Here is a 144,179-nt window from a genome sequence, read left to right as displayed (position 1 = left end):
CAGCTTCTTCAGGGACCAAACCACAGCAAAGGCCTCCCTCTCAATGGCACTCCAACGCTGCTCCCTGGGGAGTAACCTCCTGCTAATGAAAGCAACAGGCTGGTCAAGGCCATCATCATTTGTTTGGGACAAAACTGCCCCTATCCCATGTTCAGAGGCATCAGTCTGCACAATGAACTGCTTAGAATAATCTGGAGCTTTTAGAACTGGTGCTGAGCACATTGCTTGTTTCAGGGTGTCAAAGGCCTGTTGGCATTCCACAGTCCAGTTCACTTTCTTGGGCATTTTCTTGGAGGTGAGTTCAGTGAGGGCTGTCACAATGGATCCATATCCCTTCACAAACCTCCTGTAATACCCAGTCAAGCCAAGGAATGCCCTGACTTGAGTCTGGGTTTTTGGAGCTACCCAGTCCAGAATAGTCTGGATCTTGGGTTGGAGTGGCTGAACTTGGCCTCCACCTACAAGGTGTCCCAAGTAAACCACAGTTCCCTGCCCTATCTGGCACTTGGATGCCTTGATAGAGAGGCCTGCAGATTGCAGGGCCTTCAAAACCTTCCCCAGGTGGACCAGGTGATCCTGCCAGGTGGAGCTAAAGACAGCAATATCATCAAGATAAGCTGTGCTAAAGGACTCCAAGCCAGCAAGGACTTGATTCACCAACCTTTGGAAGGTGGCAGGGGCATTCTTTAAACCAAAGGGCATAACAGTAAACTGATAATGCCCATCCGGTGTGGAGAATGCTGTCTTTTCTTTTGCTCCAGGTGCCATTTTTATTTGCCAGTACCCTGCTGTCAAGTCAAAGGTACTTAGAAATTTGGCAGCACCTAATTTATCAATGAGCTCATCAGCTCTTGGAATTGGATGGGCATCTGTCTTGGTGACAGAATTGAGCCCTCTGTAGTCCACACAAAACCTCATCTCTTTCTTTCCATCTTTGGTGTGAGGTTTGGGGACTAAGACCACTGGGCTAGCCCAGGGGCTGTCAGAGCGCTCAATTACTCCCAATTCTAGCATCTTGTGGACTTCCACCTTGATGCTTTCCTTAACATGGTCAGACTGTCTAAAGATTTTGTTCTTGACAGGCATGCTGTCTCCTGTGTCCACATCATGGGTACACAGGTGTGTCTGACCAGGGGTTAAGGAGAAGAGTTCAGGAAACTGTTGTAGGACTCTCCTACAATCAGCTTGCTGTTGGCCAGAGAGGGTGTCTGAGTAGATCACTCCATCTACTGTACCATCTTTTGGGTCTGATGACAGAAGATCAGGGAGAGGTTCACTCTCTGCCTCCTGATCCTCATCTGTTACCATCAACAGATTGACATCAGCCCTGTCGTGGAAGAGTTTAAGGCGGTTTACATGGATCACCCTCTTGGGGCTCCTGCTTGTGCCCAGGTCCACCAAGTAGGTGACCTGACTCTTCCTCTCTAGAACTGGGTAAGGGCCACTCCATTTGTCCTGGAGTGCCCTGGGAGCCACAGGCTCCAGAACCCAGACTTTCTGCCCTGGTTGGAACTCAACCAGTGCAGCCTTTTGGTCATACCAAAACTTCTGGAGCTGTTGGCTGGCCTCAAGGTTTTTGGTTGCCTTTTCCATGTACTCTGCCATTCTAGAGCGAAGGCCAAGTACATAGTCCACTATGTCCTGTTTAGGCTCATGGAGAGGTCTCTCCCAGCCTTCTTTAACAAGGGCAAGTGGTCCCCTTACAGGATGACCAAACAGAAGTTCAAAGGGTGAGAATCCTACTCCCTTCTGTGGCACCTCTCTGTAAGCGAAAAGCAGACATGGCAAGAGGACATCCCATCTCCTTTTGAGCTTTTCTGGGAGCCCCATGATCATGCCTTTTAATGTCTTGTTGAATCTCTCAACCAAGCCATTAGTTTGTGGATGGTATGGTGTAGTGAATTTATAAGTCACTCCACACTCATTCCACATGTGCTTTAGGTATGCTGACATGAAGTTGGTACCTCTGTCAGACACCACCTCCTTAGGGAAACCCACTCTGGTAAAGATACCAATGAGGGCCTTGGCTACTGCAGGGGCAGTAGTCGACCTAAGGGGAATAGCTTCAGGATACCTGGTAGCATGATCCACTACTACCAGGATATACATATTTCCTGAGGCTGTGGGAGGTTCCAGTGGACCAACTATGTCCACACCCACTCTTTCAAAGGGAACCCCCACCACTGGAAGTGGAATGAGGGGGGCCTTTGGATGCCCACCTGTCTTACCACTGGCTTGACAGGTGGGGCAGGAGAGGCAAAACTCCTTAACCATGTTGGACATATTGGGCCAGTAGAAGTGGTTGACTAACCTCTCCCACGTCTTGGTTTGTCCCAAATGTCCAGCAAGGGGAATGTCATGGGCCAATGTTAGGATGAACTTCCTGAACAGCTGAGGCACTACCACTCTCCTAGTGGCACCAGGTTTGGGGTCTCTGGCCTCAGTGTACAGGAGTCCATCTTCCCAATAGACCCTATGCGTTCCATTTTTCTTGCCTTTGGACTCTTCAGCAGCTTGCTGCCTAAGGCCTTCAAGAGAGGGACAGGTTTCTTGTCCCTTACACAGCTCCTCCCTTGAGGGTCCCCCTGGGCCTAAGAGCTCAACCTGATAAGGTTCAAGCTCCAAAGGCTCAGTTCCCTCAGAGGGCAGAACTTCTTCCTGAGAAGAGAGGTTCCCTTTCTTTTGCTGGGTTGCAGTTGGTTTCCCAACTGACTTTCCTGTTCTCTTGGTAGGCTGGGCCATTCTTCCAGACTCCAGCTCTACTTGTTCACCCTGTGCCTTGCACTGTGCTCTTGTTTTCACACACACCAGTTCAGGGATACCCAGCATTGCTGCATGGGTTTTTAGTTCTACCTCAGCCCATGCTGAGGACTCCAGGTCATTTCCAAGCAGACAGTCCACTGGGATATTTGAGGAGACCACCACCTGTTTCAGGCCATTGACCCCTCCCCATTCTAAAGTAACCATTGCCATGGGATGTACTTTTCTCTGATTGTCAGCGTTGGTGACTGTGTAAGTTTTTCCAGTCAGGTATTGGCCAGGGGAAACCAGTTTCTCTGTCACCATGGTGACACTGGCACCTGTATCCCTCAGGCCCTCTATTCTAGTCCCATTAATTAAGAGTTGCTGTCTGTATTTTTGCATGTTAGGCGGCCAGACAGCTAGTGTGGCTAAATCCACCCCACCCTCAGAAACTAGAGTAGCTTCAGTGTGGACCCTGATTTGCTCTGGGCACACTGTTGATCCCACTTGGAGACTAGCCATACCAGTGTTACCTGGATGGGAGTTTGGAGTGGAACCTTTCTTGGGACAGGCCTTGTCTCCAGTTTGGTGTCCATGCTGTTTACAGCTATGACACCAGGCCTTTTTGGGATCAAAGTTTTTACCCTTGTACCCATTGTTTTGTGAAGAGGCTCTGGGCCCACCCTCCTGTGCAGGTTTTTGGGGGCCTGTAGAAGACTCTTTACTATTTTTAGTTTTGGTTGTCTCATCACCCTTCTGCTGGGGAGTCTTTGTGACCCCTTTCTTTTGGTCACCCCCTGTTGAAGTCTTGGACACCCTTGTCTTGACCCAATGGTCCGCCTTCTTTCCCAATTCTTGGGGAGAAATTGGTCCTAGGTCTACCAGATGCTGATGCAGTTTATCATTGAAACAATTACTTAACAGGTGTTCTTTCACAAATAAATTGTACAGCCCATCATAATTACTTACACCACTGCCTTGAATCCAACCATCTAGTGTTTTCACTGAGTAGTCAACAAAGTCAACCCAGGTCTGGCTCGAGGATTTTTGAGCCCCCCTGAACCTAATCCTGTACTCCTCAGTGGAGAATCCAAAGCCCTCAATCAGGGTACCCTTCATGAGGTCATAAGATTCTGCATCTTGTCCAGAGAGTGTGAGGAGTCTATCCCTACACTTTCCTGTGAACATTTCCCAAAGGAGAGCACCCCAGTGAGATCTGTTCACTTTTCTGGTTACACAAGCCCTCTCAAAAGCTGTGAACCATTTGGTGATGTCATCACCATCTTCATATTTAGTTACAATCCCTTTGGGGATTTTCAACATGTCAGGAGAATCTCTGACCCTATTTATGTTGCTGCCACCATTGATGGGTCCTAGGCCCATCTCTTGTCTTTCCCTCTCTATGGCTAGGATCTGTCTTTCCAAAGCCAATCTTTTGGCCATCCTGGCTAACTGGATGTCCTCTTCACTGGGGCTATCCTCAGTGATTTCAGAGTTGTTGGTCCCTCCTGTGAGGGAACCAGCATCTCTGACTATTATTTGTGGAGTCAGGGCTTGAGAAGCCCTGCTCTCCCTAAGTAGGACTGGAGGGGGGGAATTTCCCTCCAAGTCACTATCTTCATCCTCTGAGTTGCCATCCTCAGAGGGGTTGGCCTTTTCAAACTCTGCCAAAAGCTCCTGGAGCTGTACTTTGGTAGGTTTGGGGCCCATTGCTATTTTCTTTAGTTTACAGAGTGACCTTAGCTCTCTCATCTGTAGATGGAGGTAAGGTGTGGTGTCGAGTTCCACCACATTCACATCTGTGCTAGACATTATGCTTCTAAAAGTTGGAATACTTTTTAAGAAACTAAAACTGGTTCTAGAATCTAATTCAAACTTTTAACAAACTTTTAAACTCTAAAAGAAATGCTAAACAGGATCTAACACAAGGCCCTAGCAGGTCTTTTAAGAATTTAGAAAACTTTTCAAATTGCAAAAATCAATTTCTAATGACAATTTTGGAATTTGTCGTGTGATCAGGTATTGGCTGAGTAGTCCAGCAAATGCAAAGTCTTGTATCCCACCGCTGATCCACCAATGTAGGAAGTTGGCTCTGTATGTGCTATTTCAAAGTAAGGAATAGCATGCACAGAGTCCAAGGGTTCCCCTTAGAGGTAAAATAGTGGTAAAAATAGATAATACTAATGCTCTATTTTGTGGTAGTGTGGTCGAGCAGTAGGCTTATCCAAGGAGTAGTGTTAAGCATTTGTTGTACATACACATAGACAATAAATGAGGTACACACACTCAGAGACAAATCCAGCCAATAGGTTTTTATATAGAAAAATATCTTTTCTTAGTTTATTTTAAGAACCACAGGTTCAAATTCTACATGTAATAGCTCATTCGAAAGGTATTGCAGGTAAGTACTTTAGGAACTTCAAATCATAAAAATTGCATGTATACTTTTCAAGTTATTCACAAATAGCTGTTTTAAAAGTGGACACAGTGCAATTTTCACAGTTCCTAGGGGAGGTAAGTATTTGTTAGTTTTACCAGGTAAGTAAGACACTTACAGGGTTCAGTTCTTGGTCCAAGGTAGCCCACCGTTGGGGGTTCAGAGCAACCCCAAAGTCACCACACCAGCAGCTCAGGGCCGGTCAGGTGCAGAGTTCAAAGTGGTGCCCAAAACACATAGGTTAGAATGGAGAGAAGGGGGTGCCCCGGTTCCGGTCTGCTTGCAGGTAAGTACCCGCGTCTTCGGAGGGCAGACCAGGGGGGGTTTTGTAGGGCACCAGGGGGGACACAAGTCCACACAGAAATTTCACCCTCAGCAGCGCGGGGGCGGCCGGGTGCAGTGTAGAAACAAGCGTCGGGTTTTCAATGTTAGTCTATGAGAGATCTCGGGATCTCTTCAGCGCTGCAGGCAGGCAAGGGGGGGCTTCCTCGGGGAAACCTCCACTTGAGCAAGGGAGAGGGACTCCTGGGGGTCACTTCTCCAGTGAAAGTCCGGTCCTTAAGGTCCTGGGGGCTGCGGGTGCAGGGTCTCTCCCAGGCGTCGGGACTTTAGGTTCAAAGAGTCGCGGTCAGGGGAAGCCTCGGGATTCCCTCTGCAGGCGGCGCTGTGGGGGTTCAGGGGGGACAGGTTTTTGTACTCACAGTCTTAGAGTAGTCCTGGGGTCCCTCCTGAGGTGTTGGATCGCCACCAGCCGAGTCGGGGTCGCCGGGTGCAGGGTTGCAAGTCTCACGCTTCTTGCGGGGAGCTTGCAGGGTTCTTTAAAGCTGCTGGAAACAAAGTTGCAGCTTTTCTTGGAGCAGGTCCGCTGTCCTCGGGAGTTTCTTGTCTTTTCGAAGCAGGGGCAGTCCTCAGAGGATGTCGAGGTCACTGGTCCCTTTGGAAGGCGTCGCTGGAGCAGGATCTTTGGAAGGCAGGAGACAGGCCGGTGAGTTTCTGGAGCCAAAGCAGTTGTCGTCTTCTGGTCTTCCGCTGCAGGGGTTTTCAGCTAGGCAGTCCTTCTTCTTGTAGTTTCAGGAATCTAATTTTCTAGGGTTCAGGGTAGCCCTTAAATACTAAATTTAAGGGCGTGTTTAGGTCTGGGGGGTTAGTAGCCAATGGCTACTAGCCCTGAGGGTGGGTACACCCTCTTTGTGCCTCCTCCCAAGGGGAGGGGGTCACAATCCTAACCCTATTGGGGGAATCCTCCATCTGCAAGATGGAGGATTTCTAAAAGTTAGAGTCACCTCAGCTCAGGACACCTTAGGGGCTGTCCTGACTGGCCAGTGACTCCTCCTTGTTATTCTCATTATTTTCTCCGGCCTTGCCGCCAAAAGTGGGGCCTGGCCGGAGGGGGCGGGCAACTCCACTAGCTGGAGTGTCCTGCTGGGTTGGCACAAAGGAGGTGAGCCTTTGAGGCTCACCGCCAGGTGTGACAATTCCTGCCTGGGAGAGGTGTTAGCATCTCCACCCAGTGCAGGCTTTGTTACTGGCCTCAGAGTGACAAAGGCACTCTCCCCATGGGGCCAGCAACATGTCTCGGTTGGTGGCAGGCTGCTAAAACTAGTCAGCCTACACAGATAGTCGGTTAAGTTTCAGGGGGCACCTCTAAGGTGCCCTCTGTGGTGTATTTTACAATAAAATGTACACTGGCATCAGTGTGCATTTATTGTGCTGAGAAGTTTGATACCAAACTTCCCAGTTTTCAGTGTAGCCATTATGGTGCGGTGGAGTTCGTGTTTGACAGACTCCCAGACCATATACTCTTATGGCTACCCTGCACTTACAATGTCTAAGGTTTTGTTTAGACACTGTAGGGGTACCATGCTCATGCACTGGTACCCTCACCTATGGTATAGTGCACCCTGCCTTAGGGCTGTAAGGCCTGCTAGAGGGGTGTCTTACCTATACTGCATAGGCAGTGAGAGGCTGGCATGGCACCCTGAGGGGAGTGCCATGTCGACTTACTCGTTTTGTCCTCACTAGCACACACAAGCTGGCAAGCAGTGTGTCTGTGCTGAGTGAGAGGTCTCCAGGGTGGCATAAGACATGCTGCAGCCCTTAGAGACCTTCCTTGGCATCAGGGCCCTTGGTACTAGAAGTACCAGTTACAAGGGACTTCTCTGGATGCCAGGGTCTGCCAATTGTGGATACAAAAGTACAGGTTAGGGAAAGAACACTGGTGCTGGGGCCTGGTTAGCAGGCCTCAGCACACTTTCAATTGTAAACATAGCATCAGCAAAGGCAAAAAGTCAGGGGGCAACCATGCCAAGGAGGCATTTCCTTACAATGTTGCTTTGCTCTTTCATTGCATTGGGTTATTATTATTATTCTCATGCACGTAAAAAATGTTGGTACTGTCATCGGCACGTCGGCGAGGACTTCTTATTGCCTGTATGACGTCAGACGGCGTCGCGTGGGCTAGAGTGACGTCCTCGTCGACGTGCAGAGACTAGTAAGAAGATTTCCGTCAAATGCTGGCGCCATGGGAGTATTCATCAGGTGAGGAATCCACAGGTAGCTAATGTATCCACCAGAAAAGTCGTTACCGAAGGTAAGTAACTCGTTCATTTGGGGGCGACCCAGGAAATCAGATTCCTGCAACTTACACAAAGAAGAAGGATTGCTGACCTGAAAGCCCTGCAGAGACGATGGAGACGACACCTGACTTGCCCCCAACCCTACCGGCCTGTCTCCAGATTCAAAGAACCTGCACAGTGACGCATCCGACAAGGACCAGCGACCTCTGAAGCCTCAGAGGACTGCCCTGAACTGAAGGACCAAGAAACTCCAGAGAACAGCGGCACTGTTCACCAACAGCAACACTTTTGCAACAACTTTTAAAGAACTCACTCTTCCCACCGGAAGCGTGAGACTTCACCCTCTGCACCAGACACCCCTGGCTCGAGCTCCAGAGAACCAACACTGCAGAGAGGACTACCAGGCGACTGCAACCTCGTGATCTACCTGAGATGACCCCCCTGCACCCTCACAGCGACGACTGCAGAGAGGATCCAGAGGCTGCCTGGAACAAAGAACCCGACGCCTGGATCAAACACTGCACCTGCAGCCCCCAGGCCCGAAAGGAACCAACCTCCAGTGCAGGAGTGACCACCAGGCAGCCCTCAGCCTAACCCAGTCGGTGGCTGGCCTGAGAAGCTCCCCTCTGCCTTGCCTACATCGCCTAAATGCCCCTCGGGTCCATCCATTGCTTTGAATAGCATACCAGACGCCAACTTTGCACACTGCACCTGGCCGCCGCTGAGGGTGTGTTTTGTGTGCCGATTTCTGTCTCTCCCCCCCCCCCCTCCTCCAGTGCTCTACAAAACCCCCCTGGTCTGCCCTCCGAAGACGCAGGCACTTACTTGTTGGCAGAGTGGATCCAGAGCACCCCTATTCTCCATAGGCGCCTATGTGTTTTGGGCCCTCCTTTGACCTCTGCACCTGACTGTCCCTGTGTTGCTGGTGCGGTGACTTTGGGGTTGCCATGAACCCCCAAAGGTGGGCTGCCTATGCACAGGAAACTGAACTTGTAACTTTACTTACCTCAGAAACATAACCATACTTACCTCCCTCAGGAACTGTTGATTTTTGCACTGTGTTCACTTTTAAAATTGCTTATTGCCTTTTTACCCTATACTGTGTGTACTACTGCTTTAATTCAAAGTTCCTTACTTACCTGTACGGAGTACCTTGCATTTTATGTATTTACTTCAAATCTTGTGGTTCTAAAATAAATTAAGAATATATATTTTTCTATATAAAAACTATTGGCCTGGAGTTAAGTCTTTGAGTGTGTGTACCTCATTTATTGCCTGTGTGTGTACAACAAATGCTTAACAATACCCTCTGATAAGCCTACTGCTCGACCACACTACCACAAAATAGAGCATTAGAATTATCTAAATTTGCCACTATCAACCTCTAAGGGGAACCCTTGGACTATGTGCACACTATCTCTCACTTTGAGATAGTATATACAGAGCCACCTTCCTACAAGAGGTATTTCTCTTCATTTGACAGTTTAGAGTCTGCTACAGAATTAAATAAATGCTGGAATTCCTATCAGCAGAGGTTCTAGAGCAAATTTAGATAGGCAGGCAAAAGCTGTGAGCTATTTCTGATGCATTGGTGTAAGGAAATGCCTTCTTGGCATGGGAGAATTCCCCCCTTCCAGTCCTAATTAGGGAGATCAGGGACCCTCAATCCCTGACTCCAAACATAATAGTCAGAGATGCTGCTTTCCTCACAGGAGGGGCCAGCACCTCTGGAACCACTGAGGACAGCCTCAGTGAAGATGACCTCCTGTTAGCCAGGATGGCCAAAAGATTGGCTTTGGAAAGACAGATCCTAGCCATAGAAAGGGAAAGACAAGAGATGGGCCTAGGACCCATCAATGGTGGCAGCAACATAACTAGGGTCAGAGATTCTCCTGACATGTTGAAAATCCCTAAAGGGATTGTAACTAAATATGAAGATGGTGATGACATCACCAAATGGTTCACAGCTTTTGAGAGGGCTTGTGTAACCAGAAAAGTGAACAAATCTCACTGGGGTGCTCTCCTTTGGGAAATGTTCACTGGAAAGTGTAGGGATAGACTCCTCACACTCTCTGGAAAAGATGCAGAATCTTATGACCTCATGAAGGGTACCCTGATTGAGGGCTTTGGATTCTCCACTGAGGAGTATAGGATTAGATTCAGGGGGGCTCAAAAATCCTCGAGCCAGACCTGGGTTGATTTTGTAGACTACTCAGTAAAAACACTGGTTGGTTGGATTCAAGGCAGTGGTGTAAGTAATTATGATGGGCTGTACAATTTATTTGTGAAAGAACACCTATTAAGTAATTGTTTCAATGATAAACTGCATCAGCATCTGGTAGACCTAGGACCAATTTCTCCCCAAGAATTGGGAAAGAAGGCAGACCATTGGGTCAAGACTAGGGTGACCAAGACTTCCACAGGGGGTGACCAAAAGAAAGGGGTCACAAAGCCTCCCCGGGGGAAGAGTGTTGAGACATCCAAAAACAAAAATAGTAAAGAGTCTTCTACAGGCCCCCAAAAACCTGCACAGGAGGGTGGGCCCGAGCCTCTTCACAAAACAATTTTGGGTACAAGGGTAAAAACTTTGATCCCAAAAAGGCCTGGTGTCGTAGCTGTAATCAGCCTGGACACCAAACTGGAGACAAGGCCTGTCCCAAGAAAAGTACCACTTCTAACTCCACTCCAGCTAACACTGGAATGGCCAGTCTCCAAGTGGGATCAACAGTGTGCCCAGAGCAAATCAGGTGTCACACTGAAGCTACATTAGTCTCTGAGGGTGGGGTGGATTTAGCCACACTGGCTGCCTGGCCTCCTAACATGCAAAAATACAGGCAGCAGCTCTTAATTAATGGGACAAGTGTAGAAGGCCTGATGGATACAGGTGCCAGTGTCACCATGGTGACAGAGAAACTGGTTTCCCCTGGTCAGTACCTGGCTGGACAAACCTATCCAGTCACCAACGCTGACAATCAGACTAAAGTACACCCCATGGCTATGGTAACTTTAGAGTGGGGAGGGGTCAATGGCCTGAAACAGGTGGTGGTCTCCTCAAATATCCCAGTAGACTGTTTGCTTGGAAATGACCTGGAGTCCTCAGCATGGGCTGAGGTAGAACTGAAAACCCATGCAGCCATGCTGGGTATCCCTGAACTGGTGTGTGTCAAGACAAGGGCACAGTGCAAGGCTCAGGGTGAAAAAGTAGAGCTGGAGTCTGGAAAAAGGGCCCAGCCTACCAAGAGAAAAGGAAACTCAGCTGGGAAACCAGCTGCAACACAACAACAAAAAGAGAACCTCTCTTCTCAGGAAGAAGTTCTGCCCTCTGAGGGAACTGAGCCTATGGAGTTGGAACCTTATCAGGTTGAGCTCCTAGGCCCAGGGGGACCATCAAGGGAGCAGTTGTGTAAGGGGCAAGAAACCTGTCCCTCTCTTGAAGACCTTAGGCAGCAAGCTGCTGAAGAGTCCAATGGCAAGAAAACTGGAACACATAGGGTCTATTGGGAAGATGGGCTCCTGTACACTGAGGCAAGAGATCCCAAACCTGGTGCCACTAGGAGAGTGGTAGTGCCTCAGGAGTTCAGAGAGTTCATACTGACCTTAGCCCATGATATTCCCCTTGCTGGGCATTTGGGACAAACCAAGACGTGGGAGAGACTAGTAAACCACTTCTACTGGCCCAACATGTCCCAGAAAGTTAAGGAGTTTTGTGTCTCCTGTACCACCTGTCAAGCCAGTGGCAAGATAGGTGGACATCCAAAGGCCCCCCTCATTCCACTTCCAGTGGTGGGGGTCCCCTTTGAAAGAGTGTGTGTGGACATAGTGGGTCCACTTGAACCTCCCACAGCCTCAGGAAATATGTACATCCTAGTAGTAGTGGATCATGTTACTAGGTATCCTGAAGCTATTCCCCTTAGGTCGACTACTGCCCCTGCAGTAGCCAAGGCCCTCATTGGTATCTTTACCAGAGTGGGCTTCCCTAAGGAGGTGGTGTCTGACAGAGGTACCAACTTCATGTCAGCATATCTGAAACACATGTGGAATGAGTGTGGAGTGACTTATAAATTCACTACACCCTATCATCCACAAACTAATGGCCTTGTTGAGAGATTCAACAAGACATTAAAGGGCATGATCATGGGGCTCCCAGAAAAACGCAAAAGGAGATGGGATGTCCTCTTGCCATGTCTGCTCTTCGCTTACAGGGAAGTGCCTCAGAAGGGAGTAGGATTCTCACCCTTTGAACTTCTGTTTGGCCACCCTGTAAGGGGACCACTAGCTCTTGTGAAAGAAGGCTGGGAGAGACCTCTTCATGAGCCTAAGCAAGACATAGTGGACTATGTACTTGGCCTTCGCTCAAGGATGGCAGAGTACATGGAAAAGGCAAGTAAAAACCTTGAGGCCAGCCAACAGCTCCAGAAGTTTTGGTATGACCAAAAGGCTGCACTGGTTGAATTTCAACCAGGACAGAAAGTTTGGGTTTTGGAGCCTGTGGCTCCCAGGGCACTTCAGGACAAGTGGAGTGGCCCTTACCCAGTGCTAGAGAGGAAGAGTCAGGGCACCTACCTGGTGGACCTGGGCACTAGCAGGAGCCCCAAGAGGGTGATCTATGTGAACCGCCTTAAGCTCTTCCATGACAGGGCTGATGTGAATCTGTTAATGGTAACAGATGAGGATCAGGAAGCTGAGAGTGAGCCTCTCCCTGATCTTCTATCATCAAACCCTAAAGATGGTTCAGTAGATGGAGTGATCTATTCAGACACCCTCTCTGGCCAACAGCAATCTGACTGCAGGAAGGTCCTGCAACAGTTTGCTGAGCTCTTTTCCCTAACCCCTGGTCAGACACACCTGTGTACCCATGATGTGGACACAGGAGACAGCATGCCTGTCAAAAACAAAATATTCAGACAGTCTGATCAAGTTAAGGAAAGCATCAAGGTGGAAGTCCACAAGATGCTGGAATTGGGAGTAATTGAGTACTCTGACAGCCCCTGGGCCAGCCCAGTGGTCTTAGTCCCCAAACCTCACAACAAAGATGGAAAGAGAGAGATGAGGTTTTGTGTGGACTACAGAGGACTTAATTCTGTCACCAAGACAGATGCCCATCCCATTCCTAGAGCTGATGAACTGATTGATAAATTAGGGGCTGCCAAATTCTTAAGTACCTTTGACTTAACAGCAGGGTACTGGCAAATCAAAATGGCACCTGGAGCAAAAGAAAAGACAGTATTCTCCACACCTGATGGGCATTATCAGTTCACTGTTATGCCCTTTGGTTTAAAGAATGCCCCTGCCACCTTCCAAAGGTTGGTGAATCAAGTCCTTGCTGGCTTGGAGCCCTTTAGTGCAGCTTATCTTGACAATATTGCTGTCTTTAGCTCCAACTGGCAGGATCACCTGGTCCACCTGAAGAAGGTTTTGAAGGCTCTGCAATCTGCAGGTCTCTCTATCAAGGCATCCAAATGCCAGATAGGGCAGGGAACTGTGGTTTACTTGGGACACCTTGTAGGTGGAGGCCAAGTTCAGCCACTTCAGCCTAAGATTCTGGACTGGGCAGCTCCAAAAACCCAGACTCCAGTCAGGGCATTCCTTGGCTTGACTGGGTACTATAGGAGGTTTTGTGAAGGGATATGGATCCATTGTGACAGCCCTCACAGAACTCACCTCCAAGAAAATGCCCAAGAAGGTAAACTGGACTGTAGAATGCCAACAGGCCTTTGACACCCTGAAACAAGCAATGTGCACAGCACCAGTTCTAAAAGCTCCAGATTACTCCAAGCAGTTCATTGTGCAGACAGATGCCTCTGAACATGGGATAGAGGCAGTTTTGTCCCAAACAAATGATGATGGCCTTGACCAGCCTGTTGCTTTCATTAGCAGGAGGTTACTCCCCAGGGAGCAGCGTTGGAGTGCCATTGAGAGGGAGGCCTTTGCTCTGGTTTGGTCCCTGAAGAAGCTGAGACCATACCTCTTTGGTACTCACTTTTTAGTTCAAACTGACCACAGACCTCTCAGATGGCTGATGCAAATGAAAGGTGAAAATCCAAAACTGTTGAGGTGGTCCATCTCCCTACAGGGAATGGACTTTATAGTGGAACACAGACCTGGGCGTGCCCATGCCAATGCAGATGGCTTTTCCAGGTTCTTCCACTTAGAAAATGAAGACTCTCTTGGGAAAGGTTAGTCTCATCCTCTTTCGTTTGGGGGGGGGGGGGGGGGGGGGGGGTTGTGTAAGGAAATGCCTCCTTGGCATGGTTACCCCCTGACTTTTTGCCTTTCCTGATGCTATGTTTTTAATTGAAAGTGTGCTGAGGCCTGCTAACCAGGCCCCAGCACCAGTGTTCTTTCCCTAACCTGTACTTTTGATTCCACAATTGGCACACCCTGGCATCCAGGTAAGTCCCTTGTAACTGGTACCCCTGGTACCAAGGGCCCTGATGCCAGGGAAGGTCTCTAAGGGCTGCAGCATATCTTATGCCACCCTGGGGACCCCTCACTCAGCACAGACACACTGCTTGCCAGCTTGTGTGTGCTGGTGAGGACAAAACGAGTAAGTCGACATGGCACTCCCCTCAGGGTGCCATGCCAACCTCACACTGCCTATGCAGTATAGATAAGTCACCCCTCTAGTAGGCCTTACAGCCCTAAGGCAGGGTGCACTATACCATAGGTGAGGGCACCAGTGCATGAACACTGTGCCCCTACAGTGTCTAAGCAAAACCTTAGACATTGTAAGTGCAGGGTAGCCATAAGAGTATATGGTCTGGGAGTCTGTCAAACACGAACTCCACAGCACCATAGTGGCTACACTGAAAACTGGGAAGTTTGGTATCAAACTTCTCAGCACAATAAATGCACACTGATGCCAGTGTACATTTTATTGTAAAATACACCCCAGAGGGCACCTTACAGGTGCCCCCTGAAACCTAAACCAACTACCCGTGTAGGCTGACTGGTTCTAGCAGCCTGCCACACTCGAGACATGTTGCTGGCCACATGGGGAGAGTGTCTTTGTCACTCTGTGGCCAGTAACAAAGCCTGCACTGGGTGGAGATGCTATCACCTCCCCCAGGCAGGAGCTGTAACACCTGGCGGTGAGCCTCAAAGGCTTACCCCCCTTTGTTCCAGCACCGCAGGGCACTCCAGCTAGTGGAGTTGCCCGCCCCCTCCGGCCACGGCCCCACTTTTGGCGGCAAGGCCGGAGGAGATAATGAGAATAACAAGGAGGAGTCACTGGCCAGTCAGGACAGCCCCTAAGGTGTCCTGAGCTGAAGTGACTAACTTTTAGAAATCCTCCATCTTGCAGATGGAGGATTCCCCCAATAGGGATAGGAATGTGACCCCCTCCCCTTGGGAGGAGGCACAAAGAGGGTGTACCCACCCTCAGGGCTAGTAGCCATTGGCTACTAACCCCCCAGACCTAAACACGCCCTTAAATTTAGTATTTAAGGGCTTCCCTGAACCTAAGAATTTAGATTCCTGCAACTTACAGAAGAAGAGGACTGCTGAGCTGAAAAACCCCTGCAGAAGAAGAAAGAAGACACCAACTGCTTTGGCCCCAGTCCTACCGGCCTGTCTCCTGCCTTCTAAAGAACCCTGCTCCAGCGACGCTTTCCCCAGGACCAGCGACCTCTGAATCCTCAGAGGACTGCCCTGCTTCAAGAGAAACAAGAAACTCCCGAGGACAGCGGCCCTGTTCCAAAAAGACTGCAACTTTGTGTAGGAAGTTGGCTCTGTATGTGCTATTTCAAAGTAAGGAATAGCATGCACAGAGTCCAAGGGTTCCCCTTAGAGGTAAAATAGTGGTAAAAAGAGATAATACTAATGCTCTATTTTGTGGTAGTGTGGTCGAGCAGTAGGCTTATCCAAGGAGTAGTGTTAAGCATTTGTTGTACATAATCATAGACAATAAATGAGGTACACACACTCAGAGACAAATCCAGCCAATAGGTTTTGTATAGTAAAATATCTTTTCTTAGTTTATTTTAAGAACCACAGGTTCAAATTTAACATGTAATATATTGTTTGAAAGGTATTGCAGGTAAGTACATTAGGAACTTTGAATCATTTCAATTGCATGTATACTTTTCAAGTTATTTACAAATAGCTACTTTAAAAGTGGACACAGTGCAATTTTCACAGTTCCTGGGGGAGGTAAGTTTTTGTTAGTTTTACCAGGTAAGTAAGACACTTACAGGGTTCAGTTCTTGGTCCAAGGTAGCCCACCGTTGGGGGTTCAGAGCAACCCCAAAGTTACCACACCAGCAGCTCAGGGCCGGTCAGGTGCAGAGTTCAAAGTGGTGCCCAAAACGCATAGGCTATAATTGAGAGAAGGGGGTGCCCCGGTTCCGGTCTACTTGCAGGTAAGTACCCGCGTCTTCGGAGGGCAGACCAGGGGGGTTTTGTAGGGCACCGGGGGGGACACAAGCCCACACAGAAATTTCACCCTCAGCGGCGCGGGGGCGGCCGGGTGCAGTGTTAGAACAAGCGTCGGGTTCGCAATGGAAGTCAATGAGAGATCAAGGGATCTCTTTAGCGCTGCAGGCAGGCAAGGGGGGGCTTCCTCGGGGAAACCTCCACTTGGGCAAGGGAGAGGGACTCCTGGGGGTCACTTCTGCAGTGAAAGTCCGGTCCTTCAGGTCCTGGGGGCTGCGGGTGCAGGGTCTTTTCCAGGCGTCGGGACTTAGGTTTCAGAGAGTCGCGGTCAGGGGAAGCCTCGGGATTCCCTCTGCAGGCGGCGCTGTGGGGGCTCATGGGGGACAGGTTTTGGTACTCACAGTCGTAGAGTAGTCCGGGGGTCCTCCCTGAGGTGTTGGTTCTCCACCAGCCGAGTCGGGGTCGCCGGGTGCAGTGTTGCAAGTCTCACGCTTCTTGCGGGGAGTTGCAGGGTTCTTTAAAGCTGCTTCTTGAAACAAAGTTGCAGTCTTTTTGGAGCAGGTCCGCTGTCCTCGGGAGTTTCTTGTCGTCGTCGAAGCAGGGCAGTCCTCAGAGGATGCAGAGGTCGCTGGTCCCTTTGGAAGGCGTCGCTGGAGCAGAGTTCTTTGGAAGGCAGGAGACAGGCCGGTGAGTTTCTGGAGCCAAGGCAGTTGTTGTCTTCTGGTCTTCCTCTGCAGGGGTTTTCAGCTAGGCAGTCCTTCTTCTTGTTGTTGCAGGAATCTCATTTTTCTAGGGTTCAGGGTAGCCCTTAAATACTAAATTTAAGGGCGTGTTTAGGTCTGGGGGGTTAGTAGCCAATGGCTACTAGCCCTGAGGGTGGGTACACCCTCTTTGTGCCTCCTCCCAAGGGGAGGGGGTCACAATCCTAACCCTATTGGGGGAATCCTCCATCTGCAAGATGGAGGATTTCTAAAAGTCAGAGTCACCTCAGCTCAGGACACCTTAGGGGCTGTCCTGACTGGCCAGTGACTCCTCCTTGTTGCTTTCTTTGTTCCCTCCAGCCTTGCCGCCAAAAGTGGGGGCCGTGGCCGGAGGGGGCGGGCAACTCCACTAAGCTGGAGTGCCCTGCTGGGCTGTGACAAAGGGGTGAGCCTTTGAGGCTCACCGCCAGGTGTTACAGCTCCTGCCTGGGGGAGGTGTTAGCATCTCCACCCAGTGCAGGCTTTGTTACTGGCCTCAGAGTGACAAAGGCACTCACCCCATGGGGCCAGCAACATGTCTCTAGGGTGGCAGGCTGCTGGAACTAGTCAGCCTACACAGACAGTCGGTGAAGTTTCAGGGGGCACCTCTAAGGTGCCCTCTGGGGTGCATTTTGCAATAAAATGTACACTGGCATCAGTGTGCATTTATTGTGCTGAGAAGTTTGATACCAAACTTCCCAGTTTTCAGTGTAGCCATTATGGTGCTGTGGAGTTCGTGTTTGACAAACTCCCAGACCATATACTCTTATGGCTACCCTGCACTTACAATGTCTAAGGTTTTGTTTAGACACTGTAGGGGTACCATGCTCATGCACTGGTACCCTCACCTATGGTATAGTGCACCCTGCCTTAGGGCTGTAAGGCCTGCTAGAGGGGTGACTGACCTATACTTGCATAGGCAGTGAGAGGCTGGCATGGCACCCTGAGGGGAGTGCCAGGTCGACTTACTTGTTTTGTTCTCACTAGCACACACAAGCTGGCTAGCAGTGTGTCTGTGCTGAGTGAGAGGTCTCCAGGGTGGCATAAGACATGCTGCAGCCCTTAGAGACCTTCCTTGGCATCAGGGCCCTTGGTACTAGAAGTACCAGTTACAAGGGACTTATCTGGATGCCAGGGTCTGCCAATTGTGGATACAAAAGTACAGGTTAGGGAAAGAACACTGGTGCTGGGGCCTGGTTAGCAGGCCTCAGCACACTTTCAATTGTAAACATAGAGTCAGCAAAGGCAAAAAGTCAGGGGGCAACCATGCCAAGGAGGCATTTCCTTACACAACCCCCCACCCCCCCCAAACGAAAGAGGATGAGACTAACCTTTCCCAAGAGAGTCTTCATTTTCTAAGTGGAAGAACCTGGAAAGGCCATCTGCATTGGCATGGGCAGTCCCAGGTCTGTGTTCCACTATAAAGTCCATTCCCTGTAGGGAGATGGACCACCTCAACAGTTTAGGATTTTCACCTTTCATTTGCATCAGCCATTTGAGAGGTCTGTGGTCAGTTTGAACTAGGAAGTGAGTCCCAAAGAGGTATGGTCTCAGCTTCTTCAGGGACCAAACCACAGCAAAGGCCTCCCTCTCAATGGCACTCCAACGCTGCTCCCTGGGGAGTAACCTCCTGCTAATGAAAGCAACAGGCTGGTCAAGGCCATCATCATTTGTTTGGGACAAAACTGCCCCTATCCCATGTTCAGAGGCATCTGTCTGCACAATGAACTGCTTAGAATAATCTGGAGCTTTTAGAACTGGTGCTGAGCACATTGCTTGTTTCAGGGTGTCAAAGGCCTGTTGCCATTCTACAGTCCAGTTCATTTTCTTGGGCATTTTCTTGGAGGTGAGTTCAGTGAGGGCTGTCACAATGGATCCATATCCCTTCACAAACCTCCTGTAATACCCAGTCAAGCCAAGGAATGCCCTGACTTGAGTCTGGGTTTTTGGAGCTACCCAGTCCAGAATAGTCTGGATCTTGGGTTGGAGTGGCTGAACTTGGCCTCCACATACAAGGTGGCCCAAGTAAACCACAGTTCCCTGCCCTATCTGGCATTTGGATGCCTTGATAGAGAGGCCTGCAGATTGCAGAGCCTTCAAAACCTTCTTCAGGTGGACCAGGTGATCCTGCCAGGTGGAGCTAAAGACAGAAATATCATCAAGATAAGCTGTGCTAAAGGACTCCAAACCAGCAAGGACTTGATTCACCAACCTTTGGAAGGTGGCAGGGGCATTCTTTAAACCAAAGGGCATAACAGTAAACTGATAATGCCCATCAGGTGTGGAGAATGCTGTTTTCTCTTTTGCTCCAGGTGCCATTTTTATTTGCCAGTACCCTGCTGTCAAGTCAAAGGTACTTAAGAATTTGGCAGCACCTAATTTGTCTATGAGCTCATCAGCTCTAGGAATTGGATGAGCATCTGTCTTGGTGACAGAGTTGAGCCCTCTGTAGTCCACACAAAACCTCATCTCTTTCTTTCCATCTTTGGTGTGAGGTTTGAGGACTAAGACCACTGGGCTAGCCCAGGGGCTGTCAGAGAGCTCAATTACTCCCAATTCCAGCATCTTGTGGACTTCCACCTTGATGCTTTCCTTAACATGGTCAGACTGTCTAAAAATTTTGTTTTTGACAGGCATGCTGTCTCCTGTGTCCACATCATGGGTACACAGGTGTGTCTGACCAGGGGTTAGGGAGAAGAGTTCAGGAAACTGTTGTAGGACTCTCCTACAATCAGCTTGCTGTTGGCCAGAGAGGGTGTCTGAGTAGATCACTCCATCTACTGAGCCATCTTTTGGGTCTGATGACAGAAGATCAGGGAGAGGTTCACTCTCTGCCTCCTGATCCTCATCTGTTACCATCAACAGATTTACATCAGCCCTGTCATGGAAGAGCTTAAGGCGGTTCACATGGATCACCCTCTTGGGGCTCCTGCTTGTGCCCAGGTCCACCAGGTAGGTGACCTGACTCTTCCTTTCTAGCACTGGGTAAGGGCCACTCCATTTGTCCTGGAGTGCCCTGGGAGCCACAGGCTCCAGAACCCAGACTTTCTGCCCTGGTTGGAACTCAACCATTGCAGCCTTTTGGTCATACCAAAACTTCTGGAGCTGTTGGCTGGCCTCAAGGTTTTTGGTTGCCTTTTCCATGTACTCTGCCATTCTAGAGCGAAGGCCAAGTACATAGTCCACTATGTTTTGTTTAGGCTCATGAAGAGGTCTCTCCCAGCCTTCTTTAACAAGAGCAAGTGGTCCCCTTACAGGGTGGCCAAACAGAAGTTCAAAGGGTGAGAATCCTACTCCCTTCTGTGGCACCTCTCTGTAAGCAAAAAGCAGACATGGCAAGAGGACATCCCATCTCCTTTTTAGTTTTTCTGGGAGCCCCATGATCATGCCTTTTAATGTCTTGTTGAATCTCTCAACTAAGCCATTAGTTTGTGGATGGTATGGTGTAGTGAATTTGTAAGTCACTCCACACTCATTCCACATGTGTTTTAGGTATGCTGACATGAAGTTGGTACCTCTGTCAGACACCACCTCCTTAGGGAAACCCACTCTGGTAAAGATACCAATGAGGGCCTTGGCTACTGCAGGGGCAGTAGTCGACCTAAGGGGAATAGCTTCAGGATACCTAGTAGCATGATCCACTACTACTAGGATGTACATATTTCCTGAGGCTGTGGGAGGTTCCAGTGGACCAACTATGTCCACACCCACTCTTTCAAAGGGGACCCCCACCACTGGAAGTGGAATGAGGGGGGCCTTTGGGTGCCCACCTGTCTTACCACTGGATTGACAGGTGGGGCAGGAGAGGCAAAACTCCTTAACCTTCTGGGACATATTGGGCCAGTAGAAGTGGTTGACTAACCTCTCCCACGTCTTGGTTTGTCCCAAATGCCCAGCAAGGGGAATATCATGGGCTAAGGTCAGAATAAACTCTCTGAACGACTGAGGCACTACCACTCTCCTAGTGGCACCAGGTTTGGGGTCTCTGGCCTCAGTGTACAGGAGTCCATCTTCCCAATAGACCCTATGTGTTCCATTTTTCTTGCCCTTGGACTCTTCAGCAGCTTGCTGCCTAAGGCCTTCAAGAGAGGGACAGGTTTCTTGTCCCTTACACAGCTCCTCCCTTGAGGGTCCCCCTGGGCCTAAGAGCTCAACCTGATAAGGTTCAAGTTCCAAAAGCTCAGTTCCCTCAGAGGGCAGAACTTCTTCCTGAGAAGAGAGGTTCTCTTTTTCTGACTGTGTTGCAGTTGGTTTCCCAACTGACTTTCCTTTTCTCTTGGTAGGCTGGGCCTTTCTTCCAGACTCCAGCTCTACTTTTTCACCCTGTGCCTTGCATTGTGCTCTTGTTTTTACACACACCAGTTCAGGGATACCCAGCATGGCTGCATGGGTTTTTAGTTCTACCTCAGCCCATGCTGAGGACTCCAGGTCATTTCCAAGCAGACAGTCTACTGGGATGTTTGAGGAGACCACCACCTGTTTCAGGCCATTGACCCCTCCCCATTCTAAAGTTACCATTGCCATGGGATGTGCTTTAGTCTGATTGTCAGCGTTGGTGACTGTATACGTTTTTCCAGTCAGGTATTGGCCAGGGGAAACCAGTTTCTCTGTCACCATGGTGACACTGGCACCTGTATCCCTCAGGCCCTCTACACTTGTCCCATTAATAAAGAGCTGCTGCCTGTATTTTTGCATGTTAGGCGGCCAGGCAGCTAGTGTGGCTAAATCCACCCCACCCTCAGAGACTAGAGTTGCTTCAGTGTGGACCCTGATTTGCTCTGGGCACACTGTTGATCCCACTTGGAGACTAGCCATTCCAGTGTTACCTGGATTGGAGTTTGGAGTGGAACTTTTCTTGGGACAGGCCTTGTCTCCAGTTTGGTGTGCAGACTGACTACAGTTTCGACACCAGGCCTTTTTGGGATCAAAGTTTTTACCCTTGTACCCAGGATTGTTTTGTGAAGAGGCTCTGGGCCCACCCTCCTGTGCAGGTTTTTGGGGGCCTGTAGAAGACTCTTTACTATTTTTATTTTTGGCTGTCTCACCACCTTTCCCCTGGGGAGGTTTTGTGACCCCTTTCTTTTGGTCACCCCCTGTGGAAGTTTTGGACACCCTAGTCTTGACCCAATGGTCCGCCTTCTTTCCCAATTCTTGGGGAGAAATTGGTCCTAGGTCTACCAGATGCTGATGCAGTTTATCATTGAAACAATTACTTAACAGGTGTTCTTTCACAAATAAATTGTACAGCCCATCATAATTACTTACACCACTGCCTTGAATCCAACCATCTAGTGTTTTTACTGAGTAGTCTACAAAGTCAACCCAGGTCTGGCTCGAGGATTTTTGAGCCCCCCTGAATCTAATCCTATACTCCTCAGTGGAGAATCCAAAGCCCTCAATCAGGGTACCCTTCATGAGGTCATAAGATTCTGCATCTTTTCCAGAGAGTGTGAGGAGTCTATCCCTACACTTTCCTGTGAACATTTCCCAAAGGAGAGCACCCCAGTGAGATTTGTTCACTTTTCTGGTTACACAAGCCCTCTCAAAAGCTGTGAACCATTTGGTGATGTCATCACCATCTTCATATTTAGTTACAATCCCTTTAGGGATTTTCAACATGTCAGGAGAATCTCTGACCCTATTTATGTTGCTGCCACCATTGATGGGTCCTAGGCCCATCTCTTGTCTTTCCCTCTCTATGGCTAGGATCTGTCTTTCCAAAGCCAATCTTTTGGCCATCCTGGCTAACTGGATGTCCTCTTCACTGGAGTTATCCTCAGTGATTTCAGAGTTGTTGGTCCCTCCTGTGAGGGAACCAGCATCTCTGACTATTATTTGTGGAGTCAGGGCTTGAGTAGCCCTGCTCTCCCTAAGTAGGACTGGAGGGGGGGAATTTCCCTCCAAGTCACTATCTTCATCCTCTGAATTGCCACCCTCAGAGGGGTTGGCCTTTTCAAACTCTGCCAAAAGCTCCTGGAGCTGTACTTTGGTAGGTTTGGGGCCCATTGCTATTTTCTTTAGTTTACAGAGTGACCTTAGCTCTCTCATCTGTAGATGGAGGTAAGGTGTGGTGTCGAGTTCCACCACAGTCACATCTGTGCTAGACATTTTGCTTCTAAAAGTTGGAATACTTTTTAAGAATCTACAACTAGTTCTAGGTTCTAATTCAAACTTTTACAAACTTTTAAACTCTAGAAGAAATGCTAAACAGGATCTAACACAAGGCCCTAGCAGGTCTTTTAAGAATTTAGAAAACTTTTCAAATTGCAAAAATCAATTTCTAATGACAATTTTGGAATTTGTCGTGTGATCAGGTATTGGCTGAGTAGTCCAGCAAATGCAAAGTCTTGTACCCCACCGCTGATCCACCAATGTAGGAAGTTGGCTCTGTATGTGCTATTTCAAAGTAAGGAATAGCATGCACAGAGTCCAAGGGTTCCCCTTAGAGGTAAAATAGTGGTAAAAAGAGATAATACTAATGCTCTATTTTGTGGTAGTGTGATCGAGCAGTAGGCTTATCCAAGGAGTTGTGTTAAGCATTTGTTGTACATACACACAGACAATAAATGAGGTACACACACTCAGAGACAAATCCAGCCAATAGGTTTTGTATAGAAAAATATCTTTTCTTAGTTTATTTTAAGAACCACAAGTTCAAATTTAACATGTAATATCTTGTTTGAAAGGTATTGCAGGTAAGTACATTAGGAACTTTGAATCATTTCAATTGCATGTATACTTTTCAAGTTATTCACAAATAGCTACTTTAAAAGTGGACACAGTGCAATTTTCACAGTTCCTGGGGGAGGTAAGTTTTTGTTAGTTTTACCAGGTAAGTAAGACACTTACAGGGTTCAGTTCTTGGTCCAAGGTAGCCCACCGTTGGGGGTTCAGAGCAACCCCAAAGTTACCACACCAGCAGCTCAGGGCCGGTCAGGTGCAGAGTTCAAAGTGGTGCCCAAAACGCATAGGCTATAATGGAGAGAAGGGGGTGCCCCGGTTCCGGTCTACTTGCAGGTAAGTACCCGCGTCTTCGGAGGGCAGACCAGGGGGGTTTTGTAGGGCACCGGGGGGGACACAAGCCCACACAGAAATTTCACCCTCAGCGGCGCGGGGGCGGCCGGGTGCAGTGTTAGAACAAGCGTCGGGTTCGCAATGGAAGTCAATGAGAGATCAAGGGATCTCTTTAGCGCTGCAGGCAGGCAAGGGGGGGCTTCCTCGGGGAAACCTCCACTTGGGCAAGGGAGAGGGACTCCTGGGGGTCACTTCTGCAGTGAAAGTCCGGTCCTTCAGGTCCTGGGGGCTGCGGGTGCAGGGTCTTTTCCAGGCGTCAGGACATAGGTTTCAGAGAGTCGCGGTCAGGGGAAGCCTCGGGATTCCCTCTGCAGGCGGCGCTGTGGGGGCTCAGGGGGGACAGGTTTTGGTACTCACAGTCGTAGAGTAGTCCGGGGGTCCTCCCTGAGGTGTTGGTTCTCCACCAGCCGAGTCGGGGTCGCCGGGTGCAGTGTTGCAAGTCTCACGCTTCTTGCGGGGAGTTGCAGGGTTCTTTAAAGCTGCTTCTTGAAACAAAGTTGCAGTCTTTTTGGAGCAGGTCCGCTGTCCTCAGGAGTTTCTTGTCGTCGTCGAAGCAGGGCAGTCCTCAGAGGATGCAGAGGTCGCTGGTCCCTTTGGAAGGCGTCGCTGGAGCAGAGTTCTTTGGAAGGCAGGAGACAGGCCGGTGAGTTTCTGGAGCCAAGGCAGTTGTTGTCTTCTGGTCTTCCTCTGCAGGGGTTTTCAGCTAGGCAGTCCTTCTTGTTGATACAGGAATCTAATTTTTCTAGGGTTCAGGGTAGCCCTTAAATACTAAATTTAAGGGCGTGTTTAGGTCTGGGGGGTTAGTAGCCAATGGCTACTAGCCCTGAGGGTGGGTACACCCTCTTTGTGCCTCCTCCCAAGGGGAGGGGGTCACAATCCTAACCCTATTGGGGGAATCCTCCATCTGCAAGATGGAGGATTTCTAAAAGTTAGAGTCACCTCAGCTCAGGACACCTTAGGGGCTGTCCTGACTGGCCAGTGACTCCTCCTTGTTGCTTTCTTTGTTCCCTCCAGCCTTGCCGCCAAAAGTGGGGGCCGTGGCCGGAGGGGGCGGGCAACTCCACTAAGCTGGAGTGCCCTGCTGGGCTGTGACAAAGGGGTGAGCCTTTGAGGCTCACCGCCAGGTGTTACAGCTCCTGCCTGGGGGAGGTGTTAGCATCTCCACCCAGTGCAGGCTTTGTTACTGGCCTCAGAGTGACAAAGGCACTCTCCCCATGGGGCCAGCAACATGTCTCTAGGGTGGCAGGCTGCTGGAACTAGTCAGCCTACACAGACAGTCGGTTAAGTTTCAGGGGGCACCTCTAAGGTGCCCTCTGGGGTGTATTTTGCAATAAAATGTACACTGGCATCAGTGTGCATTTATTGTGCTGAGAAGTTTGATACCAAACTTCCCAGTTTTCAGTGTAGCCATTATGGTGCTGTGGAGTTCGTGTTTGACAAACTCCCAGACCATATACTCTTATGGCTACCCTGCACTTACAATGTCTAAGGTTTTGTTTAGACACTGTAGGGGTACCATGCTCATGCACTGGTACCCTCACCTATGGTATAGTGCACCCTGCCTTAGGGCTGTAAGGCCTGCTAGAGGGGTGACTGACCTATACTTGCATAGGCAGTGAGAGGCTGGCATGGCACCCTGAGGGGAGTGCCATGTCGACTTACTCGTTTTGTTCTCACTAGCACACACAAGCTGGCTAGCAGTGTGTCTGTGCTGAGTGAGAGGTCTCCAGGGTGGCATAAGACATGCTGCAGCCCTTAGAGACCTTCCTTGGCATCAGGGCCCTTGGTACTAGAAGTACCAGTTACAAGGGACTTATCTGGATGCCAGGGTCTGCCAATTGTGGATACAAAAGTACAGGTTAGGGAAAGAACACTGGTGCTGGGGCCTGGTTAGCAGGCCTCAGCACACTTTCAATTGTAAACATAGCATCAGCAAAGGCAAAAAGTCAGGGGGCAACCATGCCAAGGAGGCATTTCCTTACACTTTGTTTCAGAGGAGCAGATTTAAAGACCCCTGCAATCCCCGCAAGAAGCTTGAGACTTGCAACACTGCACCCGGCGACACCGACTCGACTGGTGGAGAAACAACACCTCAGGGAGGACCCTCCGGCGACTCCGAGACTGTGAGTAACCAAAGTTGTCCCCCCTGAGCCCCCACAGCGACGCCTGCAGAGGGAATCCCGAGGCTCCCCCTGACCGCGACTGCCTGACTCTAAAATCCCGACGGCTGGAAAAGACCCTGCACCCGCAGTCCCCAGCACCTGAAGGATCGGAACTTCAGTGCAGGAGTGACCCCCAGGAGGCCCTCTCCCTTGCCCAGGTGGTGGCTACCCCGAGGAGCCCCCCCCTTGCCTGCCTGCACCGCTGAAGAGACCCCTTGGTCTCCCATTGAATCCTATTGCGAACCCGACGCTTGTTTGCACACTGCACCCGGCCGCCCCTGCGCTGCTGAGGGTGTACTTTCTGTGTGGACTTGTGTCCCCCCCGGTGCCCTACAATACCCCCCTGGTCTGCCCCCCGAAGACGCGGGTACTTACCTGCTGGCAGACTGGAACCGGGGCACCCCCTTCTCCATTGAAGCCTATGTGTTTTATGTACCACTTTGAACTTTGAACTCTGCACCTGACCGGCCCTGAGCTGCTGGTGTGGTGACTTTGGGGTTGCTCTGAACCCCCAACGGTGGGATACCTTGGACCCCAGTTTGAATCCCGTAGGTGGTTTACTTACCGGCAAGAACTAACATTACTTTACCTCCCCCAGGAACTGTGAAAATTGCACTGTGTACACTTTTAAAACAGCTAAATGTGTTTTATGTAAAAAGTATATATGCTATTGTGATTATTCAAAGTTCCTAAAGTACTTACCTGCAATAACTTTCAAATGAGATATTACATGTAGAATTTGAACCTGTGGTTCTTAAAATAAACTAAGAAAATATATTTTTCTATAACAAAACCTATTGGCCTGGAATTGTCTCTGAGTGTGTGTTCCTCATTTATTGCCTGTGTGTATGTACAACAAATGCTTAACACTACTCCTTTGATAAGCCTACTGCTCGACCACACTACCACAAAATAGAGCATTAGTATTATCTCTTTTTGCCACTATCTTACCTCTAAGGGGAACCCTTGGACTCTGTGCATACTATTCCTTACTTTGAAATGGTGCATACAGAGCCAACTTCCTACAATTGGTTTTCAGGACACTGTCTGAAAGCATTCAGTCTTTTGTTTTAAAAATTCTAAAACTCTGTGAAAAAGACTAATTCTGTCAGGAAACAGCCAGCTGCTGATGAGAAGTGAAAAGGCTGCTGTGAGAGAAGCATATGAGAACTCTCAACTCTGAGGTATTTCTTTTCACTTAACTGTTTAGATTCCATTACGTGATCATGTAGGCGCAGGAATTTGTCTACAGAGTGTGTGGCGTAAATACAGTTCGGCAACTGAGTGTTGTACGCCATTCCAACAGCTGACAGAGTTTGTGAAAATTACTCATTCGGTCAGGATACACAGAGGTACTAAAGAGATAAGTGAAGTTCCTTTCTTTGAATGTCGAAAGGCTGCTGAAGGAGAAGCATATAAACTTTCACTTCTTAGGTATTTCTCTCCATTTGACAATTCAGACTCTACTACGAAATTAAGTAAACTCCAGAATTCCTATCACCAGAGGGGGTAAAATGAATTTGGCTAGGCAGGCGAAAAACTGTACAACATTTCTGATGCATTGTTTTTCAGCGACAGCTGCTTGAAAACATATAGCCATAATCTTAAAATCCCAGATGTCTGTCACCATCTAAACATGTAGCTACATTTATAGTGTTAATATCTACCTACTTTGCGGGTTGATTAATACCATATTTGATTACTAAGCTGTACTTATTTATTGTCTCTTCCAACGTTGAAGTATAACAGTATGGCCAGTGGCAAAACTAATAGAAAGTCTTTGTTTACACAAGTAGTAGGGAACACTGTACCACAAGGCACTTTTACTATTGTCCCTCAAGACACTGCTTCTATTGACCTTATTTTAAAAGAGATCTCTGCCATCGACCAAAGATTAGGATCTATGGATGTCAAAATTTCAGATCTCGCAATAGAAATGAAGACAATACAGATGGATCTAAACTCTTTTCATACCAAAGTGGAAATTCTAGATAAAAGAACCACCTTTTTGGAAGAAATATTAGGTAATGCAGAGTACTGGGGCCCAGATATCCGGCACCTAAAACAAAAAATTATAGATTTGGAAGACATTTGTTTTTATGGAATTCCAGAAAAAATTGAAGTGAATAATGATGTGAAGAACTTGCTACTAATGTTAATACCGCGTCCTCTGAACATATCTTTTGAGCATCCCCTTGAGTTGCAGAAAGCTCGCGGAATTCGGTCAAGAACTTCAACTTCAACTCTTGAATCTAGACCTAGACCGATTATAGCATGCCTCTTATGTCACAAACAGGTCTGCCAAACATTAACAGCTACTCGTAAACATAGTCTGTATGACTTGGAATGTCGTAATGTATTTATTGCTGCAGACTTCTCCACTGAATCCAATGCCACACGAAAAGCGTTCCTGCAACTTAGGCCAAGACTTTGCAAACAGGATATCAAATATGGTCTTTTAGAACTTGCCACAATGTGGATCACAATGGATGGGTAATCAAGGGATTACACAGAGCCTGAGGATTTGGTACGCGTCCTGGACAGTTTGGATGACCAACATATGGACTCAACACCACCACCCCTGAACAAAACATCTATGATAGTCCACATCAATAACAGAATGAGCCACAAAGCCATTGTACCGGTAGATTACACGTCCGTACCTTTAAGAATCAGTTTGACAGAGATAAAGCAGTCCACTGTGTAGAGGTACTCATGCAGGAAAATTCCAGAGACAAATCGAGATCACCTCTAAAGTCATCCACTTCTTTTAATAAAGTAACTGATGCTCAACCTTCCACTATCACTTCTTCCAGCTAGATGAGTATATTAATACATGCTATGTATTAATATGTTATTACTGTTTTACTGCAGTTATTCATTCTGATGGATATGATTAATTTACTTTTCTCATATATTGTTGTTCAATAACCATGTACATTTCATACTGTATTTATATATGCAGATTTTCTCTTGGATAGACTGTATAACTCCATGAAGTGGTTTTTCCTATAATCTATTTACCATGAGAGGTTTTCTTTCCTCCCCTGCAGAGTCTGGTTCTTGAATTGAGGTGTAGACCCACCGACGAAAGATACATATTCTTTGATCTATAGTGTTCTTTTATATTCTAGCATTTAGAACAGTGTACTTACACCATTTAGAGTTTAGTGTTAACAATATTTTATGGTTATAGTTCCACATATTGGTTTCAGGTTTACTATACTCCAGATAGTTTTTTTTTTCCATCCAGTAATTTTCCATTATCACATTACCATATCATTTATCTACCTCCCTTTCCAGCATTTGGACCCAGTTTCACACACTACAAATATACTCTAACATTTCGAGTCAGCATCATGAAAACAAGTCCTATGCAAGTTGTCCCTATCAATGTCAATGGCTTTACTAATTACATTAAAAGGAAGAAAATTCTTTCCTATCTAGCCTCCAAACATACTGATATTGCTCTCATCCAGGAGACACAACTATCTGATATAGAATCAGAAAAATTAAAATGAGACTGGGTAGGCCAAATTCTTTACAGCTGCAAATCCTCTTCTCACATATCAGGAGATCCTACATCCCACACTACTACCAGGAAAAGTGTTGTAGCCATTCTAATACGGAAAACACTACGATGCCAAATATTACAGCATTGGTCAGATGAGGATTGTAGGTTTGTTTTAGCCAAGCTTAAAGTTGGTAATGATATATTAGGAGTGGCTCCATTTATGCCCCTGTTGGGACTAAAGCCCCATTTTTACTTCATCTAAATAGAATTCTAACAGAAATGGGACTTTCCAGAATAGTTCTGAGAGGCGATTGGAATCTTGCCCCAGATGTGATCTTAGACAGAAAGGGTCCCATGGACAACTCATGGTAGAGATAGAGCCATTGTAGGAAGTTGGCTCTGTATGCACTATTTCAAAGTAAGGAATAGTATGCACAGAGTCCAAGGGTTCCCCTTAGAGGTAAGATAGTGGCAAAAAGAGATAATACTAATGCTCTATTTTGTGGTAGTGTGGTCGAGCAGTAGGCTTATCAAAGGAGTAGTGTTAAGCATTTGTTGTACATACACACAGGCAATAAATGAGGAACACACACTCAGAGACAAATCCAGCCAATAGGTTTTTGTATAGAAAAATATCTTTTCTTAGTTTATTTTAAGTGCCACAGGTTCAAATTCTACATGTAATATCTCATTTGAAAGGTATTGCAGGTAAGTACTTTAGGAACTTTGAATAATTACAGTAGCATATATACTTTTTACATAAAACACATTTAGCTGTTTTAAAAGTGGACACTTAGTGCAATTTTCACAGTTCCTGGGGGAGGTAAAGTATTGTTAGGTTTTGCAGGTAAGTAAACCACCTACGGGGTTAAGATTGGGGTCCAAGGTAGCCCACCGTTGGGGGTTCAGAGCAACCCCAAAGTCACCACACCAGCAGCTCAGGGCCGGTCAGGTGCAGAGTTCAAAGAGGTGCCCAAAACGCATAGGCTTCAATGGAGAGAAGGGGGTGCCCCGGTTCCAGTCTGCCAGCAGGTAAGTACCCGCGTCTTCGGAGGGCAGACCAGGGGGGTTTTGTAGGGCACCGGGGGGGGGGGGGGGGAGGGGGGCACAAGCTCTCACAAAAAGTACACCCTCAGCGGCACTGGGGCGGCCGGGTGCAGTGTGCAAACACGCGTCGGGTTTTCAATAGGTTTCAATGGGAGACCAAGGGGTCTCTTCAGCGTTTAAGGCAGGCAAGGGGGGGGGCTCCTCGGGGTAGCCACCACCTGGGCAAGGGAGAGGGCCTCCTGAGGGTCACTCCTGCACTGGAGTTCCGATCCTTCAGGTGCTGGGGGCTGCGGGTGCAGGGTCTTTTCCAGCCGTCGGGATTTCAGAGTCAGGCAGTCGCGGTCAGGGGGAGCCTGGGGATTCCCTCTGCAGGCGTCGCTGTGGGGGCTCAGGGGGGACAACTTTGGTTACTCACAGTCTCGGAGTCGCCGGAGGGTCCTCCCTGAGGTGTTAGTTCTCCACCAGTCGGGGTCGCCGGGTGCAGTGTTGCAAGTCTCACGCTTCTTGCGGGGATTGCAGGGGTCTTTAAATCTGCTCCTCTGAAACAAAGTTGCAGTCTTTTTGGAACAGGGCCGCTGTCCTCGGGAGTTTCTTGTTTCTCTTGAAGCAGGGCAGTCCTCTGAGGATTCAGAGGTCGCTGGTCCTGGGGAAAGCGTCTCTGGAGCAGGGTTCTTTAGGAGGCAGGAGACAGGCCGGTAGGACTGGGGCCAAAGCAGTTGGTGTCTTCTTCTTCTGCAGGGTCTTTCAGCTCAGCAGTCCTCTTCTTCTTGTAGTTGCAGGAATCTAAATTCTTAGGTTCAGGGGAGCCCTTAAATACTAAATTTAAGGGCGTGTTTAGGTCTGGGGGGTTAGTAGCCAATGGCTACTAGCCCTGAGGGTGGGTACACCCTCTTTGTGCCTCCTCCCAAGGGGAGGGGATCACATTCCTATCCCTATTGGGGGAATCCTCCATCTGCAAGATGGAGGATTTCTAAAAGTTAGAGTCACTTCAGCTCAGGACACCTTAGGGGCTGTCCTGACTGGCCAGTGACTCCTCCTTGTTATTCTCATTATCTCCTCCGGCCTTGCCGCCAAAAGTGGGCCCGTGGCCGGAGGGGGCGGGCAACTCCACTAGCTGGAGTGCCCTGCGGTGCTGGAACAAAGGGGGTAAGCCTTTGAGGCTCACCGCCAGGTGTTACAGCTCCTGCCTGGGGGAGGTGATAGCATCTCCACCCAGTGCAGGCTTTGTTACTGGCCTCAGAGTGACAAAGGCACTCTCCCCATGGGGCCAGCAACATGTCTCGAGTGTGGCAGGCTGCTAGAACCAGTCAGCCTACACAGGTAGTTGGTTAAAGTTTCAGGGGGCACCTCTAAGGTGCCCTCTGGGGTGTATTTTACAATAAAATGTACACTGGCATCAGTGTGCATTTATTGTGCTGAGAAGTTTGATACCAAACTTCCCAGTTTTCAGTGTAGCCATTATGGTGCTGTGGAGTTCGTGTTTGACAGACTCCCAGACCATATACTCTTATGGCTACCCTGCACTTACAATGTCTAAGGTTTTGCTTAGACACTGTAGGGGCACAGTGCTCATGCACTGGTGCCCTCACCTATGGTATAGTGCACCCTGCCTTAGGGCTGTAAGGCCTGCTAGAGGGGTGACTTATCTATACTGCATAGGCAGTGTGAGGTTGGCATGGCACCCTGAGGGCAGTGCCATGTCGACTTACTCGTTTTGTTCTCACCAGCACACACAAGCTGGCAAGCAGTGTGTCTGTGCTGAGTGAGGGGTCCCCAGGGTGGCATAAGCTATGCTGCAGCCCTTAGAGACCTTCCCTGGCATCAGGGCCCTTGGTACCAGTTACAAGGGACTTACCTGGATGCCAGGGTGTGCCAATTGTGTAAAACAAAAGTACAGGTTAGGGAAAGAACACTGGTGCTGGGGCCTGGTTAGCAGGCCTCAGCACACTTTCGAATCAAAACATAGCATCAGCAAAGGCAAAAAGTCAGGGGGTAACCATGCCAAGGAGGCATTTCCTTACAGCCATACTGGGAGACATCCGAGAAGATCATGGTTTGATCGATATCTGGTGTTTACTACATCCATCAGATAAGGGGTTTACATAACACTCTGCATTCCATGATTCCCATTCTAGAACAGATTACTTCCTTATTTTACATTCTATTACACCACAAGTACTAGATTGTGATATTTTAGAAATTGCACTGTCAGATCACGCTCCTATCAGTCTCCATCTTGATTGGGGTCTGAAACGCCCTTGTAGGATACCATGACCATTAAACATATCTTACTACAAACTATCAGCAGTAAAGTCACAATTACAATCACATTTGACTACTTAAATGAAAGATAACAAAGGTTCAGTTTCTTCCCACAAATCTTATGGGCAGCCGCAAAATCCACTATTAGGGGCAAATTATGAGGGATTCTGCCATAACAAATGCAGAATAGAACATCAGGGCATTTTGGAAAATGATATCAAAACACAGACACATACTCATTTCAGTAATCCAACTGAACCTTCTAGATTGGAAAAAACTAAGATGGAACTTAATACACTATATACTTTCAAAGCAGAATATATGCTATATAGACTTAAGGCTTGCAATTATGAACAAGGAGAAAAAGAAGGCAGTTTACTAGCGGCACGATCAAAACAGCGTGAAGCTATGACAGCTATTCCAGCTATATAACCCTGAGGGTAAGATAATAACTGAGACTCAAGCAATAGCCAATGTGGTTGCAGATTATTATACCCAATTATATAGTTCAGAAGTTGATGATGACTTCCTCAAAGAATAGGAATTCTTTGATAAAATAACACTCCCTTGTCTCAATGAACAGGACCGGCTCATGCTGGCAGGCGAAATAACAAAAGATGAAATTGTGCAAGCAATCTCCACTCTCCCATACAATAAAGCACCAGGAGAAGATGATTTTCCTGGGGAATTTTACCATTGGGTAAAACCAGAAGCAATAGATGCCCTTTATGAGGTTTATAAAGAAGCAGAGAAAACTGGTAGTCTCTCCTCATTTTCAAATAAAGCGATCATAACTGTCCTTCCCAAACCGGAGAAAGATCCATTATACTTCAGTAACTATCATAAGATATCCACATATATTAGTGGATGGTGGGTAAAGAATTATTGTCTCACCTTATACAAATACATTTCGGAGAACTGCTTGTCCTACTGCTGCGTCCATCCTGTCTGTTGCATCCAGGCAGGAGTGCTGAGTGAAGGTGTGGCTGCTAGACCACCTTGCCGCTCTGCATATTTGCTGTAAAGGCAATCCTACGAAGAGAGCTTTGGAGGCGGATACAGCTCTGGTGGAGTGGGCATTAACGTTGGCTGTCAGTGGCTTTCCTGCTAGCAGATGATAAAAGTGTATGGAAATGTTTATCCACCGAGCTAAAGCCTGTTTGGTAACAGGATGCCCCTTTCATAGCTGTCCGTAGCCTAAAAACAATTGATCAGCCTTGCAAAAGCTGATAGTCTTTTATGTGTAAAATTTGAGACATCTATTGATATCTAAGGAATGTAGCGCTTTTTCAGCTGGAGTTTGGGAAGAAAGTCTTCAATACTACTGGTTCGTTCAGATGAAAGCTAGAGGGAACTTCAGGGATAAATTTAGGATTAGTTCTAAGGAGGACCGTGACAAACTTAAATTGAAGAAAAGGTTGAGAGATTGGGAATGCCTGAATGTCACTGACCCTCTTTGCGGAGGTAAGCGCTAACAGTGCTCTCTTCCACTAAATATATTTAAATTCTGCTCTGTGTATAGGCTCAAATGGATGCTTCATCATTTGCGAAAGTACAATATTGAGGCGTCAGAGAAGAGAAAGGATTTTAATTGGAGGAAAAAATCTGAATAGTCCCTTTAGGAATTGTTTTACTATTCTGGAGGACCATAAAGATGGTGAACTAGCAATACGACAAAATCTAGAAATGGCTGCCAGGTGAACCTTGATGGATGTGTGAGAGAGACCTGATTTTGCCAAGTGAGGAAGATAAGGAAGTATCTGTTTTGGAGAAGACGTCAGAGGGTGGACATCGGAATCCTCACACCATATACAGAATCTTTTCCATTTGAGTTTATATGTTTAATTTGTAGCCTGGGCCCTAGCATTAGGGAGCACCTCACAACAGTGTTGTAATATTTAGGTCAGCAAATTCATTGAATTCAGGAGCCAGGCTGATAACCAAAGAGAAATCGTGTTGGGATGACAGACCTGGTCCCGATCAATCGTTAGAAAGTTCAGTATTGGTTTTAGCAGAATGTGAGGTTGTTCCGAGAGGAGCAGGAGCTCTGTGAACCAAAATTGTCGTGGCCATCTGGGACCCAACAGCAATAGCCAACAAGGTTCTCTCTTCATCTTCTTTAGATTTCTCAGGATTAGCAGAAGTGGGGGAAAAGCGCAAGCATAGATTCCTCACCATTTGATCAAAAATGCATCCCCCCCTCGACCCAGTCTGTGGTTGCTAGCTTGCGTAGTACTGGCATTTCTTGTTTTACTTTGTCACAAAGAGGTCCAAACTGGGCTTGCCCCAGTGAAGAAAAATATGATTGAGAGTTGCCTGGTTGAGCTCCCACTTATGGCAGGTTGTTGAGGTCCTGCTTAGTGAGTCCTCCAGAATGTTTGATACTTCAGGAATGTGTTCTGCTCTGAAAGTTATGTGATGTCGAAGAGCCCAATTCCATATCTCTTGTGCCTGAAGAGACAGCGCTGGCGATTTTGTACTGCCCTGCTTGTTGAGGTAATGCATGTTTGTGGTGTTGTCGCTTCGGAGCAAAACCGATGAGCCCCTGATCTTGGTCAGGAAGGGCTTGAGCACTAGGAAGACTGCTTTTAATTCTAACAAGTTGATGGGGAGCTGTAGGAAGTTGGCTCTGTATGTGCTATTTCAAAGTAAGGAATAGCATGCACAGAGTCCAAGGGTTCCCCTTAGAGGTAAAATAGTGGTAAAAATAGATAATACTAATGCTCTATTTTTGTGGTAGTGTGGTCGAGCAGTAGGCTTATCCAAGGAGTAGTGTTAAGCATTTGTTGTACATACACATAGACAATAAATGAGGTACACACACTCAGAGACAAATCCAGCCAATAGGTTTTTATATAGAAAAATATATTTTCTTAGTTTATTTTAAGAACCACAGGTTCAAATTCTACATGTAATATCTCATTCGAAAGGTATTGCAGGTAAGTACTTTAGGAACTTCAAATCATAAAAATTGCATGTATACTTTTCAAGTTATTGACAAATAGCTGTTTTAAAAGTGGACACTTAGTGCAATTTTCACAGTTCCTAGGGGAGGTAAGTATTTGTTAGTTTTACCAGGTAAGTAAGACACTTACAGGGCTTAGTTCTTGGTCCAAGGTAGCCCACCGTTGGGGGTTCAGAGCAACCCCAAAGTCACCGCACCAGCAGCTCAGGGCCGGTCAGGTGCAGAGTTCAAAGTGGTGCCCAAAACACATAGGCTAGAATGGAGAGAAGGGGGTGCCCCGGTTCCGGTCTGCTTGCAGGTAAGTACCCGCGTCTTCGGAGGGCAGACCAGGGGGGTTTTGTAGGGCACCGGGGGGGACACAAGTCCACACAGAAATTTCACCCTCAGCGGCGCGGGGGCGGCCGGGTGCAGTGTAGAAACAAGCGTCGGGTTCGCAATGTTAGTCTATGAGAGATCTCGGGATCTCTTCAGCGCTGCAGGCAGGCAAGGGGGGGGGTTCCTCGGGGAAACCTCCACTTGGGCAAGGGAGAGGGACTCCTGGGGGTCACTTCTCCAGTGAAAGTCCGGTCCTTCAGGTCCTGGGGGCTGCGGGTGCAGGGTCTCTCCCAGGCGTCGGGACTTTAGGTTCAAAGAGTCGCGGTCAGGGGAAGCCTCGGGATTCCCTCTGCAGGCGGCGCTGTGGGGGCTCAGGGGGGACAGGTTTTTGTACTCACAGTCTTAGAGTAGTCCTGGGGTCCCTCCTGAGGTGTTGGATCGCCACCAGCCGAGTCGGGGTCGCCGGGTGCAGTGTTGCAAGTCTCACGCTTCTTGCGGGGAGCTTGCAGGGTTCTTTAAAGCTGCTGGAAACAAAGTTGCAGCTTTTCTTGGAGCAGGTCCGCTGTCCTCGGGAGTTTCTTGTCTTTTCGAAGCAGGGGCAGTCCTCAGAGGATGTCGAGGTCGCTGGTCCCTTTGGAAGGCGTCGCTGGAGCAGGATCTTTGGAAGGCAGGAGACAGGCCGGTGAGTTTCTGGAGCCAAGGCAGTTGTCGTCTTCTGGTCTTCCTCTGCAGGGGTTTTTCAGCTAGGCAGTCCTTCTTCTTGTAGTTGCAGGAATCTAATTTTCTAGGGTTCAGGGTAGCCCTTAAATACTAAATTTAAGGGCGTGTTTAGGTCTGGGGGGTTAGTAGCCAATGGCTACTAGCCCTGAGGGTGGGTACACCCTCTTTGTGCCTCCTCCCAAGGGGAGGGGGTCACAATCCTAACCCTATTGGGGGAATCCTCCATCTGCAAGATGGAGGATTTCTAAAAGTTAGAGTCACCTCAGCTCAGGACACCTTAGGGGCTGTCCTGACTGGCCAGTGACTCCTCCTTGTTATTCTCATTATTTTCTCCGGCCTTGCCGCCAAAAGTGGGGCCTGGCCGGAGGGGGCGGGCAACTCCACTAGCTGGAGTGTCCTGCTGGGTTGGCACAAAGGAGGTGAGCCTTTGAGGCTCACCGCCAGGTGTGACAATTCCTGCCTGGGAGAGGTGTTAGCATCTCCACCCAGTGCAGGCTTTGTTACTGGCCTCAGAGTGACAAAGGCACTCTCCCCATGGGGCCAGCAACATGTCTCGGTTTGTGGCAGGCTGCTAAAACTAGTCAGCCTACACAGATAGTCGGTTAAGTTTCAGGGGGCACCTCTAAGGTGCCCTCTGTGGTGTATTTTACAATAAAATGTACACTGGCATCAGTGTGCATTTATTGTGCTGAGAAGTTTGATACCAAACTTCCCAGTTTTCAGTGTAGCCATTATGGTGCTGTGGAGTTCGTGTAAAGCAGACTCCCAGACCATATACTCTTATGGCTACCCTGCACTTACAATGTCTAAGGTTTTGTTTAGACACTGTAGGGGCACAGTGCTCATGCACTGGTACCCTCACCTATGGTATAGTGCACCCTGCCTTAGGGCTGTAAGGCCTGCTAGAGGGGTGTCTTACCTATACTGCATAGGCAGTGAGAGGCTGGCATGGCACCCTGAGGGGAGTGCCATGTCGACTTACTCATTTTGTTCTCACTAGCACACACAGGCTTGTAAGCAGTGTGTCTGTGCTGAGTGAGGGGTCTCTAGGGTGGCATAAGACATGCTGCAGCCCTTAGAGACCTTCCTTGGCATCAGGGCCCTTGGTACTAGAAGTACCAGTTACAAGGGACTTATCTGAATGCCAGGGTGTGCCAATTGTGGATACAATGGTACATTTTAGGTGAAGGAACACTGGTGCTGGGGCCTGGTTAGCAGGGTCCCAGCACACTTCTCAGTCAAGTCAGCATCAGTATCAGGCAAAAAGTGGGGGGGTAACTGCAACAGGGAGCCATTTCTTTACACAAGCCCCCCCCAGCCCACAGGCCAGGAGACTCAGCCCAAGCTGGGAGAGTCTTCCTAGTCTGTCAGGCGAGGAAGGGTAGGAGAAATAGGCTGGTTAGTTGCAGGGCCTACTCTGCCTTACATCCTTCTGTTCAGGTCATTCCCTTTGGGGAACTGACCCACTTCCACAGTGATAGGACCTAGTCTGAATTGCCTCTTGTCTGCTTCTTCAATGTCTCCACCCATTCTTTTTATTTTGGGTTTAGAGGTATCCACCTCTGCTAATCTTATCTTAGCCAGGGTCATCCCTAGCTTACCCAAAGAGGTTACCCAGAGCTGGAGTAACCCCACCATGACCAACAGGGTCAGGGGGCCTAACTTGCTATTTGGCATGGGGTCTGACCACCATGCCAAGGATAGTGCAGCCACAAAGGCTAACACCCAGCAGAGGCCACTGACAGCTGTCAGTGCCCAGAACCACACCTTTAGCTCTTCACCTAAAAGGGAAGGGGCTAAGTTACAGGCTTCTTTGGGTTCAGGTTGCCTGTCTGCTGTATTGGAGTGGGGGGTTACCACATCTTGTAGTAAACACCCTTCTTCCACTCTTTCTTCTGTTAGCTGAGGAGCCACCCACTCAGGTTTAACAGTTGCCTGACTAGCCAGGACTTCTTGTGGGTCAGGTTGGACTTTATCAGGGCCATTTTTGGAGTTCTCCCCTACTGGAGCAGAATCTCCTTGGCTTGCTGTAACCTTGGCTAAAGGTTGTCCACCCTTCCTACTCTGTTTTCTTTTCTTCTTCTTCTGGGGCCTGCTTGCATTTACTGCAGAGGCAGGACTTCCAGAATCCTTGGGAGAGGACTGGCACTGGACCAGTTCCTCTCTTGAGCTCTGACTAACCTCTGGGTAGTCATTTCCAAGGAGACAATCAAGGGGGAGGTCTGTACTGACTACTACCCTTCTCCAGCTAAGAGTGCCACCCACTTCTATGGGCACTAAAGCCACAGGCCTCTTAGTGACCCGGTCTAGGCTAACTCTTACCCTGGCAGTCTCACCTGGGATGTACTGGTTTGAGAGCACCAGCCTGTCATGCACGATAGTGTGACTGGCACAAGTGTCTCTCAGGGCAGTGGTTGGGATTCCATTCACCAGTAGGTGGTGGAAGTGTCTACTTCCCTCTGGAATCTCCAACTCACCTGTTGGGCCCTGTTTCCAGTTGAAGGCTAGGAAGACCTCCTCATCTGAGGAGTCATCTCCCATGGCTACACTGGTTACCCCAGGAATTTTGTTCTGGGGTTTGTTTTTGGGACAAGAAGTGTCCTTGGTGTGGTGCCCAGACTGTTTACAGTTGTGGCACCATGCCTTAGTGGCATCCCAGTTCTTACCCTGGTACCCACCTTTGTTTTGGGTTGTGTCTTGGGGCCCACCCACCTGTTCTGGTTTTTGGGGGCCTACAGAGGACTCTTTTTCTTTATTTCTAGTGTCACCCACTTTCTCCTGGGGAGTTTTTGTAACCCCTTTCTTTTGGTCACCCCCAGTGGAAGTTTTGGTTACCCTAGTCTTGACCCAGTGGTCTGCCTTCTTTCCCAATTCTTGGGGAGAAATTGGACCTAGGTCTACCAGATACTGATGCAACTTTTCATTGAAGCAGTTACTTAAAATGTGTTCTTTCATAAACAAATTATAAAGCCCAACATAGTCACACACTTCATTTCCAGTTAACCAACCATCTAGTGTTTTTACCGAGTAGTCTACAAAATCAACCCAGGTCTGGCTCGAGGATTTTTGAGCCCCCCTGAATCTAATTCTATACTCCTCAGTGGAGAATCCAAAGCCCTCAATCAGGGTACCCTTCATGAGGTCATAAGATTCTGCATCTTTTCCAGAGAGTGTGAGGAGTCTATCCCTACACTTTCCAGTGAACATTTCCCAAAGGAGAGCACCCCAGTGAGATCTGTTTACTTTTCTGGTTACACAAGCCCTCTCAAAAGCTGTGAACCATTTGGTGATGTCATCACCATCTTCATATTTTGTTACAATCCCTTTGGGGATTTTTAGGATGTCAGGAGAATCTCTGACCCTATTTAAGTTGCTGCCACCATCGATGGGACCTAGGCCCATCTCTTTTCTTTCCCTTTCTATGGCTAGGAGCTGCTTTTCCAAAGCCAATCTTTTGACCATCCTGGCTAACAGGGGGTCATCTTCACTGGAGTTATCCTCAGTGATTTCAGAGGTGTTGGTCTCTCCTGTGAGGGAACCAGCATCTCTGACTATTATTTTTGGAGTTAGGGTTTGAGGGACCCTGTTCTCCCTAGATAGGACTGGTAGGGGGGAATTTTCCTCCAAGTCACTATCCTCTTCCTCTGAGTTGCCACCCTCAGAGGGGTTGGCCTTTTCAAACTCTGCCAAAAGCTCCTGGAGCTGTATTTTGGTAGGTTTGGGGCCCATTGTTATTTTCTTTATTTTACAGAGTGACCTTAGCTCCCTCATCTTAAGATGGAGGTAAGGTGTGGTGTCGAGTTCCACCACAGTCACATCTGTGCTAGACATTTTGCTTCTAAAAGTTGGAATACTTTTTAAGAATCTACAACTGGTTCTAGAATCTAATTCAAACTTTTACAAACTTTTAAACTCTAAAAGAAATGCTAAACAGGATCTAACACAAGGCCCTAGCAGGTCTTTTTAGAATTTAGAAAACTTTTCAAATTGCAAAAATCAATTTCTAATGACAATTTTGGAATTTGTCGTGTGATCAGGTATTGGCTGAGTAGTCCAGCAAATGCAAAGTCTTGTACCCCACCGCTGATCCACCAATGTAGGAAGTTGGCTCTGTATGTGCTATTTCAAAGTAAGGAATAGCATGCACAGAGTCCAAGGGTTCCCCTTAGAGGTAAAATAGTGGTAAAAATAGATAATACTAATGCTCTATTTTTGTGGTAGTGTGGTCGAGCAGTAGGCTTATCCAAGGAGTAGTGTTAAGCATTTGTTGTACATACACATAGACAATAAATGAGGTACACACACTCAGAGACAAATCCAGCCAATAGGTTTTTATATAGAAAAATATATTTTCTTAGTTTATTTTAAGAACCACAGGTTCAAATTCTACATGTAATATCTCATTCGAAAGGTATTGCAGGTAAGTACTTTAGGAACTTCAAATCATAAAAATTGCATGTATACTTTTCAAGTTATTGACAAATAGCTGTTTTAAAAGTGGACACTTAGTGCAATTTTCACAGTTCCTAGGGGAGGTAAGTATTTGTTAGTTTTACCAGGTAAGTAAGACACTTACAGGGCTTAGTTCTTGGTCCAAGGTAGCCCACCGTTGGGGGTTCAGAGCAACCCCAAAGTCACCGCACCAGCAGCTCAGGGCCGGTCAGGTGCAGAGTTCAAAGTGGTGCCCAAAACACATAGGCTAGAATGGAGAGAAGGGGGTGCCCCGGTTCCGGTCTGCTTGCAGGTAAGTACCCGCGTCTTCGGAGGGCAGACCAGGGGGGTTTTGTAGGGCACCGGGGGGGACACAAGTCCACACAGAAATTTCACCCTCAGCGGCGCGGGGGCGGCCGGGTGCAGTGTAGAAACAAGCGTCGGGTTCGCAATGTTAGTCTATGAGAGATCTCGGGATCTCTTCAGCGCTGCAGGCAGGCAAGGGGGGGGGTTCCTCGGGGAAACCTCCACTTGGGCAAGGGAGAGGGACTCCTGGGGGTCACTTCTCCAGTGAAAGTCCGGTCCTTCAGGTCCTGGGGGCTGCGGGTGCAGGGTCTCTCCCAGGCGTCGGGACTTTAGGTTCAAAGAGTCGCGGTCAGGGGAAGCCTCGGGATTCCCTCTGCAGGCGGCGCTGTGGGGGCTCAGGGGGGACAGGTTTTTGTACTCACAGTCTTAGAGTAGTCCTGGGGTCCCTCCTGAGGTGTTGGATCGCCACCAGCCGAGTCGGGGTCGCCGGGTGCAGTGTTGCAAGTCTCACGCTTCTTGCGGGGAGCTTGCAGGGTTCTTTAAAGCTGCTGGAAACAAAGTTGCAGCTTTTCTTGGAGCAGGTCCGCTGTCCTCGGGAGTTTCTTGTCTTTTCGAAGCAGGGGCAGTCCTCAGAGGATGTCGAGGTCGCTGGTCCCTTTGGAAGGCGTCGCTGGAGCAGGATCTTTGGAAGGCAGGAGACAGGCCGGTGAGTTTCTGGAGCCAAGGCAGTTGTCGTCTTCTGGTCTTCCTCTGCAGGGGTTTTTCAGCTAGGCAGTCCTTCTTCTTGTAGTTGCAGGAATCTAATTTTCTAGGGTTCAGGGTAGCCCTTAAATACTAAATTTAAGGGCGTGTTTAGGTCTGGGGGGTTAGTAGCCAATGGCTACTAGCCCTGAGGGTGGGTACACCCTCTTTGTGCCTCCTCCCAAGGGGAGGGGGTCACAATCCTAACCCTATTGGGGGAATCCTCCATCTGCAAGATGGAGGATTTCTAAAAGTTAGAGTCACCTCAGCTCAGGACACCTTAGGGGCTGTCCTGACTGGCCAGTGACTCCTCCTTGTTATTCTCATTATTTTCTCCGGCCTTGCCGCCAAAAGTGGGGCCTGGCCGGAGGGGGCGGGCAACTCCACTAGCTGGAGTGTCCTGCTGGGTTGGCACAAAGGAGGTGAGCCTTTGAGGCTCACCGCCAGGTGTGACAATTCCTGCCTGGGAGAGGTGTTAGCATCTCCACCCAGTGCAGGCTTTGTTACTGGCCTCAGAGTGACAAAGGCACTCTCCCCATGGGGCCAGCAACATGTCTCGGTTTGTGGCAGGCTGCTAAAACTAGTCAGCCTACACAGATAGTCGGTTAAGTTTCAGGGGGCACCTCTAAGGTGCCCTCTGTGGTGTATTTTACAATAAAATGTACACTGGCATCAGTGTGCATTTATTGTGCTGAGAAGTTTGATACCAAACTTCCCAGTTTTCAGTGTAGCCATTATGGTGCTGTGGAGTTCGTGTAAAGCAGACTCCCAGACCATATACTCTTATGGCTACCCTGCACTTACAATGTCTAAGGTTTTGTTTAGACACTGTAGGGGCACAGTGCTCATGCACTGGTACCCTCACCTATGGTATAGTGCACCCTGCCTTAGGGCTGTAAGGCCTGCTAGAGGGGTGTCTTACCTATACTGCATAGGCAGTGAGAGGCTGGCATGGCACCCTGAGGGGAGTGCCATGTCGACTTACTCATTTTGTTCTCACTAGCACACACAGGCTTGTAAGCAGTGTGTCTGTGCTGAGTGAGGGGTCTCTAGGGTGGCATAAGACATGCTGCAGCCCTTAGAGACCTTCCTTGGCATCAGGGCCCTTGGTACTAGAAGTACCAGTTACAAGGGACTTATCTGAATGCCAGGGTGTGCCAATTGTGGATACAATGGTACATTTTAGGTGAAGGAACACTGGTGCTGGGGCCTGGTTAGCAGGGTCCCAGCACACTTCTCAGTCAAGTCAGCATCAGTATCAGGCAAAAAGTGGGGGGGTAACTGCAACAGGGAGCCATTTCTTTACAGGAGCATTGCTTCCTGGGTGGTCCATTTCCCTCCCACTGTCAGGTCTTTGAGGTAGGCGCTCCATCCCTCCAGAGACACGTCTGTGGTCAGAACATGTACTGGGTTTTGATTCAGAAATGAGAGACCTTCGGAGATGTGAGGGGTCTTCAACCAACATTCCCTGGCCTGTTACATTGGTCGGTTTATTTGGACAATATTGTCTGAAGATCCGTTTATTTGTTTCCACTGCCTGTCTAACTGTTGCTGAAGTGGTCTTGTGGAGACGGCAGTTTGGTATTAATGGAATGCACGAGGAGAGCATTCCCAGAAAAGATTTGTAAATCAGGAAAGATGCAGACTTTCTTTTGCTGAGGCGAAGCGCTAGACTTCAAATCCTCTTCTGCCTGTCCTGAGGCAAAAGCTTTTGCTTGTTGTGTATCTAATACGGGTCCTAGAAAGGTGATGTTGGTTGACAGCGTTGGATGTGATTTTTGGTAGTTAACTGAGAGGCCTAATCTCTGGAAGAGGGATAGGCATGTTGCTGTGTCTCTGGCTGCCCTGGATGCTGTTTATGCTTTTATCAGCCAATCGTTCAAGTATGGAAACAGTTGAACTCCTTTTTGACGGAGGTACGCTACCACTGGAGCTAAGACCTTAATGAACACTTGAGGAGCCGATCCCCAACCAAATGGTAACACTCTGAATTGGTAATGGATGCCTGCTACCTTGAAGCGTAAGAATTTTCTGTGGCTGGGGTGAATAGGGATATGAAGATAGGTGTCTTGGAGCTATAAGGCTGTCATGTAATCCCCCTGGTTGGGCAATTGTAATACATCCTAAAGAGTGATCATCCAAAATGATTGTTTTTTCAGGAATTTGTTTAAACATTGAAGATCTAAGATGAGGCGCTAGTCTCCTGTCTTTTTCCGGTTGAGGAAAAAGTGAGAGTAGAAGCCAGTTCCCCTCAGACTTTGGTACAATCTTTATTGCTCCCTGGTCTATCATTGTGGAAATTTATAAAAGGAGCTCTCTTAAGTGGGCAGGTGGGGGGTCCTCGTGCCGGTACCTCTGGAGGAGGCTGCAGAAATTCCAGGGTATGCTTTTTGGTGATAATATAGAGAACCCATCGGTCTGAGGTGATCTGGGACCACTTGTGGGAGAAGCTGGAAATTCTGCCCCCTATCTGAGAGTTGGAATGCTGGCACCTGGTGGAGGTCAGTGTTTACTGGCTGTGTCCTTGTTCCTATAAGTAGACTTTCCTCTTGTGGTATGTCTGTAGGCTGCAGGTGGTTGTTGCCTGTAGGATTATTATTGTTGTTGCTGATTGGTGGCTGAACGAAACTGGCCTGGTAAGGTTGGTACTGTCTGTACTGGTGCAGGCCACCTCTACAGGAATAAAGTCCTCTGCTTCTTGCCTCTCGAAAGGACTGCCTTTTGAATTGTACAGTACACAACGATCTAGCTGTTTCCGTGTCCGTTTTTGTTGATTGTAGCGCGTCATTGACATGCTTGCCAAACAGTAGTTCCCCATCATATGGCATATCCAGAACGTTCATCTGCACCTCTGGCGGAAGTGGCCTTTAGCCAACCCTGTTGTCTTAGTACTGTCGCTCCGGCTAGCTGGTGAAAACCCGTGGACGACATCTATTGTCTATGATCTCGGCAGACATCTTTTCTCCCTCTTGCAATAGCTTTCAAGCTTCAGATCTAGCATCCTCGGGAAGGAGATCGATGTATTGGGAGGAGTCCGAACACATCTGGCGGTCATATCTGCTTAGAATCGCCAACAAGTTTGGTGCCCTGACCGTTGTAGCCGCCATTGTGGAGACCTTTTTTCCCATTGTATCTAAGCACCATGCTCCCTTATCCAGGGGTGTGAAGAGGATGGATTTCTTGACCTGCGCTGGGCCGCCTGAGTTATTATGGAGTCAGGTTTGGGTTGACCAATCAAACAAGCTGGTGAATTTTCTGGCACATTGTATTTTGTGTCTAGTCGAGGAAGTACTGCTGGTATGGAGGATGGGGTCTGCATTACTTTTAGGCCCTCTTCCCAGATAAAGTCTACAATTGGGATTGCACAAACTGACTTTCTGTTGTCTTCCTTAAAGTTATAAAGGAAGCAATCAGACTGCTTTGTAACAATGGGAAGCTGGAATCTCTTGGCTGCTCTTTCCATTTCACTATGGAATCCCCCAATCTCTTGTGGCGGAATAGAGGTGGATGGCATTTGCGTCTGGTAGTCATCCCATTCATTGGGGAGTGAGGCAGTGTCCTGGATCTCCCCTTCTTCCTGATCTTCCAAGGAAGGTGGATAATTTTCGAGAGGTGAAGATGGAGGTGGTAATGGTACTCTAGGTACTTGAAACCAAGGATTGGTCTCTGGAAGAAGGACTTAACGGTAGTTGTGGATGCTGCAGAGGAGTGGTTGATCCTGGTGGTGGGAATCTACTGTAATAATCTTGCATCATATGCTGCAAATTGGGAATTAGTGACACTGGCATCTGCACTGTTAGTTTGCGTTCTTGCGAGCGTATGTGTTTTTTTGATCGTGAAACGATTGCTGAATATATAACCCTTCACACTCGTACTCCTCCTTTTCCTGGTATTTAATTTGTGGGTCTGAAGGACTATGTGCCCCGGGAAACAGACCCTCATCTGAGTACTCATCTCCATATTCCTCTTCATCCTCATCAAGAGGATGTTCTGGAGGTACAGGTGACACCTTACTAGGTGAGGTATGTGAAGGTAGCAAAGTCTCTTGAGTAGATTCACGTTTTGTTATCGACGCAATAGGTGTAGTCGGTGCGTCTGCAGGAAAGAAATAGTCGACGATGTTATCATCAACAGTGTCCTAGTCGATGAAGCGCTCATTAACGGTGCCCTCGTCGGAGCAGTCGTCAAGGGTGTTGTCATTCTTGAAATTGCCGTCATCAAAGCTGTCGTTGACGGAGCCGGTGTCATTGGAGCTGCTGTCGACGGGGCCATAATTTCTGGTTCATATGTCGACAGAGCCATTGAAGATGTAGTGGCTTTTGATTTCTTACCCATCAACAATGGATCTGATGTGGAGGAATGAAGCCTTGTCGAAGATGGTTCTCCAGAGGTTGATTTCTTCGACATCTTTTTACCCTGGGTCGATGGTAAAGGCGGCCCATATTTAATGCTCACTGATGTTATTGTCGTTGATGATAACGGCCTTATCATGGGCGACAGCGGAGTTGTGAACGCTGCTGTTGATGTGGTGGCATAGGGTATCAAACCTGTTGAAGATGGGCTCGTCAACGGCCTCGTCTACGAGACTGACATTTTTTTATGTCAATAGTGGCAGAGAACTGGATGGTTGTTTAATTTTTATTGAAGTGGAAGCTGGAGTGGAAGGTTTGGAATGACCTTTCTCACTATGTTTCCTTGAAGTGGAAGGAACTTCCTGTGTTTTTTCCTTCAGAGACTGCATTTTCTTGGCTGCCTTACTTCTTTTCGGAGAGAAGCTCTCCAAAGATCTTTTCCTCTTTCTGGATGCCACTGAGGTGTCGCTGTCCATCATCAGAGAGGTTTTCCCTGGATTTAAGTTTTTGAAGCCAAAGCTGGAGCCTGGCCTCTCCGTCTCTCAAAGTTTTGTGAGGAAAGGTTCTACAAATTTTATAATCTTTCACCTTGGCCTCGGAAAACAGTAAATGCAATCCTTGTGACGACACTCACAGTGAAGCCTTAGCTTCCCACAGGTGTTGCAGGGTCGAAATAGACCTTTCTTGGCCATAGACTTGGTGTAGCAGTCACAGCTGCAGAAGTGGAAAACAGTATTCAAAGGAATTCCTGTCAGGAAAAGGTAAACTGAGCAGAGCTCAGGGGGACTACCTTAACACGACATGCAGAAGAAAATCTGAGAGACTGGAGCCTCTGTGCTGAGGGTTCTAGAGGGTGCTCTTGCCCGATTGGCTGGACTTTTGGTCATTTCTAATAACACTGATAAGCTATTAAAACAAAAGTATTTTGTATTAATTTCTTTGTAAATTTTTAATTTACTTCTTTCTATGTACCGTGGGATTCCCACTTTGACGACGGGGGATGATTCAAGCATGTGAATCTATATAAGATACCCCAATACTGGAGAAGCCTTTTTACTTCAGGACAGACAACAAAAACTCAGAACACTGGCACTCAGGCTCCTAGAAAGCAAGTCAGATTCACTGCATCTGTTCACATCACTCCCAGGGTTGATGTCCTCAGCGATAATTCTAATGCCCTTTGCCCGCCTAAAATTGAGGCCTCTACAGGAGGAACTAGATAAGAAATGGATGCAATCAACTGGATCATTCGACAATCTAGTGAAACACTCACCAGGCATTATATAAGCTGTAACATGGTGGTCTCAGACCAACTGTCTTTCCGAGGGTCTCACATTCCTCCCTCCAATCCCAGATTTTGTAATAACTACGGATACCTCCCTAGAGAGCTGGGTCGGCCACCTTCAAGATCTACAAATCCAGGGGAAATGATCTCCAGTCAAAAGGAGCATGCATATCAATTAACTGGAGCTCAAAGCAACTTTTATAGTGCGTGAAAATCTGAGGGACTCTGCCTCCGTTTGGGTGTGTTCTACAGGGTGCTGTTGCGTGATTAGCTGAGTTTGGCTCATTTTAAAGGACATGGGTAATTTATCAAAGTGATTGTTCATTACCATTATAGCCTATTTTATTGTTATGAGACCACTGCACTACCACTTCAACAACGGGGAATGATTCAAGCATGTGGATCCATGAAAAATACCAATACTAGAGAACTACAGTTGCAGGTAAGTAACTTATTGTATTATCTGTTGGAAATATGTACTCTATTCTAAAGGTTTTTGCTGAGTCACTTCATTGCAAGCATGGATCCCAAACTAAATACAATGTTTAACTATAACTGTTTCAGCAATGGTACCTTCTACAGATTCATAGGTGAGCCTTCATCTCCACTCCTGTAATGAGTTTATGGTGTCCTTTCCAAAAATGGAAACCACAATAGGTGCTTCAGTGGAAACTGGTTATAGAATCCCTTTTGTATTTGTCCAGGCCTGTCATACTCAATGATAAACAAGCATGCAAAACATGTGCAAGAGGTAAGATGACCTTGGGTAAATAAATGCACTCTACTAAAACAGCTTGTTATGCAAGGCTTGCTCAAAAGGCATGACATGATATGCAAGTGCCTCGCTTACACCCAGCAACTGCCAGACAAATCTATGGCCATATATAGCTTGATCTTAAGACTTGCATTTGACTGGCCAGGAGTTATGAAGAATTGTTTTTGTGAACTCTGGAAAATCCCAGCTTTTGGCATGTGGAAACCACACCCTGTGTCGTTTATCGTGCTGTTGGCACACTTACCACACAACCTGTTCTTTGATTCGGATTAGTTAGGTACATAATGTTTGTGCAATCTTGGCATCTTCTGATCAGCATCACGCCATGTATTTGCCCATAAGTGATGAAGAAATCACCTTCTACTCCTTTTGTGTTTTTTCATGTATAAAAGACCTAATGAAAGTTCTCTCGTTGGACATGCTGTTTGCCAAACACTTAGCCCCATTATCTCAAATACCACTGTGTATGAAACCTGACTTCGTCTCTGTCTCTTCAATTAAAGGAGCTTCTATATTTCAAGTCCGCCCTTCAGTGCTACTGGAGACCTTGCATATCTCTCGTACCGTTGGTGCCTTGTTTTGTGGGAAGACAAGTAAACAATCTCAAGCACCACCTTCCTGAAAGGTGCCAGATACTAAATTTTAGAGACTTTTAGGATTTGACCTATCTGCAAGCAGAACTGACAAAAGCTAACTGAGTGCCCTGCACTTTTGGCATCAAAACACTTCTTGAAACATGCTGTGGCATAGAGCAGGACTTTAATAAAGTACAACCCTTCATGTCCCACCTTCATCCCTCACCATGTTGAAAACTGGACAACCTAGGGGATGACTGTAATACCGACCACTCAGGTGGATTTCTGTTCTCTTGTCTGTGGATAGCCTAATTCCTGTATACAATGCAGTAGCTGGATTGAAAATCTTTTATCACCACCATAAAACTTTAAATGAAAAAGATAAGAGCTGCAATACAAGATACGATAAACACCATGCCAGTCACTCACACTCAACCCCAGAATGCTTCCTACATAGGTTAGCAGCAAGTACACCACCCTTCCAACAAACCACTCCCAACACGGTGTAGCATGCCACCCATCAATGCAATTCCACATCCCAGAATGACGTATGAAGAGCGGTACAAATGCAATTACAATGAACCATGTCTAGATGGTGCTGACAATAAGAATGATGGCCAAATCAGCCCCTTCCGAAAAATGAAATAACTGTGGAAATGGCTTTCATCCATACTATGCAAGAGAAAAGAAGACATGTAAGGTGTGAGGTGGTGGGTTGATGGAAGGTAGTCTCACCTGGGTAGGAGAATATATTCTACACTTCCTGTGAGTTAGGCACCCTAGAAGCATACAGGGTGGTAATGCTACAAAAAAATTGCACAGACTTTTGTTAATGAAACATCATTACTTTATTAACTCTGTACATGGCACTGAAAGTAACAAAACGGAAAGTATCAAACAGGAACACACATTTCTAAAAGTATGTCCAATCTCCTCCCTGTTTTCAAGTGTTCTTTATATTCACAAATTTCTTTGCCAAAGGCAGATGGTGATTGGCTGCCAGGAGGGCTTTTTTAGGTTGGCTATGGCTGCAGGACTTTAGTATCAAATGTGAGGATCTTGCTCCCACAAACATGGCAGGAGGAATATTTCCTGAAATATAGCATGGCTTCTCCTGTTTACAGACGAGGAAACGGTTACTGCTTAGCACATGCAGAAACAGCAGAGCCTTGAGTGAGTAACTGCACCGTAGTCATTTCCACAGCCAAGCCATCAAATAGCTCACAGGTTTACATTCAATTCAGTCTCTTCACCTATTCCACACTGAGGAATTTCCTCTTCTTGGCTGTGTGAGTATACGGGTGCCAGCGCCATTCCACATCTGCAGTTTTCTCATTTTCGAGGGTTCCAAGTTTAATCATGTACACTGTAAATAAAAAGGGTGGGATATTAAAGCATGCACTCCTGTGGGCAAGTTATAACAATGTGACTGGTCGACCTTGACCCATATTTTATGGAACCTCTTCAGTGAACAACTTGCTTTATCAGAATAAAATCTGGGTTCCAAGGGCACCATTTAGTGTTAGGAAAGTAACAGCCAGGACACTGTCCGCTATATTTAAAGCCGGTTGGGACCATTTCTGAAAGTGCTTGCTCCTCCATGGCTCATAAAAAAATGTACTGACTGCCAGCTACTATGAAATGACTTTGTCCTTTTAGAAACAAAACCCAGTTGCTTTTATTTCAGAAATACTAAAAATCCTTGGCATTGATGTTAGTTTTCTACCTTCAGCTGAGGGCTGCTGAATTTTTCTGGCAAGATTTGCCATGTCTCTCATTGTGGCCCCAGGAAGGAAAACAAAACAAGAAAGCCTTCCCTTAATATGGACATATTGTTGCTCTGTCGCAGGTGGATGGGCAGCTGGCCATATTTGCGATGGCAAAGCCAGCTGATACGCTGCAGTTGACAAACTGGGGGAACCCTCTCTCTAAAAGAGGTAAGAGAATCACAGGTTTGATGGGACAGGAGACTTACTAATTTAAGGTGAATTTCTCTACTCTGCCAAACGCCAAATGACCCTTTAGATGCCCCATTTGACTCAGGTCATATTAATCTAGTTTCACAAATGCATTTTGTCAAAGTAAACGGGCATAAACTAGTGATGCAACATAGGTAGAGGACAGTCTTCAGTTTCGACTTCTGTCTTGATGCCCAAGGTTCCAGGAGCGACCTAGTATATGGTTTAGCCCTTGTATGGGTAAGGCACTGTTCCCATTGTTAACAACTGTGATGCAGTGAAGAGATTGGTGTAGACAGCTCAATATATTGATACAATGATTTGGTATTGCTTAAATATAAAGTAATCTAGTTCAATAATAGGGGAACAATACAAGGAGATAAAGAAATAGTTTGATAGGTAGATATGTATTCTTAGTATTCTGTGGTTTGATTGTTCATTCATGTGACAAGGATATAGTCATTTGTGGATCTTGCATTTGAAACACAGTCAACTTATGTTTATCCCCATGTGAATTAATAGCCAAGGCCTTTCTCAAGGCTAGTAGAGTTTTGTGATACAAGAAGGGTTACCGGATGGTGAAGTTGCAAATTACTGTTATCTGGAGGATCAAGTGGCTCTCTGGAAAAATAAATTCTAGCCTGTACCTTTACGTTCAAGGTAATCTGGAAACTATGTTGGGCATAAAAGGGGAAACGAGAATTAGATAGATGATCAAACAGCGTCTATAACAAGTGAGGGATGGGCATGCATGGACGCATGGTCCAGATAACTTTAGGTTATCTTCCCAAAGAGTCGTAAAAATAAAATAAACAAAGAAAGGTCAGTCCTAGGAAGTTATGGCGACAGGAAGAGTCTTGCTTACTGTGCTAGTCAATGGTGTGAAACGATGGTGTGAAGTCAAGCCCTTGTAAAGTTCGCTGGAGCATCTTGTCATGAAGTCACAATGCTGTGTGCTAAAAGTGAGTCCATGTTTGGTCATACCAACTGCCTAGTCTGATGCCATTTTGAGAAAGTGTAGGTGCACAGGATGCTGTGTGGGTTGGTCACAAGTGTGCAACATCCTAGTGCGGTCACCATGCTGGGAAAGGCAACATTGGAACAGACTGCATGGTGTGGTATAGCAGTCCTCAGTCTAAATAATGGCATCATATCTTCTGTACTGCACGCCATACTTTCAGTGGCCTGGGAGAAGGATGGTGATTCATTTATCCTCATGATATAATACTGGTCAGCAAGTCCTTTTCTTGTTCGACATAGTGCTTTGTGGCGTTCAAATGGTGCACAGGTCAGACATACAGAACCATGTTAGAATTGATTTCAAGAGTTAGCTGTAGAAAGGGATGCATTACCTTTTTTTTTTTTTTTAGGAGACTGATTGGGCTTCCAATATTGGTTAAATATGCAGTTAAACTGGATGATAATGCAAGGATGTGGAATTCCTACAGCCCGACGCCCAGGATTGTTTTTGGTCAAGGACAAAAAGATTTCATGTTTATTTTGTCCTAGGGACAAGTATGCCCAACATGCTGCAGCAGAGACCCTTTGGCTCCCAGTTTACAGTACCACATTATTTATCTCTGAAGGGCAATATCTGCAGTTAGGATAATATTTATGCCCATACACTAATGCTGCTTGAACTTGCATTTATGGTTGATTAATGCAAACCCTTTAGTATAAGGGTGAGCACTCTAAGAAATTGTTGTTAGCTCGGACTACACTACTGGCAGTGGTTCCAGTATAAAAATGTGTACACAAGTGTGCACAATTTAACAACAGGAGGCTACTTATAATGCTCCTAGAATGCATTCTGGTTGGATGCAAATATTTGCAGATGCATGAAAGCAAGATGTATGATTTTTTGCTTTCAAAATAAAATGTTCAAAAAAATGCAACTAGGAAAAAAAAACATGTTTTGCTATTCTACTGTGAAAGATCTGGTACAATTTCTTTGAAACACAATAGAGTAAAATGTGTTAATGCATGCCAGTATTTCCAAACAAATATCCATAATGGAAAAATCAGTGTAACGAGTTTCAACAAGATTATGGTAAACCTAAAACTAAGCAAGCATTGGCAAAGCCAATAGATCTGACATTAGTGGTCAGCCTCTTGAGTTTGTCAATGCGTGCCTTGTTTTGACATGGTTTTTGTAAAACCTTATTGTTGCGGGAGCTGCCAGGCCCTCATCATAAAAAACATTAACAAAAATACATTTTGGCCCCAAAAAGCACATCTTGCCAGAGTAGTTCCTCAAACGCAACAAAACTATTTTATGTGCCAATATGCTCCTTATGAAAGAGCTGAATGCCGTCACTCACAGAGAAACAATACGATAGAGAACAAAATAGAATTTTTATAAATTCAAACGGTCTTGGATAACCAATTAGGGGCACCATTCTTAAAGAAAGTTACAAAAGTGCATCCATGGTACATGTTCTTGCACTAGTGCAGTTTTACAGCCTTCATGAATTCACAAGCATTTATAGAAGTACGCCCGGAAATTGTACTCCTAGAAAATATTTGTAAACTGCATTTTAGCACGAGCAACTATGCATGTATAGATTTGCTCATGTGAAAATCTGTGGAGTTCACTTTCCCTCCAACCACTTTTCCCAACACTGGAAGAAGTTTTACTTCTGCCCTTATCAGGAGCAAATTTCCAATCTTTCTCAGTATGGGCAAAGATTAGAGAAGCACTGACGAAAACCCCTAGAACATGCAAGTTAGAAGGTTTGCACAGACTCAAAGAAGCTTTCCAGTTATGGAACTACTGTTTACCCCCATCTCCAGCCCCAGTACGTAGATCTGATGAAAGGTGGGAAAACAAAGGAAATTGCGAGTATTCAAACCCTACAAAAGAATGAGTCCTAGCATAATCAGAGAGGTCATGATCAGAGCTCTTGTATAATGAGACTGCTGCCATAATAGGTTGCGCACTACATGACACTAAGGGGGACATTTGATTCTTTTCTTAACAGGACAAGTAGATTTATGATGCAGACTGTCCCATGGACAAGTAGTTATTTTGTAAAATTCCACACCCCTGTAATGCATGTACTAGTGCAGTCCAGCCAGTATTTATTCAAATAATTGTATTCTTTATGGTTGGTGAATTTTGTTTTATTATGTATTCCCAAGTTTGTACACTGAACCCTTGTGGCAGATGTGGAAACCTGGTGGTCTTTCAGAGTGTTTTTTGTGATCTGGTGGTTCTTCGATTTGCATAGCCGGTCTCTTTGATTTTACAATCGTCTGAATCCTGCAAGTGACCTTGAGTGAATGGCTCCTTGCACTTTAGAGTTTGCCACGAGCAGATTTGAATGTTGGTGTACTGATCGATTTATACAAGAATGACTTTCATGATGTGTTAGACACCGTATTGGTGCCTTTGTTGGATTCCTCCTTCCCATGTTTTTTATCCAGTAGTTAAGTTTTGTTTATGCTTATTACACCTTGTGCTGTGATTAGAGTCTGGCCTCTAGGGGTAAGGAGTTCAATTTGTTTTCCTATTTTTGTGAGCATTCTAGGTTAATGCTGCAGCTCCATTTGATGCTCATTTTAGGTAGTCCACCCAGTTTCTTCCCCCCCCTTAAAGTGTACTGTCATATTATCGAAAAAGATAACCTTGTATGTAAGCAATACATTTGCATAATATTAACACATTGCAATGCCTTTTAAGTAAGCAATACTGAATCAACATGTTAAGTCTTACACATCCACCCATGTGCTTCATAAACTAGTGATAATCATCCTTCAGCTGGCTTAATCCAATATTACAGTCTTCAATTTAACATTCTACATATAACTGACAACCACACCCCTCCCAAAAACAAACTGTCAATGAACATTACTTTAAACGAACCAACTTAATTTTTCCTCTTCCTGGATGCAGCATGGGCAATCTAGAAGAATTATTTTAGAGCTTCTAGTAGCAAAGCTTTCCTAAAGGCTATTTCAGGGAATTCCTTGTCTTGATCTGTCAGCCTATTACATGTGTGACTCCTTATATAACCGTACCAAACAATAGGGACTGGGGCAAGGATAATACACAATCATTTTACTGCTTGTTGGTCCAAGGGGTGAAATATCCTTGAATGAACATAAAGAACCCTCAAATAGGGATCAAATCTGGGCCACTGGATTTCTGAAACATTGCCTTTAACTCTGCAAAACAGATTGTGTCTACCTTTTAGACTCAGCCAAAAAAAGGTAATGTAAGACTGCTGTCAACTTTCAGAGCAGTCTGGAGCATCTACAAATTTACAGTTCAAGTTGAGTATCAGGTGTAATGTAAATCTGTCCATACAGCAAGAAGCCTACCTTTCCATGAGCACCAGTTTTAAATTAACATTTGTAATGGCGCAAATCATCATGCAAACATATTATTCGATGAAAACCAATAACATTGCCTTCAAAAGCATCTCCTGCCCACAATGGACTGGGTGGTTTGGACATTTCCAATTATGGCATAGGCCCTTCTTCAATTTAAACTTACATTTCATCTCGAACCTGGGACCAACTTCTGAGAGTTCTATGTTCCGGTGATCTTTTTTTTTGTACACATGGTGCCTGTATAAGAATAAAAAAAGCACTGTGTCAGCTCAGACCCACATATTCTGGCCACTTCATTTCCACTAGTGAGAGACCTCCGGTAGTAATACTGGATATTTAGCATTAGCGAGCTTCCTTGGGTAGGCTCAGGAGAAGCAGCAAAAGATATGTTGGTGGCACTTACAATATTCAATCTCACATTTATGTGGTGCTTTATACCTTTGAGGAGGACACTAAGCACTCTACTCAGGGTCAGATTTCTGGTGCATCCTTACAGCGTATGCTGGATTTGTCCTACATGGAAATGCTGGATGAAGTGTCTGTGATTCCAAGATGCGTTTCTAACATGAAGTGGTGAAACTATATACTTTTACTCTATTTCCAGCCATTGCAGCCAACACTTATTACTTCAGCCCATTTAAAAATAAGATTTACCAATGTCCAATGTCAAACTTTGTGCTCAGATCATGTCACTGGCTAAAAACAAGATCTTCTAACTACATCCAGTGTAGGGCCCATTTTGCCTCAAGGATGAGCAAACTACTGTTCCTAATCACTTAACTTAAAGACCAGGCTTTGGTGCTCTCTGCTATCTGAACCTAGCTTAGATTAATAGATCAGTATTAGAGGCAGGCCTGAAGCTCCTCAAGAAAGCCAGTGTTATCACATAAATTCATCTTGGGCAGCAACAGTGCTTTCGAAATACATAATTTGCCATTGACTTATTTAAAAATATTTGTTGCAACATTTCTTTTTAGAAGGGCATGGTTAGAGATTTGTGACCGTCTTTCCTACAAGGCACATCTCCCTCATGAACTACACACACTGAAATGCCTTCATTTCGTCAACATTCTGCGGAAATAAAGGTGATAGGAGTTTATTTTGGAGAAACTGCTTCTGTGTACCTTAATTATCAATCACTTATGCCTTTTTTAATAAGGAAATAGCCAGCCTACTTTGAGGCCTATTGCTTAACTCTCTCCATTGAAGGCAACTACACACTTCCTCATTCAAGGGAAACACTACTTCAGGACGTGATGGCTCAACAAACACTCCACTATGTATGGACAACACTGGGATTTACTCTCTTCTGCAACTGCTTCTTTAGGTGAGAAAGCCCAAGCATAGGTTCAGACACAGTGTCTGATGCAAGCAAACGTCCTAGGGAGGGAGAGCAAAGAGGGCCCTAGGGGAATTGGGAAAGAGTCCAGACATGATAAAAACGGTTCAGCAACAGATCTTCCTTGTATGAGTGAGACCTATAAACAGGAAGTGAAGAAGTACACACAAAAGGGAATAATACATTTAAAGTGCAAATGGGAATATGTGTTGAGTGAGAGAATATGGCAGGAGAGGTGCAGCAGCCATACATGTATTAGAAAACATAGAATTAAATTACTTTAATAGATAAACACATTGAAACTAGGAAACTGATTAACCTATTCAGTGGAATGGAATCAATAATTAATGCAAATAATGTCTGAGCTACAAAAAAAGAAATAATTAAGCATGAGGCACTAAAATAAAACATGAAACAAAAACAACGCATCTACACCAGAGCAGGTCCCTAGACGTTGACCAGATATCCCAGTGAATTTTTATGTTGTAATGTCCTGTTTTTATAGCACTTCGTACCCCTGAGACCACAAATTATTCCAATTTGAAAAGTATTCCTGGGTGCTCTTTTAGGGTTTGAGATTGTAATAGTATTGGCAGTAGTATGTTCTATAAGAGATGTTGGGTGAGGTGCATGAGGTTCACATAAATGCAGCTAAAGTCACAGCACATAAGCTTAAAGTGCAGTAGAGAGTAGAAACAGACCTATTTGTGTATACCTACATAAATTTGCACAGATCATCATCTGCCTCTTGCATGTATAGTTATTGGAAGTTCTGTTTTTAGTGCCTAATGATACTGAAGGTACTTGACAATTCTTTTCAACGTAGGCATTTCATAATCTTGTTGTCTAGACATAGGTGGAGTTTCCACTGGGTTAAGTCTTTTTGAAGGGTAGCATAGTAAATAGAGTGGGCAGCCTTGAGCAAGGAGGTCTTGGTTGATGATACGTGTGGAGTTTTTGTTTAAGGAAAAGAGGTCGAGTCTCGTGGATGGCTCGATGAGTGATGCTCATTGCCTTGAAAGGAACTGTGCACTAACTGATGATAACCATGTCCTGCAGACAACAACTTTGAATTACATTAACTCAACACATCAGTCTTCTCAAGTCAATAAAATGGGCTGCATCCCCTTGGGTAACGGTAGGACCAGTTATATAGAGGACTATGAAAACAAGTTTACTTCCCTGCAGTAATGATGTTCCTCAGAGAAATGTCAACCACAGATTATCTACTTGAACCCCTTCTCAGGTCTCAGTGGATCTGGTAACTTTTCCATAGCCCATTCACTTTCAACTGCATCAGGTGGCACAGAACCGCACTGACTGTGGTGTGTGTGGGCTCAATCAAAAGTAAAGTGTTGACCTTCATATGAAATGCCACGTTATGGTGACATCAGTTCTGTCAATTTTCCATGCAAAAAAGACGCAAGTATGTTTAGAAAAAAAAAAACTGTACATTATTCAAAATCACAACATGAATATATCCTCAAATAGGGAGGATGGGATGGGCTAAGTATCCATCAGAAATCTGCCAAAACAGTCCCACAAAAAAAGAAGGTTGGGGAGTGAAATCCAGGTTCGATCCGAAAAGACTGCAAAACTGCCTTACTGTACTTAAACTGAGCACGGCTCCCTAGCTCTTGGAAACGTAAAAGAGCAGAAATAAAACCAAGTTGCAGAATTACAAATAGACTGCGCAGGAAAAGGAGCCGAAGATGCCACCATACCCCTCATAAAATGAGACCCAAACCCTTAGGAGAAGATTTCTCTGCCAACTCATAACCATATTTCACAGTCTTTCAATGTGAAATAGAAACTGCATACCCTTTCTTCAGTGCTTTAAAAGTAAACAAATTAGGAACATTTTGAAAACTACTCAATCTTTAAATACAGAAGCTCAAATTCCTCCTAGAGTCTCACCTATCTCTCCCTCCTCTTTTGAAGGATATGAATGGACATTAGTCTGTTACACATGAAATTCAGACGCCACTAAGTTAAAAAAGGGGTCCCCTGAAGGACTACCATATTCTTCTGAAAAATACTGGAAAAGGGAAGCGGCTGACGAAACCTGTAGTTTACAGACTCTTGTAGCCGGTGTAATAGCTAACCTCTCAACTAGGCAAATAGTAAATAGCAAAATGTCACCTGACTGAGTCTGCAAAGAATCAACAGAACATTGAGTGCAACACGTAACAAAACTAGACCATCTACTAGAACACACAGCGCAAGTCGATTGCTTACGAGCCAGTAAACAACCTCTAACATGTTGTGGAAATCAAGGAGAGATCATTAACGTCTCATGTTCTTGGTTCAAAGGTTGCACTCTGAGTGGAACATGAGGAGATTTTGTCGTGAGGACCTCTTGGACCAGAGTTGGTTCTCCCATTTTAGTAGCTTTGTTTAATTTTCTTGAACTTTCTTTTTTTACTCATTTTAGCTGCGCCCTTTTAGCATTTAAATTTTACACACTTTCTACACATGATAATCTAGGAATATGCTGTACAATGTGCTTGTTTAGTTAGCCTGTGCTTGACATATAATCAGAACACTTTGTTGAAGGCTAAGAACACGGTACATGATAACCATATTCATAAAGCTGGTTAATTAGCTTTGCTCCATCTGCCTAATTATCGCAGCCCATTCTCTTTATGCAGGATTACAACTGCTTCAATAAATGTATTGAAAACTTCTATCACTTGTGTTTTCGCCTGGGCACGCATGAGCAATCTGATGAAAGGGTGAGACCTCTTTCCAGCACTTCCCTGGAGAGTCAGAGTGTCATGTTCAAGTTGCCGTTATCACCTTCCACCCTGGTTTAGGGGTTCGGCCGAGGTACTCTGTGCTAGCCAATAATTGGGCCAACAGCTCCTGAAGGTGTGGAAGGACTTGGTCCCCCACATTCTGAAGTTATGTTGTCCTCAATACACAGCCCTATTCTCTTAGTAGGAACCGTATCAGAATTTCTTCTTTTTTAAATTCCAAGTACAGAAATTTTGATTCTGTAGATGAATACCTCATCTCAGAAGGGAGGTAATCACTAATGTCACATCTGAACGAGAAGAGTTAAATCATTCCAACTTCTGAAGATACTCTGCATACTTTCACCATGGCAGATTCTATAGAATGTGCAGACTGGGGAAGATTTTTCCTTTCAATTCCATGTAGAACTTGTTCCAATGAAGTGACAGAACGCAACTGAGGCCCAGTGTCCCCAATCACACTGGATATGGAGACACAAAGCTGCCCTAGCTGACTTAACAGCACTCCTCTCAATAAAAGGACCAACTCTTGAATGGCAGAAATCCTCTTGGAGGATTAAATTATAGAGTAAGACTCATTTGAATAATCACTCAGTATAACAAATGAATTGAAATGGATTTATAAACTACTATTTCCAACTGTCGGAAAAACCCAGTTCCTACAAAACTGCGCTGTAACCTCCAAGCTCCCACACACTAGAACAGGGTAACTGCCCCGATTAACCAGTTGTCCAGATCAGGATAGAGCGCTCCCAAAGCCCTTTTCAAATAAGTAGTCTTGACCTTAGTAAACACCTCAGGTACTGAGATGAGACCACATGATGTATGTGTGATACCTCATGTATGGCATAACTGTTGGAATATAGACGCAGGCATCCTGTGAATTTTGTAAGGCCAAGACAACCTGACACAAGGACAACATTTCAAACTTCTCTTTCCTCATCAACTTATTTAGGAAAATGAACATCCAAGGTTGGACTCAAACACCCTCCTTTTTCGGAATTAGAAAACAGGAGTAAAGACTTTCTGAGGTGGAACCATTTCCATTGCGTAACACCGACCTGCTCGTACGGGGGAGGAGGGGTATACAGGTGGAGGTCTCTACAGAAAGGGCAGCCTGTAACCACTGCTTTATCATCTGCAAGTCCTAAGTGATCTTTTGCCATTTCTGAAAGAACACTGGTATCTGACCTTGCTGAAAGGTGCTCAGCAGGGCTTTCAGGCTGGAAAGGTGGAGTACAAAGAGGAATACTAATCATCCTTTACCCAATTTGTGCCCCTTGTGAACTTGAGGTTGCACTGGAGGCTGGGATCTATAAATCCGGTGACAACAGCCCCTATGTCTATTATAGTTGTTGGCCATACAAAAGGCATATCGATCAACCAAACATAAGCAGAATTAGAAAAACCTGTGATCTGCATCCACACTTGCATTCTCAAGACTATAGACAGGACCATGAACTGCAGAGTTACCTACTGTAGGAAGTTGGCTCTGTATGTGCTATTTCAAAGTAAGGAATAGCATGCACAGAGTCCAAGGGTTCCCCTTAGAGGTAAAATAGTGGTAAAAAGAGATAATACGAATGCTCTATTTTGTGGTAGTGTGGTCGAGCAGTAGGCTTATCCAAGGAGTAGTGTTAAGCATTTGTTGTACATACACATAGACAATAAATGAGGTACACACACTCAGAGACAAATCCAGCCAATAGGTTTTGTTATAGAAAAATATATTTTCTTAGTTTATTTTAAGAACCACAGGTTCAAATTTTACATGTAATATCTCATTTGAAAGGTATTTCAGGTAAGTACTCTAGGAACTGTGAATCATTACTTTAGCATGTATACTTTTCACATAAAACAAAATAAGCTGTTTTAAAAGTGGACAGTTAGTGCAATTTTCACAGTTCCTGGGGGAGGTAAGTTATTGTTAGTTTTAACAGGTAAGTAAGTCACTTACAGGTTTCAGTTTTTGGTCCAAGGTAGCCCACCGTTGGGGGTTCAGAGCAACCCCAAAGTTATCACACCAGCAGCTCAGGGCCGGTCAGGTGCAAAGGTCAAAGAGGTGCCCAAAACGCATAGGCTTCAATGGAGAGAAGGGGGTGCCCCGGTTCCAGTCTGCCAGCAGGTAAGTACCCGCGTCTTCGGGGGGCAGACCAGGGGGGTTTTGTAGGGCACCGGGGGGGACACAAGTCAGCACAGAAAGTGCACCCTCAGCAGCGCGGGGGCGGCCGGGTGCAGTGTGCAAACACGCGTCGGGTTTTCAATGGAAGTCAATGAGAGATCAAGGGATCTCTTCAGCGTCGCAGGCAGGCAAGGGGGGGGGGGGCTCCTCGGGGTAGCCACCACCTGGGCAAGGGAGAGGGCCTCCTGGGGGTCACTCCTGCACAGAAGTTCCGTTTCTTTAGGGGCTGGGGGCTGCGGGTGCAGGGTCTTTTCCAGCCGTCGGGAAATGGAGTTCAGACAGTCGCGGTCAGGGGGAGCCTGGGGATTCCCTCTGCAGGCGTCGCTGTGGGGGCTCAGGGGGGACAACTTTGGTTACTCACAGTCGTAGAGTCGCCGGAGGGTCCTCCCTGAGTTGGTTGTTCTCCACCAGTCGAGTCAGGGTCGCCGGGTGCAGTGTTGCAAGTCTAACGCTTCTTGCGGGGAGTTGCAGGGGTCTTTAAATCTGCTCCTTTTAACAAAGTTGCAGTTCTTTTGGAGCAGTGCCGCTGTCCTCGGGAGTTTCTTGTCTTTTTCGAAGCAGGGCAGTCCTCAGAGGATTCAGAGGTCGCTGGTCCCTTGGAAAGCGTCACTGGAGCAGGTTTCTTTGGAAGGCAGGAGACAGGCCGGTAAGTCTGGGGCCAAGGCAGTTGGTGTCTTCTGGTCTTCCTCTGCAGGGGTTTTTCAGCTCAGCAGTCCTTCTTCTTGTAGTTGCAGGAATCTAAATCTTTAGGTTCAGGGAAGCCCTTAAATACTAAATTTAAGGGCGTGTTTAGGTCTGGGGGGTTAGTAGCCAATGGCTACTAGCCCTGAGGGTGGGTACACCCTCTTTGTGCCTCCTCCCAAGGGGAGGGGGTCACATCCCTAATCCTATTGGGGGAATCCTCCATCTGCAAGATGGAGGATTTCTAAAAGTCAGAGTCACCTCAGCTCAGGACACCTTAGGGGCTGTCCTGACTGGCCAGTGACTCCTCCTTGTTATTCTCATTATTTTCTCCGGCCTTGCCGCCAAACGTGGGGGCCGGAGGGGGCGGGCAACTCCACTAGCTGGAGTGTCCTGCGGTGCTGTGACAAAGGGGTGAGCCTTTGAGGCTCACCGCCAGGTGTGACAGCTCCTGCCTGGGGGAGGTGTTAGCATCTCCACCCAGTGCAGGCTTTGTTACTGGCCTCAGAGTGACAAAGGCACTCTCCCCATGGGGCCAGCAACATGTCTCTAGTGTGGCAGGCTGCTGGAACCAGTCAGCCTACACAGATAGTCGGTTAAGTTTCAGGGGGCACCTCTAAGGTGCCCTCTGTGGTGTATTTTACAATAAAATGTACACTGGCATCAGTGTGCATTTATTGTGCTGAGAAGTTTGATACCAACCTTCCCAGTTTTCAGTGTAGCCATTATGGTGCTGTGGAGTTCGTGTAAAACAGACTCCCAGACCATATACTCTTATGGCTACCCTGCACTTACAATGTCTAAGGTTTTGCTTAGACACTGTAGGGGCACAGTGCTCATGCACTGGTGCCCTCACATATGGTATAGTGCACCCTGCCTTAGGGCTGTAAGGCCTGCTAGAGGGGTGTCTTACCTATACTGCATAGGCAGTGAGAGGCTGGCATGGCACCCTGAGGGGAGTGCCATGTCGACTTACTCGTTTTGTCCTCACTAGCACACACAAGCTGGCAAGCAGTGTGTCTGTGCTGAGTGAGAGGTCTCCAGGGTGGCATAAGACATGCTGCAGCCCTTAGAGACCTTCCCTGGCATCAGGGCCCTTGGTACTAGAAGTACCAGTTACAAGGGACTTATCTGGATGCCAGGGTCTGCCAATTGTGGATACAAAAGTACAGGTTAGGGAAAGAACACTGGTGCTGGGGCCTGGTTAGCAGGCCTCAGCACACTTTCAATTCAAAACATAGCATCAGCAAAGGCAAAAAGTCAGGGGGTAACCATGCCAAGGAGGCATTTCCTTACACCTACACAGTATTCAACCCAGTCTGTATCATTTGCTTTGACACATCCATCCCAGTCTTGCCAACGTTCTGTACAATGGAGAGCGTAATGTGTTGATGGAGAGGGCACAGCTAGAATAGCCAATTCCCATACGTGTATCACTCGAGCAAGCAGGTGGCTTCTGAATTAAAACAGCCCAATGAAAATGACTTCCCCAGAGTGTCTATTTTTTTTGGTTGCTTGTCAGCAGTAATAGTGTTTTGTCTCAATTTACTTGAAAAAAGCCAAAAAGGAATACTTTCAGATATACGATACTCAGAGAAGTAAGGCAGGTTTGATGGCACTCAGCTACACTTCACCGAAGATGATCAGGCAACCAGTGGAATAGACTGCAGTTTAGACCAAGGCTAGTTCACTTGATCATTTAGTATCTTTTTGATTGAGTAATTATTTCACCAATCAAAATCTCTGTGAAAAAATGAAGTCTTGTATGGTTTTGGTTTGCTTAACTTGGGACATACTTACCACCATTTCACTATTTACCAGTCGTGATATTCTAGTTCCTAATGAATTTTCTTGCATTTATAAATAGAACAATTTTTGGGGATAACTGAATAAATATGCTGGTTGCTTTGTAAACATTGTCATTATCACTGATAAATGTTTGACAGAACGCACACTGTCTCAAATGAAATGTTCTATTGCTGATTGATTCTAGGCAGGACTTTCTACTTTATCATATTTATGTTACAAAATGAGCTTCATGTGAACGTTTGTCCTATTCTTTAGTTTAATACCCATGTTCATGTGGACATTTGGGTCACTCTTGTTTTTCAGATTTTCAACAAATGCTTAGCACTACCATCTGATAAGCCTAAACTGCTAGCCAACACCACCACAAGAGAGAGGATTTAGGATTGTTATTGTAACCATTGTAAACCAATAAGGGTTGCCTGGACTATCTGCATGGTGTCCCCTTACATTGTTATATTGCATAGATAGCCAGCTTCCTACACAGGCTCTTTTAGGTATGGGAGCTCCTTTCTCAGAAGATCTATCTAAGTTGGTTGTATTACGCAGATCCATTCAAGTCAAATGGAGGTAAAAACCACCATTAAAATCATCCGTGTCCTATACAGTGGGGTTTGCAAGCTGTATTGCATCTCAGGAAGGAAGTCCATGAAGACATTTTGTTTTTGAGGAAACTCAGTCCCTCAACTATTCCTGGAATTAGTCGAAGCAGTGCCAACCGACGCCAGCAACAGTTTCAGGGGCTATGACTTAAATGTTAAGATTGAATCGGAAAATACAGTCTACTTTGAAAGCAGCTACCATACTGATTTCAAAATCGGCAGCTATTCAGGTGCTGGGACCAAAGTTGCCAACATCAATGTTGCTCCCGCCCAATATGTTGTTACAATCTCACTGGGAACCTGCAATAGCATAGGCAAGTGAAGAAGCCACAAGGATCTTCTGCACGGCATTCTCAGATGCCCGTCTGCGATACTGAAGCAGCAGGCCTAAACTTGAGATCATCCTGGTCTTAGATGTAGAAGATCTTGGATCCTTCTTTCAAAAGACGCCATAACGACTTTTGACTGCCACTCCATCCAAGCCTTAGGATGCACCTTCTAGCGTAAGCTGCATGACACAGGGCATCAACCCTACAGGAGACGAATGGCAATAAGAATGAGGATCCATCACAGACCAATTTCTCGTACAAGGGCTTGAAGTCCAGCAACTTGGGGCTTGAGAGTATGTGAAGAACTCAACATCTTGAACTGCAAATCTTGCTGAGAAATTCAACAGCTTCAAATCTGCATCTGCTGGAATCACATTAAAAAAAGATGTCACTAGCGCATGCAGCTCCTGAGATTGTGATCGACATGCAACCTACAGTGGAGCCAAAACACGCCACTGTCAGCCACATTCTACGCAAATTGACCGATTGTCTATGAAACGATTCTGGATAGTTTTTTGCCTTTGGGAAGGGATAAAAGTAAGGAATCTGCAGGCGTTATTATCCATAAAAATGGCAACATTTGAGTATATAAAAAAAAAACGTAATTAAACTAGGATTTACGGAACAGCTATAATTCACTTGATATACAGTGAAGCCTGTCCAGGAGAATCCATATCACTACTTCACCACCTTTATCTCGACCTGACATGACTCTGACCTTGCATGACTGCTATTTTAACTAGAGTCCAACTCAGGCGACTGCAGACAGTTTAATTGTTATCAAGCTGACGGGGATGAACCACTGGCATCAGATTACTTAAAAGTCACAATAAAATGTTTCGAACAGTTGATCAAATATCCAATGTTGAAATTGTATTAGTAGTTTGTGTTGTCTGGCTTGGAAAATGAGTCGGCAAGGAACAGAACTTATTTTGAATTTGTTTACACAGCCACCAATTCCTTTTGAAAAGTTGGCAACAGTGTCAGACAGAATCCTGGTAGAAAGACAAACATCAAAATGTTTTGTTCCCTGTCAAAATTTGCAATGTACATCAATCAATTCCCTCAAACGTGGCTAGAGGAGAGCATGAGATCTACACTGATCTCATGGACGCGAGTCCGAGAGAGAGACAGCAGTTCCCTCAACACCAACTAAATTCATATAGTCTTCATGATGCATGTTCTCTCTAGTTAACTGGCTCCCCTGTTTCTGGATATACACAGACAAAGCTACTCTTCAGGTGTACCCTTCATCCATAAGAGACAAGATGGAGTAATTGTACCAGAAGTCAGTTCCCAAAAGTATCTTCTAGCATTGTTTGGATCTCTAACCTGAAAGGTAGGGAGGAGTGTGGGGGGCAGGAGTTTCAGGTTTGGTGTGGAAAAGCGGTCAGTGTTCCTCTAAAAGGTAGTAGTCCCACTTTTTTTTAATGTTCCGGCTACAGTGCCACTGGAGAGTGACCCCAACCTGTTTTTTTCAGAACACCATTGTCTACCTTCCTATTAATACCTTCACTCATGCCCTGAAGGTAGCCTGGTGGGAAGCACATTCTCTCAGTTCCCATACAGCTAGGAAAAACAAAGCTCCTTCGTCTCTCAGTTCCAATCGTTACTCTCCAGGTCAGCCTTGATCCACTCCTAAGCCATCTGGGGACCCTTGAAGATTAGCCCCTGACATGAAGACTCCACTAGCCTGACAAAAGAATAACTGCGAAAAAATAGAGTGGTAAAACAGCTGCAGTATTCTCAAAAGGCAGAGTTGCAGCTTCTTACTTATGGACCTTACCAACGATGTCATTACTTTAAATTTGGAATCTGGCTGTCTATAGGCTTGGCTTAGTTTTAACGCTAGCTGCAAACTACGTTAATCTAATTTTGGGAGAATAAAATAAACAGGAGGACAGTCCTCTTTCTAGAGTGCACTCTTTAACACCCAACATCAAGCCTTCTGTGTGCTAAAAGGTTGCGGGGGGGGGGGTTATCCCCTAGTGGCTTCACTGTGCGCCTATGGCTTGGAAAATACACCTCTCCTACCTCACCCCATTCAGACTCCCCTCTGACACACTGGCCTGGAAGGAGAATCCTCATAAAAACGCTACTATAGGGTTACAAATGAACTTTGAACTTCACAACTTTGGTGGTCTTTCCCTGGGGCCAACTGCACACTGGGTAAGTAGGTGCGATGACTCCCTGGTACTGCATCCTATATACCAGTTTGACAACAGATTGTCACAGCTACAACTTAATTTACATGGTGGTGGGCTACGGATGCTTGGAGGCCTGCTGTGCCTTTTCCATGTATCAAAAAGACCCACATGGCACAGAATAACCCATGTTAACCCCGGGACATGGGTGGCCGCATCCATTTGATGCCACCATCATAGTGACGTTGCCCTGAGGCAACCATCCAGAACCGTTACACACAGCCCTGTGCAGAAGCAGGAGTGCTGCTGGCTGAAAACGTCACAAATGTCATGGGACAAATGGAAATATTGCAGTCATCTGTCAGGATCATCTCCGGCAGGCAGACTTATAGTAGAGTAGCTCTGACATCAGCAGTAGAATAGGCAGATCTGAGAAATGATCAGTCATGTGTCATGATTGTTTCTTAAAGGCTAGTGTGACTGGTCAAGGGACAGCCATACAAGAAGATTTAACTCTCAAAGGTTGTGAAGGCTGATGCTGATTCATTCACATGCCCAACCAGTGAAATATTAGCACTGCTGGTCAGTCACAAGTCAGGACCACATCTGAAAGGCCAATTAGTCAAGAAGCAGTCAGTCAGTCTTCCAATGGAAATGGTGATAAAATCAAGGAAGTATGATAAAAGAGCTGTAAGATTTTCAAACACCTCTTGTTCTTGCAGCTTCTTGTTTACACCCTTGCTTTTACTGTTGCAGGTATGGTGGCACCCTTATACATCTTACTGACTCCAGGCACAGCACTTCTGCACCACATAATAAAAATGAAATCATTTTTTTTTTTTTTTTTTAAAGAGACCCAGGGTATTTGTAGAGCTCGCGTTTACCCAAAGGGTCTTTTGCACAACGGGCGACAACAATACTTACAGCTGCCCAACTCCATGGTCACCATCAATGGGACAGGATGAGCGGACTTGCGAGGATATTAACCTGTAACCATGGGGTCAAGCAAAGATCCCTTGCAGTGGATGCATAAGTCTAAGGAATGACAGTCCTAGCTTAATGCAATAACTTTGGCAAATTAAAACCCTGTACCTAGAGTAAATATTTTACTTCTATTTTGTGAAAGCAAAGTGACCCTGTGGGGCTACCAACTTTATTTAAGTTACTCTACTTGTAGGGCTATTGACAACAATGTTTCCATGCCCTGTAAAATACAAAGAGTTGTGCAGTTCATCAAGAGGCAAAGCTGCTGCTATTGGCCACAGGAAGACCTGCCCCGAGATCTGCAACATCCACGTGGCCTGAAAAACAGGCAGCGGCCACAAAGAAGCAACGCACAGCTTGAGGAACTTCAGGGAAGCTTCCCTACATTGAAACCAATAAAGCCTTTGCCATTCTAAACTAGCTCTGTACCCCGAGGGGGGTTGCTATTTGTTCTTCCCAGTCCCTAAAAGACCTATAGTCCTGGAACCTTCATACACCCAATGTGGGTAGGAATAGGCTGTTATTATTCCAGAACCGTTTGAAATACATTAATTTCCAAATGGAACTACACTAATGAAGCCAGGGAATCCTGTGGATATTAGCAGTGCCATGAGTGGACCCCCACCACTAGAAAATCTCGGGAATGGCTGGCCATAACAGGTGCTTCATCACTACATCTGGAACCCTGTTAAGAACCTGTTCAGGAGGCCAAAGAGCAGGCAGGGGGAACTATGCTCAGCGCTTCTCTTCGTAGGAAAGACCAACTACTTTGTTAACAGAAAACAGGATTCCACTACATGTGCAATTATGGATGAATACACAATTTAGAGGTGTTCGCCTTTGTGCTTTTCAGGGGTCTCTCCTGACTAATCACATTACCCCTCCACCTGTCCCTTTGTGGGTCCCCCTTCTCTGGCTGCCCCCACTTCAGGATCAGAGTTTTAGGTGAGGTCTATCAGTGCAGCTTGTGCCCCCCCCCCCCTCCTGTGTAATCTTAGAACTCAGTCTCTTGGGCCTAGGCCAGCTAAGTCTTTCACATAGTTCACATGACCAGCGCCAGGCTGAGTTGGATCATCCCTGCAGGAGTCTCAACAGTCGCAATGAGCTTTCAGGCAGCACACAGAAGTTTTCCAGAGAAATGCTTGGCAATCGGCCATGCAGTGTGTCGTTTGGAGGGTCCTGGCAAGAGTGGAGGCTTCTACTGATGGCCCTCTTCCGGGCAGCTGGCTGCAGGTGATGAATCACTCTGACACTCTGTTTGATACTTAACTCACAGCGTTGCCCACTCAAACACTCCAATGAGCACAATGTGCAAACACCGCAAGATGATGATTATTTTTTTGGCATGGCAGATGCAAGTCGCTATATTCAGCATGCAGTGCCTTGAGTATACGACCTTGATTTTTCATGAGGCATCTCAGGGGCACTTCCTGGTCACTTATTTTTCAGGACTGCTCCTGATTCAGTGGCACCCATGGTCAGTGTTGCAGTCAAACAGTCCAAACTGTGGGGCACACAGGCCTCCAGCAGATGCTTATCCTGGCTTCAGCTGGGCCTACCACTCAAGCACACAGCTCCAGATGCCTTGGTAGCTACAACAGGGTTAATTGATGAAGATCACATTGCCCAGTCCGGCAGTACTAGGATTCCTTTGGTGCCCTTGCTTAGCAAGTCTCTGTCAGACAGACCTTATGTCAGGTTCAATTACAGTAGTTCCTTCCACAATCAGGTTCTCCTACAGGGCTGGCACTTCCTTCCCTTGCTTACAACACGATGTCTTGGCACCCAGGAGAGTCTAGTAATTTCTGCTTTAGATCGGACTCTAGGCAATGTTCCCTTGTCTCAGGGGAGTTGGCCCTAGGCATCTACCTTTACACCGATTGCGCAGATGAAGGGTGTGTATTCCAGGTCTGCTTCCTTGGAACTGGCTTAGGTTGGATAGGTTCCCAATTTGTGTGTCCTGGCCAGACCACCTTCCAGATCTGGCCTTTGTCTGCAATGCCGCTCTTCCCAGCTGGAGATGCTCCAGGTAAAGTTCCCACCACAGAAGTACAAAGAGGCATGAGCAGGCTGCACCCAGCTATTTACAACCCCTCCTCACAGATTAGGAAAAAATAAAAGAATCTGCACTCCTTCAAGAGATCCTGTAGGGCTCACCCTGCACCGCCTGCTAGCTACATAACAGCATCAGCAGTCAGAGTAATGTATAGCCCAATGTCTCAGGAAAGGCCCTGGCACTTCTAAAGAAAGCCTGTCACCTCTGTCCTCACTATAGAGTGTGGTGCTCCCCCACCCCACCCCCCTTTCAATCCGTGTGATGTCAGCAATACACATATGCTGGTCTGGGGAAAGCAAGCTCCCCTTCATCCTGTACTCTAGTCCAGGCTGTGGACTTCCAAAATGGATCTCGCAGGCCTGTACCACTTGTGCATGGTGCACTGTCAGTCACAGCACTCCTGCACAATGCAAAACATGTTTGCTTTCAGGATCCCCACATCATTGTGAACAGTGGAACCTTTTAGCTGAATGGGTTTTTAGGTATGCATTAATGACTCTCAGGTGAAAATGTGTTTACACTCATTTACTAACACAATATGCTGCACCACCATACTCCATGCATGAATACTGCAACAGGGAGGGTAGTCCTATGTCATTATGAGGGTGCACCACTTCCAGTCCAGAAGGTGGTCCAGAACCAAACACTGTAAAAAAAACAGGGCTAGGTCAGCATATGCACGTGAAATTAAAGTGTGGCCTAACCTAAAAGTTGATTTAATGTGACATCCACCCTGGTGGCTACCTTAGAGGTATCCCATCCTGGTTGCCCCAGCCTTCCTCTGCCCTGGTTGACAGCCTACAAGCTGATGTTGCCAATATAGGAATCTGACCCCCCCCCCCTGCCAGGATTTTTGAACACTCCGAGGAGTCAGTGACAAAGGCCTGCCTGGGCTGGTGGGAGTCACCTGCCTACTTGGCAGGATGGCTAGTGAAATGGCACATCCAGGCGGTGAGCTTCAAAGACCACACCGCATCTGATATGCAAGTGGGTGACCTTCCTAAGGAAGACAAAGCCATCCCCCTGCCCCAGGCACATTTGGACCCAGGCAATTGGGAACATTAAGTAGTCAGGAGGAATACACCCCCAGAAGGATAGCCACACCCTTAGGTAGGCTACCAGGTCTCTACAGAGAAGGATGGGTTCTGCCATTTTAAAATGGACAGAATAGAAGCTTCTGCGTAGGAAAGGTGCCACACTCTGCCAGACTTGGTCACCTCAGGGGCGGATTAGCCACCGAGGCTAGTAGCCCATTGTGTACCAGCATCCAAACCCACTCCCCTGGCACCAGAACTTCATTTCATATCTGATTAACCTGCAACAAAGGACAAAGAAGAGACAGATGACCGCGACTTCAGGACCTGCACTAAGCAAAGCCGGACTAATGCACCTGTGGCAACCATCCTGCAACTGCATGACCACGACTCACCGTGGACCATAGACCGGCACTAAAGGAAAGAAGACCCACTCTGCAAACCAAAGGCAGCTCAAGAACTCCCTTTGGGCTAGATGTACTGGCCTTCTGCAGTCTGCACGCAAAACGCACTTCTGGAACCAGAGAATCACTGGCCATTAGGCTCATCGAGGAATGGCCCAAAAGTAAATGGTTCAGTGCCTTGTGGGAAAGATAGTTCTGACCTCCACCAAGTTTCAGGTGGCTACTGCCCCGCCCCCATATTGCAGGACGTGGAAATAACTAAAAGCTGGATTTACTATTGCTAAAGCTCGTTGGTGGCCAGTCGGGCTACCACTAAATTTCTTCGACTCTGCACCTCGATGGAATCCTGCAACATCCTCAACCCATCATCCTAGTTGAGATTTTGCACCCCTTTCCTTGCCAGCGCTGTGCAAGCAGCAAAACCAGCACCCACTGTTACTGAATTCAGCACCAAGGACAGCCAGTACAACTATGCAAGCGGACTCTATGAGCCAGGTAAAATTGTACTGACTGCTGAGCCTCAGTTCAGGGACCAACACCACCTTTACCCTCATTGGGTTCCACTGAACTCGACATGCAAATGACCAATGACATATTGATGGAATGAGCACCAGAGAGTCACAAAAACCTAGAAGCATAGCTCACTAGATTCCAACTCGGAAAAAAATTACAAGTACTAGGACCCAAGGACTTGCAGAGGGGCACAACATGACTAGTAGTGTGATGAACTGTACTCCACTTTACCAACCTGGTCCCATCAGCGGCCTCCAAAAGAGCACATATCTCTCAGTTTTCAGCATCAGAGACACAAACAGGATTTCCTATTTTAGTATTTGGATTTGAACCTTGGATTCAGTAGGTACTAGTCCTACTGTTTTGTGTGTGTACATCTTTGTTAATAAATATTTACAACAAACCTTTTTACTGGAGAGTGAGTTTATGGAATATAATGTCTCATGTCATGCAGTACTTGAGTTCCAAACTCCTTCCCATCCAGTAGAGTAAACCTTGATTGCGCAACTGATCACCCTTGCAAAGTTGAGAATACAAAGGGAGTAACTATTGTTATTCAATTTAAAAACAATATGGCCGAGGACCAAGGGACACCAGCGGTAAAAGGCTGCATCCTCAGACACAGCCTACTAGGACTGTCACAGGGCACCCAAAAAAAAGAGCTCACACAAAAAACCCTGAAGCATGCAAGGCGTGTGGGGAAATAGGAATATATTAAATCTGACAGCTGAGGTGGCTCACAAGGCCCTTGTCCGCTGTCCGTTATGTCTGCTGTACCACTGAAGACACTAGTTCACCCCAGCTCTTTCTGTAATTTCACAACACTATCATGCCCCTGCCTTTGTCCCAGGCTGTACTCCATAGGACAATGCACTAGGTTTTCACCAATATTTTAGTCCACATTTGGGGTTTATATCTACTTACCGGAAAGATATGTAGTCCTCCTGGTTGGCAAATGTTATCACCCTCTTACTTTCATCCTTGGGCACAGGGAACAGAAACTTCAAGATACTGGAGACCTGAGTAAGGAGACGTGTGACACACTGATGAACGTAGTGATGTATGAAGTTAATCACCACAATTATAAAGCCTCTCAGATTTTTTGCTGGAGGACAGGGTAGTCAAAGCAATAGTTATATTATTTAAAAATATTTTATCTGGTACTGTGCATTGCTCACACTTTTTCACCACTGGAAGTTTACCAATTGCTAGCTGCAGTACAATTATTGTGTCTTCTAAACTAGAATCAGTTGAAAGAGCACATAAAATATCAGGCATAAATCCACAGGTGGTTAAGACATGTTCATATCTAGAGAGGTTGAGTATATTTGTGTGGAAGTTACATTCACTTCTCCTGGGAGTACCTCTACAGCGTAAACAGCCACCTCCCCCCTCTTTCAACCCTCTAGAAGAGCATCAAAGCAGAAACAGAATGTACCAGTGACTGTCTCCAGAGCTATCCACACTGGAGAACTGGATTCCTAGGTGATGCAGTTGTCAAAGAATAACCCAGCACAGAGTTTTATGAGCCTATGGGCCAGAGAACCTGGTCAGCACCCTGAACACAATTATAGAGTTTTGGTTTCAGCAGTGATGACAAATAACTTAACTACAGAGCCTTTAAAGTCTGTCTAATCCACCCTAGCATACCTCTAATGATAACAGGAGGCTAATGTAGGCCATCGCATTTATTTACAGCCCACCTCCCTACACAATGCAAAGTACTTACCCTCTGCCCCAACCGCGAGGTGAAGTTATGGAATATGAGATGTGGATATGCCTCGGACATGGTGCCCAAGTCAGGGATGTCATGGCGCATCACCACGTTGCACAGCGTGAAGTACGCAGTGGGTCCAAACGGAAGGTGGCACACGATCAGACCATCTGTGAAGACACGACAGGGAATTCAGGAGGCTTCCAAGGAATAAACAGCATGTAATCTACTAGTGCTACACAAGGGCATTCATTTGGTGAGAGGAAAAGAATCAGAAGTTATTGTTTATCAATGTTCGTTTTAGACCCAACTAGTGTTTTTTTATGGCTCACCTGGGTATGGCCCTCCTAACTTGAAATCTGTCAAACTTATGGAAGAGAGAAGCAACAATGTTGCTGTGGTCTTTTTTTCTTTCATTAACAAGACCATGGTAAGCTGTGACTTATTTCAACTATTATTTGGTGGTTGATACAGTTTTATGAACAATTTTAGTTCTGCTGGAAGTGGCCTACTGTTTCTTCATTAATGCCCAGGCAGTCAGAAATGGTTGTATGGGAACTAGATCTGTGTGGCATTAATACCGTTATTGTGTGGTTAATGGCATATTTTCCACTGGCCTCTAGCCTACAAATTCCCAGGTCAAAGCATAGTCCGGGTGCAGATGCACACAGGGATTAGTCAGATGGTCTTCACAGGCACAGTGCCCAGACTCCCACTGACCATTCCTATAAACCTCAATAGACCACATGCAACAGCAGCAACTGAGTTTTAAAATCTTATACAGGCGCTATAAAAGCGCGCAAACAAACTGTATGAAATGTGTTTATTGAATTCTACTGTTGCGAAACACAACGAAATGACCTTAATAAACATGCAGAACTGCAGAGCCACCTCTGATGTTTTTCGCTGGGTATATATCATGTATTTTTCGTGCTGCATTGCAGTTATCCCTGAAGAAGGGAATCTTCGCGGAGTGCACTGGATACATGCTAGCACGGATGGCTCTTACATCGCTATATGCCACAGAACGATGCCTGAAGCCATTCTGTACGTTTCTTGATCAACACTATTTGTGAAAAAAACATGGAAATCCTCGTTTTTTTCCCCATCAAATGTAAAGACCGAGTTGAAATTATGATAAAAACGTGAAAAATGTAAAAACGGTTAAAGAACTGTGAAAATGTTGGCATGATGTTATGGCTGTCCATCCTGGATCTGTAGAGGCAAAAGGACCATGATGCTCCAGGTGGCCATAGCAAAAGTTGGCAGAGAGTTGGTAAATAGAGATACTGGAAACTGGGAATATTGTAGTAACTGCTCTTTAATGCAAAATAGCCATGATATATTTTGTGCGCCTGACAGAGGTTGGCAATCATCGACTAACAGAGCGTCATAGTAGGTGCCAGCGATCAGCTGCCTGGAACAAAACTACAGAGTAACATTCACGATGGAAATTGGCAGAAATGTAATAACTGGACACAGGGAAAAGGTGAAGCTTAAGGGTTGAGGTGGGAAGTGCCCATAGCATACTGAATGAATAATGGGACCTGATATGCTAATTAGACATATTGAAAAGGTCCTATGAAACACCACGTAGGTGTTAAAGAAATTTCTGTAATGTGCCAACTGGGCATAAAGGTAACAGACAGAATGAGCTACACACACACACACACACACTTTTTGCCTAGTGTTGATGCCAGCTTTGATTGGAAGTGTGCTGGGACCCTGCTAACCAAGCCCCAGTACCAGTGTTATTTCCCTAAAACTGTACCTTTATTCCCACAATTGGCACACCCCTGGCACACAGTTAAGTCCCATGTAAAAGGTAACCATGGTACCAAGGGCCCTGTGGCCTGGGAAGGTCTCTAAGGGCTGCAGCAGGTCTTATGCCACCATGGGGACCCCTCACTCAGCACATGCACACTGCCTCACAGCCTGTGTGTGCTGGTGGGGAGAAAAAGACCAGGTCGACATGGCACCCCCCTCAGAGCGCCATGCCCACAACCCACTGCCTGTGGCATAGATAAGTCACCCCTCTAGCAGCCCTTACAGCCCTAAGGCAGGGTGCACTAGTCCACAGGTGAGGTCATAGCTGCATGAGCAATATGCCCCAACAGTGTCTAAATAAATTCTTAGACATTGTAAGTGCAGTGTAGCCATATTAAGTATATGGTCTGGGAGTTTGTCATTACGAACTCCACAGCAACATAATGGCTTCACTGAATAATGGGAAGTTTGGTATCAAACCTCTCAGCATAATAAACCCACACTGGTGCCAGTGTGGGATTTATTGAAAAATGCACACAGAGGGCATCTAAGGGATGCCCCCTCTACGTTAGCCCAACTGCTAGTGTAAGACTGACCGGTCTGTGCCAGCCTGCCACTTTCAGATGAGTTTTTGACCACATGGGGTGAGTGCCTTTGTGCGCTCTGTGGTCAGAAATAAAGCCTGTCCTGGGTGAAGGTGCGTCACACCTCTCACTGCAGGCACTGTGTCACTTGGCGGTGAGCCTCAAAGGCTCAAGCCTCGGATTACAGTGCCCCCCAGCTAGTGGAGATGCCGCCCCCCCCGGACACAGCCCCACTTTTAGCGGCAAGTCCAGAGGGAAAATTAAGAAAAACAAGGAGGAGTCACCCCCTCAGCCAGGACCACCCCTAAGGTGTCCAGAGCTGAAGTGACCCCCTCCTTGAGAAATCCTTCATCTTGCTTTGGAGGATTAGGACCAATAGGGATAGGAATGTGCCCCCCCCCTCCCTAAAGGGAGTGGGCACAAGGAGGGTGTAGCTACCCTAAGGGACATTAGCCATTGGCTACTGCCCCCGACCTTAACACGCCCCAAAATTTAGAATTTAAGGACCCCCCTGAACCCAGCTCACCAGATTTCTGATGATCTCCCAAGAAGAAGGACTGCTGAGCTGAAAACCCCACAGAGAAGAGCAGGAGACAACAACTGACTCGGCCACAGCCCTACCGCCCTGTCTCCTGCTTCAAAAAGCTGCAAAAGAAGAGCGACACGTTCTAAAGGTCGAGCGACCCCCTGAAAAGCCTCCAGGGGAGTGCCTGCATCACAGAGGACCAAGAAACTCCCATGGACAGCAGAGCTGTCCAACAAGAAAGAAGAAACTGCTTCTAAAGGACTCCCACCTCACAACAGAAGCGCAAGTCCTAAACCACTCTGCACCCAACGCCCACAGCTCGTGTCCAGGTGGCCCAACTAGCCAGAAAGGATCCCCAGGCGATACCGACTGAGTGTCCACCCTGGGCAGACCTCTCCACCCCTCCATGACGATGCCTGCAGAGGGAATACAAAGGATTCCCCTGACCGCGACAAAGATATCAGACGCCTGGAGAAGCACTGCACCCGCAGCCCCCAGACTCAAGAGAACCGGACCACTGGTGCAGCTATGACCAGCAGGCGGCCCTCCACCCTATCCAGTCGGTGGTTTGCCCGAGAAGCCCCCCTGTGCCTTGCCTGCAGTGCCTAAATGACCCCGGGGTCCCCTCATAGAGTTTCATTGGAAACCCAACGCCCTGTTTGCACTCTGCACCCGGCCGTCCCTGTGCCACTGAGGGTGTGGGATTGGTGCTTACTTGGGGCACCTCCAGTGCTCCTCCAAACTCCCCTGGTCTGCCCTCTGACAACGCGGGTACTTACCTGCAAGCAGACTGGAACCGGAGTACCCCCTGTCTCCGTAGGGGCCCACGTCATTTTGGCTCTTGTTTAACCTCTGCACCTAACCGGCCCTGTCATTTTAAAGAAAACTGTGTAGATTGTTGATTCCATTCAAAGTTCTAAGTATTACTGTGTAAAGTATCTTTCATTTAAAGTACTTACCTGCTTCTTGTGCTTCTAGAAATAAATTTAAAAAAAGAATATTTTTCTATATAAAAACTTATTGGCCTGGAGTTAAGTCATTGAGTGTGAGCTTTCACTTATTGCTTGTGTGTGTACAACAAATGCTTAACACTACCTTCTGTTGAGCCTAACTGCTCGACCACACTATCACAAATGGAGCATTAGTATTATCTATTATTGCCTCTGGGGAACCCCTGGACTCTGTGCACACTATACCTCATTTTCATATGGTATATACAGAGCCAGCTTCCCACAGTCATGATATGTTTATTGAACATTATTGAGACAAGCTATGTACATTGTAGACATGCAAGTGTTTTAACTCGGCAGAATTGATCATAACATTTTTCTTGGGCACAAAAGAAACTGGGTATTGTGAGCTACCTCGATACGAAGGACCCTAAACGTGACACAATCATTGGGTATAACGGAAACTAGTCATAATGAACACTGCCAAATCATGTAAATCGGGCTTAATGGTAACCAGTCACAATACGCAACATCAAGTTTAAAATGTCACAATTGTGCTAACTGGGCATAATGGAAACTGACGGTAAGGTACCAACTTTGATTAATGTGGCACACGCTTTGTGGTAAGCAGACAATCACCATTTTGGTGGTCTCTCTTTGCTTACAAGATAGAAAAATTGCCAAAAGAGGCATGAAGATCTTTAAAGAAAAATATATATATAAAAAATACAAAAAAGGGAAAGTGGCCCGATGTGCTAAGAAACATGAAGTGCAAAAACACTTGTAAACATGTACACACATACAACTGCACACAAAGCAATTTTGTTTGTGTAATATTTTTCAAACTATAATTCCATGAAGAACAAAACAGTTAATAAGATCGACACAAACGAACATCTATGTTTGAAGGCACACGTGGCACTGTCTCTGTGAGACCCGGCCCTTTTTTCAGGGTCATCCCCAAAGTTTTGCCTTCCGCCTCCTATTTTTTTTCTGATCTGTTTTTGTTGGCTTTAGGACTCTAGGCACTTTACCACTGCTAACCAGTGCTAAATTGAATAAGCTCTGTCTAAATTGTATTGGGGACTGGTTTATCCATGATTGGCATACTTGATTTACGGATAAGTCCTTAGTAAAGTGCACCAGAAGGTGCCCGGGCCTGTAAATCAAATGCTACTAGTGGGCCTGCATCACTGATTGTGCCACACACTAGTAGCCCTGTAAACCTGTCTCAGACCTTCCACTGCAGTGTTTGTGTGTGGCCAGTTTGACCTGGCAAATGTACCTGCTCACCAGGCTCAAACCTTCCCTTTTACAACATGTAAGTCACCCCTAAGGTAGGTCCTAGGTAGCCCCATGGGCAGAGTGCAGTGCATTTAAAAGGTAGGACATGTACTGGTGTGTTTTCCATGTCCTGATAGTGAAATACTGCCAAATTCGCTTTTCACTATTGCACGGCCTATCTCCCCTATTGCCTTTAAATATGTTTTAAGTGCAGTCTCCCACTGGGAGCAGATAGAGATGTTGGAGTTTGGGATCTCTGAACTCACAATTTAAAAATACATATTTTGGTAAAGTTGGTTTTTAGATTGCCTGTTTGAAAATGCCACTTTTAGAAAATGGGCCTTTTCTTGCCTAACCATTCTGTGCCTCTGCTTGGCTGCTGAATCCACGTCTGGGGCAGACTGATAGTTGGGTGGTTTGTGAATTCCCTCTAGACAGGGACACAAAAGGAGCTGAGGTGTGTCCTGCATATCCCGATGAGTCTTCCTGGGCTAGAGTGGGAGGGAGGAGCTGTCACCTACACTTGAAAGGGCTGTCTATCCCCATACAATACAGTCTCCAACACCCTAGAGTGCGGCTGGGGCAGGGCAAGGTAAAGGTAGGGTCTTGTGCACTACAAAGACTTTCCTTTGAGGTTTGCCTACTTCAAAGGCAGAAATGAGTATAAGTAGCTGACCCAAAACCCCACAATTTTAGAATTTTTTGGAACAACAGAAAACCTTTGCCAAGGCAAAGAGCTAAAGAATTGTGAGGAGGAGTACTACCCCTTGCTGTGTGTGCTTAGCTGGATTGGCCTGCAGTTGCTGCTTTTGCCTCAGAAAGGACAAAGATTGGACTTTGCAGTGTATCCTGCTTGTGAAGTTTCTCCAAGGGCTTGGACTGAGCTTGCCTCCAATTAAGAAGTCTGAGGGACATCAAATACTTCATCTGCCAGCTCCCAGGCTCTCTTGCTAAGACCTCCTGACTTGTCAAGTGGTGCCACTTCCAGTACCTGGGCTCCTGGAAGGAGAAACTGGTAGAACCTGAGTGAAAATCCCCACACCGGAGACAAGCGGCAGGAAATAAATCAATCAATCAATTGAGCACCTGCACCGCACCTGGGAAAAAAAAAAAAGCTGGTGATAATCAATACATCGCCATCTCACAGTGGATTTATCACTACCGTGCATCCGGATTTTTCATGCATCGTCCCTGGGTGTCAAAATCTTTAACATCACCGCATGGACCAGAGGCTGCTGGTCTGGAAACCGACGCATTCCTTTCTTCATGGAAAGAATCAGAGCATCGCTTACCCAGTGGAGAAAGAATCGACGTACAGTGTCACTTGCGAGTAAGGATTACACGCATCACTTGCTTTTCCAGCGCACGCTCGCCCCTGCGGCCTTATTTTTGACACATACCAGATGTTTTCCGCTAAAACAAAGCATCCATTGATTCTTATGAATGAAGACTCGGTTTACTTTAAAAAAATTACATTGATATCTTTCCTTTTGTATGTTGGATTTTGTTGTTTTGGTCTTGTTCGATTTAGATAAATATTTGTTCTTTTTCTAAACTGGTGTGGAGTCCTTTTGTTGTGTTTTCACAGAGTTACTGTAAGTGTTTGCGCAAATACTTTACACATTGCCTGACTATTTGTGCCAAGCTACCACGGGGTGAACAGGAGTTATCTGAGATGTGTATCTCCCTTACCCTGACTAAAGTGAGGGTCCCTGTTTGGACAGGGTGTAAACTGACTGCTAACTCTTATTTTGTTTCAAGCTCATCCGAGGCAAAACTATTGAGACACCACAGGTACAAAATGATGGAATATTTCATGAGACTTTTTTTTTTTTTTTTTTAAACCACAGAATGTGGTATCAATTCATTCTTACGCAGCTTACACTGGGGCTTTAAACCACTGGTTGCTTGCATGTATTTATCACAGTGCTGTTGCCTTAATTTTCCAGGAGTATCCCTGGTGAGGGAATCCTTTTGATCACTTACCTGGTGTCCCTCTGTGCTCATGCACAATGAGAAGATCGGTGACGCTGTTCGCTTTGCAGGCTTGGACAAGTGATCCCATCTCATGCTTACCCCTGTTCATGCGCTGAGCATTGGGGAAGATCAGTTTCACTTCCTGAGGAGAGAGGCAAAAAAGCTATACAGCTGAACTACCAATCAGTGATCAGGTGTCAGAACATTAACACACAATTCTACTAGTTGCCATGAGACAACAAATAGTACCCAATGTGAGCCAAAGGCAGCTGCCATGATCTGGTGTCCTTTCCATAAAAAGGATAAGAAACATCTTTTGTTTTCCGTCACCTTATATCTCTAGCACCAACTTTAGGCCACTTCACTGAACCGCAAAATGTCTCTGCTCACCTTGGCAAACATTTTGAGGCGTGAACTGGGGTCCCTCGAAGTAGTGATCATGATTTTGGGATCCTCCACGCCGGCCCAACGGTACTCATCATCCACATGACTGCTTACACCTTTAGAATAAAGAAGAGGCCGGTCTGAGAAGGCAGTATAAAAAAAATGAAAAAAAAAAAAACACACACAAACATGCACCCTTAATGCACAAACCCAAGCCATACTCTTTTTGTCCACTGTGAAGAACTTAACAGGAAAAAACTAAGGGAATGGGCATATTTGTGACAACGTATTTCTTTCTCCAAAGCCCTTGTGCAACAGATCTTTGAATGCGCATTAATTACCAATCCTCCCTTACGTTGCATAACCAGATATAACCTGGCTTGCGTAAGCTCCAAGGAGATGGCCCTCATTGCTGTCCAGTTTCTTGACCTCTGCATCAACACTAACTCTGAAGCATCCTCTCTTAGGATTCCAAGCAGTTGACAGCACACCATGCTTGTAACCCTGCCCCCCTAAGGCACTGTAAAGTGGGTTACCTCCTTCCTCTACACTCCCACCACCATCTCCCCATCCAATCTGCAATCGACAGGGATCAATCTTCCTAAAATGATCTCAATCTATGGCACCATCTCCTCTTTAATCCTATAATTTCTAAGGTGACAAATCTCAATTCTCTGATTCACATCCAACCGTCAGATACTATCCCTGACTTAAACCATCAAGCACTGGGTGGTCCTCAGCTTCCCTTCCTAACTGTGAAACTAATGCAGATGCACGTAGAGGAGAACTAGTTCCAATTAATAAATACAAATACGAAACTGACACTCCTCCACAGTTACTTGTGACACATCACAAGACGACGAGGTGTGTATATAAAAGGGTATATTTCTTCTACAGAAGGACGAAAATGTGAGAACATTTAGGGATTTAATATTCATGAACAAACTCTTTAAGAAAGAAAAATGTGAATATTAGGCTTGCAACAGGGAACACCTGCCACCCAAAGATGGATTTGGCTGTGACTAAAAGACCATTTAATGTGTAGATTTATTTATTTTGGTTCAAGCATGGCAAAGAGGTATATTGAGATTTCTAGCAGTAGTCAGACCTGCCAGTTTAGGGCATTTAAATACATACTAAAATTGGCACAGATAATCTTTTCAAAGTGCAAGGAAGTGGTTGCAGCTTCTTGAGGATGCAAGATGTCTTTATCTAAACACTATAGGGTGACGGGTTACTAAGGTCAGGCACCCAACGAACCAACATAGCAGTGTTGCCTATGAACAGATCTTATACTCCATCCTCCAGGTGCAGACAGTCAAAATCTTTATTCGGTCACAGAAATGACAATAAAAGTATAGTGAAAAGAACAATAAAAGCACTTCAACCAGACAGAATGAGCTTTTGGCATGATAAGTAGCAACCATATTAATAACAAAAAAAACTAAAATGTAACAATTGTTAAAACCATAAATAGACGAGCTCTAATAATAAAACGTCTCCTTACATACAGACAGTTAATGACGGAGTCAGTCAGATGGGTAACAGTGCCACTCAAATGTGAACAATACATCCAAAACCAAAGTTAATCGAGAACCAAGGCTGCATGGCATATTTCCTTATTAGTTTTAAAGCAGTGGAAATAAAATCAAAGACTAAAAAATATATCGAGGGGGACTCAAGGCGTTGTAAATAGAGCAAAACTTCTTGATGTTTGTTAAAATTCATGTCACATAAAATACGGTGAAGAAAATGGGTCTTCAAAAAAGAGAATACAGCGTGCAGAAAAGCATAAAGGGGTTTGTCGATTAAGGAGAGACTCCATCACATGGGCAGCACGGCAATGAAGCAAACCAAGTGCCTGTCATGGGAAAGACCACTTAAAATGTATTGTGTTAACTCCTAACCGTGTAAGGCAAAATCTTAGCTCAGGGTCTTCTATCCGAACTACATATGGCTCCATGCCATAAGGAGTCACAATAGTCATATATTGTTGGATAGAGACCATATCAAGTGATTTAATTATTCAGGCTCTCTCCTTATGTGCACAAATCCTTTGCTCGGCCAGCTCCTTGGCATGAGGGCCGACGTTGCCTGGAGTATCAAAAAGCCAGCTCAGGGACAAGTCTCTGGGTGTTTTTGACACACTTAAGTCAAGGGATAGCTTACATGTTGCTTATCTTTAAGCAAGCATCTACGGCCTTGCGTATAAAGCATGTTTTAGGGGTGGCTCATGCTTTAAGCCATAGTAAAATGGAAGCTAAAGCAACAGCATCCCCCAGATAGCCTAAGCCCAATTCCTGATGTGAAAGAAAGCTGGGTGTGGATTTAGGGACAGCTAGCAGGCTACGGAAAACATTTTTTGACTACCTGTGGAGTGCCCCCACCCATGTACCCCCAAACCCCAACCTCATATGTACCAGCTGAAAGGTGCAGCCATAAATTGAAAGAAATCTTCTTCAACCCCTTCTTAGAAAGCACTGTTAATCTGGGTTGACACAAAAGCAGGAAAATGTTTAATTTAAAGGAAAGGTCCTAGTTCCTGCTTCAGAGGAGACATCTGCTCCTCAAGGAACATTTTCTGACACGAAGCTCAATGTAGTTAATACTAGCAGGATGCCTTCTTTTATCTTTGAAATGACCCCCGCCATGAGAATTGAACAAGAATACCTCGATGAACAAGGAATCGGGAGGACAAAGTCATCATCCCAGAGCATGCAAAACCCAGTGCAGAAAGAATGTAATTAAAGGGATGGACCTTCCTGGAGCAATAGTCAGGAGTAACCACCATTTCTAAGCATTCAAACACGGATGAGTAGCCCATCTAAAACAGACACTTCAATGCAATTAGACTTCAGAGAAACAGACATTAAAATTAAATATGCTGGGAAGCCGAACTGTCCATTTTGCTATAAAACCTTTCTTACCAACAATTGTTAGAAAATAAGTCTTGATTTAAACAAACAACAGATATGTATTACATGAAGAAACACGTAGGGTTGACATCACAACTCTTTGCAAGAGACGGCCAGACAGTGGGTTCTGAAATAGGGACTTATACAGACCATGGCATATCTGCCAGAAAACCTGCAGCAAGCACTGTAAACAAAGTGATTTGGGGCAGATGCTTCTTAACACATATGTGCCATTTTAGACAAACTGCAAGAAGGCAACTTATTCGCTGCAGCAGCCAAAAAACAAATTACAGCTATGGTTGCCTTTAGGTTTCCAAAACAGAGTTTCCAAGATGAAATCTTAAGAACGTTTACTCCAAAATCTTCAGAAACCTGCAATCCCCAAAATCAGGATTGCCACACAAGTAGCAGTACACACACAATTTGCTGCTTCCAGACCATTACATTGGAGGATGCCAAGCAGACCGAACCAGCCGTTACACCTGCAAGCAGGATATGCCAACAAAGCATGAGGTTGTGGCATCTGGCAGTCTGGGCATCTAGAATCGCTTACGGACTGCAAGCAAATCTTTTTAAAAAAGCAAAAAGAAAACGCCAGGCTTGCAAAAGGAAGAGAATCTGCAACTGGTGCATGCAGAAAGGGTTTCATCCTCTTTGAGGCAAAAAAATAGATGTTCTTATCTGATGTATCTAACTAGGTTGTCCTTAAATATTCTTCATTAATAGGTCAATTACTTGAGATTAGCACATATAAAAAGAATCATTCTCAGAGGCCTATTTTTATTATTGCAGTCAACAATGTTTTTTAGAACACCATCTAAAGGCCTTCAGGAGACCTCTTTGAATGAACTGTCGTTCCAAAATTACAAAGGTTTCTTGGTGACAGTGTGAGATGGATTACTATCTGTTTTTGTTGTCAAAAGATCAACTACTACTGAACAGTAAAACACAATCTACAACCAAAAGGATGACAGGGCTGCACACTGTTCAGACAAGGATACACTAAGCTACTTCTGGTCTAAAACCCTACCTCTGAGCGACAGAAGGGGACCCATGGTGGTCATCCCTGGTTCCAGGTTCCCAATATACCTTTCACTTTGTTGTCAAAAGAAAGCAGGTGACACAGAACAGCCTTTAGGTTTCTCTAATTACTGGCACTCAGTGGAGCTGGGGATAGCTGTTCTTCGGGAAGAGGCCGTCTTCCCAAACCAGAGAATGCCACATCCAACTGCTCTCTCTGATATGACGCCCTCACCCACTCAGGCAAATTGTTCATTTGAGAGAAAATGTTTCATTCAAATCTCTTACTCAGAGACCAGGAGTAGTTAGTATACCACAGAAAGCATACAACAGCTTTTTGTAGATGTCTGCGCCTAAGCCTGAGGGAAAGGAGTAAATATATTTACCTTAAAGCTACCTGGTAAAAGGGGAGATTCAAAGTTTAACCCACCCAGATGTCGCCATTTTTACAACCCACCTGCTTAGCACAAACAGCAGCCTCAACTGAAGCCAGGATTTTTCAGCAGAGGAACAGGCTCACCTGTCCACAATATCTTGACCGAAGATGTAGTGCAAATAGTTTCGCAAGGGAATAGCTCTCGTTGACAGATATACTGCTGTATTAAGTGTTCTAAACTTAAGACCCACCTGCCTGCACTGGGGTGCAGAACACAGGTATCAGAAGACCGAGCGATGATACCTCTCAACAGGGATTGCATACCAACAGTAATGTCTTCAACCTCGACCCTTTTCTCTTGCTCAGAAACTGTAAACCAAGAATGACCCTTACCTTACTTTTGTTCACACAGAAAATTATAAAAAAAATAAAAATACAAATTTAAAAAAGGGGGCGTAAGTATCTCACCTAAAACAAACTCCCAAACAAATATCAACAACAAACCACAGCACTCATTACTTGACGTCCATGTTTTCTCTTTCTTCTTTATTGTGAATGGATAGTTGTAATCCAAATCAGCAACAGTCCTATTCATTAATTGACAGCTGACAAGTGTTTCGTCACTAAAGTGTCTTTTTCAAGGCATAGATCCGTCACTCGATGCACCCAGTCTTAATGCATCTAAGTCCTGTTTACAAAGACTGTGACCATCGCTCAATAGTAGTTAAAGTTCACACCGAGGAATCCATACATCATTTCTCTTAAGGTGTAGCCAAAGTAAAAACCTTCCAAAGTTATCCGATTGTAATGGAAGCACACGTTTGTAGGACCTTGATAAGTCAGTAATAACAAATAACATTCAAACCGCCAATCTTCCACGTTGCACACACTCCCAAACAATAAAATGAGTCCTACCTTCACCACCTTCATCGTCATATTCTATCAGCTTCTGGAGAGATAGAGCATCTCTGCGGATCTCGGTTGGAATAAGACGATTTTCTAGCAAATAAAAACAATAGCAGGGTTATACGATCCATCATCGGATGCATAATTGGGCATTTCTAAATCCTTGATACTGTTGTTCCCCTCCGTACCATCTAAAGCTCTTTTTAACTTCTGCTTCTTGTCTTCGATGCTGTGTTGCTTCTCTTCAAGTGCCTTCTTGTAGAGGTACTCCCGCCGCAATCGCGCCTCCCGCCTCAACTACAGGATAAAGTAAAATAACAGTGACACAAAAAATGTTAATCCAGTGTATGGCCTATTACCATGTCCCACCCTCAGAGTGCCCAGCACTGAAGGTACATCTCTAAACAAAACGTTTGTTTCAGAGCAACTCTAAACTGGGATTACTGTAGCCAGCTGTCACAACACACAATGGAATTAGTCACAATATTTTACTACAACCTCCAAACCCACTCATCATTGATCGTTCTAGCAGCCAAGTTATTTTCAATTGGCAATTTACATAGGTTATTAATCTAGCCAAACTCATTTGAAACCAGCATTTTTAACAAATGATCTCTTCATTCCATTGATTTTCCTTTGGGTAATACATCTAGCTTTAGGACTCTAATTTCCTAATCACCCAGGCCCCTAAATCATCTTTAACCTCTAGCGGTTAGCTAGATATCCTTCAAATGAGTGCCTGTTGACTCACATGTTGGTCTGTTGTCTTGTGCTGGACAACCGCTGCTTTTACTTGCACAGTTTTCTTACTGAAATGGATTTCAATGTACTTTGCGCTTCTTTCCGTGGACACTGAGCATAGCAATATTTAAGAGGTGACTTTAAAAGGGTTGTGGGCTTTATGTCCTCACATTACTTGATTATCCAAAAGCCTCAGTGAGACAGTCAACACACCATGATAATTTAAAATCAGTGCACTTAATGAAGTAGCATCTGTCCAGCTCTGCTTTGAGCTGGATAAAACCCCAAAAGAGGGTACTGGCAGACACAGAAAAAACTTGTGAAACAGATATCTGTAAAACCGTCAAAGCCTGGTGCACCTCCAGAAGTCAGAACCCTGGTGACATAGATGTTCTGCTACAATTTAGGAGCCCCAGCCAAGCAACATTCCACCTGGTATAAACACCCTACCAGCTGATCAGAAGCAGTCGGTATGGCACTACAGCCTTTATGAGTACAAACCATCTTCCAGCAGGTCTGGATCCCCACCCAGCATATGAGAGCTCTCCTGGTGCGTACCATCCACATGGAAGTCAGAAGCCTTACCCAGGCACATAAGTCCCAGGTACAGGCTGCCTAGAGGTCAGGGGACTCCCCCATTACCCATAGTAATGAGACATGGTGTCTCATACTGTCTAATCCTACTGTCAGTGTTAAACCCGCTTTCTATTTTGGCCTGTCTGTTGCCGATATAATACACCTGCAAACATTCCATGGCACTACAGAGATAAGGAGATTAACAAGGATGTTCTAGTTCTACAAGGGCAGAAGCGTATGAGGCCTCTTCTTTGTGTCTTGAGGCAGTCTACATTTACTGGCCAGTATCCTATGTGGGTGATCCCGTTTACTATTGATGACCCAACAACGTACTTTGTATCCAACTGGATAACCAAATTAGTTTCTGAGCACCACTTGACCCTCAATAGGTAGGGAGGGCAAGCTGTCAAGTCTCACTCTTGATCGAATATAGTAAAGACCATTGAATGATAGCAAAACCCAATCAGCGTTATCACTTCAAAGATTAATATTACTTAGATCCATCGATAAAACACAGCTATAACCAAGATGAACACAAAAAACTACAAGGTGCTAGCAAATTCTAAGGGTTATAGAGCCTAAACGCTAGACATTAGACTTTCTTCAACGTGAGGCTGTCAGTCAAAAATATACTCTGGTTTATTCTGGAAAACTTTCAAACTCATTTACAGAGTGTGAAGCCTTTCCCCCACACTTTTGGGAGAAGGTATACAGAGACAGTGGTTTCAAATCAAGTCCTTGACGTGCTCATAAAGGGTATAGCTGTAGGTTAAAGTCTCAACATACGAGTTTCCTGCACCCTATATCCAAATCCCAGGCCTTACAGAAACTCATCCAATGACGAAAGTGATGCAGCTCAGGGTTTGTTCAGAATTCTGAAGTACAAGTCTGCAGCGACAAGGGATCCGGTCGGCAGTGGCTGGTTAAGACAGTTCACTGGGGTTCAAAAATCTGCTACAGGCCCATCTGACTGATAGGGTTTTTATGGGGCAGAAGTATCTGTGATCCAGCTCCCACTATGGTGTCACCCAGCAGTGCCTAAACTTTAGAGCCCGTATCAATGCACTCACAGGACCTAATGCCTTCACAAGTTCCACCAAGAACTGAGCTTCATGGTTAGGGTTCAAGCGTGACTTTAAATAAGGATAGCATTGTTTCTGAGCTAGAAATAGTTCAAACTGTTTCAGAATCACGATGACCTGCTCCGGTCAACAGAAATGGGACCTAAGCTGTTGATGTGAATGGGGATTAATGTAAGAGTGAGAAAGGAACCCCAAGAGTATATGGCAGGTCAGCTGGGATGAAGACTAACCAAATTTGTGAAAACAAGCAAAACTGTACCCCTGAAACCAAGGCAATTTTGATCTTTGCTTCTCCTGGGCAGGGCGATACAGAAATTTCAAGGCTCTGATGTAATATTAATCTGTTGAGGCTTGCTTCAAGCAGCTACTGCGGTCGTTGATACCTTGTGCAGATGGTTCCAGGGATTGTCTCATCTTTTCTCCAGAAAAACGCAGCCCAGGTCCTTTTACAAACTGGAAAGTTAATTCTTCAAGTCACAGCAGCAAAACTTAATGCAAGAATTCCACAATTCAACACAGTTTCGACAGAGCATCAACCTGGTTTTCAGCTCATGGGAGTACGTTTGCTCTGCACTAGTGCACAGAATCCCAAGAGCATAAAAAGAAGTGCAGCTCACTGGTTCAAAGAACAAGTAAGTCTACTTTGGTGGCCAAGATGGAAGAAAGCTAAACAGTTCCTCCAATCAGGGAGAAATATGCATCATCCCTTTGTTTCCAAGTTTTTTCTGGACTTCTAGAGGAAACATAAACAGGTCAGATTAGACTGAACGGTCCACAGTGCATAGCACATTATTGGTGTCTTGCCTTGATGCTTGTAGAAACATAGTAATAGGGGGGAGGGATGCATTTAATCCGAACAGGGAAGGACCTATTCTAAAAGGGGATTAACTGATGTCATCTTCCCCACACGTATGAAAGGTTTCAATAACACAAACCTGAGGACTTGACATAAATATGCACTGGCACAGTTAAACGGTCTGACCTTGGCAAGCTGGGATAATGTTTTTTTTTATTTTATTTAAAGTAAATGTCACAAACAGAAAAAATGCAGAGCCTAGGCGTGGGCAGCAATAGAATTGCAGTGATCTCCTTTAATTATTAATCTTTACTAGGCTTTTAATCTCTCTTATCTGGAATCTAGACATGTAACTTCTGAATATTAAATGTAATACCAGGTTAGTCACATCTTTATCTTCTTCATCCAATACAACAATCATAACTTTTATGTCATCATTCATTCCCGATCTTCGTCCCGACCAATACAGTTCCTCAATTTATAAATGTTGTCATACATGCTACCTTTCTAATTCTTCAACCAAGGAATGCAATGAAAACTTTAAATAAAAAAATGCCATCACATAAATGTAAAGGAATAGTACATGTACTTCTAGCAGCCAGGCGTACTTAGAAAAGTTATAAATATCTGTTTTAGTTTTAATTCATCTCACAGGAAAATATGATTGTATTGGTAAAAAGGAAAGGTGCTCCTGGCTTTGAATTACTGTAACTTGAAGAAATAGCTTAAACACACAAGGATGGATTAAAAAATAAAAATGATTAAAAAGAAGAGATTGCCAAAGTAAGATATTGGCCCACTACCCCTGGCAGTGAAGAGCACTTTTAGGGTAATGTGCCCAGGACTGGGAAAGATGCCACTCAAAGCGAAAGAGGTACAACGGCTAGGTCAATTACCAATATTATATGCTGTGGTGGGCCGAAGTAACACTGCAGTTGATGAAGAAGGCAGACCCAAAGACTCTCTACAAATGTATGTGTGTACATTTATGTGTGTTATTTATTACATGAGGCTGTCGAAAAAAAGATAAAGCTGTCTCTATGCTACATCTAAAACAGAGAAAGGGCGTGCAACACGGCTCTTCCAAGCCGTGCACTGCACTTTTGTACAACAGGAGAAACTGCAGTTGAAAGTATGAGATACTGGGTCAGGCAAAGAGTGCTGTTTTGAGGTTTTAATGTTATTAAGGGAGGTTTCTCCAAGCTTTTTAAGCTTTCTAACTACCTGTACGTAGCTGCCCTGTGTGTAGTCAAGTTTTGGCTTGGCTGACTATGTATAATACAATTGAGAGAGTGCATTCAAGAAAAAAGGGTGTCCTTTTTCAGAACTCATAAGCTGTTAGGAGAAAAATGGCTCAATTTCAAAAATATATTTAAAGCCGACATTAGAGTGGTAACATGTGGCATTGGGCAGACTCATTATAAAGAACATAATACTGGTGCCAGGAGTATTGGGTCATGTATTAATCAAGTGGAGGCTTTTGAAATTGATCATTTTTTTTATGCTACTACTGGAAACACTGCCTGATGCACAGAGGTGATCACTGCTAGTAATCCTGCATACCGTGGCTACTAATGAAATCTTGTCTGGTGTAGACACTATTACAATAACAAAAGTTTGGAGACCCCTGCTTTAAAGGGTTGGAACCATTTACCCATTAATGAAATAAAAACAACAAAAATACTCCCAGTGCTTCCGCCTGTTCCCAGTCCAGGCGAACCAGTCCCTGAACAATGCCCCCCACCCCCAGAAGTTATATATAAAATCCAAAAGAACCAAAGCTCCGCTCCCAAAGCACGGCTTTTGTTAGTTCCCCGACGCGCAGCCCTCTCCAAACACCAGCAGGCTCCATTGCAAGGGTCACACGGCCAGATCTCCTATGAACTGAGAGGGGCGCCTGACCCCCGTGCACACAGTCCGGCTTCAAATCACACAACTGTGTCCCCCGCAAAAAACACCGCGTTCACGTGCACCCCCGGGGAGCAGACAACCCAGCCCTTCACAGAACCCTAAACACCCCCGGCGCTGAAAGCACACCCGGACTCACCATGGCAGCTCCCTCCCAGCTCACGTGTGCCCCGGGCACCCGGCAACAACCTCAGCCGCCATTCGCCAGCGTCATCAGGACAATAAACGACGCACTCCGCGGCCTCCATGTTGGAACGGGGATGGTGCTTCTGCTACAGGAGTTGGGGAAGACCAGCTTTACCCTGCTTTGACATTATCGCGGTCATCTTAGAACGGGAAGCACTTCGTCCCTCTCAACGAAGTCGCTAAGTTTAATTGGAGCCGTACTTCATTTTCGGTTGACAAACTAAATTAGTCGAAGCTCTTTTATATTGTGGTTATGCTGGGAGATGACTCCCACTTTGGTCTGTTTTTGTGTTATCAGTGCGGCAGAAAACATCCACCCTTCGTATTTGACATGAGAAATATAGGAGAATGCTCCCGTTCTAAGATGGCCGCCAAAGAAACGTCCTAGCGGCACTGCGCAAGCTTGAGATACTTCCGGGCTACCAAGGTCACATGATATAGCTGGATGCTAATGCTAGACGAGGGGAATAGAGTAGAGTAGAGAAATGAGAGCTTCTGGCAGATGAGGCAGGGGGAAGGAGCACCAGATGAGACTCAAAGCTACGAGGCCTCTAACGGCAGACGACTAGAATATAGCAATGCGCAAGAGTGCATGCAATATTATACTGTAATTAGATTTATATAGCCCATAACACCCTTGACGAACCATTGAAGCGCTTTAGGTAAGTATGAGGCCACTCTCAAATCCGAGGCCAGTTGTTAATCCAGTGATTGTTGGTTATTTGGATTAGTCTCGTGTTTTCAGTAACCATTTCACATGTTCACTTATCATTCTTTCAGGTAGTTTAAATTAATGGGAGTTCGATGTACTCATTACTGGGGTGAGTTAATTCACATGGTTGATGGATTGAATAGACAGACTGGAGGAGGTTAGGTATTATTAGATTGCAAGGATGTGGTTCATACATGCCAGCAGACTTGATTCAAGGGGAAGACTCCTGATATTTTTAAGCCAAAATGTCTTTATTTTAGATCTCTTCTGCCTGAAATTGCTGCTGCTCCAATAGAAGTCAATGGGGAAAATATATTCTGTGTTTTTTTTTTCTTTGAAAATCTCCAACCTTGACCTTCTAAAATAGTGGCATGCATGGTGGTTGCAAAGAAGAAGTTATGTGCTTGAGATGTGAGCAATTTGTAGACATATTATAATGGAGATTGAGGCAGATGAGCATGCAGCTTAAAGAAGGGTATAATTAGAGAGAGGAAGCATGTAGAGGATGAAAGGTAAAGCGAGGGTCACTTAAAGGAAAGATAAGAGTTGGAATAATGTGAAGTTTGTTGATGTCTTGTAATGCACATTTTGTGTCTTCATCCTGGTACCCAGTCCACACTATTCCATCATGTAGCATCTATCTCATTGTGACGCCCCCTCCTCTACCCTGTGTAGGAAGCTGGCTCATTATATACCAAAAAGAGGTATGCCGTGTAGAGAGGCCAGGTGTCCCTTGTAAGTGGACATGGGCTTACTCTAGCAATCCCAAAGTGCTCTATTTTGGGTAGTATGGTCAAGCAGCCTTCGGTTTAACAGAGAGGAGTGCTAGACGTTTGTTGCATACAAAGAGTCAATAAATGATACCCATACGCTCAATAAGGATATCCACACCAATTTCGAAAAATAACATATATTTTGATATGTTTTTGACACCAAGAACGTTGTTTTTGGGAAAGTACTTTTTAAGTTAACAGTTTTGGAGAATACAGAAAATTTGCTTGCATTGAATCTAACATGGTAATGTTATCCTATAAGGAGAAAACACATATACTGCATATGGGTACTTAGCAGCGATTTACAGAACAAATCTTCTGAAGTTAAGGTAAGTATGGGTCAAGCTCCAAGGTAGCACCAACAGGTCACTTTGGGGGGTGCACTGGGGTATCGGGTGCACAGGTGCTTTTCAGGTTTGGGTGCCCCATTGATTTCAATGGGAAAATGGTCCTGGGTAAAAGAGGATGCAGGCAGGGATTGGAGGGCAGTCCAGTCCAACCAAGCCCAAAGGGGGTCTCAAGGGTCTTGGGCCCACAGGGACACTGTCAGTCCACAGCAACTGGGGCTGGAGGGACGTGAGCAGCGGGGCTTTGTCCAGCAGGATCGCATCGTGAAGACCACTCGCAGTTCTTGGTTCCTGCACAAAAGAGGCAGCATCCGGGGAACCAGTCAAGCTAAATCCAAGGTGGTGTTCAGCTCTGGAGGGTCTGAGGACCTCATTGGCACCGTTGGCCCACTTCAGCTTGGGCTGGGGGGGCTGTGATGCTGTGGTGCCAGGGGTGGCATCCTGTAGGTCTGGGGGATGCCAGGGTGTGTATCCAAGGCAGAAGCAACTTTGAATTCCCTGGTCTTGGTATGCTAAATTACTAGCCATCATGCTGGAGGAGCTGTGAACACCTTCCTCTGGAGCAGGCATTGTTTCTGGCCTCCGAGAGCATGGGCTGTTGCCTGCATGGGGTCAGAATCCTGTCTGTGTTGGCAGACTAGACTCTACCAGTAAGCCAGCACACTAGAGGACTGGTAGATTTCTAGGGGTAGCTCTAAGGTACCCTCTCGGTGCATGTATTAATAAATTTATCACTTGAATCAGTATGGGTTTATTAATAAGAGGTGTTTGATACCAAACACCATAGGTTTCAGTGAAGCCTTTATGTAGTTGTATAAAACGTTTGGACCAGTTCCCAGTACATACGTTAATATGGCTTTCCCATTCACTTGTAAAGCCTTAAGAATTGACTTAGACATCACAGGGGCATATCTGCTCATGCATGTAGCATAATGCACCCTGTTTTAGGGCTGTAAGGCCTGCTGTAGGGATACCATTAATGTTGCATGCAGTGTGTGCGGGAATGGTACCCAGGATGTGTGCCATGTTGTGTTTTCACATTTGTCTTCACCATGTCACGCAGGCTTCAATGGCAGCTTGCATGAGTGTGGTGAGGGGTCCCTTAGGGTCACACAATACATGCTGTAGCCCTTAGACCCCCTACCCCCCATGTAGTACCCATACCATAGGTGCCAGGGATACTATTTACTAGGGACTTACAGGTGTACCAAATGTATTGCCAACTGGGAAACAATTGCAGTGTTAGGAAAAGAGATCTGGCACTGGGGACCTGGTTAGCAGAACTCAGTGCACATCAGTCAAAATTGCATTAAATACCAGGCAAAAGTGGGGGCTAACAAGTAAAAAGGAGCACTTTCCTACACCTCTTACAGTACTCCCCTCTGTGATGGCCCATTCCTTTGATCCTGTGCTGGCTATCACTCTCCCAGCCCGTGTCGCAGGCTGGTGCCCAGCCCCCAAACATCCATCCCACTCCAATGTCCTCTACTTTGCTCCTATACTGATATTACATACTTTCATTATACTTTGTCCCCCTTCCCCATGCCAGTATGATACATAAAGGGATGGCCCCCACATTGGTCAACTTCGATGCTCATTTGTAGCACACCATCCAGGTTTCTTAACCCCCTGTGCTTACCTCCCTCCTCTGTTCTGCACCACTGCCCACTACCTTTCCAAAGCCTGACATTAATACCGTTGCCATGGGGCTAACCACCATTTATTTGAGCACACCTGCCATGGGTGTGACACTCCACCCTCTCTCACTCTCCTTTTCAGCTGCCCTCATTCTTTGCTTGGTTTACTGAATGGATATGACACAGCGACTGCAATGGAAATTAAAAAGCCCAGGTGGCCGTACACACACTACATATAGAATATATCATTCTCTCACAGAGCGCAGTCATGATATTACTATTGTAGTGCAGAGGTATACATCATCCGTCCCCATATCAGTGACTATCAGCCAGACATACGTGTTTTTTTCACACTGTCAGCACTGTGCATACTGGAACTAAAGGTGTCACATTTCCCGGTATAAGAATTGCCAAGAAAATCACAGCATGATCAGGACAGACCTAAGTCTCCCTTGTGATATATGTAGGAAAGTACCATCTTGCCTGGCATGTTACCCCCATTTTTCACTGTATATATGTTGTTTTAGTTGTATGTGTCACTGGGACCCTGCCAGCCAGGGCCCCAGTGCTCTCATAAGTGTGCCTGAAAGTGTTACCTGTGTTATGACTAACTGTCTCACTGAGGCTCTGCTAATCAGAACCTCAGTGGTTATGCTCTCTCGTTTCTTTCAAATTGTCACTAACAGGCTAGTGACCAATTTTACCAATTTACATTGGCTTACTGGAACACCCTTATAATTCCCTAGTATATGGTACTGAGGTACCCAGGGTATTGGGGTTCCAGGAGATCCCTATGGGCTGCAGCATTTCTTTTGCCACCCATAGGGAGCTCTGACAATTCTTACACAGGCCTGCCACTGCAGCCTGAGTGAAATAACGTCCACGTTATTTCACAGCCATTTTACACTGCACTTAAGTAACTTATAAGTCACCTATATGTCTAACCTTTACCTGGTAAAGGTTGGGTGCTAAGTTACTTAGTGTGTGGGCACCCTGGCACTAGCCAAGGTGCCCCCACATTGTTCAGGGCCAATTCCCCGGACTTTGTGAGTGCGGGGACACCATTACACGCATGCACTACATATAGGTCACTACCTATATGTAGCTTCACAATGGTAACTCCAAATATGGCCATGTAACATGTTTATGATCATGGAATTGCCCCCTCTATGCCATCCTGGCATAGTTGGCACAATCCCATGATCCCACAGGTCTGTAGCTCAGACCTGGGTACTGCCAAACTGCCTTTCCCGGGGTTTCACTGCAGCTGCTGCTGCTGCCAACCCCTCAGACAGGTTTCTGCCCTCCTGGGGTCCAGCCAGGCTTGGCCCAGGATGGCAGAACAAAGGACTTCCTCTGAGAGAGGGTGTTACACCCTCTCCCTTTGGAAAATGGTGTGAAGGCAGGGGAGGAGTAGCCTCCCCCAGCCTCTGGAAATGCTTTCATGGGCACACATGGTGCCCATTCCTGCATAAGCCAGTCTACACCGGTTCAGGGACCCCTCAGCCCTGCTCTGGCGCGAAACTGGACAAAGGGAAGGGGAGTGACCACTCCCCTGACCAGCACCTCCCCTGGGAGGTGCCCAGAGCTCCGCCAGTGTGCTCCAGACCTCTGCCATCTTGGAAACAGAGGTACTGCTGGCACACCGGACTGCTCTGAGTGGCCAGTGCCAGCAGGTGACGTCAGAGACTCCTTCTGATAGGCTCCTTCAGGTGTTGCTAGCCTATCCTCTCTCCTAAGTAGCCAAACCCTCTTTTCTGGCTATTTAGGGTCTCTGTCTTTGGGGATTCCTTAGATAACGAATGCAAGAACTCATCCGAGTTCCTCTGCATCTCTCTCTTCACCTTCTGCCAAGGAATCGACTGCTGACCGCGCTGGAAGCCTGCAAAACTGCAACAAAGTAACAAAGACGACTACTGCAACTCTGTAACACTGATCCTGCCGCCTTCTCGACTGCTTTCCTGGTGGTGCATGCTGTGGGGGTAGTCTGCCTCCTCTCTGCACTAGAAGCTCCGAAGAAATCTCCTGTGGGTCGACGGAATCGTCCCCCTGCAACCGCAGGCACCAAAAAACTGCATCACCGGTACCCTGGGTCTCCTCTCAGCACGACGAGCGAGGTCCCTTGAATCCAGCAACTCTGTCCAAGTGACTCCCACAGTCCAGTGACTCTTCAGTCCAAGTTTGGTGGAGGTAAGTCCTTGCCTCCCCACGCCAGACTACATTGCTGGGAACCGCGACTTTTGCAGCTACTCAGGCCTCCGTGCACTTCCGGCGGAAATCCTTTGTGCACAGTCCAGCCTGGGTCCACGGCACTCTAACCTGCATTGCACGACCTCCTAAGTTATACTCCGGCGACGTGGGACTCCTTTGTGCGACTTCGGGTGAGCACCGTTTCACTCCACTTCGTAGTGCCTTGTCCAGCACTTCTGCGGGTGCTGCCTGCTTCTGAGAGGGCTCCTTGTCTTGCTCGACGCCCCCTCTGTCCCCAGACGCAATTGGCGACATCCTGGTCCCTCCTGGGCCACAGCAGCATCCAAAAACCCTAACCGCACGAATTGCAGCTAGCAAGGCTTGTTGGCGGTCTTTCTTCAGGAAAACACTTCAGCACGACTCTCTACGGCGTGAGGGATCCGTCCTCCAAAGGGGAAGTTCCTAGCCCTTGTCGTTCCTGCAGAATCTTCAGCTTCTACTGTCCAGTAGCAGCTTCTTTGCACCCACAGCTGGCATTTCCTGGGCATCTGCCCATCTCCGACTTGCTTGTGACTTTTGGACTTGGTCACCTTGTTCCACAGGTACCCTCGTTTGGAAATTCATCGTTGTTGCATTTCTGATTTGTGTCTTTCCTGCAGAATTCCCCTATCACGACTTCTAAGTCCTTTGGGGAACTTTAGTGCACTTTTCACTCACTTTTCAGGGTCTTGGGGTGGGCTATTTTTCTAACCCTAACTGTTTTCTTACAGTCCCAGCGACCCTCTACAAGGTCACATAGGTTTGGGGTCCATTCGTGGTTCGCATTCCACTTTTGGAGTATATGGTTTGTGTTGCCCCTATCCCTATGTGTCCCCATTGCATCCTATTGTAACTATACATTGTTTGCACTGTTTTCTAATACTATTACTGCATATTTTGGTATTGTGTACATATATCTTGTGTATATTTGCTATCCTCATACTGAGGGTACTCACTGAGATACTTTTGGCATATTGTCATAAAAATAAAGTACCTTTATTTTTAGTATATCTGTGTATTGTGTTTTCTTATGATATTGTGCATATGACACTAGTGGTACTGTAGGAGCTTCACTCGTCTCCTAGTTCAGCCTAAACTGCTCTGCTAAGCTACCATTATCTATCAGCCTAAGCTGCTAGACACCCTATACACTAATAAGGGATAACTGGGCCTGGTGCAAGGTGTAAGTACCCCTTGGTACTCACTACAAGCCAGTCCAGCCTCCTACAATATATAGCTAGTTTTTGACTTTTAGAAGAAGGTTTGCAGATGAGATTTCTTGATGTGCTCTTAAGAACCATGGCAACACTCATTTTAGGTGTAAGAGTCCCATTTTTAGGTTGAGCATAGTAGCACGCATGCGCTGCTCTTCTCGACATGTTGTAATCTATTCTGTGGGCTTTAACTACGCCCATCACTTTCATTGGTTCCTGAGCCTTCCTTTCAAAAATCCCTTGATGATGATGAAAAATGCATTACATTTGTCCCATCTTGACACTGGTTTGTTACCTCCTTGGTGATTGACCCTGTTACATGGATTATTGCACAATCAGCCATGTACCTTAGGGTGGCGCACTATTTTTTTTCTTTTGCCTCGCTGCTTTTCAGCCGTATGTTGTTTCTTCCTCTTCCTTGTTTTCAGGCATCTTACTGTTTCTTTGCGACATCTGTGGGGTATGTTTTTTTTGTTTTTTTTTGTGCAATTTTTGTAGAGAAAACTCAAGACAAAGCTATTGGAGTGCTTTATTTATTTATTTATTTTGCAGTTTTATATAGTGTGAACTCGATACAAAGGTATTACATTGCTTTACATGAGCACCGGTTACATTACACAAAAACACTTTAATTTTTGGTAGCAAGGGGAGATTACGTATTTTGCCCAGAATCACAGGATGTTGAGCTGACGCCAAGACTCAAATCGTGTTCCCCAGCTCCAAAGTCGGCAGCTCTGGCACATACGCCACATCCTCTCCCTGAGGGTTCTTTGTCTTGTGCGTGTTGAGGCAGTCTGGGAATAACTTGTTTTTTAGGGTCGAGCCTGCGTTGCATGGGCATGCGTATCACAGCGAGACGCTTTAGTGTTTAGAAAAGGGCTCTGAGCCCTGTGGACGTCACGTCAGTGTTTTTCATTGGTTCGTGGGCTTGCCTAATAAAATCTGCTTGCTGTCATTAGTCGAAGGCATGCATACGCCATGCCTTTTCCGGTGGCTAGCCCTCCACGAGCGCATCGACCAAGTACAGAAAACATGTGAGGCTCGCTGTTTTCTGTCCGGCTCGAGGACTACTTTTTCTCTAATTTACTAGCGCGATTTCGCTTGGCAGAAGTCGAGCGCTTTACATAGTCAATTGCACTTTTTCGGGTTACGTACATAAATGCACTTTTGCCGATAGGTGAAAAGTCGGGTTAGGAGTTTACAACACTATCAGCTCTAACATGAGCAAACGCGAGACCCGTTGCATTGCAAATGCTTTTTTTTTTTTTTTTTTGGCAGAGCGCACAATCGCTTCTGACCTGTTGTTATCATTGTGGGCTTCGCACGTCCATCACTATCACTCGTTCTGGGGCTTGCCTTTCAAAAACCTCTTGATGTCATTAGTAAATGCTTTACGTTTGCCCCGCCTTGAGGCTGCTTTATTACCGTCTTGGGGCCTGACTTTGTTACATGGATAATTACACAATTGCCAATATGCTTTACTGTTAGCGGACTACTTTTTATTTTGTCTCTCCCTCTCGCACTCCATGGCGCTTTCAAGTCTTACACAGCTCAAACTCAATTGGCAGGATTGTAGCGATTTGCCTGACTACTAGTTACTTCACATTGTTTATCCTTCACGCTCCATGTCGCTTTCAAGTCTTACACAGTGCGAACTTGATCAGCAGTATTGGTGTGATTTGCATGATTACCAGTTACTTCACATTGTTTCGACTCCCATTCGCTCCATGGCACCTTCAAGTTTTACATAGTGCAAACTTGATTGCTCTCATTGTCCCAAACAGATGGCATATTCTCCATGTCAGGGACATGTGTTATACGGTTCCTTTTGCCATGGCACCACCATATGCAAGAGCTAAGCTGCTCCCATCTACCTTAACATTGTGTGAACATCATGTTAATGTTTTGAGATTAAGTTTAAATGTCACTAGTTTAACATTTGTTATCAGCAAATCATGGATTTTCAGACAGGTTATTTTACCGCTATCATGGAAATACTTGTTTTATATAGCGCTTGGTAATACAGGATCTGCCATTTCATAGTGCCACAGAGCAGGTGCCTTGCTTAACAAAATCTCTATAATTCAATTGCATCGACCTTGCAGAGATGATAAAGATATGTTAGGATTGCAATCTGTGACATTCTCGTTCTGTCAAGACCTCTGCAGTGGGTGCATTAACCAACTGATCTGAGTAGATATCACGTGCTCTAGATAACCTCCGGAGGGTCACCAGCCAAGCACATAGGTTATTTCTAGACAAGGAGATGGCGAAAGGTGTTGTCTTCAAAATGGTGGAAAAGGAGCTGTGACTCCAGACCCAAGCACTTCACGGCCTCAAGCTTGATAGCAAAAAACATCTAGCCTTCTTATGTAAAGTGGGCCTTTTCAAATAGAGTTCAGTTAGTAGAGGCAGCCAATTTCCTAAACCCTGTACCTCAAAGAAGCTAACACAAGGGTGCCACAGTGGGAGGAGCAGCGTATCATATGGCACAGAAGTGGAGCAAACTCCATCACTTCCTCCTCTCAGAATTCCCTGGTCTCATGGCTTTGACAGTTCCCTCACAGGTACTGCGACCTTGCAGATGCCATTCCGGAACAGGTGTCTAAAAAAAAGTGCTTGAATAGCACTGCTTCCTGTTTGAAGAGGCCCCACCTCGAATAACCCCGCACAGCGCTTCCACATCACACTCTGGACTCCTGTCTATAATATCACAGCCAGTCTGTAGGAATGAGGCAAAAACACTCCCAAGATGGCTGCCTTGTTGTGTCCTCTCTTCTGCAGCGATAGGCCTGGGAGGGTTGCTGTGACCCCTGGCATACAGCAACTACACTCCAAACCAAAACACATAGGTAAAATACATTGTTATTTACAATGCCAGTAGCTCTAACTCTCACAAATGTGAGACCTATTGCATTGCAAATGTTTTTGTTTTTTTAGCTAGTGACATTATTTAAATTTTCTGGGCATATTGTAATAATTTGCTAAATATTTGTTTTATTGTCACTACTAGGTTACTGGTATTTGTGAGGTTTTGTTGCTTGAAGTAACACTGGCCGCCGACTGCTGCACTTAACTCTTGGCTTTAAAACCGCAAGCAGACAATTCAGATCAGAGTGGTGTCAGAGCCTTAGATCTGCAGTGTACAGCAGCATGGCAGCCCAGGCTGGTGGATAGTTAGGAGTAAGATCCTTCAGGGTACGTGTCTCCCTCCAAAGGTAGGTGAGTTTAGAGCTTTGTAGTTGACTGCTATGGACTGTATGACCCACATTTTACATATTGCAATGATTCACAATAAAACGATGCATAGATGCACACTCTCCATATTGCATCTCTTGTTCTGTAACTGCATACAGTATTAACAGCAACATGCATAGGTGCCTGCATATCCATCCCAGTCATTTGGTCATGTTATGGTATGTTTCTTATTTGTTTAGAGATTTATGTCATTACAAGACTGCCAGATAATTCTGAGAGTCAACAGAAGAACGTGAAAGAATATTCCAGAAAGTACAATAGGAGACAATAGTATACAGAGAATTAAAAAAATAGCTTTGTGGGTGGAGGGATCTTGTTCAACTTCACAACGGACAAAGCAATATTGTATAGTTTTAGGTATTTATTTCAGTTTTTTTTTGCTATGGCAAAGACTTATTCTGAATTTGCGCCAGAGTAACTTACACGTAAATGTAACATTATGTGGCAGAATGATCTAAAGTACAGCAAAAAAAAATAATGTATTGGGTTCAGATTATAAGAATATTGACACAAAAACAGTTTAGAAGGATGCTGTACCCAAAGCTTCTATTGAGGCACAGGTTGGAATCCCTGTTTTCATCATATGTAGATTTAAATGGGTTAGAGAAATCTTTGTTTGAGTATTACATATTTTTGAGCAGTAAAGTGCAAATCTGTATCGGTCAAGGAAGCAGAATGATGGGGTAGGGGTTAGGAACGAATAGAAGGAAAGGATTAGGTGTAATAGCAGCAAATTAAAATAGAGCATGAGATCTCTCCACTACAAAGCAGAGGTTGGCAAAGAATATCAATATCAAAACAGGCAAAATATTGGTTTAGATACTATAACAATGGGTGTTGTCTTAAGATCCCTAACATTTTTGTTCCAGGTTCAGGGATAAAACCTGAAAAGGAGCAGAAATGGTGTTCGGGTTGAACCAACCGAGTGGTAAATGTGTTGTAGCTACGTAGATTTCTACTGTCGCTTGATGTTTTCAGTTTTTTAAATCTTTGTACACATTCAGTTGAGGCCCTTGAAGATGAACTATGGTTATGTGAAGCTGTGTCCGGCTGTCAAGAGAGGCATTTCATTTGTATGAATATAGGAGATGCATGGTCCTATATTTTGGTGTGGAGTTGTTTTGTGGCATATCAATTAGAAACCCTGTAGTGTGAGCTCTACGTGAAGCAGAGAGGCCTCTGTTTATCCCGCAGTGAAGGTGGCACATTTAATAGGGCATGGATAGCTAGTTTGTTGATAATACATTTGATCCAGATTGTTAATAAGTGTTTTTTGTCAATTAGGAAGCTTGGGGATTTGACACTGAACAATGCCAAAGCATAGATCGGATCCCTGCAGGTTATGTTCCTAGGTTGTTTTGTTCCCCTTAGGGTCGGAGCTGAAAATGAGAAATTCTGTGTTTGTCAACAATATGTTAAAGCGGATTGTACTTAGAACTCATCCTTGTGGGATGCCTCTAGTCTTAAGGGAGGGAGCCATTGTTTCAAGTTTCTTGTCAGTCTTATAGTTGTCAGCAGGATGTCATAGTCAACTGTATCAAAAGCTCCAAAGAGGGCCAGAAATTGTGTATCAGCTTTGTAGGAAGTTGGCTCTGTATGTGCTATTTCAAAGTAAGGAATAGCATGCACAGAGTCCAAGGGTTCCCCTTAGAGGTAAAATAGTGGTAAAAATAGATAATACTAATGCTCTATTTTGTGGTAGTGTGGTCGAGCAGTAGGCTTATCCAAGGAGTAGTGTTAAGCATTTGTTGTACATACACATAGACAATAAATGAGGTACACACACTCAGAGACAAACCCAGCCAATAGGTTTTGTTATAGAAAAATATATTTTCTTAGTTTATTTTAAGAACCACAGGTTCAAATTTAACATGTAATATCTTGTTTGAAAGGTATTGCAGGTAAGTACATTAGAAACTTTGAATCATTTCAATTGCATGTATACTTTTCAAGTTATTCACAAATAGCTACTTTAAAAGTGGACACAGTGCAATTTTCACAGTTCCTGGGGGAGGTAAGTTTTTGTTAGTTTTACCAGGTAAGTACGACACTTACAGGGTTCAGTTCTTGGTCCAAGGTAGCCCACCGTTGGGGGTTCAGAGCAACCCCAAAGTTACCACACCAGCAGCTCAGGGCCGGTCAGGTGCAGAGTTCAAAGTGGTGCCCAAAACGCATAGGCTATAATGGAGAGAAGGGGGTGCCCCGGTTCCGGTCTGCTTGCAGGTAAGTACCCGCGTCTTCGGAGGGCAGACCAGGGGGGTTTTGTAGGGCACCGGGGGGGACACAAGCTCACACAGAAATGTCACCCTCAGCGGCGCGGGGGCGGCCGGGTGCAGTGTTGAAACAAGCGTCGGGTTTGCAATGTTAGTCTATGAGAGATCAACGGATCTCTTCAGCGCTGCAGGCAGGCAAGGGGGGGCTTCCTCGGGGAAACCTCCACTTGGGCAAGGGAGAGGGACTCCTGGGGGTCACTTCTCCAGTGAAAGTCCGGTCCTTCAGGTCCTGGGGGCTGCGGGTGCAGGGTCTTTTCCAGGCGTCGGGACTTAGGTTTCAGAGAGTCGCGGTCAGGGGAAGCCTCGGGATTCCCTCTGCAGGCGGCACTGTGGGGGCTCAGGGGGGACAGGTTTTGGTACTCACAGTCGTAGAGTAGTCCGGGGGTCCTCCCTGAGGTGTTGGTTCTCCACCAGCCGAGTCGGGGTCGCCGGGTGCAGTGTTGCAAGTCTCACGCTTCTTGCGGGGAGTTGCAGGGTTCTTTAAAGCTGCTTCTTGAAACAAAGTTGCAGTCTTTTTGGAGCAGGTCCGCTGTCCTCAGGAGTTTCTTGTCTTTTTCGAAGCAGGGCAGTCCTCAGAGGATTCAGAGGTCGCTGGTCCCTTGGAAGGCGTCGCTGGAGCAGAGTTCTTTGGAAGGCAGGAGACAGGCCGGTGAGTTTCTGGAGCCAAGGCAGTTGTCGTCTTCTGGTCTTCCTCTGCAGGGGTTTTCAGCTAGGCAGTCCTTCTTCTTGTTGTTGCAGGAATCTAGTTTCTAGGTTCAGGGAGAGCCCTTAAATACTAAATTTAAGGGCGTGTTTAGGTCTGGGGGGTTAGTAGCCAATGGCTACTAGCCCTGAGGGTGGGTACACCCTCTTTGTGCCTCCTCCCAAGGGGAGGGGGTCACAATCCTAACCCTATTGGGGGAATCCTCCATCTGCAAGATGGAGGATTTCTAAAAGTCAGAGTCACCTCAGCTCAGGACACCTTAGGGGCTGTCCTGACTGGCCAGTGACTCCTCCTTGTTGCTTTCTTTGTTCCCTCCAGCCTTGCCGCCAAAAGTGGGGGCCGTGGCCGGAGGGGGCGGGCAACTCCACTAAGCTGGAGTGCCCTGCTGGGCTGTGACAAAGGGGTGAGCCTTTGAGGCTCACCGCCAGGTGTTACAGCTCCTGCCTGGGGGAGGTGTTAGCATCTCCACCCAGTGCAGGCTTTGTTACTGGCCTCAGAGTGACAAAGGCCCTCTCCCCATGGGGCCAGCAACATGTCTCTAGTGTGGCAGGCTGCTGGAACTAGTCAGCCTACACAGACAGTCGGTTAAGTTTCAGGGGGCACCTCTAAGGTGCCCTCTGGGGTGTATTTTACAATAAAATGTACACTGGCATCAGTGTGCATTTATTGTGCTGAGAAGTTTGATACCAAACTTCCCAGTTTTCAGTGTAGCCATTATGGTGCTGTGGAGTTCGTGTTTGACAAACTCCCAGACCATATACTCTTATGGCTACCCTGCACTTACAATGTCTAAGGTTTTGTTTAGACACTGTAGGGGTACCATGCTCATGCACTGGTACCCTCACCTATGGTATAGTGCACCCTGCCTTAGGGCTGTAAGGCCTGCTAGAGGGGTGACTGACCTATACTTGCATAGGCAGTGAGAGGCTGGCATGGCACCCTGAGGGGAGTGCCATGTCGACTTACTCGTTTTGTTCTCACTAGCACACACAAGCTGGTAAGCAGTGTGTCTGTGCTGAGTGAGAGGTCTCCAGGGTGGCATAAGACATGCTGCAGCCCTTAGAGACCTTCCTTGGCATCAGGGCCCTTGGTACTAGAAGTACCAGTTACAAGGGACTTATCTGGATGCCAGGGTCTGCCAATTGTGGATACAAAAGTACAGGTTAGGGAAAGAACACTGGTGCTGGGGCCTGGTTAGCAGGCCTCAGCACACTTTCAATTGTAAACATAGCATCAGCAAAGGCAAAAAGTCAGGGGGCAACCATGCCAAGGAGGCATTTCCTTACAAGCTTTGTGAAACATCTGTTAGGGGTCATCCACAATATCGGCAGCATAGGCACTACAACCACTGCAGAAACGCGTTTGATTGTTATTGAGTAAGGAATTTGCCGACAGATTAGGAAGTGAATGATTCATTGGTGTAGTCCCACACTGTCAACCGCTTCCACTTATTATGTTGCAGTGGACTTCTCAAGTGAGAGGCTGTCATGTAAATGGAAGGATTTCTTGGTCCCCTCACTCCACTCCCCTCATCCCTTACATCAACACGACTGACCAGTGTGTGAAAGGAGATATAGGAAAGGAGGAAATGGTGAAGTGGTGGATGCTGTATGTAGCTCCAGATGAGCTTGTAGCTTGTGGTGAGTGAGTTCATTATTCTTAGCTTGGGTGCAGTCACTGTTTGTAGCTGATCAGCTCACTGTATCTTGTGGTGAGTTCACTACTGCTTATCTTTCCTTGCTTTTCATTTTCAGGTTGAGCTTTGACAAGGAGTCGTCCTCTGAAACACAAGTAGCTCTTCTACCACTCGCTTGGACGTGAGATCATCAGAGGAGACCATGGCTGGTGATGACCCAGAGCTCATTGAGGTGTGCGAGGAGCTGGACAGGCTCTTGCTTCACATGATGTCTGAGCTGGAGACACTGCAGAGGAAGAGGGTGGCCTTGAACGAACTTGTTGAGCAGGTAGGTCCCAGCATGTAGTGCTTGAAATGGGCAGGTTCAGGACTTTTGGGCCTTGGTCTTCGTCCTTCCCTTTAATGACGGTCTGTATCCCAACTTTTAAGAGATATGTAAGTTTCAACATAATTCTCTCTTGTCCTTTGCAAAATAGTATTTTTAATGTTATCGTTAAAGTCACTGGTAGATATTAGTGTGATGTAGTATGAGCCGGTAAGATAGCTCAATGACTTAAACTCTCACCCCTGACACTTAGAAGTAACTTGTTATTTACATTCCTGCCCAATGGCAAAATTGCTGGACAAGAGACTTAACCACTCAAGAGTTTATGCACTCAGTATTTCAAAGGACCTTCAATGGATGAACCAGGCTGGTATCCTTTACAAGAATAAGTAGCAGAACGTTTCAGAGTTCTTAGAACATTTTTTAGCTCTCCATGGGATTCTTGAGAAAGCCAATAACTGTTCAGAGTTTCTAAGACAATTATCATTTAGTCTTAAAATTTCCTGTGAATATTTACAGTATATTTTACTTTAATACGTTGAGATTCCACAATCCTTCTTACGCAGCTTAAATGTCTCCCTCTTGGTTATTTGAAAAATTCTCACTGACCAAATTTGTCTTTCAACTGCAGGGCTGGTTTTCGCTTTCCCAGTCTCGCTACGCCATGGGGAACAAAGGTGTTTCATCATTACAGTATGGCAGCCAGATGGAGCCATTGGTTCGCGTTTCTGCCAGGTAAGACAAAGAAGAATGTTATTCCACCAGTTAGTGCACCAAAGTCTCCCTACTGTAAAGAAGTGGTGAATTACAGTGGCAAAACAACCAACATTAAATTGGTGGAACTGCAGTGAAACAGAGTGGAAGATGGTAAAGGAGGTACTGAAACTTTACTTTAATTAATGTATCTTAAAATACAGTACTCCATATGCTGAAACTTGGCTCTCATTGCCAGTTCAGAGGTCTGTTCCCAGTGCACTGGGTGGGGGTCTGTAGACAGTGAGAATCTTAGTTTAGTGATGTTGGCTCCTGTTTTATGTGTGAGATTGTGCTAAGCGAGGTACACAAGTGGTATTGAGCCTTATTTCAAGGCGTTTCTCTCTCCCGTATGGGTGCTATGACATCTTATTCCCCTAAATAAACCCCTGCTTTCTTATCTGCTTCCAACTAAGGATTGTCTCTGGGTTCCCCTTGGACCCATTCTGAAGCACTGCAAGGCCATCACTGCAGCAGCACCTAGCTCACAGGGTGTGCTTCCTATAAGGAGAGACTTGGGGGCTGACAGGGGCAATACAGAGGAGAGTCAGGAGAGGAAAGGGATGTGAGAAAGGTTAAGAGTGCTTCTAGTTTACTATTGTAGATAGAAAGCAAAGAAGGAAGATTTCCTTATAAAGGCACAGTTTCTAAAGAAAATCATTACCACTGTGTCCCGCTCAGTCTCTTTCATGGCATTGATTGGCACCTGACCTGCTTCCAGAGTGGTGTGTTTTTGATTTTCCTCTGAACATGTAAACTCATTAGTGGATGGTGCTCTGTAATGAAAGCGTTCAGCTTTTCTCTTTTTTCCCTGCTGGGCAGTGCTAGTGAGGATGGGAGCTGCCAGTTTCAAGTGGAGCGCATTACATCCACCAAGCAAGAGACTGCAGATGCGCCATACCTACCCATAGTGGAAGACATCGGCCCGAGAGATCAAGGTGAGTGAGGAGTAAGAATGTCTACTCTTCTATCTGTAAACAAATGAGAAAAAGCAAGAGAAGACTGCTAGCCTCAGAGGCCCTCTCTCTAGGCCTGATCACAGTACGTTTGTCATTTACTGTTGGTGCCACAGGGTTGCACTCCAGTTAGATGTCCAAGGTACTTCCTTCAAACATTTGTTTGACATAGAACTCACACCGAATAAACTTAGTGCCCTGGCTCTGCATTATCTTTAAAATAGTATTCCTTTATATGCATGTAGGAAACGTGGCGCAAGTGGTGCTGCAGAGCTCTTTTAAAGTCCAGATGACTACAAGGAACAGACTCTGAGGGGCTGATTCTTGTGCAGTTAGTAGAGGCACAGTGGGAGGCCAGGATAATTTAGAAGGTGTAACAGATGCAAATCTACCCCTAAAGAGCCTAGTGTTTGGCAAATCTTTTCAGGTATTTCCATACCTGGAGGTCATGGTGGCAGGCACCAAATGCCACCCCACCCATAAACTACGCCGAACCAGTGCCCTCATAAAACTGGCTCTTGTTCTTCACCCTGGTCATTGAACTGCACAGTAGCATATGTGCCACGTAGGCAAGGGTCAGGAGTTTTTTTGTCCATGTGGGGTTACCAGTTCATCAGAACTCTTCCAACTCCAGTTGTCTCCCAAACCTGTAGGGTAGCACGATTTTTGGGAAGTTACAAAATGTTTTGGGTAGCCATGACATTTCTCCAAGAGGTCTGTTGGCAGGAGGGCGGTCATTATTTTTGTTTTACACCATTACGATATAATACGAAGATCTGTTAGATCAGTAAAGCCCATACAGTCATTTTTTGGGGACGCTGTGCCACCTAGTGGATGGGTCTTCATATGGGCTTTATTCCCCATAAAAATCCATTCATAGTGCTCAAAATTAGAGTTTCAGTTTGAAGCGTTTTAAAAAATATATAAAATCTTGGCCAGCATTGTTATTTTACAGTTTCTGTCCTGTCATGAAAGTGTCCTTTAGGTCCACCCTTGCAAGTCTTTTTTTCAGCGATGAATGCAGTGTTGATAGTTTGTTATAAAAAAAAGTCCTCCATCCCCTATGTGATATGGACCCAAAGCTAGTTCATATATTCCAATCAAAAGGAAGCTGAGAGTATGTTCACTCTAGCTTGCAGTAATGTTACATTCAGTGATTTTTTTAAACATGTTTTTGGATGACCCAAAGAGGGGTGTAAGTAACACCTCTTGTTTAGTCTTTCTGACTAAGATGTCTTCAGCAATAATTGTTCGCTTCTATCATCTGAGCTGAGGAAACTGAGACTGCGAACACCCATGCTTGTAAGTGTTGATTAAAGTCCATGTGGTGTAAGGTTAGTGTCTGGAAGAACCAATTGAGTTTCATATGCTTTAGCATTATGGAGTATCGTTGACTATTGCTTCTTATCTCCCACATGGAACATTTTCTTGGCATTCCCACCACCCAGTCTGTAGCAAATAAAGCCCATCTTTCTTGATGTCATCAAGGGGTCTAGTCTGGATGTCAGTATTTTAGTAAAGATGACTTCTCGTCAGAAGGGAGGAGGTTCGATGAGTCACACTTACTGTGGGATCCCGTCTTGGTACAGAACGGCCAAGATCACCTCCTCTGTCATTGACTGAATAACAGTCATTTAGCCTTTGGTGTGGTCTAACAAAGCAGCAAGCTTGTAATAGCTATGTTGCAATATTTTCTAAATAATTGTAGAAGAATTTCAAAGAACTGTCAAGCTATGTGCGCCTGATGCTTTTGCATTTTTAGGGTTTGCAGGGTCTATAGGATTTTATGTTTTATGGGGCTTGCAGGCTGTCACTGTCTGTTCATCCTATGATTGAGGCAGATGTGCATTGCATATGTATACCTCCTCCAGTTCATGGAAAGATGATAATTCCAGTGATGTACTTGCTACAAAGGTTGAAATGAGGCCAGTTTTTGATTTTTATCACAGGAAATAGCCCCATCCTGTTCCTTAATTTCAGAGACTCAATCAATCTGTAGATTTGTAGAGTGCTACTGGTCACCCGTGAGGGTATCCAGCTGCTGACAGAGTCCAGTGTACTAGATGAATAGCCAGGTCTTCTGTGACGTTTGCAACTCTGAAAGAGATGGGGAGGTCAGTGGATGAAAGGGTAGCTTGCTCAATGTCTTCGCTGCTAGGCAGCAGAAGGTGAGGTTCAGAGAAAGGGGAGCAGAGGTGTCCGGTGGGCTGATGGATATTCAGGTGATGGTTCATGTAGGCGGGTCCACAGTTGTGTAGGGCCTTGTATGCATGATCCAGAAGCTTGAACTGTCATCTTTTCTGTACAGGGAGGCAGTGGCGTTCCCTGAGGTACGGGTTGATGTGGGTTTGTCTAGGAAGAGCCAGGAGGCAGTGGCGTTCCCTGAGGTACGGGTTGATGTGGGTTTGTCTAGGAAGACCAGGATGTGTCTGGCTGCAGCTTTTTCTATGGTCTGTAGTCGTCGGAGAAGGTGAGCTGTGAACCCTGGGTAGAAAGTGTTGCCGCAGTCCAGTGTGCTGGAGATGAAGGTCGGGGGTGGGTGCGTCTGAAACATTGGGGTAGCCATATGAATAGCTTACGAAGCATGTGGCGGATGAATAAGCAGAAGGAGACAAAGTTAACCTGAATTTTCACTGTTAGCTTGTTGTCCAAAATGATGCCTTGGTTCCTAGAGTGGTCAGTGGGGTTAGGAGTAGGTCATTTCTGAGGGCTACCAGGATGCATCCCATGGGGAGATTTTGTTTCCGAAACCCAGTACCTCTGTCTTGTCCGTGTCAAGCTTCAGGCAGTTGTCCGTCATCCAGTTGGCGATGTCTTTCATGCAGTTGTGGAAGATGGTTTGTTGGTGTCTGTGGAGAGGGAAAGGATGAGTTGTGTGAGTAGTCAGCATAGGATATGATGTTGAGGCTGTGGGTTTTGGCAATCCTGGCCAGAGGCAGCTTCTTAAAGTGTTGAAGAGGGTGGGGCTGATTGAGGATCCTTGGGGTACTCCACAGATGATTTCCTTGGGTTCTAAGGTGAAGGGGGGAAAGCAGTCTTTTTGTGTTCTTCCGGTGAGGAAAGAGGCGAAACATCTGAGGGTGGCTCCTTGGATGCCTATGTTGTACAGCCTTATGATCAGTGTGTGGTGGGAGACCGTATTAAAGGCTGCCAAGAGGTCTAGGAGGAACATAACTGCAGTCTCTCCTCGGTCGAATAGGGCTCGTTTGTCATCGGTAGCTACGATGAGGGCTGTCTCTGTGCTGTGGTTGCTGTGGAATCCAGATTGGGAGGAGTCAAGTAGATGATTCTGTTTCACATGTTAGGAAAGTTGTTGGTTGTCGGCTTTTTCTAATACTTTGGCCAGGAACTGGAGCAGGGAGTTTGGTCGGTAGTTGTTAAGTTTGCTGGGGCCTGACAATGATTTCTTTAGTACGGCGTAGACTTGTGTGTATTTCCAGTCCTCGAGGATGGTGGCTGTGGCAATTGAGGTGTTGAACAAGGTGGTGAGAACGTGGCTGATTCTGGCTTTACCTAGATTGAAGATGTGGTGAGGGCAGGGGGTCGGTTGGGGCTCCTGAGTGGACTGAGTTCATGATGGAGGTGATGTTGTGTGGGGCGAGCTGGCTCCATTCGGTTAGTCACATGGCTGTGGTGGTAGCAGGAGCGGGGTCATTTTGTCACTTGAAGAAATCAGTGGACTTGGGCTGAGGTTTGGAGTTTCTGTAAATGTTGGCGATCTTGTTGTGGAAGAAGTTTGCAAGGTTGTCGGACAGTTCCTGTGAGGGGGTAATGTTTGTTGCAACTGAGGGATTGCAGAATTCTCTGATGATGTTGAAGAGTTCTTTGCTGTTATTGCAGCTTGATTTGATGTGTGAGGCTCTGGGCGTAGCTTCTGGGGGTCGGTGTTTGGGGTGCTACCACCCTCTAGTAAATTAATTTTCTTATAAATAGTTGGGTACACATGCTTTCTGTCGGGTATAGTGAGATGTCTGTTGGATTTTACCAGGAGTTTTTACACACACAGACAAAAATGCACACATGCTTTCTCCCTCTCTGTTTTGAAAGTCGTCAAAAATATTGGTTATTTTACAAGATATTATATCTGTCTTAGGACTGCTAGATATTTTCTTTCTTAGTACCCCTACCAATCTGTATTTCTCCTCCCCCTTTCCACTGTCCCTTAGGCTCCTCTCACGAACCCTGCTTGTCATAGAATGTATTTAGACATTATATGTTAGCCTGGTTGTCGGAAAGTATGAAGCTCACACCCCCCAGTCTTACTGATCAAGCTACACCCCTGGTGAGACTAAGGCCTTCAGACAATCTTGTTGCGCATGCCTTTTTGGTGGACCTTCTGTAGGTGCTGTTGCTGACAGGAGCAACACTGTTGGCGCAGTTGGTGTTCCAATTGTTGACGTTTCTGATCCAGTTTGTTGGTGGAGAAGGGGTGAGTGGTAGCACGCTATTCCGGGACCCAGAGGATTACTGGTGGATTAGAATAGGGAAATAATATAAGATGTTAATTTGAGCGGTGGGCATGTGCGTTAGTTATTTTGATTGCATTGAAAGAAGTAGGGCAAGAGGTGGTGAAATATACTATTTATTGCTGTTGTTGAAGATGAAAAGGGGATCATAACAAACTTGTTTTCCCTTTTTGCGAGTCTACACACTCAACATTAGCAATTAATAGTGTATTACACTCTGTGAGCCGTATACATATTTATATAGAGAAGATGTGATTGGGAATTACCAAATTATGTGGCAGGGTTGACTAAATTATGTGGCAAGAAAAGGCTAAGTATATGGCACATTTTGTAGTAATATCACTTCATTATTTTATCATTTTTAGGTTGCGCATAGCAGTGCGCAAGCGCTGCTTTTCTGTCATATTGGTATGTATCTGGTCTTTTAACCACACCCACCGCACGCCCATCACTTTCACTCGTTCATGGGCTTGCCTTTCAAAAATCCTTTGCTATCATTGGTAAATGCTTTACGTTTTGTCCCTCCTTGGGGTGGTTTTTATTACCTCCTTGGCCATCGACCCTGTTACATGGATAATTGCACTTTTGCCGATAACTCTGACTGCAAGCAAACTTCTTTTTCCTTTTGTGTCTCTCCTTCACCCACACGCTCATGGCGGCAGTGGTGCATTGAATCGGCTTGTTTATGTCAACTGTTCTGCTTTTTATTTTCAATTTGTGTGGCATGAAAAGTCCAGTTAGGAATTTACAACGCTAATAGCTCTAACTCGAGCAAACGCGAGACCCATTGCATTGCAAATGCTTGTTACAAATGTTAACACTGACTGGTCAAAAAGTTCAACCGACTTGTATCAGTTGAACACCCAGAAATAGCAATAAGTAGCTGAAAGGCGGCCAGTGAAATTTTGCAAAGGGACTTCCACTGTACAGCAATATGTGCCGACTCATTTTTAGTAATTTTTTATAGAGATTTTTTTTGGGGAGTTTGCAAACTATGCAGCAAATGATGGATTGCTTGACAAATGTGGTAAACTCATAATTGTGCAGAAAACGATGTAGCCATATAAACACATAATTGTAGTGTCCCTGATAATAGGTAACTGTTTGATATGGTCCAATACTGCCATCTCGGGGGGGTGTTCTCATGACAAGACCAGGGCTGTGTAAATGTCACCAGAACCCTGACTTCGAGTGTAAGACCATATTACACATTCTACCCGCCATGCATTTTTGTATTACATGCTTATTTTGGAGTAGTTAGTTTGAAAAGACTGTTTTGTTCAAAAGGCATCTAAAGGGGGCGGGGATTGAAATTATAATGTTTAGAGTTTGTTGTAATGAATAAATTGGAGAAGTTTTGTGGTTGAAATATGGATTTCATCATATTGACAAAGGAAACTTAAAATATTTTACATATTTCATGGTTCCTTGTAAAATATGGAGTTTTATAAATCTGCGTGTGGGGGCAGTAAGAATAGTTACACGTGTAGTATATGATCAAAGAAAAAAAATTACGTTGAAAAGGAGTTGAAGTTGATGGATATGGTACAGGGATTTTGCAATAAAAACTAAAAGGCCAAGTTAAGATGCTACTTTAACTCCGCTGTACATGTGAGTCAACCTGAACTCCAAACCCTGAAAGTATTCCCGTAAGTTTGAAGTAAGATGGGTTTTAGAGCGCAATTGACTGTTTGGAAGTGCTTTGAGGGGTCTATGATGGTTTCATTACGTTGTTGGACTTGGTAAACAGTGGTTGTGAAAGGTATTATAGTTTCTGTTGGTGTATGATGGTTGTTATGTTGGTGTAAGTTGATGGGTGTGTGGGCATTTTATGGTGGGTGAATGATCGTATGTTAGTGGAGTGGTGTAGACATCTGAACAGGACGGTCTGCCAGTCTCTGCGGGGGACTTGTGTGCATATGCTGGTGGTTGTTCCGACAAATGTGGTTGGTTATGTATGATGTTTGAATATGTCTGATAGTTGATGTTTTGTTGTATGCATTGATGGTGCGTGATGATTGGTGTACGGTAGGGGTCACAGTTAATATTGACTTGTTATAGAAGGATGCAAGCAGCACTTTTATTTTTTTTAACTTTCATTCTTTATGGCAAAGTCAAACTTACCATATTAGTCAAACTTGGTTCTGTTTAAAATGTAGCTTTTTCTGTGAAATTGTTTGCTTTAATCTTTCAAAATAAGATATGTAACTGTTATTGGTTTAATGGTCTTATGAACAGTGTTTTCTGGAAATTAAATGTTGTAACCTTAGGTTTTAATTTATGTGTGAGATGTAATACTAAATGTTTATTTAGTACAAAAATTTGCAAACGTCTAATGTTCAAATTGCATTTTAGATGATACCTTGGTATCTCTTGTAAATCTAAGCCCATGTTCTTGGTGGATTGGCGGAGGAGGACATAACTCTTTCTGGTTTACATTCTTATTCTACAAAGGCATTGGATGAGACTTTGGCAATGTGGATATTGTGTGGAGCCCAGTTCTTCATTCAGGCTGTTGTAAAGCGAGGTTCTCAGAGGAAGTAGTTGAGGCTCCTATGATGCCAGTGTGCAGCCACAAAGAGTTCTCCGAAATCGTATAAACAAACAGCAGCTTGTTGAGAGACTGCAAATTCATGGATGTGATATAGTCACAGTTCTTATACCTTTTGAGCTTCTTACCCCCTCACCAACTCTTTTCTGTTGCTTCAGTTCTCCGGAAGCGCAAGGGCCCTGTAAAGACAGAGGAGCCAACATCCCCTGAAAAGCTGCCCGTCGATGAAGCTGAACCCTCCATGCCTGGAAAGGCACAGGGAATCAAAGAGGCAGAACGGGTGGCTTCACAAGACCCTCTCAAGTGGTTTGGAATCCTCGTCCCACAGAGCTTAAGGCGGGCACAAAACAGCTTTAAACAAGGTAAAAACAAGACCAGTGGGGGGCGCGGGCAGGGAATAGCTATAGGCTTATACCTGAGCCTGGCTACCATTCGAAATGTACAGTGTCACTAGAAGCACTGAAGACGCATGCCTGAGTGCTGAGCCAATCCTTCACTCAGTGAGCAGTCTCTCCGTTCACATAGGCTCAAGATTCATCAAGCAGGACTACCCCGTACGTTTAAAGATCACACAGACCAAGACATCAGATGGGAGAGCTATCCAGAAGGTTACACGAGTCAAACTCTCTGACTCTAGACAGCCATTCCTCAGGTTATAGTCTTGTGTACATCCTGGCTTCTGACTGCAGCCCTGGTCGCTATGATCTCAGAACTTATGACCTTAGGACTCCTAGGCTTCAGACAGGAGAGCTATGCCTCATGATTGGCCGATCATAAGGCTTGCGCATTAGACTGTAGCGTTGTCTCTCCAGATGCACATTTGTAGAGACGCAGAGACAACATTCACTCTGCATATATAATCATACACACTTGTACGTTAGCTATCACTCAAGGTACACAGCTCATACAGGCTCTTGCTTCAGAAAGCTATTCCTCAGTTTGTACACATCATATAGTTTTAGGCTTTAGACTGCAAATCTATTCACCCAGTTCTCTAGCTGTTATGGGACCCCTGTTTCATAGCATAGTTATCCCTCCGATTACTGTCCCTTCCGTAGAATGTTGTCAAATACAGCCGACAAGACGTTTAGACTTCTCTAACTGTATGCACGTTAGAAGAGGCTGCCTGGAGTTGAATTCCTGTTGAAGAATGTAAGATTATGTGGGGTAGAGGACCATTCTACTGCTTCTTGTCAGCAATGCCCAGACTTTCATGGTGTTTAATTTCTCCCTTTTGTTTAATCTGCAGGACTAGATCTGGCTGTGGAGGTGGCAGAGTTACAGAGCAGCATTGAAACCACAAGGATACAGTACAGGACTCTCTTGGCGAAGAAACAACTCCTCCTCATCCAAGGCAATTAGAAGAACTCTCATACACATGAAAAGCAGTGATCCTAAGACAATCGTGCTTTTCTTCCACCATTGACCATCCTACTGATGGTCACTGAATGAGGAAGTTGTTCTGTAAAGCAATCCTTCACAGTGCGTGAGTGTTGAGGAAGAGTTATTCAGAAGACGATTCAAAACATTTGCTTTGTGTTGTTTGTTTTGTGGGTGACACGGTGTCATCCGCCAGGGAACTCCCTCGCTGAAAATAAGATGACCCAGAAGTGTCCACTTGCAACTAGACGGGCTGGGGCTGCGTTATTGAGTGAAAGACCATAGAGTGACAGTCTTTGTTGAAGATAGTAAATGAAGATTGTGCCTAAGTAACAGATGGAGATGTATTGCCAAACTCTGACACCACCGATTTAATGAACATTACTGGGTCTTAAATCCTTGGAGCAATCTTTCCCCCCAAATTAAGTACACTCACCTTCGGGCATTTTCTTCTTGAAATGTGAGTGAAGCATATTTTGCTTTTGATTAAAGATCTAGGGCATGATTACAACCCTGGTGGATGGAATACCCCGTCAGAAACATGACGGAAATCCCGTCTGCCGTATTACAAGTTCCATTATATTCTATGGAACATGTAAAACTGCGGGCGGGATATCCGTCACGTTTGTGATGGAGTATCTGATCCACCAAGTTCCTAATCAGGCCCTTGGTGTTCTTTGTTATTCTGCTATTGTCTGGCAGCTGCTGGGCTTTCAGCACATTCCACTTGCAGTGTCTAGTCTACAAAAAAGTCTTAAAGGTTTTTTGTGTTTTATACTCAATCATCAATCACTTCACTTCCAGATGTTATTGGCAAAATAGGACCAATCTGTGGGGGAAAATCCTTTTCAAATCTCTTCCAGGCTCCTTATTGGAAACATAAGAATTGCCAATCTGTGGCGAACCAGTCTCTGGGCAATTGTGCAGAGTCTGACACATGACTAACTAACGAAGCTCTGCCAGGTTGTTAAATGCCTCCGAAGGGTTCCTGCTGTTGTACTGTGGTATTTGAGCTGATTTAATGTACGTTTTCTGCAGCTGTCACATTCTCCTGAGTTGCTGTCCTATGCTCGCCATACTGCTGTCATGTTTTCTTCCTGCTACTGCTACAAATTCTTTCTGCTGCTGTTGAGCTCCTCTCAGCTCTTCCCTTCAAGACAAGGCACTGGAAGTGCGCAGTGGTGCGGGACTGCATGGCAGCATCAGGGCCAGGCACAGGTGCCTGAAGTGGATCAAATGATGTTTGTATATTAAATACTTGCACAAAAATAAACTGTATTATGGCTGGGCTGTAATATTCTCCTTGGACCCTAATGCGATAAAATGCACCAAATGGATCTTGAGTTACTAGGGCAACATACTGCTAATGGCCTTCTTAAATTGCTGCGGCCTCAATCCGTGAGAACCCGTCTTCCCCACTGACTGCTGAACGTAAGGTCAAAACACAACTAAACGAGCTGTTCAAAAAAGTGGGAGACCTATTTGGGAAGAATGCATTCATCCTAATATAGAATTTTAAAGACCAGACTGAAGCAAGCACACTATATGTCATTCTATACTTTGACTAGGCGCAACAACACAATCAGTGTTCCCGGAGTACTACCATCAGTAACACCACTAACGTACGCCCTCTACATTACCAGCAAAATAAAACTGGTTACTCGCATATGCAACCTTATACAGGTGAAAAGCAAGGAGAAGGAAAGGCCTCTTGGGAGAAGGAATGGCAGGCCCCTGACTGACCAGGAATGATCATTCACTTGTTCACTTAGCAAAGAAGTCTCCATCAATGGCAGACACTGCTTGTTCCATCTTAGGTTTATACACAGAATATACCATACACCACAAGGCTTATACCAGATGGGGTTTAGGTACAATCCTACATGTTACAAATGATGCTCTCTTTCTACATTGCCCTGGACATGTAGATAATACAGACATTATTGACAAGGGTGTTACAAGAATTATCCAAACACTCCAATACAAATAGCTATTCTGATAACTCTGCAAGGCTACGCAAGGCTTCCCTCGTGTTGTTCATAAAGTGGTCGCTTTACTGCTACTATTAGCAAAAAGACAAGTGACAATTTAATGGGGAAAAGATCGTCCTCCAACCTCACATAGATCGATTAAAGACCTAATATACAGCAATGAAAACTCAGAACTATCCTTCTTTGCAGCCACATGCAGAGATATTCGTGCTCACTACAAACATACCTATGTGACCTTATCACAGCTCTAGGAACATTCTGATTAGGGCCTCTTAACATTGGTTGAGTGCACAACACGTTAGGCGGAAACAGATATGGGGAGATACTCCAGAAATACATGGACTATTATTAATTCAAGAAGGTTGATTAAATAGGTCCTATGATGGTGTCGTACCAGATGATGGGGGTTACATACAACACTATCAGGTTGGGAGATGTGATGAGTTTATCTGAATCTGGGAAAACAGTTTGTGGACAAAGTGTCGGTGGTGTGGTGAAATCCACTAAACATTCCTGTGTTTTACATATAACTAAACTGATAAACTAATTACTTGAAAGATCAAAGTAAGGGAAAGTCAAAATAAATAAAACCTGCTACTGCTGTGCCATCTGATAAGATCACTTTCTAGCTTCTGTCGCAACAAAGTTCATCGCATGTCTCCAAATTCACTGCAATTGGAAGTGAGCTTTTAAAATATCATCTGGTGCAAGCACTGTAACCCGTGTTTAGCTGGCTAGTACCAGCTCGTTAAAGCGCACAAGTGAGTAGGCCACAATACCTCAAGGATGCATTTTCTCATTTACAATATACAGCTAGTTTTTAGTGCTCAGTGCTGATAGCCTATCTGTGCGACTGTACTTTTTATTTCTCTACAGACTTGGAAGTGTTGATTATTTACAGGTTGATTATTTCTGCAGTACCGTAATTTGATTTCCATGGTTCCAGTTTATGTGTTTTAAATTAGCCTTATTAGGTTCTGCATTAATGAATTTCTCAAACTTCTGACTGTTTTAAAAAGCTTAATTGCCAGTTTATAGTGCGATCTTAATTGTATGTGCTTCATACGAAGGATAAATGGCTTGGATGTCTTATTTCCATTCTGTGCCAGCGTCCCTGCTCTTCCCTCAGGTGTGCATTTATATTTATCTGCTCTTTAAGCCAGTGGTTCCCAACCTGTGGTCCGCGGACCCCCAGGGGTCCGTGACACATTCCCAGGGTGTCCGCAGGCCTGGGCGGCAGGATGGCACTTCTCCTGCTGGGGCCTCTGACAAACACGTGCGTGTGTGTTTTATATTTATAACTTCCTTTGTTGGCAGTTTTAAAAGCACTGCAACATTCCTTGTACATCCAGCAGCTTTACAACAAAAATAAAAGCGTGAAGATAACTTAGTGATTAATGTACCTGCTGGAGAGAGATGGGAGTTTTGTGCCCTGGCAGTTTTGACTCAAAGGTAGCACAGATGGTTAAAATGCCTGCTGCAAAGAATGTGTATTATGCATAGAACAGCATTTTATATGCATAGCACAGTGGGTTTTTGTTTTTGTCACAGATTATTTTGTTACAGTGCAATGCATAAGTTACAATTGTAATCTAGCACAGTAAGCTATCAACTGCCATTAAAAAGCTCCAGGCAAACTGCATGGCACAAATTAGAAAGTTGTTTTTTTCTCAGTCTTTCATTTTCTTCATGCTACTAAAAAAGGTTTCCTTGCATAGAAATACTTTCTTATTATTAAAGTCAATGCTAACCACTGCGTTGTGTTATGATTCCTGAGTTTGTGCTTCTCCAGACCAAGCCCTCTTAGAAAACGCCTACCAGTGTGGATGACATGTGAATTCTACACCTTGTAGTACCCTGTAAAGTGCTCAGACACCCTACACTGGTATGACAGGTGCTATAAAACAAATGAATTATATGTGACAGAGAGGCTAGGGAGGGATGAGAGGCCCTCGTGGTTTTACTTCCTTTCCCCACCACATATTTATGTCAAAAAGCTTTCTCAGATCTTGGGTACCTAAAAAATAAAAACAGAAATTGCTTTGAAAATATAGAATCTGACCTGAGGATTCAACTTTCTTAAATAAAACCGAACATTGAAAAGTTAGTCGCCAAGATGCAGCGCCAACCTTCCCATTAAAATTTAAAAATGTTTGCACATGTTTTCAATATATAAAGATTATGGCCCTCATTATGAACACGGCGGGGGCTGGCGGTCTAAACACACACTGCCAGCCCGTCGAGGACCCCGCCGGCCTAATAAAGAGCATTCTGCTGGGCCAGCAGGTGAAAACAATGTTTCTGCCAGCCGGCCCAGCGGAATGCTGGGCCTGGACATTGCCAACGGGTCCACATGGAGCCGGCGGCAATGTAGCAGTGCGGTGGGTGCAGCAGCACCCGTTACGGATGTCACTGCCCGTAAATCAGGTAGTGACATGCGCGAAGGGGCTGTGCACGGGGGCCCCTGCACTGCCCATGCCAAGTGCATGGGCAGTGCCGAGGCCCTCAGGGGGGCCCGAGGCACCCTTCTGCCAGCCTTTCCCTGGCGGGGTAAACCACCAGGGAAAGGCTGGTGGAAGTTGCCTCATTATCCGGGGGCCAGTGCTGCCCTGTCGGATATGTAACTCCACCATCGCCAGGCTGCCTGGCGGTGGAAGCCTGGCAGTGGTGGAGTTATGCCAGTGGCGGTTTTGCCACAAAAATTATATGGCGGTCCAGACCGCCATGTTCATAATGACCGCGTATATCTTTACTTATTGGAGTATTTGTTTAGTGTGTACTTGTTTGTGTATTTTTTGTGAATTACTGTTTTAATGTTTGAAATTCAAATTGTACAAATTGCTTGGGGGTCCCCAGCTTCCAATAATGGTTCAGTGGGGGTCCTCAGGAGTCAAAAGGTTGGGAACCACTGACCTACGGGGTTCAAAGTTGGGTACAAGGTAGCCCACCGTTGGGGGTTCAGGGCAACCCCAAAGGTACCACACCAGCAGCTCAAGGCCGGTCAGGTGCAGAGGTCAAAGTGGTGCCCAAAACACATAGGCTTCAATGGAGAAGGGGCTGCCCCGGTTGCAGTCTGCCAGCAGGTAAGTACCCGTGTCTTCGGAGGGCAGACCAGGGTTTTTTTTTTAGGGCACCGGGGGGGGGGACACAAGTCAACACAAAAAGTACACCCTCAGCGGCACGGGGCGGCCGGGTGCAGTGTGCAAACAGGCGTCGGGTTCGCAATAGGTTTCAATGGGAGACCAAGGGGTCTCTTCAGCGATGCAGGCAAGGGGGGGGCTCCTCGGGGTAGCCACCACCTGGGCAAGGGAGAGGGCCACCTGGGGGTCGCTCCTGCACTGGAGGTCGGATCCTTCAGGTCCTTGGGGCTGCGGGTGCAGTGTCTTTACCAGGCGTCAGGTCTTTGACGCAGGCAGTCGCGGTCAGGGGGAGCCTCGGGATTCCCTCTGCAGGCGTTGCTGTGGGGGCTCAGGGGGGTCAACTCTGGCTACTCACGGTCTCGTAGTCGCCGGGGAGTCCTCCCTGTGGTGTTTGTTCTCCACAAGTCGAGCCGGGGGCGTCGGGTGCAGAGTGCAAAGTCTCACGCTTCTGGCGGGAAACGTGTGTTGTTTCAAAGTTGCTTCTTTGTTGCAAAGTTGCAGTCTTTGTGGAGCAGAGCCGCTGTCCTCGGGAGTTCTTGGTCCTTCTAGATGCAGGGTAGTCCTCTGAGGCTTCAGTGGTCGCTGGACCCTGTGGAACGCGTCGCTGGAGCAGTGTCTTTAGAAGTGGGGAGACAGGCCGGTAGAGCTGGGGCCAAAGCAGTTGGTGTCTCCGTTTGCAGGTTTTTCAGCTCAGCAGTCCTTCTTCGTCTTAGGTTGCAGGAATCTATCTTGCTGTGTTCTGGGAGCCCCTAAATACTCGATTTAGGGGTGTGTTTAGGTCTGGGGGGTTAGTAGCCAGTGGCTACACCCTCTTTGTGCCTCCTCCCTGAGGGGAGGGGGGCACATCCCTATCCCTATTGGGGGAATCCTCCATCTGCCAGATGAAGGATTTCTAAAAGTCAGTCACCTCAGCTCAGGACACCTTAGGGGCTGTCCTGACTGGCCAGTGACTCCTCCTTGTTTTTCTCATTATCTCCTCCGGCCTTGCCGCCAAAAGTGGGTCCGTGGCCGGAGGGGGCGGGCAACTCCACTAGCTGGAGTGCCCTGGGGTGCTGTAACAAAGGGGGTGAGCCTTTGAGGCTCACCGCCAGGTGTTACAGTTCCTACAGGGGGAGGTGAGAAGCACCTCCACCTAGTACAGGCTTTGTTACTAGCCACAGAGTGACAAAGGCACTCTCCCCATGTGGCCAGCAACATGTCTGGTGTGTGGCAGGCTGCTAAAACTAGTCAGCCCACACTGGTAGTCGGTTAAGGTTTCAGGGGGCACCTCTAAGGTGCCCTCTGGGGTGTATGTTACAATAAAGTGTACACTGGCATCAGTGTGCATTTATTGTGCTGAGAAGTTTGATACCAAACTTCACAGTTTTCAGTGTAGCCATTATGGTGCTGTGGAGTTTGTGCATGACAGACTCCCAGACCATCTACTCTTATGGCTACCCTGCACTTACAATGTCTAAGGTTTTGCTTAGACACTGTAGGGGCATAGTGCTCATGCACTTATGCCCTCACCTACGGTATAGTGCACCCTGCCTTAGGGCTGTAAGGCCTGCTAGAGGGGTGTAAGGAAATGCCTCCTTGGCATGGTTGCCCCCTGACTTTTTGCCTTTGCTGATGCTATGTTTACAATTGAAAGTGTGCTGAGGCCTGCTAACCAGGCCCCAGCACCAGTGTTCTTTCCCTAACCTGTACTTTTGTATCCACAATTGGCAGACCCTGGCATCCAGATAAGTCCCTTGTAACTGGTACTTCTAGTACCAAGGGCCCTGATGCCAAGGAAGGTCTCTAAGGGCTGCAGCATGTCTTATGCCACCCTGGAGACCTCTCACTCAGCACAGACACACTGCTTGCCAGCTTGTGTGTGCTAGTGAGGACAAAACGAGTAAGTCGACATGGCACTCCCCTCAGGGTGCCATGCCAGCCTCTCACTGCCTATGCAGTATAGGTAAGACACCCCTTGTAAAGAAATGGCTCCCTGTTGCAGTTACCCCCCACTTTTTGCCTGATACTGATGCTGACTTGACTGAGAAGAGTGCTGGGACCCTGCTAACCAGGCCCCAGCACCAGTGTTCCTTCACCTAAAATGTACCATTGTATCCACAATTGGCACACCCTGGCATTCAGATAAGTCCCTTGTAACTGGTACTTCTAGTACCAAGGGCCCTGATGCCAAGGAAGGTCTCTAAGGGCTGCAGCATGTCTTATGCCACCCTAGAGACCCCTCACTCAGCACAGACACACTGCTTACAAGCCTGTGTGTGCTGGTGAGAACAAAATGAGTAAGTCGACATGGCACTCCCCTCAGGGTGCCATGCCAGCCTCTCACTGCCTATGCAGTATAGGTAAGACACCCCTCTAGCAGGCCTTACAGCCCTAAGGCAGGGTGCACTATACCATAGGTGAGGGTACCAGTGCATGAGCATGGTACCCCTACAGTGTCTAAACAAAACCTTAGACATTGTAAGTGCAGGGTAGCCATAAGAGTATATGGTCTGGGAGTCTGTCAAACACGAACTCCACAGCACCATAATGGCTACACGGAAAACTGGGAAGTTTGGTATCAAACTTCTCAGCACAATAAATGCACGCTGATGCCAGTGTACATTTTGTTGTAAAATACACCACAGAGGGCACCTTAGAGGTGCCCCCTGAAACTTAACCAACTATCTGTGTAGGCTGACTGGTTCCAGCAGCCTGCCACACTAGAGACATGTTGCTGGCCCCATGGGGAGAGTGCCTTTGTCACTCTGAGGCCAGTAACAAAGCCTGCACTGGGTGGAGATGCTAACACCTCCCCCAGGCAGGAGCTGTGACACCTGGCGGTGAGCCTCAAAGGCTCACCCCTTTGTCACAGCCCAGCAGGGCACTCCAGCTTAGTGGAGTTGCCCGCCCCCTCCGGCCACGGCCCCCACTTTTGGCGGCAAGGCTGGAGGGAACAAAGAAAGCAACAAGGAGGAGTCACTGGCCAGTCAGGACAGCCCCTAAGGTGTCCTGAGCTGAAGTGACTCTAACTTTTAGAAATCCTCCATCTTGCAGATGGAGGATTCCCCCAATAGGGTTAGGACTGTGACCCCCTCCCCTTGGGAGGAGGCACAAAGAGGGTGTACCCACCCTCAGGGCTAGTAGCCATTGGCTACTAACCCCCCAGACCTAAACACGCCCTTAAATTTAGTATTTAAGGGCTACCCTGAACCCTAGAAAATTAGATTCCTGCAACTACAAGAAGAAGGACTGCCTAGCTGAAAACCCCTGCAGCGGAAGACCAGAAGACGACAACTGCCTTGGCTCCAGAAACTCACCGGCCTGTCTCCTGCCTTCCAAAGATCCTGCTCCAGCGACGCCTTCCAAAGGGACCAGCGACCTCGACATCCTCTGAGGACTGCCCCTGCTTCGAAAAGACAAGAAACTCCCGAGGACAGCGGACCTGCTCCAAGAAAAGCTGCAACTTTGTTTCCAGCAGCTCCAAAGAACCCTGCAAGCTCCCCGCAAGAAGCGTGAGACTTGCAACACTGCACCCGGCGACCCCGACTCGGCTGGTGGCGATCCAACACCTCAGGAGGGACCCCAGGACTACTCTAAGACTGTGAGTACAAAAACCTGTCCCCCCTGAGCCCCCACAGCGCCGCCTGCAGAGGGAATCCCGAGGCTTCCCCTGACCGCGACTCTTTGAATCCTAAGTCCCGACACCTGGGAGAGACCCTGCACCCGCAGCCCCCAGGACCTGAAGGACCGGACTTTCACTGGAGAAGTGACCCCCAGGAGTCCCTCTCCCTTGCCCAAGTGGAGGTTTCCCCGAGGAACCCCCCCTTGCCTGCCTGCAGCGCTGAAGAGATCCCTAGATCTCCCATTGACTTCCATTACAAACCCGACGCTTGTTTCTACACTGCACCCGGCCGCCCCCGCGCTGCTGAGGGTGAAATTTCTGTGTGGGCTTGTGTCCCCCCCGGTGCCCTACAAAACCCCCCTGGTCTGCCCTCCGAAGACGCGGGTACTTACCTGCAAGCAGACCGGAACCGGGGCACCCCCTTCTCTCCATTCTAGCCTATGTGTTTTGGGCACCACTTTGAACTCTGCACCTGACCGGCCCTGAGCTGCTGGTGTGGTGACTTTGGGGTTGCTCTGAACCCCCAACGGTGGGCTACCTTGGACCAAGAACTAAGCCCTGTAAGTGTCTTACTTACCTGGTTAACCTAACAAATACTTACCTCCCCTAGGAACTTTGAAAATTTCACTAAGTGTCTACTTTTAAAACAGCTATTTGTGAATAACTTGAAAAGTATACATGCAATTTTGATGATTTGAAGTTCCTAAAGTACTTACCTGCAATACCTTTCGAATGAGATATTACATGTAGAATTTGAACCTGTGGTTCTTAAAATAAACTAAGAAAAGATATTTTTCTATATAAAAACCTATTGGCTGGATTTGTCTCTGAGTGTGTGTACCTCATTTATTGTCTATGTGTATGTACAACAAATGCTTAACTACTCCTTGGATAAGCCTACTGCTCGACCACACTACCACAAAATAGAGCATTAGTATTATCTATTTTTACCACTATTTTACCTCTAAGGGGAACCCTTGGACTCTGTGCATGCTATTCCTTACTTTGAAATAGCACATACAGAGCCAACTTCCTACATTGGTGGATCAGCGGTGGGGTACAAGACTTTGCATTTGCTGGACTACTCAGCCAATACCTGATCACACGACAAATTCCAAAATTGTCATTAGAAATTCATTTTTGCAATTTGAAATTTTTCTAAATTCTTAAAAGTCCTGCTAGGGCCTTGTGTGTTAAGTCCCTGTTTAGCATTGTCTTTTTAGAGTTTAAAAGTTTGTTAAAAGTTTGAATTAGATTCTAGAAACAGTTTTAGATTCTTAAAAAAAGTATTCCAACTCTTAGCAGAATAATGTCTGATACAGAGATGCAGGTGGTGGAACTCGACACCACACCTTACCTCCATCTTAAGATGAGGGAGCTAAGGTCTCTCTGTAATATAAAGAAAATAACCATTGGCTCCAGACCTACCAAAATTCAGCTCCAGGAGCTGTTGGCAGAGTTTGAAAAAGCCAACCCCTCTGAGGATGACTTCACAGAGGAAGAAATTAGTGACTTGGAGGGCAATTCCCCCCTTCCAGTCCTAAATAGGGAGACCAGGGCCTCTCAAGCCCTGTCTCCAAAAATGATAGTCCGAAATGTTGCTTCCCTCACAGGAGGGTCCAGCATTTCTGAAATCACTGAGGATGCTCTCAGTGAAGATGACCCCCTGTTAGCCAGGATGGTCAAAAGATTGGCTTTGGAAAAGCAGCTCCTAGCCATAGAAAGGGAAAGAAAAGAGATGGGCCTAGGTCCCATCAATGGTGGCAGCAACTTAAATAGGGTCAGAGATTCTCCTGACATCCTAAAAATCCCCAAAGGGATTGTAACAAAATATGAAGATGGTGATGACATCACCAAATGGTTCACAGCTTTTGAGAGGGCTTGTGTAACCAGAAAAGTGAACAGATCTCACTGGGGTGCTCTCCTTTGGGAAATGTTCACTGGAAAGTGTAGGGATAGACTCCTCACACTCTCTGGAAAAGATGCAGAATCTTATGACCTCATGAAGGGTACCCTGATTGAGGGCTTTGGATTCTCCACTGAGGAGTATAGAATTAGATTCAGGGGGGCTCAAAAATCCTCGAGCCAGACCTGGGTTGATTTTGTAGACTACTCAGTAAAAACACTGGATGGTTGGTTAACTGGAAATGAAGTGTGTGACTATGTTGGGCTTTATAATTTGTTTATGAAAGAACACATTTTAAGTAACTGCTTCAATGAAAAGTTGCATCAGTATCTGGTAGACCTAGGTCCAATTTCTCCCCAAGAATTGGGAAAGAAGGCAGACCACTGGGTCAAGACTAGGGTAACCAAAACTTCCACTGGGGGTGACCAAAAGAAAGGGGTTACAAAAACTCCCCAGGAGAAAGTGGGTGACACTAGAAACAAAGAAAAAGAGTCCTCTGTAGGCCCCCAAAAACCAGAACAGGTGGGTGGGCCCCAAGACACAACCCAAAACAAAGGTGGGTACCAGGGTAAGAACTGGGATGCCACTAAGGCCTGGTGCCACAACTGTAAACAGTCTGGGCACCACACCAAGGACACTTCTTGTCCCAAAAACAAACCCCAGAACAAAATTCCTGGGGTAACCAGTGTAGCCATGGGAGATGACTCCTCAGATGAGGAGGACTTCCTAGCCTTCAACTGGAAACAGGGCCCAACAGGTGAGTTGGAGATTCCAGAGGGAAGTAGACACTTCCACCACCTACTGGTGAATGGAATCCCAACCACTGCCCTGAGAGACACTTGTGCCAGTCACACTATTGTGCATGACAGGCTGGTGCTCTCAAACCAGTACATCCCAGGTGAGACTGCCAGGGTAAGAGTTAGCCTAGATAGGGTCACTAAGAGGCCTGTGGCTTTAGTGCCCATAGAAGTGGGTGGCACTCTTAGCTGGAGAAGGGTAGTAGTCAGTACAGACCTCCCCCTTGATTGTCTCCTTGGAAATGACTACCCAGAGGTTAGTCAGAGCCCAAGAGAGAAACTGGTACAGTGCCAGTCCTCTCCCAAGGATTCTGGAAGTCCTGCCTCTGCAGTAAATGCAAGCAGGCCCCAGAAGAAGAAGAAAAGAAAACAGAGTAGGAAGGGTGGACAACCTTTAGCCAAGGTTACAGCAAGCCAAGGAGATTCTGCTCCAGTAGGGGAGAACTCCAAAAAAGGCACTGATAAAGTCCAACCTGACCCACAAGAAGTCCTGGCTAGTCAGGCAACTGTTAAACCTGAGTGGGTGGCTCCTCAGCTAACAGAAGAAAGAGTGGAAGAAGGGTGTTTACTACAAAATGTGGTGACCCCCCACTCTAATACAGCAGACAGGCACCCTGAACCCAAAGAAGCCTGTAACTTAGCCCCTTCCCTTGTAGGTGAAGAGCTAAAGGTGTGGTTCTGGGCACTGACAGCTGTCAGTGGCCTCTGCTGGGTGTTAGCCTTTACGGCTGCACTATCCTTGGCATGGTGGTCAGACCCCATGCCAAATAGCAAGTTAGGCCCCCTGACCCTGTTGGTCATGGTGGGGTTACTCCAGCTCTGGGTAACCTCTTTGGGTAAGCTAGGGATGACCCTGGCTAAGATAAGATTAGCAGAGGTGGATACCTCTAAACCCAAAATAAAAAGAATGGGTGGAGACATTGAAGAGGCAGACAAGAGGCAATTCAGACTAGGTCCTATCACTGTGGAAGTAGGTCAGTTCCCCAAAGGGAATGACCTGAACAGAAGGATGTAAGGCAGAGTAGGCCCTGCAACTAACCAGCCTATTTCTCCTACTCTTCCTCGCCTGACAGACTAGGAAGACTCTCCCAGCTTGGGCTGAGTCTCCTGGCCTGTGGGCTGGGGGGGGCTTGTGTAAAGAAATGGCTCCCTGTTGCAGTTACCCCCCACTTTTTGCCTGATACTGATGCTGACTTGACTGAGAAGAGTGCTGGGACCCTGCTAACCAGGCCCCAGCACCAGTGTTCCTTCACCTAAAATGTACCATTGTATCCACAATTGGCACACCCTGGCATTCAGATAAGTCCCTTGTAACTGGTACTTCTAGTACCAAGGGCCCTGATGCCAAGGAAGGTCTCTAAGGGCTGCAGCATGTCTTATGCCACCCTAGAGACCCCTCACTCAGCACAGACACACTGCTTACAAGCCTGTGTGTGCTGGTGAGAACAAAATGAGTAAGTCGACATGGCACTCCCCTCAGGGTGCCATGCCAGCCTCTCACTGCCTAGCAGTATAGGTAAGACACCCCTCTAGCAGGCCTTACAGCCCTAAGGCAGGGTGCACTATACCATAGGTGAGGGTACCAGTGCATGAGCATGGTACCCCTACAGTGTCTAAACAAAACCTTAGACATTGTAAGTGCAGGGTAGCCATAAGAGTATATGGTCTGGGAGTCTGTCAAACACGAACTCCACAGCACCATAATGGCTACACTGAAAAACTGGGAAGTTTGGTATCAAACTTCTCAGCACAATAAATGCACACTGATGCCAGTGTACATTTTATTGCAAAATACACCCCAGAGGGCACCTTAGAGGTGCCCCCTGAAACTTAACCGACTGTCTGTGTAGGCTGACTAGTTCCAGCAGCCTGCCACACTAGAGACATGTTGCTGGCCCCATGGGGAGAGTGCCTTTGTCACTCTGAGGCCAGTAACAAAGCCTGCACTGGGTGGAGATGCTAACACCTCCCCCAGGCAGGAGCTGTGACACCTGGCGGTGAGCCTCAAAGGCTCACCCCTTTGTCACAGCCCAGCAGGGCACTCCAGCTTAGTGGAGTTGCCCGCCCCCTCCGGCCACGGCCCCCACTTTTGGCGGCAAGGCTGGAGGGAACAAAGAAAGCAACAAGGAGGAGTCACTGGCCAGTCAGGACAGCCCCTAAGGTGTCCTGAGCTGAGGTGACTCTAACTTTTAGAGATCCTCCATCTTGCAGATGGAGGATTCCCCCAATAGGGTTAGGATTGTGACCCCCTCCCCTCGGGAGGAGGCACAAAGAGGGTGTACCCATCCTCAGGGCTAGTAGCCATTGGCTACTAACCCCCCAGACCTAAACACGCCCTTAAATTTAGTATTTAAGGGCTACCCTGAACCCTAGAAAATTAGATTCCTGCAACAACAAGAAGAAGGACTGCCTAGCTGAAAACCCCTGCAGAGGAAGACCAGAAGACGACAACTGCCTTGGCTCCAGAAACTCACCGGCCTGTCTCCTGCCTTCCAAAGAACTCTGCTCCAGCGACGCCTTCCAAGGGACCAGCGACCTCTGAATCCTCTGAGGACTGCCCTGCTTCGAAAAAGACAAGAAACTCCAGAGGACAGCGGACCTGCTCCAAAAGACTGCAACTTTGTTTCGAGGAGCAGACTTTAAAGACCCCTGCAATCTCCCCGCAAGAAGCGTGAGACTTGCAACACTGCACCCGGCGACCCCGACTCGGACTGGTGGAGAACCAACACCTCAGGGAGGACCCTCGGACTACTCTCGACCTGTGAGTAACCAAAACCTGTCCCCCCACAGCGCCGCCTGCAGAGGGAATCCCGAGGCTCCCCCTGACCGCGACTCTCTGAAACCTCAGTTCCGACGCCTGGAAAAGGACCCTGCACCCGCAGCCCCCAGGACCTGAAAGGACCGGAACTTCACTGGCAGAAGTGACCCCCAGGAGGCCCTCTCCCTTGCCCAAGGTGGAGGTTTCCCCGAGGAAGCCCCCCCCTTGCCTGCCTGCAGCGCTGAAGAGATCCGTTGATCTCTCATTGACTAACATTGCGAAACCCGACGCTTGTTTCTACACTGCACCCGGCCGCCCCAGGCGCTGCTGAGGGTGAAATTGTCTGTGTGGACTTGTGTCCCCCCCGGTGCCCTACAAAACCCCCCTGGTCTGCCCTCCGAAGACGCGGGTACTTACCTGCAAGCAGACCGGAATCGGGGCACCCCCTTCTCTCCATTCTAGCCTATGCGTTTTGGGCACCACTTTGACCTCTACACCTGACCGGCCCTGAGCTGCTGGTGTGGTGACTTTGGGGTTGCTCTGAACCCCCAACGCTGGGCTACCTTGGACCAAGAACTGAGACCCTGTAAGTGTCTTACTTACCTGGTAAAACTAACAAAAACTTACCTCCCCCAGGAACTGTGAAAATTGCACTGTGTCCACTTTTGAAATAGCTATTTGTGATTAACTTGAAAAGTATACATGCTAATTGAAATGATTCAAAGTTCCTAATGTACTTACCTGCAATACCTTTCAAACAGAGATATTACATGTAGAATTTGAACCTGTGGTTCTTAAAATAAACTAAGAAAATATATTTTTCTATAACAAAACCTATTGGCTGGATTTGTCTCTGAGTGTGTGTTCCTCATTTATTGTCTATGTGTATGTACAACAAATGCTTAACACTACTCCTTGGATAAGCCTACTGCTCGACCACACTACCACAAAATAGAGCATTAGTATTATCTCTTTTACCACTATCTTACCTCTAAGGGGAACCCTTGGACTCTGTGCATGCTATTCCTTACTTTGAAATAGCTGCATACAGAGCCAACTTCCTACATTGGTGGATCAGCGGTGGGGTACAAGACTTTGCATTTGCTGGACTACTCAGCCAATACCTGATCACACGACAAATTCCAAAAATTGTCATTAGAAATTGATTTTTGCAATTTGAAAAGTTTTCTAAATTCTTAAAAGACCTGCTAGGGCCTTGTGTTAGATCCTGTTAGCATTTCTTTTAGAGTTTAAAAGTTTGGTAAAAGTTTGAATTAGAATCTAGAACCAGTTGTAGATTCTTAAAAAGTATTCCAACTTTTAGAAGCATAATGTCTAGCACAGATGTGACTGTGGTGGAACTCGACACCACACCTTACCTCCATCTTAAGATGAGGGAGCTAAGGTCACTCTGTAAAATAAAGAAAATAACAATGGGCCCCAAACCTACCAAAATACAGCTCCAGGAGCTTTTGACAGAGTTTGAAAAGGCCAACCCCTCTGAGGGTGGCAACTCAGAGGAAGAGGATAGTGACTTGGAGGGAAATTCCCCCCTACCAGTCCTATCTAGGGAGAACAGGGTCTCTCAAACCCTGACTCCAAAAATCATAGTCAGAGATGCTGGTTCCCTCACAGGAGAGACCACCCTCTGAAATCACTGAGGATAACTCCAGTGAAGAGGACATCCAGTTAGCCAGGATGGCCAAAAGATTGGCTTTGGAAAGACAGATCCTAGCCATAGAGAGGGAAAGACAAGAGATGGGCCTAGGACCCATCAATGGTGGCAGCAACATAAATAGGGTCAGAGATTCTCCTGACATGTTGAAAATCCCTAAAGGGATTGTAACTAAATATGAAGATGGTGATGACATCACCAAATGGTTCACAGCTTTTGAGAGGGCTTGTGTAACCAGAAAAGTGAACAGATCTCACTGGGGTGCTCTCCTTTGGGAAATGTTCACAGGAAAGTGTAGGGATAGACTCCTCACACTCTCTGGAAAAGATGCAGAATCTTATGACCTCATGAAGGGTATCCTGATTGAGGGCTTTGGATTCTCCACTGAGGAGTATAGGATTAGATTCAGGGGGGCTCAAAAATCCTCGAGCCAGACCTGGGTTGACTTTGTAGACTACTCAGTAAAAACACTAGATGGTTGGATTCAAGGCAGTGGTGTAAGTAATTATGATGGGCTGTACAATTTATTTGTGAAAGTACACCTGTTAAGTAATTGTTTCAATGATAAACTGCATCAGCATCTGGTAGACCTAGGACCAATTTCTCCCCAAGAATTGGGAAAGAAGGCGGACCATTGGGTCAAGACTATGGTGTCCAAAACTTCCACAGGGGGTGACCAAAAGAAAGGGGTCACAAAACCTCCCCAGGGGAAAGGTGGTGAGACAGCCAAAAACAAAAATAGTCAAGAGTCTTCTACAGGCCCCCAAAAACCTGCACAGGAGGGTGGGCCCAGAGCCTCTTCACAAAACAATCCTGGGTACAAGGGTAAAAACTTTGATCCCAAAAAGGCCTGGTGTCGAAACTGTAGTCAGTCTGGAAACCAAACTGGAGACAAGGCCTGTCCCAAGAAAGTTCCACTCCTAACTCCAATCCAGGTAACACTGGAATGGCTAGTCTCCAAGTGGGATCAACAGTGTGCCCAGAGCAAATCAGGGTCCACACTGAAGCTACTCTAGTCTCTGAGGGTGGGGTGGATTTAGCCACACTAGCTGCCTGGCCTCCTAACATGCAAAAATACAGGCAGCAGCTCTTTATTAATGGGACAAGTGTAGAAGGGCCTGAGGGATACAGGTGCCAGTGTCACCATGGTGACAGAGAAACTGGTTTCCCCTGGCCAATACCTGACTGGAAAAACCTATCCAGTCACCAATGCTGACAATCAAACTAAAGCACATCCCATGGCAATGGTAACTTTAGAATGGGGAGGGGTCAATGGCCTGAAACAGGTGGTGGTCTCCTCAAACATCCCAGTAGACTGTCTGCTTGGAAATGGTCTGGAGTCCTCAGCATGGGCTGAGGTAGAGCTGAAAGACCCATGCAGCCATGCTGGGTATCCCTGAACTGGTGTGTGTCAAAACAAGAGCACAGTGCAAGGCACAGGGTGAAAAAGTAGAGCTGGAGTCTGGAAAAATGGCCCAGCCTACCAAGAGAAAAGGAAAGTCAGCTGGGAAACCAGCTGCAACACAGTTAGAAAAAGGAGAGCCTCTCTTCTCAGGAAGAAGTTCTGCCCTCTGAGGGAACTGAGCCTTTGGAACTTGAACCTTATCAGGTTGAGCTCTTAGGCCCAGGGGGACCCTCAAGGGAGGAGCTGTGTAAGGGACAAGAAACCTGTCCCTCTCTTGAAGGCCTTAGGCAGCAAGCTGCTGAAGAGTCCAAGGGCAAGAAAAATGGAACACATAGGGTCTATTGGGAAGATGGACTCCTGTACACTGAGGCCAGAGACCCCAAACCTGGTGCCACTAGGAGAGTGGTAGTGCCTCAGTCGTTCAGAGAGTTTATTCTGACCTTAGCCCATGATATTCCCCTTGCTGGGCATTTGGGACAAACCAAGACGTGGGAGAGGTTAGTCAACCACTTCTACTGGCCCAATATGTCCCAGAAGGTTAAGGAGTTTTGCCTCTCCTGCCCCACCTGTCAATCCAGTGGTAAGACAGGTGGGCACCCAAAGGCCCCCCTCATTCCACTTCCAGTGGTGGGGGTCCCCTTTGAAAGAGTGGGTGTGGACATAGTGGGTCCACTGGAACCTCCCACAGCCTCAGGAAATATGTACATCCTAGTAGTAGTGGATCATGCTACTAGGTATCCTGAAGCTATTCCCCTTAGGTCGACTACTGCCCCTGCAGTAGCCAAGGCCCTCATTGGTATCTTTACCAGAGTGGGTTTCCCTAAGGAGGTGGTGTCTGACAGAGGTACCAACTTCATGTCAGCATACCTAAAACACATGTGGAATGAGTGTGGAGTGACTTACAAATTCACTACACCATACCATCCACAAACTAATGGCTTAGTTGAGAGATTCAACAAGACATTAAAGGGCATGATCATGGGGCTCCCAGAAAAACTCAAAAGGAGATGGGATGTCCTCTTGCCATGTCTGCTTTTCGCTTACAGAGAGGTGCCACAGAAGGGAGTAGGGATTCTCACCCTTTGAACTTCTGTTTGGTCACCCTGTAAGGGGACCACTTGCTCTTGTAAAGAAGGCTGGGAGAGACCTCTTCATGAGCCTAAACAAGACATAGTGGACTATGTACTTGGCCTTCGCTCTAGGAATGGCAGAGTACATGGAAAAGGCAACCAAAAACCTTGAGGCCAGCCAACAGCTCCAGAAGTTTTGGTATGACCAAAAGGCTGCACTGGTGGAGTTCCAACCAGGGCAGAAAGTCTGGGTTCTGGAGCCTGTGGCTCCCAGGGCACTCCAGGACAAATGGAGTGGCCCTTACCCAGTGCTAGAAAGAAGAGTCAGGTCACCTACCTGGTGGACCTGGGCACAAGCAGGAGCCCCAAGAGGGTGATCCATGTGAACCGCCTTAAGCTCTTCCATGACAGGGCTGATGTGAATCTGTTGATGGTAACAGATGAGGATCAGGAGGCAGAGAGTGAGCCTCTCCCTGATCTCCTGTCATCAGACCCAAAAGATGGCTCAGTAGATGGAGTGATCTACTCAGACACCCTCTCTGGCCAACAGCAAGCTGATTGTAGGAGAGTCCTACAACAGTTTCCTGAACTCTTCTCCTTAACCCCTGGTCAGACACACCTGTGTACCCATGATGTGGACACAGGAGACAGCATGCCTGTCAAAAACAAAATCTTTAGACAGTCTGACCATGTTAAGGAAAGCATCAAGGTGGAAGTCCACAAGATGCTGGAATTGGGAGTAATTGAGCTCTCTGACAGCCCCTGGGCTAGCCCAGTGGTCTTAGTCCCCAAACCTTACACCAAAGATGGAAAGAAAGAGATGAGGTTTTGTGTGGACTACAGAGGGCTCAATTCTGTCACCAAGACAGATGCTCATCCAATTCCTAGAGCTGATGAGCTCATAGATAAATTAGGTGCTGCCAAATTCTTAAGTACCTTTGACTTGACAGCAGGGTACTGGCAAATAAAAATGGCACCTGGAGCAAAAGAGAAGACAGCATTCTCCACACCTGATGGGCATTATCAGTTTACTGTTATGCCCTTTGGTTTAAAGAATGCCCCTGCCACATTCCAAAGGTTGGTGAATCAAGTCCTTGCTGGCTTGGAGTCCTTTAGCACAGCTTATCTTGATGATATTGCTGTCTTTAGCTCCACCTGGCAGGATCACCTGGTCCACCTGAAGAAGGTTCTGAAGGCTCTGCAATCTGCAGGCCTCTCTATCAAGGCATCCAAATGCCAGATAGGGCAGGGAACTGTGGTTTACTTGGGCCACCTTGTAGGTGGAGGCCAAGTTCAGCCACTCCAACCCAAGATCCAGACTATTCTGGACTGGGTAGCTCCAAAAACCCATACTCAAGTCAGGGCATTCCTTGGCTTGACTGGGTATTACAGGAGGTTTGTGAAGGGATATGGATCCATTGTGACAGCCCTCACTGAACTCACCTCCAAGAAAATGCCCAAGAAAGTGAACTGGACTGTAGAATGCCAACAGGCCTTTGACACCCTGAAACAAGCAATGTGCTCAGCACCAGTTCTAAAAGCTCCAGATTATTCTAAGCAGTTCATTGTGCAGACAGATGCCTCTGAACATGGGATAGGGGCAGTTTTGTCCCAAACAAATGATGATGGCCTTGACCAGCCTGTTGCTTTCATTAGCAGGAGGTTACTCCCCAGGGAGCAGCGTTGGAGTGCCATTGAGAGGGAGGCCTTTGCTGTGGTTTGGTCCCTGAAGAAGGTGAGACCATACCTCTTTGGGACTCACTTCCTAGTTCAAACTGACCACAGACCTCTCAAATGGCTGATGCAAATGAAAGGTGAAAATCCTAAACTGTTGAGGTGGTCCATCTCCCTACAGGGAATGGACTTTATAGTGGAACACAGACCTGGGACTGCCCATGCCAATGCAGATGGCCTTTCCAGGTTCTTCCACTTAGAAAATGAAGACTCTCTTGGGAAAGGTTAGTCTCATCCTCTTTCGTTTGGGGGGGGGTTGTGTAAGGAAATGCCTCCTTGGCATGGTTGCCCCCTGACTTTTTGCCTTTGCTGATGCTATGTTTACAATTGAAAGTGTGCTGAGGCCTGCTAACCAGGCCCCAGCACCAGTGTTCTTTCCCTAACCTGTACTTTTGTATCCACAATTGGCAGACCCTGGCATCCAGATAAGTCCCTTGTAACTGGTACTTCTAGTACCAAGGGCCCTGATGCCAAGGAAGGTCTCTAAGGGCTGCAGCATGTCTTATGCCACCCTGGAGACCTCTCACTCAGCACAGACACACTGCTTGCCAGCTTGTGTGTGCTAGTGAGGACAAAACGAGTAAGTCGACATGGCACTCCCCTCAGGGTGCCATGCCAGCCTCTCACTGCCTATGCAGTATAGGTAAGACACCCCTCTAGCAGGCCTTACAGCCCTAAGGCAGGGTGCACTATACCATAGGTGAGGGTACCAGTGCATGAGCATGGTACCCCTACAGTGTCTAAACAAAACCTTAGATATTGTAAGTGCAGGGTAGCCATAAGAGTATATGGTCTGGGAGTCTGTCAAACACGAACTCCACAGCACCATAATGGCTACACTGAAAACTGGGAAGTTTGGTATCAAACTTCTCAGCACAATAAATGCACACTGATGCCAGTGTACATTTTATTGCAAAATACACCCCAGAGGGCACCTTAGAGGTGCCCCCTGAAACTTAACCGACTGTCTGTGTAGGCTGACTAGTTCCAGCAGCCTGCCACACTAGAGACATGTTGCTGGCCCCATGGGGAGAGTGCCTTTGTCACTCTGAGGCCAGTAACAAAGCCTGCACTGGGTGGAGATGCTAACACCTCCCCCAGGCAGGAGCTGTGACACCTGGCGGTGAGCCTCAAAGGCTCACCCCTTTGTCACAGCCCAGCAGGGCACTCCAGCTTAGTGGAGTTGCCCGCCCCCTCCGGCCACGGCCCCCACTTTTGGCGGCAAGGCTGGAGGGAACAAAGAAAGCAACAAGGAGGAGTCACTGGCCAGTCAGGACAGCCCCTAAGGTGTCCTGAGCTGAGGTGACTCTAACTTTTAGAAATCCTCCATCTTGCAGATGGAGGATTCCCCCAATAGGGTTAGGATTGTGACCCCCTCCCCTCGGGAGGAGACACAAAGAGGGTGTACCCACCCTCAGGGCTAGTAGCCATTGGCTACTAACCCCCCAGACCTAAACACGCCCTTAAATTTAGTATTTAAGGGCTACCCTGAACCCTAGAAAATTAGATTCCTGCAACAACAAGAAGAAGGACTGCCTAGCTGAAAACCCCTGCAGAGGAAGACCAGAAGACGACAACTGCCTTGGCTCCAGAAACTCACCGGCCTGTCTCCTGCCTTCCAAAGAACTCTGCTCCAGCGACGCCTTCCAAGGGACCAGCGACCTCTGAATCCTCTGAGGACTGCCCTGCTTCGAAAAAGACAAGAAACTCCCGAGGACAGCGGACCTGCTCCAAAAAGACTGCAACTTTGTTTCGAGGAGCAGCTTTAAAGACCCTGCAATCTCCCCGCAAGAAGCGTGAGACTTGCAACACTGCACCCGGCGACCCCGACTCGTCTGGTGGAGAACCAACACCTCAGGGAGGACCCCCGGACTACTCTCCGACTGTGAGTACCAAAACCTGTCCCCCCTGAGCCCCCACAGCGCCGCCTGCAGAGGGAATCCCGAGGCTTCCCCTGACCGCGACTCTCTGAAACCTAAGTCCCGACGCCTGGAAAGGACCCTGCACCCGCAGCCCCCAGGACCTGAAGGACCGGACTTTCACTGGAGAAGTGACCCCCAGGAGTCCCTCTCCCTTGCCCAAGTGGAGGTTTTCCCGAGGAAGCCCCCCCTTGCCTGCCTGCAGCGCTGAAGAGATCCGTTGATCTCTCATAGACTAACATTGCGAACCCGACGCTTGTTTCTACACTGCACCCGGCCGCCCCCGCGCTGCTGAGGGTGAAATTTCTGTGTGGGCTTGTGTCCCCCCCGGTGCCCTACAAAACCCCCCTGGTCTGCCCTCCGAAGACGCGGGTACTTACCTGCAAGTAGACCGGAACCGGGGCACCCCCTTCTCTCCATTCTAGCCTAGGCGTTTTGGGCACCACTTTGAACTCTACACCTGACCGGCCCTGAGCTGCTGGTGTGGTGACTTTGGGGTTGCTCTGAACCCCCAACGGTGGGCTACCTTGGACCAAGAACTGAACCCTGTAAGTGTCTTACTTACCTGGTAAAACTAACAAAAACTTACCTCCCCCAGGAACTGTGAAAATTGCACTAAGTGTCCACTTTTGAAATAGCTATTTGTGAATAACTTGAAAAGTATACATGCAATTGAAATGATTCAAAGTTCCTAATGTACTTACCTGCAATACCTTTCAAACAAGATATTACATGTTAAATTTGAACCTGTGGTTCTTAAAATAAACTAAGAAAAGATATTTTTCTATAACAAAACCTATTGGCTGGATTTGTCTCTGAGTGTGTGTACCTCATTTATTGTCTATGTGTATGTACAACAAATGCTTAACACTACTCCTTGGATAAGCCTACTGCTCGACCACACTACCACAAAATAGAGCATTAGTATTATCTCTTTTACCACTATTTTACCTCTAAGGGGAACCCTTGGACTCTGTGCATGCTATTCCTTACTTTGAAATAGCACATACAGAGCCAACTTCCTACAAGGGGTGACTTATCTATACCTATAGGCAGTGTGAGGTTGGCATGGCACCCTGAGGGGAGTGCCATGTCGACTTAGTCGTTTTATCCCCACTAGCACACACAAGCTGGCAAGCAGTGTGTCTGTGCTGAGTGAGGGGTCCCCAGGGTGGCATAAGACATGCTGCAGCCCTTAGAGACCTTCCCTGGCATCAGGGCCCTTGGTACCAGGGGTACCAGTTACAAGGGACTTACCTGGATGCCAGGGTGTGCCAATTGTGGAAACAAAGGTACAGGTTAGGGAAAGAACACTGGTGCTGGGGCCTGGTTAGCAGGCCTCAGCACACTTTCAAATCATAACTTGGCATCAGCAAAGGCAAAAAGTCAGGGGGTAACCATGCCAAGGAGGCATTTCCTTACAAATGTATATCTAATTAAGTGGATAACAGTTATGCATGTGCTGGCCGTTTTGAAACCTTAAATAGATCCTACTACTTGGTAGAGCCGGTCTTATAGTGCGACCTGGGGGGTTAGTAGCCAATGGCTACTAGCCCTGAGGGTGGGTACACCCTCTTTGTGCCTACTCCCTGAGGGGAGGGGGGCACATCCCTATTCCTATTGGGGGAATCCTCCTTCTACAAGATGGAGGATTTCTAAAAGTCAGAGTCACCTCAGCTCAGGACACCTTAGGGGCTGTCCTGACTGGCCAGTGACTCCTCCTTGTTTTTCTCATTATCTCTCCTGGACTTGCCGCCAAAAGTGGGGGCTGGGTCCAGGGGGCGGGCATCTCCACTAGCTGGAGTGCCCTGGGGCATTGTAACACGAAGCTTGAGCCTTTGAAGCTCACTGCTAGGTGTTACAGTTCCTGCAGGGGGGAGGTGTGAAGCACCTCCACCCAGAGCAGGCTTTGTTTCTGTCCTCAGAGAGCACAAAGGCTCTCACCGCATGGGGTCAGAAACTCGTCTCTCAGCAGCAGGCTGGCAGAGACCAGTCAGTCCTGCACTGAACAATTGGGTAAAATACAGGGGGCATCTCTAAGATGCACTCTGTGTGCATTTTTTAATAAATCCAACACTGGCATCAGTGTGGGTTTATTATTCTGAGAAGTTTGATACTAAACTTCCCAGTATTCAGTGTAGCCATTATGGAGCTGTAGATGTTCGTTTTTGACAGACTCCCAGACCATATACTCTTATGGCTACCCTGCACTTACAATGTCTAAGGTTTTGCTTAGACACTGTAGGGGCATGGTGCTCATGCACCTATGCCCTCACCTGTGGTATAGTGCACCCTGCCTTAGGGCTGTAAGGCCTGCAAGAGGGGTGACTTACCTATGCCACAGGCAGTGTGAGGTTGGCATGGCACCCTGAGGGGAGTGCCATGTCGACTTAGTCATTTTATCCCCACTAGTACACACAAGCTGGCAAGCAGTGTGTCTGTGCTGAGTGAGGGGTCCCCAGGGTGGCATAAGATATGCTGCAGCCCTTAGAGACCTTCCCTGGCATCAGGGCCCTTGGTACCAGGGGTACCAGTTACAAGGGACTTACCTGGATGCCAGGGTGTGCCAATTGTGGAAACAATGGTACATTTTTAGGTGAAAGAACACTGGTGCTGGGGCCTGGTTAGCAGGGTCCCAGCACACTTCTCAGTCAAGTCAGCATCAGTATCAGGCAAAAAGTGGGGGGTAACTGCAACAGGGAGCCATTTCTTTACAGTAAGCAAGTCCAACATCCTTAATGTACTGTGTCAGACTCTGGGGGGATTACTGTGAAACCCAGCAAAGAGGGACTGGGGTGTCCCCAGCTGAGCTGCTGTTTGGTTGTAAACTAAGTATCCATCTTCCCCAAGCTACTGCAAGACTGCAACTTGGCTTGAAGGAGTGAAGCAACATGACTGCATATCAGAGGAGTCCAGTAATGCGTTCAAGACTATGATAAGGAAATCAAGTAGTGGCCCGGACAAAATAATACATAAGGTGGCTCCTCCTTTGATCCTCAGCCAAATGTGGTAAGGAACGATGGATGGACGGACAGACAAATGGACGATAATCCAAAACACTTCATACATCTGCATGGAGATGAACTCTCACCACCCGAGGACATTGAAGCAGCAACTGAGGAAACTGCTCCTATGGATGACTTTGTGCTTGAGGCCCTTTTCTCATTACCCAAACAATCCTCTTCTCTTTCCCCTCCACTTTCTTCCTCTCCTGATTCTGAACTAGAGCCTTCATCTTCAGACCCCATTCACCATATTCATATACAATGAAACACGAATATAGGGTTGTGGCGTGAACACAGTCCAGAAAGGGTTGGTCCCCGAGGTGTCTACTAGAGATGACCAATTGTTTTGAAAGACATTGAGGACCTTCGAGTATAGCTATTTGCGGACAATGCAATCCAATTTCAAAATATTTCTGGCTTTGAAGGGGAGCTTGTGCAGTGACAGAAACACGGTAGAAAATGGACTGTATTTCCAGGAGCCTCAAACTAGTCTAGCAGCAGCATGGAGAGCTGCTTTCAGGCGAGCCAGTTGGAGGTTCGGGATCCCTATTAGCAAGGATTTGCAACAGTCTAATTTAGAAGGGACTAGAAATTGCACCACATGCACATAAATCTGTGTCATTCCACACAGGAGTTTAATTTGAAGTTTGGCTCTGTAAAGTAAGTTGTTTACGTGGTATTGAAGATTAAGATTCTTCTGTAATTGGAATCTTACACATTTTAAACAGTCAATGATGGTGGAATGCCACTTGAAAATGTTAGCTGCATTTAGCCAGGACTTAATTGGCATTGTTGTTGGGGTGTAGTGTAGTGGTGGTAGATGGAGTTGTTATGGAGGGTGCCACTGAGGCTCTGTGTATAGACTGAAAAGAGTGGGGAGAGAGAATGGATCCTTGGGAGACACCTTGTTAGGGATGAGTGAGGTTAAAGGTGGCATTTTTATAGCTTGGAAGTTATTGGCCAGGTACAAAGAAACCCAATTTAGCATGATTACTTTTAAACCCCCATCTGTCTTCAAGAATTTTGAGGATAGTAGAATGGCTGGCTGTATCAAATACCGCAGAGAGATCGAGAGGGTTGAGGAGGTTGGAGAGGCTCTATTCTAAGTCAAAAAGAGCATTACTGACAAAATGAAGTATTGTTCTTTTGTTGCTGTGACCAGCTCTTAAAACTGTTTAAAGTTGGTCAAATACACAACCTTCAAAGACCATTGCCAAAAAAGGAAGATTTAATATTGGTCTGTAATTATTTGGCTTTTCTGTGACAGATCTGGGAATTTTCTGGATGAGGGGACACATAACCATCTTGGGTGTGAGGTGAATACCTTGGGGAAGGGAGGCATTGATAAGTTTGACCACCAAGGGGCCAAGATGGTACTCAAGTCCTTCACGGTGGAGGTTAAGATGGGATCTTTGAAGTGGGAAAATTATTTCAGTTTAGAATTGATTTCTACGAAAATCTGATAGAGTGACCTCTTTAGAATCTGTCCAGTTGGCAGCAGATTAGTGAGACAGACAACCATGAGTGACCACGACCCACTTTTAAAGTTGCTTTGATTTTTTTTCTTTGAGGCTAACGGAAAAATGGGATTTGAAAGCAGTTAGACCAGTCAACTGAGATAGTAATTTTACTTTAAGTCAGATCTGGCGATCACAGGGTGAATGATGTAAACTTTCTCATGGGTAGAAGCAGTGAAGAGTTGGGGAGGTCCTTGTTGAGGGGAAAGGGTTCAACCGATAGACATAGGAATCATTTTCT

The 144,179-nt window shown here is 46.2% G+C and overlaps 2 protein-coding genes across 4 annotated transcripts; one reads left to right on the top strand and one right to left on the bottom strand.

Moving 5' to 3' along the window:
- Positions 1 to 50,216: 50,216 nt before the first annotated feature.
- On the bottom strand, positions 50,217 to 92,248 carry IMP4 (IMP U3 small nucleolar ribonucleoprotein 4). The gene is made up of 9 exons (XM_069209530.1): positions 92,161 to 92,248; positions 87,107 to 87,215; positions 86,928 to 87,011; positions 81,708 to 81,817; positions 81,327 to 81,459; positions 74,245 to 74,399; positions 73,440 to 73,534; positions 55,849 to 55,922; positions 50,217 to 50,758 (listed from the first exon to the last, which is right to left on the bottom strand). Exons 1-9 carry the CDS (start codon positions 92,161 to 92,163, stop codon positions 50,646 to 50,648), a joined length of 876 nt encoding a protein of 291 aa, XP_069065631.1. The 5' UTR covers positions 92,164 to 92,248; the 3' UTR covers positions 50,217 to 50,645.
- A 405-nt stretch (positions 92,249 to 92,653) lies between these two features.
- CCDC115 (coiled-coil domain containing 115) lies at positions 92,654 to 121,165 on the top strand. 3 transcript variants are annotated; one of them, XM_069209529.1, is made up of 6 exons: positions 92,654 to 92,869; positions 107,108 to 107,317; positions 107,946 to 108,049; positions 108,890 to 109,005; positions 116,199 to 116,402; positions 117,290 to 121,165. In XM_069209529.1, exons 2-6 carry the CDS (start codon positions 107,192 to 107,194, stop codon positions 117,400 to 117,402), a joined length of 663 nt encoding a protein of 220 aa, XP_069065630.1. In that variant the 5' UTR covers positions 92,654 to 92,869; positions 107,108 to 107,191; the 3' UTR covers positions 117,403 to 121,165. The 3 variants fall into 3 exon arrangements, with proteins under 3 accessions (XP_069065630.1, XP_069065628.1, XP_069065629.1); XM_069209527.1 differs by having other exon boundaries at positions 108,863 to 109,005; XM_069209528.1 differs by having other exon boundaries at positions 92,661 to 92,734; positions 108,863 to 109,005.
- Positions 121,166 to 144,179: the final 23,014 nt, after the last annotated feature.

Source organism: Pleurodeles waltl, chromosome 10 (genome assembly GCF_031143425.1).
Source record: "Pleurodeles waltl isolate 20211129_DDA chromosome 10, aPleWal1.hap1.20221129, whole genome shotgun sequence".
In the NCBI taxonomy this organism is placed as follows: Eukaryota; Metazoa; Chordata; class Amphibia; order Caudata; family Salamandridae; genus Pleurodeles; species Pleurodeles waltl.
The sequence above is the reverse complement of the archived record's forward strand: the minus strand, read 5'-3'. Positions and strand labels throughout refer to the sequence as shown.

Excerpts from the sequence above, each read along its gene's own strand:
- IMP4 (XM_069209530.1), bottom strand. Across the intron at positions 81,460-81,707 it reads GCCTCAAAATGTTTGCCAAG|GAAGTGAAACTGATCTTCCC; the intron begins GTGAGCAGAGAC and ends CTCTCTCCTCAG. Across the intron at positions 50,759-55,848 it reads TCCCAGGTTCGAGATGAAAT|TGTACATGATTAAACTTGGA; the intron begins GTAAGTTTAAAT and ends TTTTATTTACAG.
- CCDC115 (XM_069209527.1), top strand. The coding sequence starts at position 107,192 with ATGGCTGGTGATGACCCAGAGCTCATTGAGGTGTGCGAGGAGCTGGAC. Across the intron at positions 107,318-107,945 it reads TGAACGAACTTGTTGAGCAG|GGCTGGTTTTCGCTTTCCCA; the intron begins GTAGGTCCCAGC and ends TTTCAACTGCAG. Across the intron at positions 108,050-108,862 it reads TTGGTTCGCGTTTCTGCCAG|CTTTTCTCTTTTTTCCCTGC; the intron begins GTAAGACAAAGA and ends GAAAGCGTTCAG.